The sequence below is a fragment of the Struthio camelus genome, chromosome 4 (assembly GCF_040807025.1).
Source record: "Struthio camelus isolate bStrCam1 chromosome 4, bStrCam1.hap1, whole genome shotgun sequence".
NCBI lineage: Eukaryota > Metazoa > Chordata > Aves > Struthioniformes > Struthionidae > Struthio > Struthio camelus.
In genome coordinates, this window is record NC_090945.1 from 28,914,041 (window position 1) to 29,058,219 (window position 144,179).

The 144,179-nt window shown below is 36.1% G+C and overlaps 3 long non-coding RNA genes across 3 annotated transcripts in view; all 3 read left to right on the forward strand.

Annotated features, from left to right (window-relative positions):
• Window positions 1-5,715: 5,715 nt before the first annotated feature.
• Window positions 5,716-65,887, forward strand: LOC138067173 (uncharacterized). The gene is made up of 5 exons (XR_011140938.1): window positions 5,716-5,833; window positions 34,863-34,980; window positions 44,473-44,582; window positions 65,217-65,275; window positions 65,613-65,887. It is a non-coding gene; the product is annotated as an uncharacterized lncRNA (long non-coding RNA).
• Window positions 65,888-71,297: 5,410 nt separating this feature from the next.
• Window positions 71,298-82,941, forward strand: LOC104153412 (uncharacterized). The gene is made up of 3 exons (XR_696242.2): window positions 71,298-71,377; window positions 77,320-77,433; window positions 82,860-82,941. It is a non-coding gene; the product is annotated as an uncharacterized lncRNA (long non-coding RNA).
• Window positions 82,942-131,048: 48,107 nt separating this feature from the next.
• Window positions 131,049-144,179, forward strand: part of LOC104153410 (uncharacterized) — a 22,687-nt gene continuing 9,556 nt past the window's right edge. Inside the window, exons 1-5 of the long non-coding RNA XR_696240.2 lie at window positions 131,049-131,107; window positions 134,822-134,862; window positions 140,823-140,932; window positions 141,519-141,627; window positions 144,036-144,165. This is a non-coding gene — a long non-coding RNA (uncharacterized lncRNA). The remainder of the gene's footprint in view (window positions 131,108-134,821; window positions 134,863-140,822; window positions 140,933-141,518; window positions 141,628-144,035; window positions 144,166-144,179) is intronic.

Consider the following 144,179-nt stretch of genomic DNA (forward strand, 5'->3'; position numbering starts at 1 on the left):
GTGGTGAGAAAGGAGAGGGACAGAGTCTGAAAGCTGAATAACTGCGTTGGCCCAGACCTAAACTTGGAGGAATTTGCCTTAGCGCTCCGTAGGCTTATTAGCTCAGGTCTCTAGTAATATGGCTGCATAGTTTTCAGCTGAAGACAAAGTTGCCAGCAAGTAGGATGAGTTTGTACCTAGCTATTTTATAACAAATTTTGTAAGATATTCTCACTGTCAGCATCCAGTTTAGAATCTAGACTTCCTGATTCTCATTCCAGCCATCTCACTGCATCACACACCCCATTTGGATGGATTTTGTGTCAGTCATTGTGACCAATTTATTCCAACTGGATACGTGCCTAAAAACAGGTCTCTGTTTTAAAATATTTTATTTAGATCAAGTGGTTATTTCCAAATAAATGGAAGTAAATAGATCATGCTAACATGATCTATTTAAAGTAATCATTGCTTACAGTGAGATTGGATTGCTGTGGGGAAAAGTACCGAACAACGTACTGCTCAGTGAAAGAATAGGGTTCTGCAAATAAGGTATTGTGATTTTTCTCTGTCTGTTTGCAAAACATGTTAGCTAAAGCTACCTAGTTTAGTTTTTATATTAATCAAAGATATATTTAGTATCTATTTTAATCTACATGCCCAGAGAAGGCCTTTATCCTTACATGAATTATTAATACATAAAAATGTTCTATAGTCTTTTCGGAGATTCAAGGGATAATCAGTCTTAGAGCTTGCAATGAATGTAACTATTGATTTACTAATATGAAGTAATTTGTGTGATCTAAATACGGTGCATACAATGTGTGCAAATTGATTCCAGTTAATCATTTTTGACTGTTCTCCTAAATCTTGGTAAGTTAAAGCCTTGGCTTTCCCTGCTCACATTTCTTGGTGGCTTTCAAAGGATTGATTTTCCTTTAAATCTTTGGGCCCTGATCCAGTACACCACTTAGTGGCCTACTTAGATTTAATCATGCAAGTATCCATAATGACTTCAATGAAAAAAACTTGTATGCTCAAATTCAAATGTATCTTGACATACTTTGTTGGATGAAGGTCTAAGCTTGCATCTTATTTGATTTTTATTTGACACTAATTATCGGACAATAATATTGTCAGCTTCATGTTAGGCAATCCTGGATTAGTTTAAAAAAACAGAATAAAATGGAATAAAATAAATTCATCCATTATACTGCACTTTTAATGAAAGGTTTAGCAGGATTAATTGTTCTGACCAACTCATAAAATTGTGGTTAAATAATTTTGATGGGAAAAAATGTCTTGTTAATTTATCAACTTGAAAATATGAGAAAAGTATATAAGTTTTTAAGGCATGCTAACAGTTAATACATTCTTTGATTATAATTTCTATAAAATAGAAAATTTCTTAAACTATTTAAAATAAAATGGTCATATCTGAAACATGCGTAGATAGTATGACATAAAAAGACAAGCTTATAGGTGGAATAAATTCATACATTATTGAAAGAAATGTTAAAAGTGATTATTAGCTGCAATATCCTAGTATCTTGGCTACATTCCAGGTTGACTTTGCAAATTATAGTTTGCCCATCTGAAGTCTCCACTAAAACTGACCTTTAAAAGTTACCCGTTACCTATTATCTATTTCAAGCTACTCTTTTGTGTTCCATTCCCTTTAAAGCAGATCAATTATCTTGAAGCTGTCTAAATTTCAGTAATATATTAAATAGCAAGTTGCATATACCATACATGGATAATTCAGAACACCTAAACACACGCACCTGAATAAGTAAACACAAGGGGCAACTGTAAAGCATCATGAATTTACGTCTGTCATCTGCTGCCTGAAAGCAGCTCCAGAGGCTGATGAGTTAGCAAGAATGGGGTTCTAATTTTCAAACTGCAAAGCAGAAACACAAACAAATTCTGAAAGATATTATTTCGTAATTATGTGGAAAGGGACAGAAATTAATGTGCATTTTTAACAATTGATTGTTGCTAAGTAATAACTTTCATATAAAATGTGCATTAATTATGTCAGAGCATTATGGTTTTCTTTTCTCATATTGCTATGTGCATACAGTACTCTCAGAAAAGATTTTATCTCTTCTAAAAGAAGACTTTGGACCAGAATAGAAAAACAGTTTACTATGGATATAATAGAGTGGGACAAGGTATCAAATTCTATTTGTCGTCTCTTTCCCACTAAAAGCCTGTGAGTTCTTACCATATCCTAAGCAAAGATTGGTTCTGGTCCCCTCTAATTCCCTATGAAGTTCTCTATGTTCTGGAAGACTCGTGTAAGTTAAACCAGCACAGGCCCTGTTGTTGATGCAGATATGCAATATAACTGTTAATGCATTACTGGCTTTTCTGGCACACTATATCACAAAAGGATCACATTGCATCTTATGCCAGCTGTGACCATTAAAAATAGTTACTTTTTCTGAGTGATTGTTTTAAGCTATACCAGCAAAATAACTAGTTTGGTGGAAAATACTGTATCACTACTAGGAGAGTTTATTGACTTATTGCTGTTGGCAAATCCTCTTGGTGTGAAGATGGCCTCAACTGGATCTCAGAGCTACAATGCCCATCCCCCAGAATGATGCAGGAATATCACATTAATTAAAAATACACATATAATACTAATAATTAATAAAGATAGCATCACATTTATCCCAGGACTCAGAAGTCCAGATTCTTACTGAACTTTATGAACCTGCATATTTGGGACAGATTTTTTCCCAAGTACTTGTTAGTACTTCTTAAATCTCCCTAAGAGGCTTCTGTTTCCAGGATGTTGGAAAGTAAATAAACAAATAAGTGATGCATGAGGAGGAAGAAGGAAAAGAACCAAAAATTTAAAAGTGGAGTTTGGTAAAATGCCACTGAACATTTTTTTTATGATAGCAACTTCTGGATTAGAATTGCAGTGAGTTTTCGTTAAAAGTGCATGGGTAGTAATGAACATATCATTTATATGTCCATGCATCTCAACGTCCTTCATTGTCTGTAAGTTTGAAAAATGCTGCATTGCAGAGTTTCATAAAATGAATGAACGGACGTAATTGATGCCTTTTCACTAAACTGTGCTTAATCTAATGTTTTAAAAAATCTACAACTAATCCTGAAAAGAATTATTTGAGGGTCTGGTGGGAATTCAAATTATCTTTGGTAATTCTGAAGAGTTTTCCTGTACAAGTACTTAGAAACTGTGCTCGTATAATAGTATGATGGACACCTGAATTATTTAGAACAGAGCTTGATTGTGTTTCTTGCTGGAAGACAAACACTCCATTGCTTTTCCAACACAGAGTATGTTTTCTTGTTAGTAATAGCTGCTCACCTGGGCATAAGCACCTATAAAATTAATTATAATCTATGAACAACAAGCAGACACTAGAAGTTTTGTGTGTGTGTGAAGATTCTGCAGATGATGGGTTAAATTAAGAAAGGGCTGTGCAAGGGTGTGAGAGTAGAGGGTGCCTTTCTAAGATCTGTAGGTTGTGGAATGGAGATTTATCTGAATGGAGGGCTATTGTGGTGCCATTACTGCCTGTTGGAGTTCTTGCCAGCAGACCAAACAGCTTCATTTCCACCTACGTTCTTTAGATGCATGTTTGTCTATGTGTTTGCCAATGTATCTTGTTCCCTTTTCAGCCAGTACCATTGAATTGCTCTGGCCTCTGTTGTGCCCTCTGGCATAGGAAGCCTTTAGGTTCACTCAGCCCACTGCAGCAGCAGCTCAGAAGAGCGATGCCCTTGAAATAACGTAACATTTTCTCAATTGTGTTTCTCAGTAAAACTCTACGAACATTTTACTGCAAAGGCTGAAAGAAAGGTATCTTTGTCAATATGTGGCTTTTCACATCACCTTGAACTCTGAGTTTTCCATTGTCAAGTGTAAAATGACAAGTGCATGTTTCAAGATTTTTGTCTTGCAAGTGACAGTACATATGTTATCACTTTCTTATTTTTGATGGTTATTTCTTTTTTAGTTTCCTGTTGTGGATTAACTCCGAAACACAACCTTTGAAACTCTTGTGAAGCACATACTTAGAGAAATCTGAAAGTGTGACTTGATACCTTTTATCTTCACTAATAGATATGGCACAGCAGAAAGCATCTGTGGTCTTTCCGGCTGAATGATCAAAGAAAGGGGCTAATCTTTCTAGAAGAAATCCTGGCAAGCCTTCTTAACGTTTACTTCATTCCTTCAATAAAAACTGAACAGTTTTAAGGTTGAAGAATGAGGCAAAAAGAGCTTGTCCTACTAATTTACAATCTTTGGTACTCTGTGAATCCTGGTCATGGTTCATCTAAAAATTCTCACGCCTTGTAACCCAATCGAGTTGCCATAATTCCTTGGGTACAGGGGCTTCCATTAATGCACTTTGGATGGAAGATGGCTCATCCAAGACTAGTTCATGAAACAGAAATAACCTTAACATGCGTGTTTCTCAAGCACATGAAAGTGGGCTCCTACCTTACTTAACCTCATTGTGTTGTGGATTATGAAATATTTAGCTTTATTTTAGGAGAGAAAGATATCTTCAGAGCCTCTGACTCCCTTCTTTTTCTTGTTTGAATACTGTAGCAAATTTTTTAGCCCAAGAGATCTTTCAGTTTGCAACATTCTTAAAATCCTCTTCACTGGGCTGAGACATCAGCCAGAAGCTTAATAATTCAAATGTCAAGTAAACAGTCATAGCTTGCCTTAATGGAGGAGATGCTTAATAAAGCAGCTATGGCATCCTAAGCCATGAGTTGCAAAACCTTAAGAGACAGCGTACCTGATTGGTCCCATACAACTCCATAGAGCTGTGGGAGAAAGTGTCTCACAAAATGAAGTGGGTTAACTTGATACCAAATCTGAAATAATTTAATTCAGTCAGCAAGAAATGAGTGTTCTGTGTTTAGCCAGACACCACTGCTTACCCTAAAAAGAGGAAAATAAACTTTGTTACATAAAAATATAGCTGTAAATCCTACAAAAAGTCTGGTTGTTGACTATATATAATCATCAGAATAAATTCAAATCCAATTGTGTTCTTTCACTTAGGTTAAGGATTTCATGGAGAACGCTCTGTGGATCACTTGCATTCAGCAGCAGTACTCCATAGATGACTGTGCAAGAACTGCTGCTGTAAAACAGGCACAATTACTCTGAAAGTGTAATCAGTGTGTAATTCCCTTGTATGAGGATAACTAATTCCAATTTTATTTTGTCTCAGCTTTACTCAGCTCAACAGTAGTCTATTTTTCTCAGCTTCTTTCTGTTTTTTTGACTGGAAGAACTTTTGAGCAGAAACTGCCTTCATTTAGAGTAGGTTCCACACGTGTTGTCAGATATTCACAAGTATGTTCAATGTATTGCTTTGCACCACTATTCCACCGTTTGGAAAACATGAAGTGCACTTACTGCAGATCTTTGTTCTTTTGAATGTCAAGAACAATTCGTTTGTACCCTTGCAACTCTCTGTGACTTTACCTGAAAAAAGGCACGTTGCCATAAACTGTGATGGTTTAAGCTTAGCCATCTCTACTTAAAGACATTATTTTAGCAAAGCTAAAGCATTACTTTAACAAAACTATTTATTTCTATATCTAGAATTAACCTGAATTCTTCTTTTCCTTCCTTTCATTTCTTCCTTAAAAATACATTATATATTAGGAATATTTTCAGCTCCTCAGTGGATTTATATTTTTTTCTAACCATCACAGAGATCAGAAGCTGAACTAAAACCACAGAATGGCCAAGGTTGGAAGGGACCTCTGGAGATCGTCTAGTCCCACCCCCCTGATCAAGCAGGGTCATCTCGAGCGCATTGCACAGGATCGCGTCCAGGTGAGTTTTGAATATCTCCAGAGAAGGAGACTCCACAACCTCTCTGGGCAACCTGTTCCAGTGCTCTGTCACCCTCACAGGAAAGAAGTTTTTACTCATTTCAGGCGGAACTTCCTGTGTTTCAGTTTATGCCCGTTGGCTCTCGTCCTGTTGCTGGACACACTGGGAAGAGTCCGGCCCCCATCCTTTTGACACCCTCCCATGAGATATTTGTAAACATTGATCAGATCCCCCCTCAATCTTCTCTTCTTCAGGGTAAACAGTCCCAGCTCTCTCAGCCTTTCTTCATAGGAGAGATGCTCCAGTCCCCTAACCATCTTCCTAGCTCTCCACTGGACTCTCTCCAGTAGTGCCATGTCTCTCTTGTACTGGTGAGTCCGGAACTGAATACAGTACTCCAGATGTGGCCTCACCAGGGCTGAGCAGAGGGGCAGGATCACCTCACCTCCCTCGACCTGCTGACAACACTCTGCCTAAGGCACCCCAGGAGACCATTGGCCTTCTTGGCCACAAGGGCACATTGCTGCCTCATGGTTAACTTGCTGTCCACCAGGACTCCCAGGTCCTTGTCTGCAGAGCTGCTTTCTAGCAGGTCAACCCTCAACCTATACTGGTGCATGGGGTTCCTCCCTAGGTGCAGGACCTCACTTGCCTTTGTTGAACTTCATGGGGTTCCTCTCTGCACATCTCTCCAGCCTGTCCAGGTCCCTCTGAATGGCTCTACAGCTTTCTGGTGTATCAAAACACAGAAGCCTGTTTGTAAAGCATTCAGGATACAGAACTGCATTTTTATACTAATACTTGAAATTGAAAGCATACCCTTTTTTATTTGTTTTCTTTCCTTGAAGATCCCACACAAGAACATAAAATTGGAAAATATAAAGAACATCTGGTAGAAAATGAGTGACAGTATTCTTTGCTAAATATAATATTTAATCATTCCTACCAGATTAGATCATCCATTCAATTTATTTAATAAGCTAAAGCCAAAATAACCAGGAAACATTAAAAATAAATTCCTCAACAGGTATCAACTTCTGAATAGGAAATCCTGCTGCAATCCTATTTTGATCCAAGGGAGCATGCATGAGGTGCGATAGTTTCCCTAGAGAAAGGTAGAACTGTAAAAGCTTACCTACCTTCCATCGACCTGAATCTCCAAGTAACTGAGAGTTCCTATATAATATGGTGATTCTTTTCTTTCCGTACTTTTGCTATATATGCTACTTCTTCCATGCTTAAAGAGAATATATGCCTTAAAATTCTTTTGTTAATGCTAAAAAAGTATGCCATATAAAAATTAACACATAGGTCATTGCTGCAAGGAAGATGTTTTAAGAATTTCCAGTGGGGAAAAAAAGTAGAATTTCTATAAAGATGGCAAAAATATATTTGTTTTTTCTAAGCTCTGTCAGCACTGTTGTATAATGGAAACAAAACTTCTCAATTTATCTGAAGTAAAAGCCTTACAGCAGATAAATAATGAACAGATAAATACAATGTTTTGTTTTTAAGACAAAAGATGGAACTGAATTTCTTAAAATAATTAATTCTTCAGAAGTACTTTGTTGATAAATGAAAAGTGAAAGGAGACATTTCATGTGCAAACGTCTGGAGACTTACGCTTTCTCAAGAATGATTGTATTATATTTATGCCTTTCAAAAGAAACAACTCTTTTCTAGGATCCAAACGCATAAGCCCTTTGGTGCCATGACAATATTATCTTTCTCTGAAAAGACAAAGAATGGAGACACACAAATTTAGTAGCTGTCTTGTATTGTACTTGAAATGTGGAGTACTGCTAGGCCTGAAGGCAGGGGAGAAGAGATAGTGTCAGGATATCCAGACTTCTTTTTTTCCAGTTATTAAACAAGTGAACTTCACCACTTCTGTAGTTGAAACAAATCATTTCTATTACAAAAATTTGAAAAAAAATCCATTCTTTACAGAATGCAATTAAGCTATTTTAGGGATTTTTTTGGATTTATTTTGATGGCAATGTCAGAAGGGTGCGTTTCTTTGAGCGTGTGCTCCCCACTTGAGTCATCTGAGGCACCTTTGACACACTCTGAATTAGAGACTTTTTTCCCCCAGGGTACTTTCAGATGATATGTCACGCTGTGATTTTGCTGGCAGCAGCTCAGACTGGTCTGTGCTTTAATGTTACCAAACAGCTCCAAATACAAGGATAGGGTTTTCCTTGTCCGTCTTTAATGCTATTTACATATGAAGTTAAGGAAAAGAGCTACAGTAACCACAGAAAACACCCAGTTCTCTGCTACAGTATCTTAAATCCTAGAAAATGGTTGTTGAAGTTAGATAGCATAGCTGACTTTTTTTTTTAATCCTGGTGTTCTATCCTCCCTATTTCAGCATCAGTTAAGTTTCTTTCTTTGCCTTCTGAAATATTAATTCCTTTTGTTTTTTGCTAGTTATGAAAATTTCATGAGCAATTGGTAGTGAATATCTCTACTAGGAAAGGGAGTAGCTGTTCTCAATATGTTAATTGATTTGCAAATTCAGCTGTCAAAAAAGACCCTGGGAGGAAACTGCAGTAAAATTTTGTTTTCAATTAAGCTAGTATCTCCACAGCACTGCCGTGGGCTGCTATGTTAGAGACTCCTTCGCATCTAGACTCTCGGAGATCAGGCACATCACAGAGGTAATGCTTTTGGCCCCTAAGGAAGAGGAAGAAGTCAGCCGTAACATACCTCTTTTTGATGAGTCAGTCACAGAGTATCATTAGTTGAGATGACTCCAGGTCTTGCTCTTCCTCAGCCAGGATTCAAAGGTATGACAGTGGAGAGCTGGGAATAAGAGAAGTAGAAAAATCAGAGGCTTTAGCATAGGCTATCCCACTTTGTTCAGCGTGGTATTCTTTCTCTCTTTTTATTATATTATGAAGAAAAGACAGGGATGAAGAAACAGTCAGCTTGCAGAACTACCAGAATTAAAAATCATCCAATGTTTGTGTGTGTGAAAAATTAAGTAATACCATTTTCTTTCGTATGTGTTTCGGTTAACAGCTTTCAACATTTTGTGTGAGAGCATGTGGAATTTCTTTAAGTGGCAGCTCCTGATAAGAAAAGACAACATAGTGACAGTAGGTGGCAGTGCAGCTCTTTCTTTTCAGGATTTGACAAAGTAGCATGAATCCAGCATCTACAAACTACAGCCTTTTCCAGATGCAGGCCTCAGGGCCATATTCAGTCCTGCAATTCACTTCTCATTGCTGGGGATGTCTCATTAGGAGATTAACTGTTTAAAATGCAGCGCTAATGTGAAAATTTTAATTGGGAAATCCTGTGCATGTTAAATTAATCTTAAGTACTTTTATCTAGAATGCCTGCTTCCTTTCCACAGCGCTTTGTATTTCTGACTGCCTCACAGTCTTTGACATCATATTAAAAAACTCGAAATAGACCAACAATGCTTTTTACATTGCAGTTCGTTGAAGATGCTTTAAAAAGCTGGTTTCTGAAGCCTCCTATGTCCTGAAGTATTGGGATTCCTGCATGCAATATGAATTGAACGGTAACAGTGCTATCATATATTGACAGGCAGTTCTTATCTGTGGAGAGAACGCAGGGCAAAGGTTTCATCCTAACCGCAGCTTATGTTTCATGGATAAGCGTGTTATGCATTAGGAAATTCTGAGAGCAACTGGGATTTGCAATTTGAAAGAAAAGCAGCTAGTAATTCAGCTAAACATTTAGGTTGAGAATTTCAAAGTGGCCCTGGGGATTTTTGGGACTGGAATCTCCAGCTGCTTCTAAAATCCTCAGCCCTTAGGCCTATTTTCTTTTCTTTAAAGTGCTTGTACAGTTTTTAATTTGACCACACCATACACACAAAAGCCTTGATATTTGGTAGAAGGGGCAGGAAAAGGAGAAACTGAAGCTGCAGCCTTGCCAAGGTATAAATTGTTTTCCAGTTCTTACCTTATGTGCACAGTTCAGGTTTTGTCTGCATGGTTTTGCTGTTACTGTTACTTTTAAAGTCTTGATCTTTCTCAGGGGCACTGTACATGCCGTTTGGCTGTCTCTTTGTCCTCTTCCCAGGCATTTTTCAGGGGGAGGAGTTTGGGTGCAGCACTAAGTGAATACCTTTTTGAGATTTACCACGCTGGCTAGACTCAAGCACAGGAAACCTTGCACTTACTTGTATTACATTGCCCAGCTTAGAGATTTCTGAAAACTTGTGAGAAGTCTGCAAAGTGGATAAAACTGTGCAGCCTGGCCAGGCATTTAATATAGATATTTTAGGCTTTGTGATTAAATGCAATTTTTTTTTTTTTTGAATGTGGCCTGGCTTTCTCCAAGTGCCTGGATAAAGATGTGCCCAAACAAGCTAAGAGATAAAGATCAGTCATGGTGCAATGGGCTGTTAAAGGATGGAGCTGACCCATCATTATGCAGAGTGTGTGTGTGTTTGCTTGTAATTAATATCACCTCTGTGGATGCTGAACTACCATTAATAGGTTTCAAAGATATGTTTTTGGAAGTGAGGATATAGTTACTTGCAATTTAGGCTACTGAATATTCTCTTTAATTCATATCTAAATTGGTAGCATAGAAATTACTGTGATCCTTATCAGGATCAAATGAAACTATATTAAGGCATTTCTGGATATGTATCTTGTCTGTGAAAGCTGAATTTCACATTCATCTCTTGTGCAGAATGCTTTCAAGGGAAAGAATATGAAGGCCACCCTTTGGCACAGGTGTTAGAGCAAATCTGCCAGTGCTGAGGTTTTCATGGTGCTTTAGCAGTTAATACTTAAAATGCAGATGCTCATGTTTGTTGTTTGCATGATTTCAGGGATTCTGATGAAATGTTCCATCTGATCTAGCCTCAGAAAACCGAAGAAAATATGCTAAAGGGCATGATTCATGTCTAGCATTTGTATTTCCAGAGAATATGAAAAAAACATAAACATTATTCCAAAATAGAAATCCTTTGCCAATAAGTGAATCTTATCTTTCTGTGTTATCTATCTTTTCACATGTTATCTAATGCAAATTTTGTGCTTTATTATTGAACGTGGTCTAAATTTAATTGCCCAGAACACAAGATTTGTGTGTGTGTACTTGAATAGTAAAATGAATATTAGTGAGGTAGATTTGCCTCCAGTCAGGGAGAAAATGGTTAAAAGGGAGTACAGGAAAATTGCATCAGATGAGGTCTGGTGAACCTAGGCACATATACATATTGTGTGTGTGTGTGTATAGGAAGTGAAATATAAGGCTGACGTCCTTTTAAAAGGAGATATAGTATGACAGGGTATTTGAAGACATGAGGCAAGGAGAAACTAACCCCTGGCAAAAAAGAAAATTTCCAAATTTCTGAGAGTGCCGCAAGACACTGAGAGCCAGATCAGCCAGCTTTTTCAGAATTAAGTGCCTTGGGGACATTTGTAGCTGAATGCTGTCTTTAGATAAGGGGAGACACTGGGAAGTTTGAAAGGAAGCTCTTCAATGACAAATTGCCTTGCACAGGAAAGGAAAACAGTGAAGGTCTGGGAAAGGGTGGTGTGCTAGCAGCTGATGTTGGTACCTATAATGATGCCTGCAACTTTTGTGGATAGCCTGCAACACTGACGAATGAAGTTTTGTTTTAAGCCTCCTGGTTAGTGATGGACAGTTTGTGGGCATCCACAATTTAGCGTATGTTAACCAGTTAGATATTAAAAACAATAGGTGTTCAGATGAGATACAAGTGATGACTGTAGAAGAACCTGCATAAAATAGATTGGAAATAAATATATATTTATGCTAGAATTAGTAACATCTGTTAATATGCGTCATATTTTAAGTAAGGAAACTGGATTTTAATAAATGTTCCGGGCCAGGTTTTTTCTGTCACTGCGAATTTCTATTAACGTGAAAGAAGATACCCAAATTTACTTGAACAAGGATAGCCTCTTTCTCTGAGTATGTTTTAGTATAATATTCTTGAGAAGTGCCAAAGTTTGGAAATGAATGTCTTCCTTTTTTTCTAGTATGGCACATTCTGCAGCGATTAGTCTATTTATGTTGCCTGGCCTTAGCCCTGTAATGGGGAGAACACTTACAGAGCTCATGGTGCAGATCAGTCCCCAAGATTACTTGGCACAAAGACTGTACTGAACTGCCAATGGATATATCCACATTGTATACTGTTGTTGCCCACACTATAGGCCTGCAGATTCCAACCCGAAAAGCATATGAACAAGTGTTTTTGCTCACAAGAGCCAGCTCATTATTTGTTGCCTCTCTATGGGATAAGTTCTCTTCGGGTTAGCCCTATACTAACACAGCTATGTGGCTTTCAGTCAGTTCAGAGGTTAGGCACAGTTTGCTCATCTCTGCTCAGGACATGAGCAGAAACAGGTGATGTCTTTGTGCAGCATCCTTGGTAAGCATACTTTGCACAGGATGTCACTTGCTGATGGTTCTTGTGGTGTGGACAGCAGAAACTAAGCTGTTATTGGTTATCTGATTTCATGTAACGTGTGCGACATAAGTAACTGAGCACCCTTAGACTGCAATCATTTTAGGCACTGTTAATCTAGGCTGAGCTGGGACAGTTAGTCTAAAAATGAAAGGCTCTGTGTTCTGTTATTGTTACTAATTCCCTGACCCTTGCAGTCCCCCTGCTTATTTCATTGACAGACCATTAATAACTAGTCAAGCTCAAGTATTATTTAGTTTCAACTGTGAGTCAGTTGAACAGCTGCAGTTTATTGACACTTTTAGTCCACTTAATTAAACTCAAAAGTATGAAACAAAAGCAATTAATTACAGCAATCAATAAATATTAAATGTAAAGTATTGAACACAAATTCCTGATTTTATAGTGCATAGCAATAAAATAGATTTCTGAAAAGCGATAAAACCTGGGCTATACACTGTATTTTAGAGGGCATAATTTGTGGAGAATTTGATAGCACAAATGGGATAGAATTTCCTCTCTGGGACTACTATTAGAACTTCCTCATATGAACTGCTTCATAAAACATACATGAGTTTTTCACTGATAAGTTGTCATGTAAAGAAATACGTTGTACATAAAGCAGCCGAGAAATGGTGTGTGATAGAAGTCCATTGATACCTATACAACTAAATATGCTTTGCAAATAGAACATTCTACTTGCATAATAACCTGAAACATTCCTTAAAGAATCGGAATGGGTACATTTGCATGAAATAATTTTAATATTTTTATATTCAAATGCTAAATTTACCACTCACCTATATACTGCTTTCAGAATATCAGATACAAAAATAATTTAGCTTTTCAGGTTACTGTGCTACCAAATTTGTAAGAGTTACTCTCCTAAATCTTATTTCTGTAGACACCAAGTTGGATTTTCAGTTGTCTATATAGCCTTCATTTAACTGTAAATAGTTCTTTTAACAATAGATCCTACTAAATTTTAAAATGAGGTGGTCCTTCATTCACTATTAGTTTGTATTGAGTTGAATTAATCACACTTGAACAACTTTTTAAAACTATGCAACAAGAGTTTTCAAACTATTAAATATTTTTCTATGGTAAGGACTCAGAATTGTTCTCTGCAGAGAATAAAGTACCACTTTTGCATACATTACACAAACATTTCATGCTTCATGAATCGACAGTAAATTTTTTTGCTGATTACTCCTGTAATCTAAGGATCTCCTGCTGTTTTATGGAGAGTCTTATTAATTTCATTCAAGTAGTAAAATTAGCACCTGTAGAGAACCCTTTATGATTTTTAAACTTCATATTTGTAATAACCTACTTCATTTATTATGTAACGGCTGCTTTATTTATCTCTAAATCTGTTTATTGATTCTCAGGGATTTTTAATGAGAAAAAAACAATATTTAAAGAAATGAAATTATCATATCAGCAATGTTGTTTATTGGTAATACGTTGAGGTACGACCACCAGACTTGAAAGCTAGATTTTGTATGTTGAACTTTAGGAATTTAAATGTTACCTTTGAAGTCAAAAGGAGTGCTGAGACTTTAGTCTGGAACCCCCAAGTCCTGTTATGTCAGTAGCAATCGAATGAAGTACTCACTGGCTAGTGTATATGTAGGCCTGTAATGTGTGCTTGGAGCATCAGGCCTCTAGGTGGTGGATTCAGTTATAGAATAATGTAAATGGATTGTAAAATGCAAACGATTAATGATGAGTCTTAGAAGAAGGAGCGTGAGGACATGGACAAAATTGGCCTTTCAGTTGAGCATCTGAGCAGAGCAGAAACCGCATTTTGAACTCTTCTCTGATAAGCAAAGTTTATCACAAGTTTTTGCAGGCTTTTGTCATCTCTCTGTGTTATACTGTCTGCTTCTTCTTTGTATGGCTGATTTCCAGTAATTTCCAGGTATATAGGAAACCTTTACCTTGTTGTAATGAGCACAGTAAGTTTAGTATACCTATGTGAACATAGATGGACATTGTGTTACTATTTACACACAAAAAAAGTCTCAGGAAAACAATATAATCTCTTCCATGGACTAAATTTGGTGCTTGTGGCTCAGAGGTATTTTATTCTTTCTTCCGGAAACCTGTGATTTCTAGTTATGAAGGTGACTTGGCAACAAAAACAGGATATTGAGTATGCTGTGTAGAGGCAGAGAAGATGTTAGGTCTGAGAATTTGTACTTTTGTGTGATGGACAGCAGTGTTTTATCAACAAGCTGTATTCATTAGTCATTCACCTTTTCATTAGTGTTTATTCAAATAGGCTTGCAAAGAGCACAGGCCTTTCACAACAGGGATAATTGCCTGCAGGTACTTCTCAGAGAAGAACAAATGAATGAAATAGTTTTTTAATGTACGTGTGCAAAGGGTTGAAATACTTCCTTTTTGCAAGGCAGTTCTGTTATTTTCTGATACATGTTTTTTAGAAATGGAATTCTGGATGATTTCATTTTCACTGCATGAAATGAAAAAGGTATCTTTGATTATCCAACTGGGAGGTTAACCAGCAATATCAGTAGCAGCAAGGTCAGGCGTCAGGTAACTTGGACTACTCTGAGGTGAGGGAAAGAGAAGATGAGATCTGCGTGTTAGTTGCAGGGAGACTTTAGTGGATGGTTTGGGAGGCTGGAATGGAAACTCAGCTTTGTAAAAGTAACAAGGAACCTTATCGTCAGGGTAGCAGTGACTGATGCAATTGTACTGTTTTTGCCTATTTCATCAAACTTATTTCAGGGCACTGTTCCTCCTGTTACTATAAGAAGTGTTTCTAAGATACTCGTGTTTTGAGATTTTTCTATTTACATATTTGATAAAGTAGTTTGATATGTTCTTTACCAAACTGTGTGATGTGCTTGATTCTAAAAGAGGTTTCGAGATCATTGATTTATATATGAGCTAAGTAAGCTGCATGTGTTTAAAAATATCTTCTGTGCTGAAAATAGTTGAAACAGAACTGTTTTTCTCAAATAAGAGAACAATATTTTTTTCTGAAGTAATTTTTTGAAACGTGAAACCTACTTTCATTTTCCCATGCATTCTTGAATTGCACAATTAATCTTACAATCTAGGCCCAGAGAGTTTCCGTTTTAGGTTATGAGCTAGCCTCTGTTCTCAAGTACTGCTTTAAGCTCAGCCGTGACAGCCTCCACCTCTGTAGCTCTAGTGGGCCTTTGGGTGAGTCACAGCTTTGTAGACGTGATCTGAAAGATTTATCATGATCCCTTGATTCTGCAGTGTTTTGGGATGTTCTTAATTACTTTTGGTGATATCAATGGCCTGCATACCCTGGTAATTATGGTGGGAACAATCATTTAGTAGAGTTGAGACTCTTGCAGATAATTAATACTCCTTTATGTTATTATTGAATTAACTGCTGCCTCAGTTTCAAATTAGTCTGTGCAGCCTAATGAGCCACAGGATTTTGTAAGTGTGCAAAAAAGTAAAGTTAAGAAAATATGCAAAGTTGAACTTTTTATCTCTTAAAATCATTATTGTCTGTGTTAAAAATGAAAGGCATTGATTAGTGTAATTAGTTTATTGCAGAAGAAAACATTGTTCAGAGAAACAAGTCTTTGAAACTTATAAAGGAGAAATATATTTCACATACTTCCCATATTTCCTTTTCCATTAATAAAACTAACATGACTTTTTACTTATACTTTATACATTAGGTACACCATTGTCTTGTGTGAAGGCAAAGAGCTGAAGTTTATAACAGCATCCCACTATCTTAATAATTCCAAGCTGAGAAACCATTTTACATTATTTGAAAAGATTTTATTATAAAGGATTGTACTTATGCCTATTTTTTCAGTCATTTTCCTTCGTGTAAGACTTGTTCACAGTCTTGACCACAATGGATAGTGAAGGTCTAAAGGACTCTGACAGTGCTTATTTGTCTTTTGTTATTTGGCCGTGTACAGGACGGTAATAAAAATATTAACATATATGTATTATGGATAGACTATTTGACTTGCTTTAAATCTGAATAAGCCTGGATGTTACGAAGATCTCTCTTGTAGCCTTTCTACAAGGTACAAAATCACAGAGGAGTTCACTGGACGTGTCTGCAGAGATTATTACGAGAAGGAAACAGAACAGAATTTCAGTGTAAGTTTGGTAAGTTGACAGTGGTAGTCTAATTTAAAAAAAGGCTTATGTAATCATGGCATGTTTTCTTTTATCATCATAAGTTTATTAAGACAGGTCTTTTTTTTCCATATGCAGTCATTTTTATACCCAATTAATTATTATAGACCTGCATCCACTTACGTTATGTTTGAATCCAACTACTACTGTTTAAATTTTCAGCACCTTTGCAAGAGGAGATAAGGAGAATAGCCCTAACTGCTAATTTTCGAATTCTTAAATGGAGTCTAGAGAGATGGCTGGTATGCAGTTCCAGATGTGGAATGATTTGTATACGTATCATTTAATTTATGCCACATATACTCAAGAAATACTGATTTATTATAGCTGAAGAATCCTGTTTCATTAAAATGATCCATCCAATTCAAAGTTTGCTGCAGAGTATTTGGGAAGAAATTTACTTAGGTATTAAAAACACAACAGAAAATGTACTTCTCATACTGAAACAGTGAGATTCCCCTTCCTGAAGGACTAATAAAGTAGAAGAAATGTTTCTGTATTCAGTTTTTGAGGAAGGCATTTTCAGAGCCGGTGAATCCAGAAACCATGAAATGTCTAGGTTGCTAACAAGCTGAGTGGTTTTTATTTGTTATAAATCTCTTATATATCGTGATGTGACATAGTAAAAACTGTTTGTGCATATCACCTTCACAAAAATGGTGACCTCTATGACTTCCTACACAATAAGGACAGCAAGAGCTCTGTTATATCATTTAGACATCCTCTAGAACTACTGGTAGTGAAATGTGGGTGGTCTGGGAGTTGATTTATACTCATAGCACTCTAATGAACTGTTTATTAAAAGCATGACTGAAATCACTCTGGCATTTTCTGGCCTGCTGAAGATCAGCCAGAAATAGCATTGTAGATCATCAGAGAAAAATAAATCTTAAGGCAATTAAAGAAATCCACTACTTAAATGATGTAATCAAATTACACATTCTAGCATATCTTTAAGGGCAGCCTGGAGGATTAAATCTCTCTCTAAAAAGTGAAACAAAAACTGTCATGTTTCATGGCAAAACTTTTCTGATTAATAGTGAAGAAAAACTTCAGAATGACACCCGATGGAAAAAAAAAAAAAAAGTTGAGTCCCAAAAGCTGTATGTACAAATTTTAGCCTCTGCTCACTTCCCTTCAGTTTTAGACAGTCCAGTCCCATGATGCAGAAATGAAATGGTGGTCTTCCTGAGCTGAATTTATTCTCTGACCTTACTGAAGTAAAGGTTTAGGAATATTAACAATGCTTGATTTTAAATATACTCAAGTATTGCAGTAAAAATTTAAATGCCAGCAGTTACGTAATTCCTATGATATGAATCATTTTTGCCTCAGGATTAACTTATTAATTACAGCAGTTAAGTGTAATTATTCTGCCTCTTAAGGTACCTTATTATTGCTTTTTAACAATAAGACAAATTCTGTGAAAGGTAATTATCATAACAATAATTTTGTGCACACTTTTGATCTTGTTAGGAATACAATATAATCTTCATGAAATGATCTTTTCCGTGTTAATCAGTCATTCACATAGCTGTCGTTCATGTTTCTTGCTCCTCTGAGAAGTGGCTTGAAGCTTGGTAATTGAAGAGGCAGTGAATGACAGTAGAGAATTTATTGCTCTGTTTCAGGATTCAGTTTTTGCCAGAGTTCTTACTAAACGGCATACTTACTTACAGAAGCAGGACTAAATTTCTTCACAGAAATATAAATGTTACAAGTTTTAATACTTCTTTAAAAAAAACCTCCGCTCTCCCCAACCAAAACTCTCAGATATATGAAGTCCATATTGAATTAGGCATTACTAGAGAGACAGAGATTTGTTTTTTTCCATTATGTTTTCTATTTTTCAGATCAGGATGTGCTTGGATTTATGAAATTTCTTGTAACTGGCCATAATTTCATAAAATATTTGACAATCTATATCTCAAGAAATTCCAACTTTAGGGAAAGTACATACAGCAACCACATGGTTTTTATTATTAGCGTAGGCTTTGATCTGATTTTATTGTCTTCATAACAAGGATAAGTTAATTAGTGAAATTGGCATTCCCTCCCTCTTGAGCACTTATCTTTCCCTTACATCTATATCCAGATGTAATAAAAATAAAGCAAGCCTCTCTGTGAAAAAGACCCTCCAAACCAGATGGGGATGGATATCACTGAACCCTTAAGAATAAGTTTATTAAAGTAAGTTGTTAGTTATGGCCTCAGAGAAGTTTTTCTGCAGATATAAGATGGACAATAAAGATGCACACTCTCTTCTCATCTATAACGTTAGTGCAGCAACACTTTTTTTGCGTTGCAGAGCTCCTGAACAACTGTTCAGCTGTCTAAAATAAATAAGTATCTATAGTAAGATACTTTGGGGGTCCTTTGCTGACCCCTCCAAAATATCTTTTTTGTACTGAGATCTTTGTCTGCTGTAAGTAGATATTAAGGACAAGGCGTATTTTACATTTGTAATCCAAAACTGTATAACTAGCAGCCCAACTCTGCTTAGTGCTTTTTGAGCTAAATTTGACTGATGATAGTGCTGGACTGCCAGAATAAATGCTTGAATTTATAAATAGTCCATTTTTTTCCCCAACAGTTCTCATGGAATTTTTGAAATAATTTTTGAAATAATACTTTCTAAAAGTTATTAAAAAAAAGGCAGGGCTGGGGGGAGAGGATGAAAAGCAGTGTGACCCGTTAGAGGAAGGAGGTCTCTTCAAGGCCACCTTCTTCCTAGATCATAGTAAATGTTATGAGTATTTACAGATGCGATGACTATCTGCTGACCATCACTTTAGACCAAAGCTATGTTACGGAAAACCATGTAATACAGAATGGTGACATTCAGTATACTTTTTTCTGCTTGGTATTGTAGTATTTCTATTCATGCTTTAACAAAACTATTTTAAAGGGCCACTTTCTGGCTGCAGTTTAGTTAATTCAGATACTTCCTATGTGATTCAAATGCTTACATCATTTGGTTGTATTACTTTGACTCTAGTAGGCTAGTAGAGTGTTAATATTTAAATCAATTCATAAAGGTATTGCTCAAAATAGCATTTATATAAGGTGTCCTTCAGTCATTGCAACACTGCAGTTCTGTTTCTAATTCAAGCTTTGATATATTCTGTTCAACTTTCCAAACTATTTGGTTGGATTTCTAATGGGATTTTCACTCTAGAGATTTTTGCTTGTGTATGGTATAGGCTGATACCTTATTCGTGGAATACATATACAAAGTGCATTTTTATTTAGGGATTTATGCTATGCAACTTTTTCAGTTTGTTGTACTGTAAGTGTCCAGAATTTTTTATTTTGGTACTTAACAGCAAAATACAAAGTTGAAACTGGAGGTTGACTTTTTTTATAGCTGTTTCTATAATGCAAAAAATATTCTTCAGGTTTTGGGATTTTGTTTTTCATAATTTTCTGTGCAAAAGTAAGTAATGGCAAGGATGCCGAGTGATATACTGAAAATATGAAGCAGTTATAAAAGGTCTGACAATACTAAAATTTTCATTCCAGTGAGGCTTTTACTGCAACATAGTTCAAGCAGTCTATTAGGCATATCTACGGAAACAATGGGAAACAGTATTTGTATTATTTTATATTTTTAAGTTGTGAACTTTAAAGAAGCACCTTCTATAAATGAAATCCAAATGTTAAGTTTTTGAAATGTTGCTAGTGTGCTCCTGAAAACATAGTTATTGTAAGGGTGATATTCTTCTCATTACAGCAAATTTATAGTTAGCTTTTTGGAATACTTGAGTGAAATCATTATGTAGAACTTCGTCATTTTTCAAAATGTCTGGAAATTTTTCAAAATTTATTCCTCCTCCTCAAATGCCTCAGAAATATAAGTGTCACTGCAATACTTTATCTTGTCTGATTTATGTCCATTTCACCATACTATCTTGATTATTGTGGCTAGCACTATAAGCTTGCTTTCTGTATTTTTTTTATAAACCTATATATTTGGCCAGGTTGAATGACACTCTAGCTTATTTTGCACAATTTGTTAATCAGGCTATCAGTAGATCACTGAGCTTTGGAATGGACAAAGTCCTGTTGAAAATAAAGCCTGAAAAGCCATTTAGACTTTGGTAAATTATTTATTCACCATTGTAATTTTACAGATGAAATATGTTCTCATATATGTGGTTTTAAACCATTATTCAGAGCTCCCAGAAATTAATCTACTCATGTGAGTGATACTCAAAAAATATACAGTTGGCATTAACAGTAAAATGAAACTTGCATGCAGAAAAAAAGAAGACATAATACAGCATGTAAGGAGGATTTTTTTCAGTTTCCAGTCACATAACTTTCACTTGGAGCTTTTTTTCTGCTTTTATTTGATATTGTTTACTCTTTATGGTATTTAAAATGTTTCTGAGATGTAGGTAGCTTGCAGCTCACGTCATCTGCCCACCCGCTCCTGAACCTGAAGTATTCCCAAAATTAGATCATCCCTACGCCTTTTTTTTTTTTTTTTCAGGAAAGCAAATAAATACATTTGAGAACACCGCATAATACCTCTCCCTGCACTCCTCCGTTTTTAAATCCTTCACTCAATGATATCTAGACTAGGGGATGTCACTCTGCTCAGGACCTGACTGCCCAGCTTAGGAGTCCATCTGAGACATCTGAGAGCACACTGATGCCATTTTCAGTAAGAGTGGAATGGATGCAGTGATGCACGACCTTATCTCATCCCCCAGATAATCTGGATACTGCAGGATGCATACATTGATTCCTCAATTCAGACTATGAGATGAAGGACTGTTTTCAATACTATTTAGCACTGGCTGTGTTTTGAACACAGCTGTAATACTAAAAGCCAAACTGATTTTCATATTTGCTTTTTAAAACCAATAAACCCCCTAACAGCCTATCTACTACTGGAAGCTATAGTAAAGGATATGCTGCCAAAGCAGCAAAGTTATAATGATGTGAAAGTGCAAATCTAACTAGCTTTATTCAAGTCATCTGTAGGAGTGGCTATACCATGCCAGTCATTCTGTCACTCAAACTGATGGCACGACAATACCAAATACCAGAAAACTAATCTGAAAAAACGAAAAAGCAGATCTCACTAAAACCAACAGCAACTTCAGTTGGAATTTATTTTAGTAAATCTAGGATTTCATCCCTTTGGGTGAACGGTATTTGATTAGCATATGGCACAGCCACCACTGCTTGGGTGGAAAGGAAGATCAGAACTGCGTTTGGGTTAAAGGCTTTTTTAAATTTCTGCGTTCTTTCCTGTATTTTTAAAAGAAAATATTAATATACTAAATAGCTGTCTTGACTGAGGAAAAGGTGACTGGCTGCCAATCAGTTTAAGATATTCCCTGTACATTTAAATATTATTAGGAGGACCCCCTTAGCAAGATAAAATATATCCTGAACGTTTCTAGGAACTATAATTATATTCAGCAGCACAGGATTGTCAGCAGAGTCAGAGGAAGGAATGAAGGAAAGTTCAAAAGAGAGGAATGAAGAATTAGAACATGATTAGCATGCTACACTTGAAGAGTTTAGTGTCTCTTAATAGTAAAATCTGAGCAAATTCTGCATTGTTACCACAGTAGGCATTAACAGCTCTGTTGCTCTACATAGGAAGTAATGTGGCAGGAATTGAGTTGAAACACTATTACATTTTTAGATTAAAAAAGAATCAATAGTTTCAGCATAAATATATCAGCAATGACAGAGCTATGTTGAAGAGGTGAAAGAAGAATCCTTGTTCTAACTTAAGATGGGTGGTCACTTCTAGAAATAATGAAGAGTGATAATGTTGGGCTGATTATCTTTTCTTTTTGAGAGATGATTCCAAATGAAAAAAGTCATTGCTGTTTTAAAGAAGAAATTGTGAAAACTGTTCGTGTGCATGGGCAGGATGATAAACAGAATGGAAAATGTACGTGTATCATCTTTACATCTTCTGTGCTTAAGTATTAGGCTTTTGCTTTAATACACGCTGGTATCAGAGAGGCTGGCATCATCTCTGAAATATGTATAGTTTCTTTACATACTAAGGCTAGATAAGAAACAGATTTTTTTTTTCCTCTAGTGAGATTTTTACAAAGATCTGTCTTGGTGTAATCTGGAATGAGGAAAGCCATTTGAAATTTAGAAAGTTAATGGAACAATAATATTATTTCCTGCCCATCTTTATTTCTGAATATCTAACACTGTTTTGCTTTCATCTACCTGTGTAGTTTGGTTGTTCCTATAAACAGAATTCGGAAGTTTCATTTTTAATGATCAATACAATAATAATAAAGATAGTAATAAGAAATGCTAGTAGTTAGAAAAGCAAAAAACTACAAATGAAAAGAGATAAGACTTCTGAGAGCCTCCCATGTTTGATTCAGCAGTAGCAATAAATAAAAGGGTTATTAATTACCTTAAGTATATGCTAATAAAGGAAGAAATGTTCTATAAACTTTTCATTCTTGGCTACAGGCTGAATAAGTCAATTGTACTTTAATTTCAGTAATGTAAATAATGTAAATGGTCTGGGATTTTTTTATAATATTCCTCTTAGACCAACAGAAAAGTCATGTTCATCTTGCTCCTGAGGTTGTCTCACTGTCTGTCTGTCACCATAGTTGAGTTCCTGTTTTTAAGGGAAATCTCATAACCCTTTTATAACTCTAGCTTGACACTTAATTAGACTTTGCTGGTCTGATGAGGTAGCAGCAGTATTATGTCTGCATATCCATTTTGTATGAAATATTTAGTTATTATCCATTGTCAGCTACTTTGGCTTTTTGAGAAGAAGGAGCCAGCTAACAATTCTAACAGCTGCTTCAAACATCTAATTGCCTGATGCATACCTAACTCAAACCTAGATGAGGACATTGGTAAACATCCTTAAACATTTTGAGAGAAGTCATCTGAAATAATTGAGAGGTCTTGACAACTTATAGATAACTACCATTGTGGAAGTGTAAGTTTGACTTGTCATTCTAATTATAGCTAGCATTTGTCTGTAATTGGATCTTGCCCAATGGTAAATGATAGAGATAGCACAGAACACGACAGAATGATTTTACTATAAGTACTGAATACTGAACATTACATCAAGTACTATTGTTCCTACAGCATGGAATTATTTCCATAGAGCATAGTATGGAACTAGTTACCAAAGTATGTGTCTTTAAACTATATAGTAAATGCTGTTTAAATCATAATATGCAATACTAGATGCTTCCTGTAAACCAGCCAAATTTTTATATCATAAATTGCCTATGTATTTCTTACTTGTTATTTTCACTTGCTTTATAATGACTTTTTAATTCTAGAAAGCGTCTTTCTAGATTTGTCGACTTTTGCTCTTATTACTGTAGCCTTTGTTAGTTGAACCTATGAGATGGTACTACAATTTGTTGTGTTCAGAAGATTGAGGCTGTATATTTATAAAGGTAGTCTGTCCCTTGTCTATGCTTCATATGTTAAAAAGGAAATACTTGGCATAGTGTTTCAAGGGGATAATTGAGTTCTTAGCATGTAAATTGTTTTAACGGTTCTCTATTTTTGCTAGTCCTTGGTACACTGGGTCCTCCTGCATGTCTGGGACTCATTTATAAACTATTTAGAAGGGCATCTTTCTTTATAATATTTAGAAGGTCACGTCTTTCCTGGTTGACATTGCCAAATATTCACAAGTCAGTATATTTATTACCTTTTTGAAAAGAAAATTTCATGGAACTCATCACAGCATTGGTCACTCTTTGCCTGAGTGTAGAGATAGATGACTTGATTGTGTGTAGCGACAGCTTAAGCCAAACACTAGATCTGAATGACTCAAACTTAGTGAAATGTTAATAAAAGTGGCAGAAATGTATCTAGAATTCATATTTTGAAAGAATATAACAGCTTTATTGATCTTCCAGTTTGTTCTTTATGTTCGAATGGAGTAGCAAATAGAGTGTAAACTCTGAGGTATGTTGCTGTAAGTTGTAATTTGTACTATAATCATATTTAATAGCTGCATTTTTAGCTGTGCTTGATAGTAAGCTCAATGAAGAGGCAGGATGGGTGTTTCTAGGTCTCCATACTTAATGCTAGTAATTTTCTACACTGAGGGGAAACAAACCTGTATCTGGAATGGGATTTGTGGTATGCCCTAGATACAACGTTTTAAGAGAGCTGGGACCCAGATGTCTTGGTTTATGTAGCATCAGCTGTGAGACAAATTTATGTGATCCTGAGCCAAACATTAATCATAGTATAATTGATTTGATTTACTGATATAAGGCGAAGAAAGAATGTCCCTCTTCTACCTTGCAGCACAGGTATCTTATAATTCCAGATGTATTATAAAGAAGAACTGACTTTCTCTTTGCAGAAAAATAGTGAAAGATACCTAAAACACAAAGGTATCATCTGCAGTACACATTCAATTTTAAAGTTCCAGTAACTCAGTAGATAAAGCCTTAATATAATCACTGTTTGCCTTAAACCTCTGAGCAGCAGTACTCTCCAAAGAAGAGCAAAAGAAAGTAATATTAATTTCTCATGCACCTCTCTCTATTAGGAAGTTTATTCATTGAGCAGGTTTGGCCTATGAGACAGAGGATCGCTCAAAATTTTTAGAAATTTGGTGGTTTGAACAGTTCTCTTACCAAAATAAAGAAGTAAAAAAATTTTCAGAGGAGTTAAAAATTACAGAAAATTAGTAGGTGATAAATCATCGTTATCCAAGTTCTTTAGAGGCCTATGATGTGTTTTTAATTGTTTCTCATTTACTTTTATCCTTATACACTCTTTTCATAAATTAATTCTGATGGATAAATTTGGGTATAGTTTACTAGGAATATAAGATTTTTAAAATCTGACATATAAGTGATATGTCTTGTTTCAATTATGATATCTCTTAAATCAAATTTCTAATATAAATATTGTATTTATTGATAGGGAAAACAAATTTGAAGTGGATTAAATGAGCCACATTCACAGTTTTTTGTTAATAGAAATGGACACAGGAGATATATATGTGTATATGTGTGTGTGTATACATTCTGTGACTGTTTTAAATTTGCAATCCTGAAACACACTTTGAATCAAATATGGTCTATAGGTTAGTTGTTACAATATAAGATGGAATAATATGTCACTTTTTAATTATCCAGGATGCCTCCAGAAAATGGAAAAAGACACTGGATTCGATTGATCTTTGTTTATTTTCATTCACTATAAGATAACTTAAAGTCTACTTCACTTTGAAACTTTATTTTCCAACAAATATTTTGCTAACAAAGAAATCCAGCTTTTGTTAGTGCCTGTGTCAGTGGTGACACTGATGGCATGCAAAATTATTTTGACTAAATACACAATGATCATTAGAGGGAGAGGCTACACAAGCTCATATCTTTCAAACACTTTTGAAATCCCAGAGGGATTTCTAAACATTTCAGAAAATACATGGTTTAAAGTCAGTGAAACAGCCAGAGTAGAACAAAGTGTACACCAAAAATTCCATTAAGGCTTATAATCTGGACGCTTGGAAGACACCTGAACATGTTTAACAGCACATAATTAAGGTTGTGTAAATAGAAGGCTTTGGGGGCAAGTTGCGTTGCCAGCAAAAAAAGAAGAAAAATATACTAAAAATGAATGGTGTCTGGATCAAACCAAATGAACTTACCTATGCTGCTTTGATGCAAAAACACCAAGATCCTGTTTTAACTGTACTGCTATAATCATGTGCCAGTGTGATATGAAACTAAGTAGCATATAAGTATAGGTAACCTAGTTCTGTTCAGTTCTTCAGTTTCCAAATCCTCTATTAAAATTTGTATCCTATATCCATGAGACTTCTCTGAACAGTACATACTATCTGAGGATTATTTAAGGATTGAAAACTTTAAGAAATTTTTGGGAGTCATGTTACGCTGGCAAAAAATGATCAGTGACATTAATGAAGTTGTCAAAACTTGACAATAACGAGTCAATAGGAAATATTGAGTTCCTAGAGCAAAAATACAAAAAATGTTTTTTTCTCAGCTGTTAGTTTTTTTTCTCATGTGTGTTACAAAAATTACAGTTGAGTATACAGTCACTTACTTCAAATCTATTTTTTCTTGGTATTCGAATATCTGATAGTGGGCAAGAACTTAATCAGTTTGAAGCAGATCTTGGGTTTAGAGATGTACTTTTGAATGATATTAGTATTACCTGACTTAAAAAATCTGCTAGGGGTTGGTGCAGAAGGCCTGACCCGGGCAGCAGAGAGCTGGCTATGCAGTGAAGTGGTACTGACAGCTGCCAACACATGGAGGAAGGTGTAGGGCGCTTTGGTGTGAGCTTTGGGAAGCAGGAAGGAGCTGAAGAGGGGTAGGCTTGCTGAGGCCAGAGCAATCTTTATTCTAACATGGCGAGTAAAGAAGTTTAGGATAGGCAGCGTAGGTTGCGATATCAGAGGGATCTGGGAAACTGAAGGTTGTAGTCTGGGGATTAAGATAGGCCTGGCAGTTGGACCCTCATCTAAAGTGGTCAAGGTTGATCAAAGGCCTGCTGAAAATTTACATTACCTTTTGAAAAATGTCTCCTACTTCCATTTATTACAGAGTTACCAGGCTGATTATTTGTTTTATTTTGTATTTATGCCTTAGTTGCTTTCCTACCATAGGTAGCATGTTATTGAGAGAAAAAAATGTGTGTTAGCTGAATAAGGGAGATAAATGGGGAACAAAGGCACCTCTTGTATCCTGTTGCTGACATGTTCCATCTTCCCTCCTGAGGAAGGATATCCACTAAAAAGGATAGGTGACAGTTGTATTTGCTGTTACAAATAGCTAGGTAGATGCTAGGTGTGATCACCCAGACTGACAGATACTGAAGAGGCACAGATAACATCCTCTTTAGCTTTAGAAGTCATACAGGTCTTAGGCATAAAGCTACAGTACTTTAAGATAACTTCTCCAGTGTGAAATATTTCTAGAACTAACGTGTTCACTCCTAGCAACAATAGCACTCCACATTTCTAAATAATGATGTAAGATATGTTAGTCATACTGTTTGCAATTTTAATTAGGAAACTGGTTATCATATTTAAGTTGTATATTTCATTAAAGTAGGAAATGGTCAGTTAATAAAAGTGTCTTAAGTACTTTAAGCCTAGTGCTATTTCTGAACAGAATAATAGCTTTTAATTGTAGCAACCAAGAGAGACACAATTTTCCATGAGATATTAAGCATTAGATTTTAGGAAACTTCTAACACTGATTTGAACAATTACTTGGACTCGTGTGAAGATGCACAGATTCATGTGTATTTACCATCCCGCCATATCACTATACTGTGGCAGAGGAAGTTCACTCAGCTAGGCAGAACAGTTTCCTATTTTGTTTTCGCAGTAATTTAACTCCACAGGCCAAAATTTAAATAAATGGATGTGAGCCAGCTGGGTAGCCAGGTGTAGTATCTACCAAATGGGAATGAAGGTGCTTGATTTAAACTAAGAGGAGCAAAAGACAAAAGAAAAATAAAGAACAAAACTTTGAAGGTACAGTAGAATAGTTTCTAGTTACTCCTGTGTTTTCTTGACTCTCGTTCCTTTAGGATAGATGAAGCAATTCAGTTTCATTGTTCCCTGAGTATCTCATGAATATTTCAGTTCCAAATGGTTGAATGTTGTTTTTATTAGTCCATTTAGATTGCAGCACAAATATATTTTCCTGCATGTGGCTGAGATTTGGAATTAGGGAATATTTGTAGCATGAGGCAATAAACAAAAAGAAATGCAGAGTGTTCAGTTCAATACAGTTGTAACAACTGAGTGCTTTTTAAAGTTCACACTTGCAGTGCTTCACAGATCAGAGATTTGACCTACCATACCTTTTATTTTATATTCATTTATTGCCAATAGCACTCTCTACTTCCCTCACCCTGAAAAGCCATCAGACTGTGGGAGAAAGACAATTCTGATACTCTATTTCTTTTTACCCTTCCGGTGCAGTGTTCTTATTTCTTTTCTTCAGCTGTCCTCAATGTACAAGTAGACATCCTTGAAAAGAGCAGTTCTACTGGACTGTCAGCAAGAATCATTTGTAAAGCATATTCCTCATGCGTGAGATGTGTCAGTTATAAAAATGTAATCCTATACAAAAAAGTGGGCTAGTTCCCTATGGACATATCAACACATAGATCCCTGTCCCAAAGAGCTTATAACCAGAATTGTTAACATACCAATGTTTTAAAAAAAAAAAAAAAAAATCTGTTATATATCTGATACAAGACTGGTCAATTTGTCTATCCATAGCTTTCTTTTATTTTCTCTCTTGTTTTTTTTACTATTTTTTGAACTATTATCCATTTGTTAAGTTGGTGAGTTTTGGTCCTTTCATAACTAAGGCAGATAGGAGTCCTCAGATTTTCTTTCAGACTAGATTTCCCCAAATGTGTTGCAATGAATAGGAACTATCACAATGTGATTTCCAAAGAAGGCCTGTTTTAAGGTATTTATATTGTTACTGAGAGGTAGGGTAGTACAAGGAACAAACTTCCTTGTGTGGTGCAGCCTGCTAGAATTTAGCCCAGAGCAGTATATGTTAGGTACTGGCACTCAGTCTAAATAATCAGGTTACAGAAAGGAGGAGAAGATTCCTAAAGGGTGGTTTTAGCAGTGGAGATGTCAGGTAACGACAAGACCCAGAGGCCAGAAATTGATAGATACTGTTCCAGCATCCAGAGATATCTATGTTGCTTCTAGAATTTCTTCTGGGTCAATTGAACCTAATTAGGTTGTTGATGGATTGCTTGGTTTGCTGTGTCGACCTTGCTCCCCTTTGGGGTTTGTCTCTGATTCCAAGGAATTAGAACACCTTTGTCTTGTACTAGTATAAAATATTCTGTGAATTTCCCTTGAGATTTATGCACAGAATTCTTTGGTAAACAGTCTTCACCCATCCTCCTGATCTTTTATGCACACAGTACACTGGCCCTAGGGACTCATCATATTACACACCAAGCAGCATCTGTTGGAAAATCAGAACTAAAATTCACAGTGTTGCTGTCACCGAGAAAAAAAAGTCATGCAGGTTTTAGTATGTGCATGCATAAGCTAATTCTTTAGGAAAAGGGCCTTAAGCCATAGATGTAAGAAAGAACATCAATGGAATATTGTTACTGGCAATCAAATCAGATGTCTCTGAAGGGTGTCCAGCCATGTGCATTGGAAAGAACATTATTCTTTCCTTATTTCTTTTGCTGGCACAAGCAGCAGTCCGCTGATTTTCAGATAATTAAGGATTGCATGATGAAGGCAACAGGCATATTATTTGATAGAAAGGCTGAGATGAAGGTGCCAGCTAAGTCCAGAAGATTCTGTAATTTGATGTGACTGCTGTCAGGAACGCAAACTTGCTGAAATTAGATCTACTGGCTCCACCAGAGTAGTTGGTGAAGTGAAAAATGTACATGCAGGGCTTAGATGGGTTTCCTGAAGTCACTGGTTGTATGTTTTTGTACATCACTGCAGGGCTAAGGAGTACAGTATTAACCTTCTGTGTACCAGAGCTGATGATTTACATCTGATGAAATTCTAAAGCCTTGATGGCTTTAGCCATTTTGGAACCTGATTGCCAAACAAAAACAAAACTTACACCTTTCAAAAACCTTGGCTGTTTGCATCTTTTATTGGTCTTTCAGCACTGTAAGCAGAGGATACCTAACTGACAAGTAACAAGAGATCAAAAGAATATGATTGTGCAGGAAATTTGTGATCACTGTTTTATGCATCTAATTATTCTGAGAGAAAATACCTGATGCTGAAGGGTATATAATAATTCTTTTTGTGCAAAAAACCTGCCCAGTTGCCTCCGTATTCTCCTCCCCTTCTCTTGTACATACACACCTGGAAGTAGTGGAATGTCAGCCATGTAGTATGTAGACCTATCTGACCCAATCCCCTGCCGCTTAATTGTACAAATCCAATCCAAAAATTTAGGACATTCTTTCTGCACTGCTCCGTGTTCTATGGTTTCAAGTTAGCAGGATAAGCTATAGGACTGTCAAAGTAAGTCAATAAGCTTATAGGCCAAGGGTGCAACTGAAGAGAGGAATATGTCTGTTTTATTGGTGCTGGTTTTGTTCTGTAGGTATCTTTCTTCTGATGCTAGACTAGGACCTGGCAGAGCGATTGAGACCACTCCAGAACAGTCACTGTGTTCTGGTAGCTGTTAATTGCTTCAGCCTTGGCCTATATTCAGCTTAACGCTTTTAGAAGCAAAACGCCCCTTCTTACTTTCCTAGTGTTCAGTTCTATGGCAGCTAGTTTCTCGATTCGAGTTCATTGGCATCATTTAAAGAGTAGATCCTCAGTCTGGCTGAAAGCAACAAACTGAAACTCACTCCGGACAAGTAATGGGCAATGGCATTGGCCATGCAGTGTAGCTAGTGTACACAGCACTGAGCAATGAAAAGCAAAAGCTCAGGCCGATTATGACTCCCTGATTTGAGGGAAAAATTATAGTGGAATTTACAGTTTGCTTTCTTGCCTGGTCCTGGCTTACTACAGATATGTGACATTCTTTTCTCAAAACTACTGGTAAAACTCAACACCTTGTGGACTGTCTGCTAGGAGTCTAGAGCCTGACTATTTACTTAATCCACATATGCTTTGATGTTGATACTGCAGGAAATTAAAATGTTCAAATATTTCATTAATTATTAATATGCACATTATGATTTACAAGAAGCTCACAGTTTTCATTGCTGCGTGCAGCAACATTTAATTATTAAAAAAAAGTTTCAAACAAAATGATAAACTAATTTCTGTGAAATTCAGTGATATGTTCTGAGACTGACTGAAACCAAAAGGAAAAAAGGAAGAGAACATATGTATTTTTTAAAACTTCATGCAGGTGATTCCTTCAGCTGGGGAGGAAGGGAAATGTCAGCGTGCAAGGGATACCATTGCTCCATGAAGCTATGAGGGGAGGACTTAAAAAAAATTTGGAAGGCAGACTGGAAAAGTACGGTAAACTGCCCATTAACTGCCTAATTACTAATCCTCTGAGTTGCATACAGCTACAGACTTAATGAAGGCAATGAAATGTGTTCAATTTGTATCTAAGGTAATTACAGCAATACTACAATTTTCCAAATATATTAATTTTATTAATCTTAGGTATGCTAATGTGCATAGAAAATTTGTAGAATAAAAGCAGTGACAAATGGGATGAATAAAATATACTAATATACCATTTCAACTAGTGCAAATATTTGCTTTAAGAACCTCTATTTTTACCCTAAAATTCATTTGCAAGTGGTTTACTGAAGCTAACACTGTTACACAGGCATGTACATATGTCAAATCAACACTATGGAACTTAAATGTTTGTAAGATTAGACCTGATTTCCTTCTGATTAGTTGGAATGTAATTCAAGAATCCAGTCTTACAGTTACATAGACCAGCTACCTATCAATGAAGCTTAGATGTTATAGAAAAATTGACTATTCTATATCACTGCATGTCTTACAAATGGCATGTTTTATTAAAACAGGCCATTCCAACAGAGTTTTTTGCTTTCTCTTTTGTCTTCTGTTGTTTTGTTGTTTTTTTTCTCTTTTTACAGCACGTTTGCTTTCCTTTAAATCAGTGTGTATTCAGACTAGGCTTTTGCGTGTACTCTTCTGACAATCTATGGATCTCCCAAAATCATAAGGCATGCACATTTATGCAGTAAGGATAATTTACTAGAATACAGGCTTCTAGCAGGAAGTCTGACTTTCATTGTAACAAGTGCCAAACTTCTTGTCCAGGGTGGTAAAAATGTTCAGTCACATGTTTTCCCCCCCCACTCCCCTTCTGAGGCTTCTAGATGTAGAAGACTATAAAACCAGATGAATGTGGCTGGAATTCTGTATTATTTTCAAACAGTTTCTGGGGATTAGGGAAGATGCAGGTTCCCAGGAAAGGAGGGCAGTATTAATTAGCTCATGGGGTATACCTTTGCAATACTTCCATCTCTATTCTGTGGCTATCTCCATCTACGATTCTTGAAAGGACGGTTGTCAGGTCCAGACCCTAATTTATTCCTACAGTTGTTGTAAAACAAGAATTATTCTTGATTATAGAACAACAGCTAATGAAAAAAGAAAAAAAAATAGGGAAAAAAAGGCTAATAAACATAGAAAGCCTAAAAAGAATGTTGTTCAAGCGTTCTGATTAGGTAAATAGTCTATTAACGCTGAAGACCTAGCTAGATAGTTCATTAAACCGTGTATTTTTTAACGTTGCTCTGGTTAGGTATTCCACTGAGGCAGATGAATTCAAACGTGGCTGCAGGCTTAAGAATATTTAGAACTGGTGTCCATTAAACTGACAAGCAACTTGCCAGATGGAGCCAATAGAAACAACCCTTCTCCTGACAACTGTAAATGTTGCACAAAGATTAGAATAATGAGACTGAGCTGCTGCACTGGCTGTAGCAGAGTTCTGAGTTTCCATTTGAAGAAGGTTCCTGTGTATGTTACGACAAATGTCTCTTTATCACTCTGTGAAGATCTGTAGACTGCAAAGAAATGAAAAGTGGATAACCTGGGTTATGAAGTTAGAATGCCCAAGTCAGTAGTAAATATCACAAATTAAGATATTTTAGTTATTATCCATATTCTTGATTTCATGGTTGTGATGTTTTATTATATGAAAAATTTGTGACACACTGAGAAGCAGATCTTGGTGAAGTATTATTTTATGAAGTATTCAGGCAGAACTGATGAAATCACATTCAAACAGAAAACTTAAATAAAAATTTAAGTTTTTCATTATTTCAGTCTTCAGAAGTAAGCTACATTTTTTTCATAGGGAAACACATAATCTTTTCTATTTCATTGTTAATGGTGACCTCAGAGAAGAGGCAGCCTATTGGAAATCTATTTGGATTGAATTTAGGCAAGAAAAGTAAATTCTGACTAGAAAGTGGGCTTTTCAGTGAGAAATGTCTAAACAAACATACGTATGTTCAAAGGAACCCATCATAACATAACGCTGTTATGAGCAATATGGGAATGTAGGCAAGCTATTTAATATAACATAATTATTTTTAACATTGCTTAAGTCTTTGTTAATGTTTGTTCCCTAACATAGTTGTATTTTAATTGCTCTTACTTCAAGCATTACCATAATGGGCTTTTTCTCCTCATTCTTTTAAATTCACTGTTTATTTTTCTTCTCTTTGCATATGATACGTATATTAAAATACTAACAGATAAAGTTGTAATCCTAGCAGTGCTGTTTTAAAGACAGGCTACATAATGCCTGGTCAGCAGGAAAACACCTTTCTTGTTATAGGTACAGATGACTTGTATTTTTATATTACAAAAATATAAAAAAGTAAAGAATTTATCTATTGCCCTGAGAGAATAGGTAGTACTGAGGTATGGATTTATGATCTGTGTTTGAAATATAGTCCACTGACCGTGGTGTAAATCATAATACCTCCATTAAATCTGTGTAGTTAAATTAGTACACAGTCAATGAAATTGAAATCAGAATTAGGTTCAGCCTACACATTACTTATTTAAATCCCTTCATCATTATTTTTAGTTTCTTATCTAGACCCATCTAAAATCAGTTATGTGGCTGCATATTGAAAGTAATGACTGGGGTTTTCTGGGCACTGAGATAATAAAATTAATAATTGAGTACACCAAAAATATGAACAGTTACAAATGTTGTGTGTTAGAGCCTAAAGTGAAACAGTGAATGAGGTCTTCTGCTATTAGAACGATTTTATAGCGTAATGCTTGCAGGAGAACTAACGCTTACAAATGGACTTAAATGCTCCCTGCGGAGGTCTTGCATATATAGGGTATGGTATTGCATATGTCCTAACAGAAATGTAATTTAACTGCCTGTGATACTCAAAACTGGGTTTAGTTGAGCTTCAATACAGATGAAGCATTTCATATGAAATTACCAGGTATGGTACCTACCCTGGTAGGTACAGGGTACACTACTCCGAGTGGTCCCACATAGAAAAAATGTATTACCTCTTGTCTAGATCCCTGAATTCAAATTTATGATGAGCAGTTTAATAAAGGTATCTCTAAGTGTGTTTACTTTACATTTATGAATCTTATTTGGTGATCCTGAAGGAGAGTGCCTATTACACCTAATCTAAAAGTAAAGGCTGGAACTAGTAGCTGTTATACTCTTTACAATAACAACTCGTCTCTCATTTATGCAGGCTTCATCTGCTGTCCCTCAGGTAATGTACTTGGCTCCAAATTCAGAGCGCTGGATAACTGAGACAGAACTCTAATAACTGAACCTTTAACGATGAGAAAGTAGTAATTTTGAAGTCATATATGCAGTTAAATATGGTGGGCCAGTTTCTTTGTTATGCCCTCTGTCTTTATATAACGGAATTAATATGAAATCTAACAGCATTCATTTTTATTTATAGGCCTCCATGCCTGCAACCTCCCCCCAGTGACTTTCACATTAGACTTGCTCCCTGGAGCAGCTTTCTGTCGGCTTCCAAAACTGCAGCATAAAGAGAGTTCTTGAAGATACTTCTGATGGTAATTAGGATTTCTTACAACTATCATTTTTAAGGTGAAAGTACAGATCTTACTGATTGTTCAGCACATTTACTAGTCCTGCCTGTTTGTTATTTGTTTATCAATTATTTATTGCCTTGTTACTTTAAAAAAAGAAAGAGAAATAGGTTCCTGACCATCATAACCATGCCTCATTTGCATATAGAAGAGCCTTATTCAGTTCACCGGTGAAATTCTCTTCCTTTGCAGAGAAAACAGTGAAAACTTTCCTACTTGTGTTTCTGGAACTGATGACCGTGATAATATGTCCAGGACTCCCTTCTCAGTTAAAAGAACATTAAGAAAGGGTCCCGTCTGTTACTTTTTACATCATATGGGAGTTGAGCATTCCCAGATCAAATGTCATTAATGTGATGAATAAAAGGCCAACTTTGTGCTATATGCACAATAGAGGCTTTTTGATGCTCTACATAGTCTCTATAAGAAATAAACTAGTAAAATGAAGAATGGGATCAGTTATACTTTTGACTGTACTTTTGGCTTTCAGAACTGTGCAAGTCAATATCCATAAATCGCTTAAGAACCACCCAACAAGCAAAAGTGAAATTAGTTGAAGTATGTTTTAAATAAATTAAGGAGAAGAGACAGAAATACCATTTTAAGCAGTAGTGATCTAATATATACAAAATTTTCTCAATCTGAATGCCTCCTTTAGTAAAAATGGTGGCTCCCAATAATCTTTGATCTTTCCCACTAGACAATATCAATACATCTGGTAATATCTCAGTGTCGTATTTGTTAATATTTTTTATATGCTCTATTATAATAATTTCCAAAGGTATCCTTATTAATCAGAAGTTCCTTTGTTCAGCTGTTAGACATAGTACTGATAGATGTGTATTAAGATATGTTTTATTAGGCATCATGGGTTTGGCTGGTCTGAATGTTTATTGGAAAGTGATCTCTAATTGTATGATAGAATAATATGTATTTTCAGTGAATTTATCTGGTATTATTTTAATTAACCTTTGTCTCCTTTTGCTTGAATATTTATTGTAAACAAGTGCTAGCCTATTTCCTCCGCAAAGCAGCCTCTCTGAATATAAGTTACTTATCATTTCTGCCGAAACCTTTGCTTTATAAATAGGAAAAATTTTCTTTCCTATGGGTATTCACAATATTTTTAATTGTATTCATGAGTATTTGGAACTGTTCGACTCTCTTGTTTGGATAATAACATTTGGGGCTTTTCATTCGTGTCTATAGAATAGTTTGTGTCAGTACTTTCCACATACATTTGTGAGACTTTTCCCTACCACAAAGATTTTTGCAAATAGCGCTGACTTACCTGAGTAAGCAAATGAAGGAGCCCTTAATGAAGAGGAAGAAATGAACAGCTTTTATTTTTAAAAATATTTCTGGTCTTCCTTTGGCCTAAAATCTACCTCGTCCAAAGTGTTACTGCATCCTGCTGTAACATATTTTGCTTCCCAGTGCTTTGTTCAATAGTTAGTGTCAACAATCTGTTTGATCAAGGTTAAATCAAAAGAAAATGATTATGATATTTGATGACAAACCAATAAATTTTGTAAATTAGACCAGTGTTGTATATTGGGAATTCCTATACCTAAGCTTCTTTTTGAGGTACAGATTTCTAAATAAAAATAGGCTGCCTTTTTAGAATTGCTGAAGTCAATCTGAGTTGCAATTAAAGAGCAGCACCAAAAATCAACCAGGATACTGATGATGAATGAGTATGCCTCTAGGTAGTCAAGTATTGGGCTTAAGTTATTTGGAAATTCAGGGAAGTATTACATTAATGCTGCTTGTTCAAGTGGTATGTAGTGACCCAATTTTGCAAGAAGCCCACTGGAAGTTAATGTGATATATATGCCAAGGTACCTGACTTTCCTCTAAATAGACAAGAAGCTCCTAAAGCTCTTTGAAAAGAAATATATAACATCTCGGTTTTAGTCCAACTTAGTTGTATATATTAGTTTTATTAACACAAAAACAAAATCGAATTCACAGGCTAAAGTACAATGTGTTTATTTATACTTTCTGAACCATAAACTGAATAAGTATCTACTTTTCAAGAAGTTTTCAATAACGGGACGATAAAATTAAATTGTGCCACACGTTTTCTGTATGTCATTCTTCAATCCAATGAAACTATAATGTGTTGTGGCAAGACTTGGTTTCATTGTGATTGCGTGGCATTCTTGGCAACTTTTCACTCAGTGTGCTTTTATTAGAACTGATAAATCAATGAAAATCCGTAAACAGTTTCTACTGATCCTATTTTGATCTGTGCAAATCTGAAATGTGAACTTAATGGGTCACAAGTCCTGTATTTGCTCCACAGCGAAAACTCAGTAAAAAGGAAGCTAATGAACAATGCAAAAAAATGGAAAATGTGTAGATAACCTCCTAAACTCAGATGATAAATATTCCTGACAAATTCAGTATGACTTTGAAGGTTAGCATAAAGCATTATGCCTGACTTGAACAGACAAGCAAGAAACCTTGCACACTGTCTTGTAAAATGAATAACATAATAAATTACAGAGTAGCAAATGAATGGTTAATGACTCAGAAAATTTGACTGACAAACACATGGAGCATGAATAAGAGAGAGATGAATCTTAAGAGCACTGTATTAAGTTAGGTAAAAGAGCACAGAGCCACTGTTCCACTTTTATGCATGTGTTCAACTTACCTGGCCTCAAGAACCTGTTTTGAAATGCAGAAGTTTCTGTTACTATTTTGTTTTCAACTTAGCTCCCAAGGAGGGTGTTGATCAGGCTTTATGAATTCATCCACAATATTCATGGTTGTTAAAACAGAAGAAAAAAATAGAGATAAAATCCCAGCTCCACTGAACAAAATTCCCTCCACTTTCAATAGTATCCAGAATTTCTCCCTCTGATATGCAGCTGTGCAAGCAAACTAGCATTTTGATTTCAGAATTGTAAGCGTAAACATCCAAAAATATGGATGCAAGAAAGCTCTTATATATACTGATCTGTTAGGCTCAGACAGACAGAGCTCTATTTTTAGAATTTTTTAAAAGATCACTTGAGAACTCAGCACATCCAATACATTAACCAATTGTATTTCCCTTAAGTATGAAGGACACTTTCAGCATTTTGTACTTTTAAGTTTTATTCATAAATGTGTACACATGCTGCAGTTCACAAAGAAATGAGGCAACCTAAGCAGTTTCTTAGGCCTGTTGTCAAAAAAAAAAAAAAAAGAAAAAAAGAAAAAGAAAAAAATAAAGGGAAAAAGAAACGAAATAAAAGAATTCAAAGCAAGAAACTGTCAGAGCCCTGATGAGCCTTAATGTCCCTGACCATTCCTGGGACCCTCCACCTGCCCTCCCTGCCCGGGAGCCCCTTTTCAGCTAAGTCTCTGCCTGAGCTAGGTCATAGCTGTGCCTGTCCATCCAGCCTCGTCTCCTGGATGGACCTTGAACCTGCGTTGTAGGTAGCCTGCCTCCTGAATGGGCCCCTCGTAGGCACATTGTAGCTTGTCTCCAGCCCTGTCTCCTGGATGGACTTTAGACCCGTGTTGTAGCTTTGTGTCCAGCTCTGTCTCTGGCCCCATCTCCTGCTTCTTGACTGGACGCTCCTGTTGAACCCTGGGCCCTGGTTCATCACATGACATGTCTGGGGCTGTTGATGGACCCTGCTACCAGTACCTCACTCAGACTACCCTGTTCAGACCCTATGGGATGCTGCCCATCAGTAAGGGCATGGTCTGTGCTGGGGTCTCCATCATCTCCCAGCTTGCCTAAAGAAAGAAAGAAAATTTGAAAGAAAGAGAGAGAGCTCTTTCATGAAACCAAAGATGAAAACTAGAACATTCTATCGTAGTAGGCCTATTGTTAATGTAATAGATTTGTAGAACTCATTGCAGAGTAACACAAAATATATGCCATTTTGTTACATTAATTTAATACACTGAAATTCTTTAAGTTAGTATATTACCAAAATAATATACTTATAAAAAGTATGAACTTCAACGGAGCCATAATTTTACCCCAAATGATTGCATTTCAGATGCTTAGTTTAAAAGGGCCATGTACCGCTTTAACTGACATCAGTAGGAAAGTTTCTGCATGACCTATTATTGTGCTCCCAAGTAGGCCTCATTTCTACTATAGTATTTATTGGTTACTTTGGTGAAACACCTGGAGAACTTCAAGTGAATCAAGACTATACTACATGATTATAGTAAATGATAGTTTCTGCTCCGACAAATTTACAAACAAAATATTGAGACAGAGGGCTGAGGAGGCAGAAGGAGAGAAAGTAAAACACCTGCAATAATGGCGTGTCTTAGTTTTGATAAATTAGCTCTTTAGGTGGATTATTGTGAAGATGGAGCATCAGATGGAAAAACTAAAAGTTGAATATGAAGGGGGATAACGAGGTGGCTTTGAGGATTTTAATAAAGGTTCTCCCATATAGAAGGACCAGACGAGAATACATGAGGATGCTCTTAAGAAAAGCCTTCTAAAGAGGCTGGTAAGGTTTACAGAAAATTTGTAAAATTAAAAAAGAAATCTGCTAATGCATTAACGTAATGGCTGTATGAGTAGAGAAGAAGGTGAAGGACACTGGATGTAGCAAGAAACTGGCATTGCTTTGGTGGAAGAATGAAAACCTGCAGAAGAAAGATGAACCATAAAATAAACCAAATGGCAGCATTTAAAAGGATTTGGAAAGACCATAAGAGCAGTAGTAAAGATTGTGTTTGTCCAGATGCAGAATGGCAGCTCTAATAAGGTTGAACGTTGATAACACTGAGCAGACAAGTGATGATTTACTGATGGGCAAGCTGTCTGGATGACAGCAGAGGGTTAAGTCAAAGATGAATCTCAGATCATGACTCAGAAAGGTGAGAGACATGACAGTGTGTTTGTAGAGAAAAAGGTGCGAAGGAAGAGTTTGAGAGGGAAAAATTTAGGACCTTGGCTTTGGCCATGTTGCATTTCAGATGACTGCTGAAAGTCCAAAGGAACTACAAGAAAGACAGTTTGGTATTTGAAAGGTAAGAAGAGTGTCTGTGAGGGGACAGGTCAGAAGGATCTGATTTTAGAAGTCTGGGGCCTGAAGATGAAAAAGAATTTGAAGGAATTACCTGAACAAAATAGCGCGCTCTGGCTTAAAAATGCCTCACCAGCCACAGAGCTAGCATTTTTTTGCTTGACAAGAAAGGCAGGTAGCATCTGACACCTCTAGCATCTTTGATGAGTAAACGATAAACCTTTTCAAAGACAATAGCTTACAATATACAATGACTAGAAATTTTGTCTGTGTTGCTCGCACTTTGTGCATAACAAATTATTTACATGTTGTGTTAGGACTGTTAGGGCTATCTCTTAGTGCCCATTTCCCTCAACATGCTGAATATCTCTACTTATAATTAGTGTGCTGTTTTGTTTGTGGTTCTGTTATGTTTGACCGTTCTCACATGTAGCATTTCATCACTAGCATCTCAGTTTAATACACACACACACACACACACGCGCGCACGCGCGTGCACATAGAGAGAGAGAGAGAGAGAGAAAGAGAGTGTTATGTGAAAAAAGCAGTTTCAGAACTGTGAAAAAGCAGAATATGAGACTTTGTTATGATGCTTACATTCTCATAATTGTGACATTGTTAAACAGAATCATAGGTCACAAAAGTAAAAAATGTACTTGATCCTTTCATAAAACTTGTGGAAAGTCACTTGTGTTAATTAGTGTGGCTCTATTAAAATGAATATAACTATCCTCACTTTTATATGCCAGTCAACTCATTCTAAACAGGCTTCTCACAGAATTATGGGGAACAGTATATACAAAATTTGGTCAGTTGATGATTTTTACATGACAGTTAAAGCATGCATGTATGTACTTTGAATTACTTTTTGCCCAATAACATCTTTTTATAGGACACAAAGAGAACTATAAAATCCTGACAAATCCATGGCTACTGCCCAAAGAATGCACAAAGCTCTTGTTTTTTTGTATCACTTTGATATTTTCTGAATTACTGCCTTCAAGCCTACTCTAACTTGGTGCTGCAATATCAATTGTCTTGCTGTGTGGGAAGGGAGCAGAAAACACACATGCTGCTCTTTAGAATTCTAATTCACTTTACAAGGATATAGTAAAAGATAATAATTTCAGTAAGATTGCTGAGTCTGCAATAGCAAAGTCAGCGAACGGCAAATCAAAAAGCAGAGCTCTTCCTCTACAAAGGGGAGGGTAGACCTGCTGCAGATGGGCAGTTATATTGATCAGGTATGGGATTCTTAACTGGGAATGACAATGCTAGAGCAATTCTTCTCTCTTTTTTCTTCCTTTGTTCCCATTCTTGTAAGGGTTGTGAGTGTCTTTTATCCCTTCTTGTTATATCCTTGCTTTTTAAAAATGTATGGGTTATTTTACATACGCTGGCTACATTTTCTTTATTCTCTTTATTATGACCTAAAACCATTTCTCAAGGTTCCATTCCCTTATTAATGAGTCCTTGACCATTTGTGATTTATACCCTTGGGGTCTCTGCTGTGATCCCATGCTTGAGCTTCCAACGGCCCCTGCTACAGGAATAATTATCAATGGTGATTTTCTTAGAGGATTTACTGTTCTTGTGCTAATGGTAGGTTCCTGATGTATTACCACAAGAAATAATGTCCAGTAGAGTAGGCACATCAGGTAAACTCATGCCAATATTAGTTTTTGGATACCCATAAGCACTCAGTGGTCCTGTACTAAAATTCATTCTTCATTCCATTCATAAGATCTGCACAGAATTTTGGAACATGGTACTGTTCTCTTATAAACCCATATTGTAAATAGCAACACACAGACAATGTAAAAAACCTTGCAAGCATTTTTTTGTTTCCTTGACCCTGATGGTTTTTCTTGGACTGCTAGGGAGGACATGCTAATTTTGGAGCTATATGGGTTCTTTATAGCTCGTGGATCACCAAAGTGTCATGGGGTCACTAGAAACATGTTTTCCTCTGAACTTCTTCAGTATCAAAGCAAATGGTTGCATTGTTTGTGTCCTTGCTTGTCCATTACATGGAGGTGATTTTTAACTTAGAATAGTGCCCTGATATGGCTTTTGAGGCAGCTAAGCTAGTAGTTGAACTAGCAGGGTTAATTGTATGGAAATAAATGTGTGTGCACAGGTCAAGAGGAAGGAAAGAGGGTGCCAGAGTTGATTAAGCCAGCTGTACCATCAGAAAAATGCTTGAAGTTGCTGCTCAGTAGGTCAATGCCTTCCTTTAGCTGTTGGCTTCTTCATTCAGCCTTGGACAATCTTTCACTTCCACTGACTGTAGTCCCATGCAGGTTTAGTAGCTGAGTTTTTCCAGTCCTCAGGTAATCCACTGTTTGAAACCATTTCCTCTAAGAGCTGGCATTTGGGGATTGATGGTTGTTCCTGGTCTAGATCTAATGGAAGTCTTGTCAAAAGCAATGAACTGGTGCCAGCTGCACCCATTGCACAGCAATCTTCACAGTGGGAGTTACATAGGGGCTTCATAATATCAACCCAAATTAACAACTCATGCGTAGATACACCAGATAATTTTGTAGTATGTCTTTGAGTTCATAGGTATGAGAGAGTTACTACCTGTTAATTGAGCATTGCAGTAACATGAAGTCAGCACCTCCAAATATTAGTTTTCTGGAATGTTTTATAAAGGTTTTGTGTTGTTGCTGAAAATAGATCAGACTGATATTATGTCAGCCCTTGACAGGTTACTAGCTAAGATGATTCCTTGTTCTACTGTAAGTATTGATCTGTATAATTTATTTAGTAGTGGTTGATCAATGAAAGGGGAATATTATTTTGTGTGAACATTCTCAAACCAGTATATCCCACTACCAAATGTTCAAGGTAACATTCATAATTGATTTTTGAGCAACTATAAACAGTGGTTCTACTGGTGATTTGTTGACTCTGTGCACAGCCCCTAAAACACTTGGTGCTTTTCTACTTGCTTGTTTACTTTTTTTCTTTTTCTAATAAGGGTACAACTATAAAGCAGAAATATTCTCAAATTAAATTTCTTAGTTATACTATTATAGGGAAAAACCTTTCAAATTTAATTACAAGTGCTTTCAGGTCACGTTTAGTAATTCTGCAGTCTAATGACTGCACTGCTGAAAAGTCCGTGTTGATAATCTCTCAGATTGACAGAATAATCATAACCTTAGTTGCTAGGTGTGTGCTTTATGGCTTAACTATAGTATATACAAAGAACATAAATATTAAAACCAAATTGAGACTGAAATCCTGCATTTGGGATATTTCCCTTCAAAATGTAACTAGGTGTTTAAAAAGATAATAAATGTAATCATCCAGATATCACAACAACCACACTCTGCCTCTGTGGGTCAGCAGTTTAATTAGCAAGTGCTTTCTACTGAAGAGAAGTTTAGAGAGATCCATTAATTATTGTTACATATTTCATAACACTTAGTCACTGGTGTAGGAAGATTACAAAAGGGGAATAATGAATCCAAAGATGAAGCACATGACTATTTCATAATTTTTAGGCATATTGAGCAGAGAACAAAAGAAAAAAAAAAACTCCTAAACCCCGAAACAGACAGTTTTAATTCCATGACTGAATATTATTTAAATTTAAAGAGGCATATGCGGTAAATAGAAGGCTCATGAGACAGAAAATATTGATTAAAAATTACTTTAGTGTATCATCAAAACAAACAAAATACGATTAAAACAATGAAGATTTCAAAAGACGAAAGGAAAAACAATTGATGTTCCATATTAAGCATGTAACTTTGATAGTGCTAATGTCTAATTAGAGTGTATTTCCAGTTATAAATTTCTAAAGTGATTAATGTTTGTTATGGAAAACATGGTCTTTAATAAATCAATTGGATAGTAAACTGTGATTCTGTCCTTCCCTAACTGTCAAGAGCTAGCCTTTGCAATGTAAATAAAGATTTGTTAATGTAGATTTTTATTTCGATATTATTTATTTAATTCACAGATTAATTATTGTAGTGGTGCTTGACATGCACAGAAATGTCCCTATGCTTTAAAAGCTACAGGTATAATTCTGCCAACCCTAGAGTATGTAGTACTTGCTTCAAAGAGATCCCTCGGTTGACTTGGCAAGTATCAGCAGAACTATATTCTGTAATGTGTATTCTGTATAGTGAATATAGTGGGAAGGAAAAGGAAGAAAGAGAGAGATTTTTCTGGGTAGTACAAAATTTATGTACAATGTACGAGGTTTCTGTTTGTATTGTGGCGTGTGGAACAAATGATACAGTGCTGTTACATTTGAGTATAACTGAGGAAAGAGAGAAGGTCCACAAAATGTTATATAAATACCTGAGATATATCATATCTACCTATAAACAGAATATATTAAAGGATGTGATAACGTGGGTTTCCCCCATGGAACATGCACGTGATGTTTATTACTATTCCTACAATGTCCTATACAATAATTGCATTTTTATTTCAGACTTTATTTCAGATTCTGATGGCTCTACTCTGACTCCAATTTTATGAAATCAGCGTAGAAACCAGATAGCCCTTCAGCTGTGCAGATGCCTTCAAAGGTTTTTTTCTCAGGTAAAGCAATATTTGCCTAAAATGGACATGCCATTACTGCATGATGTTTAAGGCACAGCTCCATTTAAATTCTTTCTTGTTCTTGTCGCTATGTTACTAGAGGATTGTTGACCCTTCACACATAGATAACAATGTTTTACTTCTAGGTCTGGGTCTTTAATAGATGACAAACTAGGGTATGACCTAAAGTTTTTGGAGTTTGTTTACGAATGATAGAAATCATGTCGTTTCCGGGGAAATAGTCATAATGAGACAAAGTATCTATAAGTTTAAACTATCCACGTATAGTTTAAAAAACCCCTTAGTGATATGGTCTATATACATATCAGGTATGACATTCTAGAAATATACATTTTTCTTGATTTGGATAGCATATAAACACTGCTTGACATTCTTGCACTGTTGCTGAAGTACAGGATAATTAACAAGGGAAAACTAAATGGTATGTTGAAGTATGTTGCAGGGACTTTGGCTAATGTATGGGGCTTTAATTTTCAAAAAATATCCTGTGCATACCAATATAGAAATGAATTGTCTGTGAATATAATATATACCTCTCCTTTATCTCTTGTGCTTACTTTAGCACTGACAAATTAGAAGTATATTTCTAAGGGTGATGCAGAAACAGAAAGCAGTTTAATAAGACCACAGGGAAAGTAAATCTGTGACTCATTGCCAACTTGTTATTGAGCTTCTAGACTTTTCATCTGTGAGTTAGGCTGGATATCCAATTTAATGTGAAACTTAGACTTTTTAGAAAACAACAGTCTCTAGCTGAATTTGCTTCTGTAAAAATAGTCTGTGCTCTTAGTTCCTTCAGTTTTAACCCCTGCCCCCACGTATATAATTGAAAGGTGTCTTGCTATGGTGGTTGGTAAGAATAAGAAGAGATAGAGAATTATAAGGGAAAAAAAACATCCTATAGAAATGATTTTCTTGTTCTGCACTTAAGCTGTGCAATATTCTCTTTCAATTAAAAAGAAGGACCTTACTGCTTTATGACTGTATTGTTTACATTCCAACTGAAAAGTAAATCAGTCATTGATTGAATTATACATGTAATCCTTTTAGAGTTCATATTTATAATGTTCTTTTATTTGCTGTTTTCCCATACTACAGTTTGACAACTTCATAAGCCTATGATTAATCTTCTACATATGGTTTACACAATTTTTGTTTTAGTCTTTATTAAAATTGATATAAATTCTACAGTATAATAAAGTAATATGGAGATTTATTTTAAATCAGTGATGCCTTAGGCCAATTTAATCGACCCAGTAATAACATTTAAATTGACCCAGATAATCTGATTTACATACAGCAATGCTGTGCTCCTTGCAGCGGAATTATCATTACATTTTACACAGTAGCAGCAGAGCTGATGATATTAAGAAACTGACCATTAAATAGAGCCCATCTGCAATGGACTGGAAATAGATTTTATTGGTCATAATAAAAATTACATGTATAATGTTTGATAGCTGCATAAGGTGAAATGGCCATTAAATTTTCCAATGCTGTGTACTGGGTTCATCAGCACAAAGAGCTTCCTTTCATCAGTGTCATGGTCATGCATGGCATAGTCTATAAACTTCTTAATTCCTGGAGATAAACTGTTTCTGTCAGACACATTTTGTGTAGTTCTATATGTCCCCTATCACTGAAGTAAAAAGAATTAGCCACTGAGCTGCTAAGTTAGTAACGTTTTTAAAATCTAGAATCTCAGAGTGGTGAGAATCGTTTTGGAGTTGGCAGATGTCCTTTATGGGTCAAAAAAATCCTTAATGCATTTTGGGAAAAATATATAAATATGTATACATATACTCAATATAAAACCTGAATTGTGTTCATATAGCTATACATTATATATTATATGAAATTGTATTAAATATGGAAATGCAAATAGTCATGGTTACAAAATACTCTGATGTTCTTCCTTCCCATACCCTGAAAATACCACTGATAGTAAAAACAAAATAGCCTGTCTCTTCCTCTCCCTGGCCCCTCCCTCAATCACAGTATTTCAGGGAAACAAACTTTTCTGAAGCAAAAGAATGGTACCGTTTTATGATTTTAAACTTAAACAGACAATAGCTTCATGAAAGATGAAAAAAATGGTTTTTATTATACATTTCAATTTGAATAGTTTTGTTCATTCAAAAATGGTATTTATGCTGTTAATTTTCTGAATGAAGGAAGGAATTCAAAGAGCAGATGATTCAGAAGAAATGAGGGGAACCCCTCTATCTAAACATTGTGAATTACTCCATTTTAATTTTATAACTGGGTTGGTTGCTGAGAGAGACAATTACTTTTGGGACTAATCTAATTCCAAACATATATAGGAGCATACCACTTGTTTCTGATGCCTGTCTGTAAGAAGCAGAATAGAAACCAGGTCTGTTGACCATCTGCGGCAACACGTTGGAAAAATGGAAAGCCGAAGAAGGCATTGAAGCCCATGATTCTAATCTGTAGCTCTTTTCCATAGCTTTTTAGAGTTAGAGTCACAGCATCAATCCATTTTTGGTTCTACTTGGCTCTAAAAATATTCCATAAACTTAGTTTTCATGAACTAGTAATACATGAATTCTGGTAGCCCTGAACAGTATGAGAGCTACATCTGAAAGCTGCAGAGTTTGGTTAAGTCACTACAGCTCTTCAGCTGTGCAAGGAGTGAACTAATAGAAGTGGGGAAAAATGAAAGAACAGGGTCATCACTTCTGTTCCAATGCTCTTACATAGATCTAAGGCACCATGGAATGCACTTTCAAGGCTGTTTTAAATGCATATTAGTTCTTGCCCAAGAAGTGGTATTAATAACACTTCCCCCAGGCTTAGCCTCCTTGTAATTCCCACATGGGCCATGCAGTTCTGTATTGCCTCTTATTTAAGACTTTGCCTCCATGTGCTATACTCTGTCCCATGCCACAGAAAGCACAGCGGCTAGAGGATAAGATTTGGCTTTATGATATGTGGGGTCTAGGATAGCTGAGAATGCCAGTGGTCTGTGCACAAGTTCAGTCTGTACGCAGAAAAAGTATTCTTTTGAATTAGATGATGACTGCTACAAGTAACTCCCTTTTGATGAAGATTGCTATTCATATAAATATTGAACTTCAGACTTCCAGATCTCTTTGAGATGTGTTTTCTTCATGTGATCAGAAGTGTCCATTCTCTGTCGAAGGTTTTAGATGCACAATTGTTAATTGCTATCTCATACCAGTTCCTATATTCTGACCCCAAATAAGGCAGTTTTGGTTAACTGACTAGTAGCTGTCTGGTGTGTGAGCCTGAGCAAGCCTGAATTCTGAGAGCTGGCAAATCTTTCTAAACCTGTCTCTGCAAATCTTAATCCATGACTGCAAGCAAGTTGTGTGACTCCTCAATGGCACAATTTCTCCATCTCTAAAATCAGGGAAATTGGATAGCTGATGGCCTGATAAGAATGTTCTGAGAATTCAATAATGTTTTTATAGTGCTCTGAAATTGACTCAGTTCAGATTATATTTCCAGATGAGACTGCATAAATTACTCAAAATGAGTTTTAAGCAACAGTGTTATTTATATATTGGGGTACCTCAGAGGGCTTGGAAGGTAAAACAGCAGTAATCTCTCTTAAAAAAATTCACTTGGACCTCTTCAAGTTTTGTACAGACCTAATTCAACTTGTTTTAGAGCAAGTGTATCGAGTTGCTTCTAAGACCACTGATACTGTACTTGAATTGCTGAAAATTCGCAATAAGCTTCTAATAGTAAGTGCAGCTGGGGAATTGGGAACAGTTACAATAGAGTCCGGATTTTCTGGCTTTCCAGATAGGGGTTAACCAAAAAAAAAAAAAATTTGAATAGCGATGTTCATCTAACCCTGCGTCTGGTAAAGCTGTTGGCAAATGTATCTTTGGCTCTTCCTGGGTGCCTTCAGAGCATGAAGCAGATTATTCAAGAGAAGTCGTTATATCTTCATAGCGTTCATTAGTATTGTCTATTTCCAGGCTTCAACTGGAGGATAGCAAATACTTCAGAAAGCTGTATTTGAATTGTTTAAAAAAAAAGGCACATATTAGCAAATCATATCAGTAAGTCTGTACAGCACCCCTTTTTCGTCATGTTTTGTAGTAGAAAGCATATAAGAAACTGTTATGCAAGAAGGCCTAATTCTTGCTTGCTTACTTATGAATTTATCCATAGAGACCTTCATTTTAAAAGATACTCAGAAGCCAAGTACAGTGGATGTGAAGTATATAATCTATCTAAAATCAGAATAAACTCCCATTGACCTTAAAGTTGCCCAGGTTTCCCCAAAATGTTTCTCAAGGATACCAAAAATATTAAACATTATGTGGCAAGTTTCCACTGACTTCATATGGCTTTGATACAGGTTTATGAGTAGCCCCCTCAAATCAGTGTGATTACAGGGAAGAAATGTTTGCAGGCATTCTTCCTACTTCTGTAAAGCTGGCCTCATCTTTTTCTCTACTATTTAAAAACCAAAAATGCCGTATTTATACTTTGTAATTAATTGTCTTATCTTAATTGGATATTTTCCTCTTGTGTTAAAAGTGAAAATAAATCAAGCAAGGAAGAGATGCAAGCAAGAAAGATTAAGATTAAGAAAACAGATTTTCCTTTCAACTGTAGACTTTGACTATTTTAAAATCTGAATAAATCATTTTTTCATAAATACTTGTTGAGCAGAAGCTTTCAAAGCATGCACTAGGTCTTACTCAGTGTGTTTAGTGTTTAATAAATTACACTTTGCAATGGAAAATACATCTTTACATTGTATTTAGTTTCTTTTTCATATGCTTTCTTGTCGCAACACCAGAAAATGAAGTGGGTGAAGTCCCCCAAGCTTTGCTTTAGCTGTAAAAATAAAAAGCAGCAACAGGAAAAGGGTTCTATATGTTGAATTATACATATTTTACATGGCTGGAAATTCAAGGGCAGCACAGATATTAGTAGATAAGACAAGAAATTTAAATTTAGTGAAAGAGTATGTAGTAACTTTTTCTATAGATTAGGAATGGTAGTGTTCACTGATTGTTATTTTGCTATTTAATATAATAACATTATGAATATGTTGATATTTTTTCAATTGCAATTTGCAGACAATTCGCAGACATATTTATTGGAAAGAAGCCTGAACTGCTACAAATACTCATGCAAATATTTTCCATGAGTCATTCAGAACTTTAGGGTTTGTGAAACCATCTTAATCTCCACACTGATTTAGGAATCGTCCAATGAGGACCAGAGATATTATCAAGTGACTTCAAGGAATAATTGGACTGTGTAAATAACAAATTGTGAATAATTAATGTTTTGAAATCCAATTAAATCCCTTTGCATAGAAAGAAAATCTTCTCAAACTAACGTTACTTGGGAAACTTCTATATAGATGAAATCATAATCCATTGTACATCAATAAGTATAGTTATATTGTTCTGCTGCACTTGAACAGTTTTTACACTGAGGCAGGAGAAAACAATATCTAGCTGTCAAACAGATGTTTTACTGATCTGGAAGGGGAGGGACTCCACTTGGAGTTGCCAAAAGCATTGGAGATTAGAGCAGGATCAATATTCACTGCTCCTGAAAGTAGGATCTGATGGGCAAAGATCTCAGCTAAAACTGTAAACCATAAATCCTATCAGAGGCTGAGTCTTGCTGGTTCTTGGCTTCCAGAGCCTGCTGAATTCAAATTTCCTTGGGATTCCCTGTCTCACACAGGAGGGAGATCTTAGCACTGTAGGAGATAACTCCTTCTAGCTACACGTCCTGCTGATTTCAGGGACAGTCTTTCTCCTGAACAATTTGAACTCTGGATTTGCCCCGTAACATAAGTTTGAAATCAGATCTGAATGATCAGCATAATGCTCTGTTTAGTGGAGCTTTTGTTTGCTCTGACATTATAGATGTCAACATTACAGAACTTTCTGCAGAATAGGTTAAAGGTTTGGTTCCGATGCTTTCTCCTCCCTGCTGCCATAACTGGAACTTTCTTTATTAAATTAAAATGATAACTTTGCTAAGTGTTGCCCAATTCATACAAGGCAGTATCTTATCATTAGCTTTAAGTGTGCATATTTTTCGTTATGGCAACTCAAATGTATTTTTTGTAATATCAATCTACTTCTATTAAAGGCTTTTTAGTAAAGTCAGATGGGTCACTTAAAAGCAATAGATATACTGTCTCCGTTACTTGGTGCCCTGAGATGCTTGGTATATTCACCCCAGGTTTTCTAAAAGGAATAGTGCTTTCAAAGTCTCTTCAAGAGACTTAATGTACTCAAACTCAGAATCCTTTAGGTTTTGTTTTTAATTTTCTTTTCCTTTATTTTCCCCCACCATATTTGAGAAATAAGGGTCTCAGCAGTTGCTAAAGCATCTGGAGACTGAAGCATATGTGTCATTTTTCCACAGATAGTCTTCATTTAGATTAGATGTAATCTCAGATTAGTTTTGATGAGCTCTTCTGATAAAACCATGCATTTTTCATTAAAGTTATGCCATGGTTGTAGATAGAAAGTGGAACTAAAGGAAGTGCAGAACGTGACTGATACCATTTCAGTGATTTCTGCTTTCAACGTTTTTTACCAATTAAATTTTGAAAGTCATTGTGCTTTTAGTCAACTTCGAGGATTTTAATTTGTAGAGCATATTCATTTTTCAAAGGGATTTTATAATTTGAATAGAAAATAGAATTGTGTAAAGTGCTCATGAAAAACATCTGCTGAATGGATTTACCTTTCGTTTAAATTCCTTTTTTCCCCCTACTCTGCAAATATAATGTATAATATGTGTATTTTAGTAATGTCTTTCCTGCGCCTCACTTTTCTTAGGACGCGCTATAGTCTGCTAAGCTAATTAGAAGCCTCCCTACAGTTCTTTTACTGTTCTTCAAGAAGTTAGTTATCTTTTCACTTCTTATGTTTTTCATTCTGATCTTTAGTTCCTGTTTGCTTATTACCATTGATGGGCTTGTTGCCTGACTAACAGATAAGTGCAGTTGCAAATCACATCTCTTCTGTAGTTTGTTCTTTTGGAATACCAACCTTTTAACATGGAAAAGAATTAAAGAGAGTTTCCTAATTGAAACAAATCATTCCAGCAGCACTATTCATTTGTGCAAGATGCTGTAGAAAAGCCACCTGAGACTCCAAAGATCAAGCCATATATATAATACTAATCTTAATTAGGGCTAGGATTTTGGAAACTTAATGATTTAAAACTGAAGTTTACTTGGGTTATGAATTTTGATGTTGACACTAATTAGAGCCTTGGCTGCTTTGGGACACAGAAGATTAACTCTAGCGTTATGAGCTACTGGCACCTATAGGCCATTCTCTAGCCGAACTAGGTAATCAGTAGGATAGGTACCCTTCCCTTAAACTGGGGAAGCTCAGCTCATTGCAATCCTATTCTCTGCTCTATCTTCAGTGCTCAAATCCTGCTCTGGAGAATCTTATTAGAAGAGAGTCAGGGTTTTTTGCTGTTTTACCCTCCCTGCCCAGTTTGACTGTTCTGTATTGCAATTTGTACTTTTAACAGTAGCACTGTACATGCACTGGTTTAAGTACAGATAAGGAAGGGCTGCAGTTGAAAAAATAATCTTGCATCTCTTCTCATGGAATGAGACTGTCCAGTAGCTAAACAGTTCAGTCTCCTGCCCACTGAAAATTTGAATGGCTGATTTTGTGCAACTTGCCCATCAACTTTTCCCAGGGAATCCACCCAACAGGAGCTACTTACCAGAAAAGCTGGAGGGAAGTGTATCCTAATCTAGACAGATAAAAAACCTGAGCTCAGAGGATGATTGTATATATCCTTTTTAGGGGGTGGGGGGAGTACAGTAGGGAAGGTGGAAGGAGTGAGAAAGGAGGGGACAAGGAGTGTTAGAGGGTCCTAGGTCTTTTCTAGAAAAGAGGAAGTTTCACGGGAACTTGAATTCACGAAACCTGGCAAATTTGATCTCCTGTTCTGAGTTATTAATATGAAGAGTTGAACAGGAGATTTGCAGAACCTTTGTATTAGTCTCCTGTCAATTAGTCAAAAATTTATTGAGTGACTAGTAATTATTTTCTCTTTGACCTTTGCTAAAACCCTTCCCCTGATACATTTCAAATTCTTCTCCCAAAGAATTCCAGGAGTTATATTCAAAATTTTGTTCTAAAAATATACCCAAAGTAATTGGTGAATCACCTGCTTCGTTACAGCACCAGAAATAGGTAGCAATCATTCCCATTCTCTCACTGGCCTGAATATATTACACAGCTAGTTAAGTGAGAAAGAAGTGTATGAGTTACACTGAACCTGACTTTCTAAGGCTTTTAGCTGCAATTTGCTGCAATACATAGCTGTAATTCTTAGATTTTGGATTCTGGTGGATTTAGTATTACAGTATCAAACCTGCTTTTTGAAGTGCATAGGGCTATTTGTAAACCCTGGGTGATGAAGAACTTTAGCACAGCATGTGGAGTGACAAAACTGAGACATTTAAAGTTTACTTTTCTGATAGAGAGAAAACAAACTGTCAAGAGGAAAGGAAAACAAGATTGGCTACATGCAGTATATGCTGTATAAGAATAATATAGAAGGTCTGATATTTTGATATGCCTTTCTTGTGATCTATGCCTTGATCTCAAATACTAGATCAATCCATCCTGAATTTACATATCTGACTGAATATTCATATGGCATGCATTTTGGAGATGTTCAGCTCCCAAAGCTCCACTGTGTATCTCTGTAAATGCCAACTAATAGTGAGTATTTATGTGAATGTGTTTCTGAATTAAGTAGATAACACCTACTTCCAGCTTTCTAATTTGTCATAGTAGGAGCTGTAAGAAAAGCTAAAAAAAATCCCAACTACCCACGTGGCCTGAAGCTATTATATAAAACCTCCAAAACCTAACACCCTGCTAAGATAAATCCTCTAAAAGAATAAAGAATTAGGCAATCCTTTTTTTAATTATTTCCTTGACTCTCAGCTGTTTAAGTTTCCCTCTGCCTATACTCTTTTACAAATTTTTTCTGAAGTCATTTAAAACAAGGCTACAGTATCAAATGCAAGCTGCTACTGTTCAGATTCAGTAAAGCTGGCACTGCAAAACTAAGAAATGAAATCAGGGAGCCATGTCTCAGAACGTAGGTTATAGTTACACACAAGTGTTAATTAGAGTTTGTAAAACTTTTATAATTTCGTGGAGTTTAAGGTCAGCATATTTCATCCAATCTGACCTCTTTTATAATCCCGACCATTATATTTCACACTACATGAAGCCCAAAGATCTTAATTAGACTAAAGCATTTCATTCCTCAGGTCACTAAACTGAGGCAGCAGAGACCACAGAGATTTTGGTGTCATCAAGGCATCTGCCTTGGCAGGAAATTGGTTGGGTGAGATATACTTAGATGATTTCAGCAGGGAAGCAAATCCCATGCTACAGAGTAAGTTCTAAACCTCCAAGATTTGTTCCACTCTGAAAATTCTTTTCCTGAGGAATTTCTTCCTGACACCAAGGGCCGGTAGTCAGTGCTTATATGTAGAATAAGCAAAATCCCCTGGTTATCCAAATGAGGGAATCTGTTTGTGATCCTGGCTCATATCTCCACATATTTTTTTCTGTGGAAATCAGAGTATAGGGTGCCTAGACCGCTACCCTATATGCATTTAGATAAGAAATATTCCCCGAACTCAGGAGACTGGATTTCTTTCTGCACAATAAATATAGCCAAATAGACCATAAGCATGTAAGAAAGCCAGATCAGACAGAGGAACCGAAGAAAACCTCAGAGCACTGCTTCCTCCCTTCTAATAGCCTATTTCACACTTTGGCCAATTTATCTGGTTTCAGGCAGAGCAAGGCCGTTCCACCAAGGTAAAATCTAGCATTCAGACATAACAGTTTCACCGAAGAAGATGATAATGTTAAACTATGATGCAGAATAATTGTTATCTTACATATGAAGTCACAGGTGTCACAGGCATATGAGATAGAGGCTGGCAACCTTCATCTTCCTAAAGTCCAGGGAGGGAAAGGATTAACAGTAGGACTCATCAGCTCACAAATTCCAGGGCTGCAGCCAATCCACCCTTTCCATGAATAGGCAGTAGAATTTTTCAATTTCAATTCTAAATTCTTTTGTTTCAGTTTCAATTCTGAAAAACCTCCTAGCCAGGCTGGCTGTGAGAGAGGCATGCTGAAGAAGCCATCAACAGATGCATATACATTACAGTCTCAGCAGCTGTGTGTTGCAGGTCCATAGTAGTAGCGGGAGCAAGAGGCATCAAGGAGTGGAAGGAGAATGGTGGGGGTGCTGGGGCTGACCGCCAGGCCTCCAAAACATATGAGCAGGTTGTGAATTTACTTGCAAGATTTATTTATGTTGGTTTGCCCCTTAGCTAAGAAATAGTTACCTTGTTAATTGTCTAATTTTAAATGCCTGTTATGTCTTCATCAGCAAGCATGTGAAATTCCTCATTAACAGGTTTCATTCTATGTGCAGGTATGTCTTCTCGACTCATCTCTCAGCTTTCTTTACAATAGGTTGAATAACCAGAGCTCCTGAAGCATCATGTCACAAACGCAGCTCTGGGGACAGCTAGGTGAACTTCCTTCAAATCTTTCCTAAAATTTTTACAGCCTTATGGAAGTGTGCAGGTAAAAACTGTACTATTTAACATAGCGGTCTATCTAAGATTGGGTAAGAAGGTATTGTTCTTCCTCTGTTTCTTTTTTTTCTCCTTTATACACATAAACAGAGGCATTTTTCCTTTTTCCACAGCACTGTGCTGAACATTCATTTATGAAACCTTCTCTAACACTGCTTTCTGTGCACTCTCATCTTTGAAGTATTATCTGTAATTTGTATTTTCCTGGCTTTTGTTGGCTTACAACTATTTCACTAGGTGTTCCTGATTGATAGGAAACCATGACAGAGGCAATATTAAGGATTCCTCCAGCCTAGTGTACTGCGTCTAGGCCAGGGATCAGTATAAAAAGGCAAATAGCGATATTTTTCTGGAATAGTCTCCAAGTTTCAAGCACTTTGCAGCTTAGAGAGCTAAAGAGATACCACTTCTGTGTCAGAATTTCCTGGGTTTTTTTTCTCTGGTGAATTTGTCAAAGGCTTTTTTGGACCCATATAAAGTTTTACCACACATAAAATCCTATGTTGAGAAATTACATTGTTTAAAGATAGATTTTGCTAAAAACAGTTTCATTTGTTTTGTGAATTTTCCTCTTGCTAGTTTCATTTGATGCCTCTACTTCTAAACCTGAAAGATAAAGTCAATAGCTGATCTCTCTTCACCTTCTCTTCTCCTCAGTTTTATATATCTCAGCAACTTTCCATCCAGTCACCTGATTAATTAAGTCATACTTAATTAATTTATATAGGATAGTCATCAGGCTGATCTGTCTGCAATTCCTTAGGGCGATTCCTTTTGTAAGTTCAATATATTAGGAAGAAGTTAACAGGACTAGGCTGTCTTTGGAATATTTTTGATTTTCCAAGACTTGTTAACAAGTGATAAATCACCATTTGTGCTTTATTAGTTTCCTAAGCTACTTCATTTAAGACTCTTGGCAATAGGTTTTTCAAGGTGTTTGTTGGAAAATATTTAGTTTTAGCAGCAACCAAATTCTCCTTTCCTTTTCTGAAACATTACAGGGGTGGATATTTCCACCTGGTATTCCAGTAGAAGAACAGAAGTATCTGCTGAATATGTTTCTCCTTCAGAATTTCTACTAGTTGCATAAAACAATTGATCTATACGAGCCTGAGAATTTTCTTTGTTTCAATTACTACAAAACTGCTTTTCAGTGAGCAGCTTCAGAGCTGTTTTTAAGTCAGGCTCAGTTCAAATAGAGCACCTGTCTTAAAAAAAATGAAATTCATACAATTTATAAAATTCAAGCATCTGAATTCCCATAGCACCGTTAAAAATGTGGGTTAGGAGACAGATACAAATTTTGTGTGACGGTGACAAGAGGCACATAATTTTAATTGGAGTAGAATTAAAATAGTAGAATTTTAGTAGAATTTAACTGGAGTGGAACTTTATATGTTCTTTTAATCACAGGTAAAATCAGAAAAGTTTTTTTTTTTCTTATTTGATGCAAAAATTTTCCGTAGAGTAGGTGACCTGCTGTTAGGAAACTATTAGCAGAAAATTTATTCTCGAGTACAGATTAAATTACAGTTAAAGAAACTCAGAGAAACAACTATTCTGTGCTGGAGAAGTACTACTTCCCTTTAGTCTACTAAAGCATACACAAACACACCAGCTTTTAAACACCTGATATGATTGCACTACATTCTACAGTAAGAAAAAAAAAAAAAAGCCTTCATCCATCCACAAGATTCTTTAATTGGGCTAGGAGTCTGGGGTGAAGTGATTGATCTTGCACAGCTGTTTGTAGCAATGCATGGCAAATATGTTTGCAATTGACAGAGACGGATGACACCGTAATTGACAGTTTACTTTTCTTCTATATATTTTTTTAAGCTAGAAGATCAATCGGACATCTCCAAAGTTTGGAAAGGAAAAATAGATCTTTTTCTACTTCCAATTATTTTTATTCTGCATGGCATGTTGAAACCTGTCACAGCTAAGACCAGATTGTCCAGTTTTAATTTGGTTCACTCTCTTTCATCGAAATAACTTCTATTACACTTTGTCAGAATAAATGACACTGCTAAGGTGTTTGGAGGCATGTATCTCAGCTTATTGCAAGCCTCAAAAACTCAATATAGAGAAATACCCAACTTACCTCAAAATAATCATACAAACACATTATATAAGGTAGGAAGCTTTTGTGGGCCAACAAGTGTCTTCTTTTCATGGAAGTCTCTCTAAAAACGGTAGCAGCACTGGGAATTCCAGAATATAAACTGGCAGCCAACTCCGGTATTGTAATCACTGGTCTTCCAGGCAACAGCCTTAAATCACTGAATGGCAATCTGTGTATACTGGATATAGAAGTGCTGATCTTAATTATATATGGGGCATGTGATGGTAGAATAGTGGCGTGCAAACATATATGAACTCAGGAAGTAAAATACAAATCCTTTTCCTGAAGTAGCAGCTGCTTCTGATTCCTTCATGTGGTCCAAATGTCCTCTAAAATGTCTTCACTTTACTCATGCTGCATGAATAGGCGATTATATGTAATCTGGCAATGCGCCTCTTCTCCCTAATTAATTAATTGTAACTAACATGTATGCCTCTGGTCCAACACTGACTAGCAAATGAAGCTGAAGAGCAGAGTTAATGATTTTGCCTCCCCAAAGAATGAAGAACCTCTGATTTTCCTCTTCATGTTCATTTGATGAGTGTAGATTGCTTCATAGAAATAGATGGTCCTTACCCCTCTCTGCTTTTAGGGGATCCCTGTGTCTGTATGTGTTTGTGTGTATGCATGTGCATGCTGATGTGCATGTGTGGGGAAGAAGAGATGAGCTCTAGCAGGTGTGTATGTAATGGTAGGTGTGTGGGTACATGGACAGCTGTGTTTTTAAGTCTACAGAGTCCTGACCAGAACTGACAAAAGTATAGAAAGGAGAGGATGATTGGTGTGGAAGGCTAAAAAGGAGAAAGAAGAGACTGAAGGTAAGCTGTACAGGAGATGACACGAAAAGGGAGAAGTGGATTAGATGGAAAAAGATGACAGGATAAAAAAGTTAGAATAATATAAATCTGAAGAGAAAACAGAAGGATGTGAAGATAAAACCGGAAAGTTAACAAAGCAAAAAACTGAAAAAGAGAAAAAGCAATACATTCAAAGACATATTGTGAGAGTTGAAAAAAATGATTGAGTGAAGGCTTGAGGCAAATAAATTTTATCTATTTCTAAATGTTAACAAGAAACAGATTAGTAAGGTGGGGAGAAGAAGACTCACGGCTAGCCTGGGGCAGCAAAGAGCCCAAGGCTTAAATTAGAAAGAAACATTTAGTAGAAACTGGTGTTTAGAAAGTACTTTGATTTGTGGTATTGTTAAGAAGTGCCATTCTCCGGAAACAAAGGAAAGATTATGTTCTTGGCTAGAAGATGTTGCAAATCCAGTAGACATTTTCAGTACTACTGCTCTTTGACTTCATCTGCAGGATATCATGTTATATCAAGACATGCTTTTCTGGGAGGTGTGGCTGTAAAGCAGAAAGCTGGGAGAAGTTGCAGTGGTTATGAATGACTAATGAAGGCCAGAGTAGAAAGAAGATGATTTTATTTTTTATGCTTCTGCTATAATTCATTATTCTTGGCCAGGTCTGTACTTGCAGTTTTTCAGGTTTAGATTGTAAAGGTAAGGATATTGTTGCAGATGCAGAACTAACTTAAGCGTCACAAGGTCTTACACTTTTGAACCAGCCATGGAGACCCACTATCTTGTGAGTTGGGGATCCTCCTCACCAGCTATGGCTCATTGCATGAATAAAACACACAACATTTCATATTGTTACAGAATGCAAAATTCTTATAAATCAGTGTTTCTCTGAGAGGTAGATGGGAAAGCCACAAATGGACTTCTGTGAAAATGTGGAAAAACATAAGATTCACGGAATCACACAGTTGAGGTCGGAAGGGATCTTTAGAGATCATCTAGTCCAATCCCCCAGTTCAGGCAAGGTCACCTGGAGCACATTGCCCAGGATCATGCCCAGACAGCTTTTGAATATCTCCAGTGGAGCCTTCACAACCTCTCTGGACAGCCTGGTCCAGTGCTCAGTCACCCTCATGGTAAAAGAGTTTTCATAGATTCAGATGGAACTTCCTGTGTTTTAGTGTGTGCCCATTGCCTCCTCTCCTGTCAGTGGGCACCACTGAAAAGAGTCTGGCTGTGTCTTCATAACACCTTCCCTTCAGATATTTACACATTTCCCCCTCAGTCTTCTCTTCTTCAGGGTAAACAGTCCCAGCTCTCTCAGCCTTTCCTCATATGAGAGATGTTCCAATCCCTTAATAATCATCTTAGTAGCCCTTCGCTGGACTTGCTCTAGTAGCTCCATCTCTCTCTCTTACTGGGAAGCCCAGAACTGGACACAGTACTCCAGGTGTGGCCTCACCAAGGCTGAGTAGAGGGAAGGATCACCTCCCTCCAGCAGCTGGCAATGCTCTTCCAGGATATTCAGGCTGGCAATGCAGCCCAGGATACCATTGGCCTTCTTGGCCACATGGCCACATTGCTGGCTCATGATCAACTTGTTGTCCACCAGGACTCCCAGCACCTTCTCTGCAGAGCTGCTTTCTAGTAGGCTGGCCCCCAGCATATACTGAGGCATGGGGTTGTTCCTCCCTAGGTGCAAGACTTTGCCTTTCCCTTTGTTGACTTTCACAGGGTTCATCTCTGCACATCTCTACAACCTGTCCAGGTCCCTCTGAATGGCAGCACAACCATCTGATGTATTAGCCACTCCTACTATTGCCATTAATTATTGTAGTAATGCATGTTGTTACCTTGCACTAATTTTGCAAGTATTTTTCATCCAATAGCAAAGTAAGCTAGATAGCTGTAAACTGCAGGCCTGAATCAATACTTTATCTAGGAGAACAAGGCCAAAAAAAAAAAAAAATATATATATGTCACATACTGACAAATGGCAAAGAATATGTTGAAGAAAAAAAAGAATAAATTAGCACTTCTCTATTTCTCTGCCTCAGTGTCCCAGAAAACGGTATGTAAATGATAGCATTACATACTACCGATTTGTTGCAGCTGCTGCTCTCTGTTTTGAGTCAGCATAGCTGGTCCCATTTTATGCTCTATTTTCATTTCGCTTTTGTACAACTCCAAAACCCAACATTATACTCTTTATTAACAATTTCCTTCAAATGTCTGCACTTTTCAAAAAAATTACAGTAATTCCAAATCTATAATTCATCTTAAAACAACAACAACAAAAAACTTCAGTGTATTATGGCAATATAAATTGCTTTTTCTTATTAAGCTATTCAGATGTCAGTGCAATTGTCCTCACCTGGGCTGTAATCACCACAGACCATTGCTGATATGTGAAAGGATGTTCCAAATGTTACATCATGTAGTTACATGATTTTTTTCATTTTCAGAGTAAAAGCACCTTAAAATAGGCATTAAAATAGTTTTTCTCTGTTTTAAATTTCTTTGAAAAGCAATAATCATTAGCAGAGTCTTAGAGGCTTAGGGATTTATGTTTGTGAGTGGGCACCCATCAGTTGTGAGGCTTACTTCTGCATTTGTAAAATTCAGCTGATTATTTTTACAAAATAAGGACATTTTCAATTTTCCTCTTTTAGGCTCATAAGCAAAAAGAGGAAAAGATGATTGTCCCACTGAAAAGCTGTTCTTCAGATACCAATCCAAACAGTGAGCGTGGTGGGGAAAGCACTTGGGAAAAAATGTTAAATCATACTTTGTTTAACAGCTTGAATTAGCTTTTATTTTAAGACTGAGATTTGTTTCTGACATATGCAAATCTGTTCTAGTAGAACTGGGTCCCATAAAAATGACCCAGAGTTATTTCATTATTTGTGCTAAGATACCTCTCGGCAGACTTGGAGTTGAGGTGTTCTTCCCTCTACCATGTTGCTACCAGGCAAGTTTCCTAGAAAAGAGTGCTTAGTGAAAAACACTTTCACATAGATCTGAATGTTACTAGATCTTCTATGGGCCCAGGCAGCTAGTGGTAGCTTTAACTCTCTTTTGAGATGTTGGTCATCATTAGAGTATTTCCATTACTGTGTTTTAGGGATCATGACACTAGTATACTTTGATACTTGCTAGCCAATATCAAATTATCAATAACAAAGGGACAGGTTAAGGCAAAGCACATACAAATGTTTGCTTATAATGGCAGCAAATAGATAATTCAGTTACTAAAATTTATATAGGTTTAGGTGCAAGGAATATGAGTAGACCTATGTAATCTCTATATTTAAAAATAAATTTAATATGACACAGACTATTCTATTTCCTACCAGTGGTCACAGTTTGTACTCACAGAAAAGAACCTGAGGAACATAGTGGTTTTTGAACAGTACCATATTTCAAGGGTTACCTTCAGGATTTCATTTAGATCTAAATTTTCTTCATCAGTCTTTCCTTCCTTCTTCCCCTACTAGTGGTGTTTCTTAAATGTGCAGGACAGAAGCCTAAAGTCTACAGGTAAATTAAGAGGAAAATAAAAGTCAAAGCTAAAGGAATGATAGGAATATTGTCAGCCTTTGCCATAGAAGGGAAAAAAAAACAGAGAGAAAAAATTGATTTCTTTAGTCAGCGTTGGAAGCTATGTTTGTATTTATACTTTGGTGAGATGATAGGAGAAACATGGTCCTTGTCATCGTTTACTTACTATAAATTCTGCTCCTTAGAGGTTGTTCTTGCTATAGCAGGAAGTCCATGCAGTGGCTTGAGAAAGCATAATACTGGCTTGGATTCAGTATTGGCAGGTGATGTCAATGATGAATTCTAGTGGTAGGGAATCAGACAAAATGTAAAACCCAGACTTTAAATCTTGGTTTGATTGCACCTCAGCTTATTAAGAGGTCAGATAATAATAATGATAGTCTAGAAGTGCCACCATAAAATCTAAGAGCAATAGCAGTGTATTTAGACTGGAGCTTGTTCTTCTGATATGGAAATAAACCCTCCTGTCCCAAAACATCTGTATGCCCATACTTCATCCTTTTGAACAATTTTTTAATTCTGAGGATATTGTGTGACTCATTCTGCGTTTATTACTTCCCGTCTCCATTCTGTTTCTTGTTCATACCAATACATCTCTTTTTATTTCTTGAACATTTAGATTGCTGTACCTTATTCTTTTTTTAAAAAGTTGTATTTATAATGAGGCTTAGCAGCCCAAACTCTTCTAAAATTCATAAGAACTTGTGAGAATCACTTATTGACTTCACACTGCAGAAAGTTTTATACCAGAGCAGACTGTAATATATGTTAGTATGCTTTTTAAATTCATAATGCAAGCTAGCTATTGGGAAGCCAGTGGTAATATGCATCCTCTGCATCATAAAGTGTTTTGTATTTTTTCCAAACCTTCTAAAAATAAGACGGCACAAAAAGCCATAGTCATTGCATTCCATGAATGTCCTTCCTAAAATGCAAAACAATGCCATTAAACTTTAGAACCTCATTGCAAGACTGACCCCCATGAACTCGTGTACATTATGCGGTGGGACTACTCAGCTTTCTATCTTCCTGACGCCAACATCTAGAGCAAATTAATAATTAAGAACTCATCTGTACATTTAATTTCATTGATGGAAATGGAAGCTTGCACATGGACAGGAAAAATTCAGTCTCTCTCCACAATGGATGTACTGGCTCACCTTTAGTTTCTTCAGATGTGAAGTTTTGGAATGCGTGCTCAGACAATTAGATATAATTGCTTTCTTGTGTAGTGGTGAAGAAAAGATAAGTTATTTCTTAATGTGAAATTTTGGATTATGTTGTTTTTTAAATGTAATACTTCTTTTCCTCAATATGGGTAGATAATATTTCAGAGGAATAAAGATACTGACCTGTAGTACTCTATAAAAATATATTTAAAAGAATGGCTTAAATCAATTATCAAATGTATCCATGCTTCCTCATCTTGCCTCTCTCTGCCTTTAAGAAAATCACTTTCTTTGTGTAGGTCAAAATGTCAAAGCAAAATATAAAACACTGCAGTGTGGCAAGGGAAAACAATAATAAAAAGTATAGGCATTTTAAAGCATTAGTAATGAATTCCAGTAACTGTATAGCTAGAAGTACTCTGTAGCCTGAACAGGGACATGATATAATTGTCTTTGGTCTTTCCTTTTTACTGGAAAACAGAAGCAGCTTATCAAACCTCAAGTTTATGTATTTAATCAACCAAGCAGTTTTTTAATGATATCTTTGTTCACTGTTGTTGATGTTTTTTTCAAGTGTAGTATAATACAGTGGTGGAGAAAGAAATTCAGTGCGGAGACTATCAAGGAGGAGCTGTGCTTTTTTCAGAGCATGCTTTTTGGAATTTAGGCCCCTATGCTAGGTCGAGTGGAAAAGCATGTACGTGCATGATGGATGGTTATGGGAGAGTCATTTTCCATACTACTTATCTATGTTAGAGCCCTGAAGTTTGATGACTTGCATAAATGCTAACCAATTCCTCTACAGTATTGTGAAGTGCTCTTATTCCCTAAAGTGTTTGGGGAATAGAATCTGGGAGATACCACCAAAAATGTAAGGAGCTTTAAAAATAATTCCATACCTTAAATAAAAGTATAATATCCATTTTATATCCATTCTCAAAATAGAGATTCAGCTTTTAAATGGTTCCCAAAATACTTGATCTTCAGCAGATTGGTTACACGTGTATTAGATCAATACTGTTATTAGGTACGTTCTAAGTGTTGGGGTCAGGGTTGTGGGAATATATATGAGTGGAGTAGTAATGATGAAACAGTCACTTACAGTAACTGCTACTAGAATCTCCTCAGTTTCTGGCATGGACTTCTGCATAGGATTGTTATCACATGAGCAGCACAGAGTAAGATCATTATTCTGGTTATAGCAATGGGAAATGGGACAGAAAGAGACTGGCAATAAAGAAGTCAGTGAATCAGCCTAAAGGGTACTATTTTGTCTGTTTAGAGTTGTCCCTGTGTTCTGAGGTCTGTGCTTATGATGTTATTTTCCAGGAGTTCATTATCCCAGGAGTTCATTATCTTATGATTGCATCCCATCATACATTGTTCTTGGTGACCTGAGTGCTATTGGAAAGTATTATTTTTGTAACACCTGCCACATCTCTGTCTTGTTGGGCATTTACTACTTCCTTTGGCTTGATGCCTTGCTACCTTTTCCACAGTCTCTGTGTTCTTTTCTGTTACAAAGCTAATTTGGGTTCCTATGTTACAGCTGTACAGGGCTACTGCTCCTATCAGCACTGCCTTTCTCATTTTTCCTATATCAGTGTTATCTGATATGGTGTCTTCTCTGCTACTAGTATATAAATTACATTGTGGAGGCTTTATGGTTTCTTGCACTCTGAATTGAGTTATAGCTTTTACAAACATGTGATCTGACTCTAAGAGAACACCTGACAACTTACCATTCCTGATACATGTGACTGTCTTGTCTTGCATTAATTCATCTTATAAGGCCCACTATGTCGGGGTTCAGAAGGAGTATGAACTACTGCATTAACATCCTCTACTGGTACTTTCCTGGTTACATCTGTTAAAATTTTGCCAAAGGGACTTAGGAGAGTTTCTGTGATACTTTTTCTTCCCACCTACATTTTTTTCATTTCTGATTTTTACTCTGCTTCAGTATCATTACTATGGGAACTGCCTATTCACATTTTTATCTGATGGGCAAGTTGTTACATTTGTTTCAAAATATAGCCAAGATAAGAAATGTAGTTTTAAAAACAATATAAGAAATAGTATTTTTATATGTTTATATATGCCACATATTTATAACAAAGTCACAGGGGCAGCACTTGCATATGGCTTGTATTTAACTTTCTAAACCTTCTGGAGGCTTTTTCAGTACTTTATTAAAATTGCAGACTTTATTTTATCATAATTAGAAAGCTATTTGAATTGTATTGAAATTTTAAATTGTACTAAATAACATGGGATATACTTTATTTTACAGCCTCGTTCTTGCTATTCTCAGTCTTCTTTTTGAAGGAGTAGTCATTCTTATCCAGTGAGGTGAGTTACTTTTCTATTATTTCATATTGAAAGTGTGGAAAATGATACAGTTAAATGCTATTCTTTTTCTCCAAAAAGCTAAGTGAAGAAGGGCCTATTTTAAAAGACTTCTAGGCTTCTGAAATGAAAAAAGAAACAGAATTTTAAAAAGAGAAAGCATCTGAAGGCTAATTTTTGTCTGTCCGGATCTTAAAGCAAAAAGCAGTCTTAAGAAAAACATCTTAGGTGAACAGTGCACCTTAAATTGCAAATTGAGAACTCAGGTTACAAAGCCCTTTCCTTTTCAGACTGTATGTAGAAATTACTGTGAACTTTTACGCAACTTTCCCTTTTTCAGGGCTTTTTGAAGTTCCCCTTTAACTGGCTGCTCTGCATCCTGATTGAGGTTCAGCACGTCTATATCCAAAGGAAAGCATATCACGGCTAAAAGTAAATGACATTGCTTCAGAAGACTACCGCTTCTTACAGAAATCGTTTTTCCAATCTCCTTTTGATCTTCAAAAAAAATAATTGAAGAATTAATATTATTCTTTAAACCAGAAACACCTTAAGCTTTCAGGCATTACTATAGTCTGTAAAAATAGTCCTTTATAATAAATTAATTACCTTTTCAGTTCATGTATTCATTCAAAACTATATGTGCATTACCTAGAAGTGGTAACATGAACAAGGATAGGTTAATTTTTGCTTCTGAACATTTTAAACCAAATTACTGTTTTTCAGTGACCCTGGAGTGGAGATGTATGAACCACTTGACTCAGCTATCAAGAGCAGTGACATACAACTCTATCTGAATATGACTGTGAAACAGGAGATTTGATTCTCTCAAAAATTAATTTGCTGACAAGCTACGTTAAACAGTAGGGAAAGACAGATTTAGGTGGGATTGTTTGTCTTGTTTCATCTTGAGTTTTTTCTTTTCTTTTCTTTTCACAGCAAATATCAGCCTGCATTTGCAGCAAATTGGAGTTCTGGCCCACAAAGATGGGTCTGGGAGTATATGCAGTGGAGATTGTGTTTTGCCTCTTGATCTAATTGGCAGAGTCTATCACACTTGATAAGCCACAAAAGATGCCCATTTTTGTCTATAAAATTTCCACAACAGCTATTTACTACTGTAGCAGTCAAATTAAGGGCCAGCGGCTGGAAACTTAATTGTGTCTATAGAATTCTCATCAAGGTAAGTTAATATGACATGACTTTTGCTTTTCTCATTTCCTTGAGCGCAAGCTTTCCCATAAATGTTTTTAAACAGTCACATCACTGTACTTTTAAATAAAACAATATATATGAAACCATCTTCTTGCTAGCCAGCAAAGAAAAAGAGAAATATCTTTCCTATATGCTTCCTTTGAGAAGTCAGTTAGATATTTTGGTCATGGTTACCAATCTAAAAACCCAGATAAATTGTTAGGGTCAGCTGAGGTGGGCAGAAGGTATTTTAAGCTAGTTTCGCATTTCAGAGACTGCATTTCACTTGAGCTGTCTGAATCAGTTGAGCAAACCTGGAGGGAAAAAAACCCAAACAAATATTTTATTTTAAGAATAGGTCCCTCTGCCCATCTACCTCTGGCAGGCAGTGCCCTAAGTTCATTTGTTACCTTTAGTAATATCTTTGAAAACTGTCTTCTATACTTCTATACAGAGATACAGGTGTTTACCCTGGGATCAGTATATCCCACTTGTGCAGGGGGAAGCTTTGATTTTCTCAAGATCAGTTCTCTTCTGTGGGCTTCTGTCTGCCCAATACTTAGTACTATCCCTTCTGTAGGTGGGAAATGTCTCCAATTCCTAATTTTTTAAGGAATTGTTAATGTATTTTTTGTAGTTGTTTTCTGTTCTTTTTTAATGCAAATAGTTTTTCGTAACAAGCTTACAGGGACTTCTGTGAATAACCTTTTTTTGCCAGCAGCAATCCCTAGCTATTGTGATGCATCAGATCGGTTTGATTCTGTCTTTCATGTTTTTATATAGATGAAAGAAAGTTATAAAAACAAAGCTGCATTTTCTTACCTAAGACTTAGCTTTACAAGCCAATATGTCTTCCTATATTCTATGAATGAAATTCTTTCAGATTTGATACAATTTGCAAAATTCCTTGCCACTGAAACCCACACTATTGCCTCCTCATTTGAATGGTTTCTTTGGTCTCTCCTGAGTGTTCAGTGTATTTAGTGGATACTGTGTTGGTTAAACAGAAAAAAAGTCCTGCAATATTTTATACGTTGTAGTGAGAACACCTGCAGAAATTGTAGTGAGGAGTCAGGTGACTGGCAGACTATGTGATAGCAGCCCCACAACATGCACTCTGCACACTGACCGAATTTCCGTCAAGGCCAGACATGGATATTCCATTTTGTCAACAATGTCTAGCTACTTCCCAGCTGGTAGCTATTCCAGGTTAGCACAGCTGAGATAAGGAAATAGTTCTAGTAGATTTAAGGGGCCCTTCAAATACAGCAAGTGGAGTCCTGCCTGGGTGTCTGACTCGTGCGTCCAGCAGCCTCCTGTTAGTGACCCTTCCACGTGGTTCCCAGGGCTCCCCGTGCAGTTTGGAGTGTAAACCCTTTATTAAAATCTATCCTTTTTAACCTCTCATGAACCTTGAGTGTCTCTTTATGCTGATATCTGACCCTGCCTTTCCCACCTTGCAGTCACATATGCCCTGTAAAATTTTATTTGAAGTAGGTGAGCAAACAAAGGGTAATTTCCTTGCCATTTCACCAGCAGCCGCATCATTGCTAGAAGTCTTAGAATGGGTGTATCAGATATAATTCATAATAACATAAATTAACATATTTATGAACATCATTGTGACTCTTCAAGATTACTGATCACTGAGAATTTCTTAGCTTTCTATATTGCTGCAATTTTATTGTATTTTCTGATAACCAGTAGATTTGGAAAAATAGTGGTATGTTTGAAATAACAATTAAAGTAAAATGTAATAATAAGACAATAATAATGCTGCATAGGTGAACCATGCATGCGAATAAAATCAACTATAGTGTAGGTTGGAACACCAGTGGCACTGCACTATAAAAGACAATTCCTTGTATTGCATTATGAAGTAAAGCAGATTCCCTTCCACCATAGCCTTTGCTGAGTGCTGTTAACGTTTAAGGAGGCTGAAAAACTTCAGCTCATTAGCTAGAGCCAGGTGTTTTCTACTCCAGGTCACTGCTATTAAGTTGTGCGTACTGCCTAGCACAAGGAATACATGCACAGATCTGTGACCTGCAAAATACATATACTTATAATAATATCTTTTCTATAATGCCTCTCTCCCTAGTAGTATTTCCCACTAACAGTTCACTTGGCCAGTCTGTAATTCTTCAGTTTCCAAGTGAGAATGCTGTGGGAGATGGAGTGTATACCTTCATAGTACAGAGTACATCTTTTACTATTTTAAAGAAGTATGATTAGGAAAAAATTGCAATTAAGTAGACAAAAAATACTATTCTGTAGAAGGAGGAAGGAGTTACAGGCAGAGCTGAGACATCTCTTGGTAACTCCTCCTGCAGATAATAAGCTGGATGTTTTCATGTGTCTTGCCTGAGGTAGGAAGGCTTTGAATGTTCTCTTGCTCTGGTATATTATTTCAGTGGGATTTGCCAATATCTTCTGACCGAGCTGGGTGGGGAGTTTGCAGAGCAGAGCTGAGGCTGTGTGCAACACTGAATTGCTTGTTGTTCCCCATGTGTCTGCTGTTATCCCCCTTTTTGTGTCATCGAGATATTTAGTTGTTGTTTCTCTGCCATATAGCCTATGGGCCACTACAGTAAGCGACTTGCCAGAGAAGCTGTTGCAGAACATATATTAACTACTGAAAAGGCCTTACAGAAAACTCCTTGAAGTCCTTGTATCTAGTGAAAGATATGAATAGCTGATGCAACAATATGTGTGCAGCAATGAACAGTTTTGTGCACTCTGGCCAAATGACTTTACTCTACTAACCTCACTACAATAGGTCCACCTAAGACAATTTAGCATGTGAAAGAATGTGTCTGCAGTAGAGAACAATAGCAAACTTTTCTAATTGATAATGCAGTAAAAACAAGGTACTGTAGTGCCAGTCAGCTGATCATATATTTGAGACAGACAGCAGCCAACTGGTAAGCAAAGGTGATGTTTAAATTCACTATGGATTAAGAAACATCACCCCATCCAATTTACAAAGGCTGTCACGTAAGACAGAAGACACCCTGACATTTAGCCTGCTATAGGAGAAAGATTATGCTGGTTAATTCTAAATTCTTTTTAAAATTAGTCCTATTTTTTCCAAAGATTCAGACTGAAAAAGAGCCTTAAATTGTGGACCCTTTAACTGTCTACTCTGTGATCTTCTTGGCAGGATCCTTGCTTGAGATGCATACTTTCAGTTACTTGCTATGACTCTGTCACAGCTGCTTCTGCCACGCTCTGGAAGGTTTTCTTCCTTAGATGTGAACTGACTAAGTAGGAATAACCCCCTCCTCCTTCTAGGAGGTTCTTGGTCACTTTTCTTAGCAGAATATGGTATAAAAATGAAAACAAACACAATCTGTCATGCATCAGCCTTTGGTTTGCACCACTGATGTTGTGCATGTTATGTTTATTCCTGGTTAAAATGCATTGTGTATAGTCTGTGATCTGAGACTGGACACTAGATGAACTGGGGAAGGATATATCTGCCATAGAGGCATTATGTGGAAGACAGGGTGAATGCAGTGGAAGAGGATGACCCTCGTTTCTAAAAAGTGAGGCTTAGTTTCTAAAAAACGATATCTTCTGCTAATTAGAATGAGCAGTGGGACATTTTTGCAAAGACTCATATGACGTCTTTGCCTGGTTTATGATGTGGAAAATGGATATATATGCATAGATACGTGCATATATATACACACACACGCACACACATACACACAGACACATGTATGTGTATAGTTTCAACTCAAGTCTGCACTGAGACTGATACACACTTAGAGAAAGACAGAGATTCTTGCTTTTTAGGGCAATTATATTTTTTGATTTCTCCTATTTTGTAGAAATAGGAGAAATAGGAGAAATTTTGTAGGAAGAGGAGAATTCCTATTCTGTGATTCAGAATATATCCACACTCTTCATTAATTAATATTAATGAGACTATATAGTCTCTTATTTTGATTTGCTACAAAAAAGAGATGAAATGTCAACCAAGAAATGTTAAACTATATTTTTTTATGATTTGAAATGGAAAAGAAAATAGCCTATAAACCAAAGGCATACAATTTTTTAAAAAAGCCTAGCATTAGTGTTGCAGAATTAAAGATAGTAAATACCCATTTAATTATTTAAAATTTCAGTTGTCTATCTCATCCAAATTAGTTCTTAAATCATTTCTATTATAGATGTGTATTTATTAATGGGAATATTAGGACAACAGTAATTTCATACAGCATGTTTATTTTTTAATAAATCATTAGTCCATTGGAATTTAAAAACTTAATCTTTTACAGAGAATTGAAGATACAGTCAGTGCCTATATTTGTATGCTAATGGCTCTAAGAGAAGAAAGCAGAATTAACATATAATGCTTAATTAAGAGAAAAAAGTGGCAATAATCCTATAACTGGGAAGTAAAGCACAAACCATTTCTGGTACATAATAGAGGATTAATTATGTACTTTCAGTGTAGCAATTCTTAAATAATGGTGCTGGCACTGGCAATAACGTAGAAGAAAAAAATCCCACTGAAAACTATTTCAATGAATTAATTCTATTATATTATAATTCTGAAAGTTCATCCCCTGCAGTTTGTTTTTTTATGCATTTACATCACTGAGCAGAAGTTTCTGTCATTAAGTATTTCATGGTAGAGTATTTAATGCTGCAAGGTGCCTTCTATTCCACCGTTTTTAAAAGTGACAGCTTCCATCCTCTGGAATCAATGTGGGCCTTATTACTGGCTTCAGGGGAGGAAAGGTTAGATTTAGGGGGCTATCCTATATACTTATGCACATCCTCCATACGTACGTTCCTATTTTTGCTGTTTTAGGGGTCCAGAAAGAACAAATATTATTTGATGAACTCCTGTCTAACACTGCCATAGAGAAGTTTAAGAGCACTCGTGGAGATTTTCAGGTATGGAAGAGGGTATGAGAAGAAAACTTTCTTCAGGCTATTACTATGTTTTCTGTTTGGGAAAATGGTCTTTGCAGGGCAGGAATCAAGCAACTACACTTTGAGATTAAAATCCAGGTTCCTTCAGTCTTACACTCAGCAGTTATTCACTGTGGTCTAGCTGGCTGGTCCAAAATAGAATTAGGTCTATTTCAATTTAGATAGAAATTAATCTCAGAGAAACTGAAGAAGTACCACTTCTTTTCAGAAATTTGAAGTATCTAACCGTTTTGCTTCTTATTTTCAGATTTAAAAAGCCTAATGAGAACAATCCTAATTCTCTGAAGTACTGAATATTCTTTGTGATTTTTTATGGTGGCTTTCTGATTTTACTCTGGGCAAAGAAATTCTAGAGCAATACCTGAGGTTTTTCCAGTGGCATTATTTCACAAAAGGATGTTTTCCCATCTCTGTTGCAAAAATCAATATATGATAGAAAGAAATGTAAAGTTATCTCTACACACATCTGTCTCTCGCTGTCTTTCATCGTTCAAACTGTGCTGCTCACAAATAAAGCTTGACTGTTGTGTTTTCTGGAGGAGCACTCTAAATTGCGGTCCACATAAACACATTGAGGTTAGGATTAAATATGGAAAACTTTTAAAAATTATACTGTCAGGCTCTACAGTTTCAGGAGTGATATCTGTTAGTAGAAAACAGTTCAAAGAAGAGCAAAGAGATACCTGACTCAATGTATGTGCCCAGCTTTTTTCCATAAATTATATAATTAAGCTTGAAGGTAATTTCACATGTAGAAATATGTTTTGCTGAATCGCAGATCTCTGCTGGTTGTCAGCACTCAATGCTGTGCAATATTTTTTTCCATATTTTTCTGCACATAGTATTTTGCTAAGATATTTGTATACAGATGTTAGAGTGCTCTTCAGCAGAATCTTGTGCTTTCATAGCAGCTAAAGATCTTAATCTTTGGTTTTACTAGAAGCTATGCATGAATTTGCTCTACTTGTCGAGAGTAAAACCTACCGTCAAAGGATACCACCTTTTAAACCCCATTTGGAAAAAGCCAAGTGGGATACAGATTAGGGGATACGAAGCATACTAATCTTGTGTTCTATCCTGAAAGTGAAAAGTTAAAGCTGTTGCTTACCTGTAAAGTCTCCAATAAAATAACAGGAGAAGGAATCTAACTTTGTGAAATTTGTGAATGGTTCTTTTTGTATAAACATAAATTCCATTAGTAGTTGAGGAGTTAGAGAATACAGTTAGCTTTGTTTTGAAAAGATTAATTTTGTCACTTCTTTCTCCAGACCATTGTTCCATTCATCACTTCCCACAGAGTTGCTTCCCACAGTATTCCACCCACTGCTGGTGGAATATTTTCCTCTGATACACACCTACCACTTGTACTCCTGATTTTCTACCTATGTTCGCTTCTTTTTCTTATTGTTCTTATGAACTAATATGATCTGAAACTTTGAGGCCAGGTTATCTTAAACTATGTAAGCCTTTAATCCAAACATTAGAAATAATTTTAACATTCATTGTTCTAATTTGAATATTTTACAACTTCTTTTGTATTGAAAAGCTTCTGAAAGCCTTCAGTTCTGAGTTATTTAGCATCAGGTCAAGTTAAGTACCCAGATATTCCCTGAGATGCATTATGTTAATATGGCATATTTCAAAATTTCTTTACATTTTTTTATATCTATATGGAACAGAGTGTTCTCAGGAAACCCCTTTCCTATACTTTATTCTGACATATAATTTAACTATAGTAACTATACTTTGAAGAAATTTAAGGTTAAACATATTTTTAAATTCCTAGGGTTATGAGAAGAAGCTGATCAGAAAGATTAAAGTCGCATAATATGAGCTGGAGGGAGAGCCTTGAAAACAGCTAGTCAACAATTCTGATTATTTTCAGGGAAGGTACCTCAGAAATACCAAAGTCTAAAACAATCCAAATACTAAAGTGATTACTTTTTTGGTCCCTTGATTTATTTATGGGATATACTAAAAATGGTTAGTGTAGGAAGTGTAGGAAATGGTTAGTATTTGGCATAAATGTACATTAGCATTTAATTTTGATAGAAATTCCATGCAGCTACCTTTGATTCAGGTTCCCCATAAAGACAGAAAATTCCCTGCCATTCAGAGCACTCATACCAGCTTTGCAGTGAACTGCTGATTAAACTTCAAAAAGTAGTAATACAGCTGTGACCCTTTAAAGGCTGATTTTTCTATATGAATAACAGCATCTACTGTTCTACCCACTGTAATGAAAATTATGAAGCATATAAATGCTTGGGTCTAGGACACACACTGAGCACTAATTGGGATCAAAAATGAATTTCACTGCAAGCTATAACATGAGCAGTGAGCAACTTTCTGGATACAGGGTTTATGCTTTTTCCTATAGGAATCAGAAATAGTTGTTATTTGAGATTAGATAGGAGATTATTTGTTTACTTGCTTAGGTGATATGTTTGCACTAAAAAATAAGAAAAAAAGAGAGAGGGAAGATATTTCTATATTCAGCTAAACTTAGCACTAAGAAGGTTATACAAGAGAAGGTAACGGCTGTCTTTTGTCAGTATCGAATAATTAAAAACTAGAACAATATGATTCCTAAAATCACCTAAAGGCTCAGCACTGTGTCCTCCACTCCTGATTTTATTGAAAGTTACTAATGTTAAGTGGTTCAAAAGGGTAGTGCAGTTTGACAAAATGTTTATGTCTGTATTTAAAGTAGTCTCTTTGTAGGTAACCCAGTAAAAATGATTTTTACCATTACTAGTAGGAGCCACAAGCTTTGAACTGAAGGTTCCAGGTCTCAAGGCTGGTCTGGGTTTGCCGTGGCCTCAGCTGAGTTTAGCTGGTTTTAGCTATGATAATGACTGCTAGGTGGCAAGTGGCCATTGCCTCCCCTGCCAGTGCTGGCTCTGGGAACAGCCTGACACCCTGTAGTAGTTTCTCCTAGCAAGCAACAGGCCTGCGTGTCCACTGGGCTGGGGGAAGCTCTTATGCAACTTCAGGCTTTAGTTGGGCACTGTTAAGAAGGAAGCAGACTGTGATTAAGCTAGCCCAACACGTAGGAGGAAGAAAACCCCACCAAGAACATCATACTCCTCCCAGAAAAGACCACAGGATGGTGTTTGTAACATTTACCTGTTCTTCTTGAGGAAGTCTGAAACTATCAACCTTAGGACCTAAAGGAGGAGATACTAGGAACTTTTTTGCATGGCAATTCAAACTGCGCTATTAATGAAGATTTTTTATTAGTTAGATAATTGGACTATTAGCCTGTTAAAGCATTAATTGGGATAACAATAAATCCTTCACGCCATGTATATATAGTGTTTTCCCTTTTGACTGTAAAAATAATCAATAGTGAGAAATAGGTGATTTCTGGAGGCACATTCTGGAGATTCCTCTCATCCAGTAGATCAGATAAATTCATCTCAAAAGTGCCTTTCCTATTGTTGTTGTTGACTAGAAAAGGAGTCATTCAGTGGTTGACCTTACAGGGACATTTAAAGAGTATTACTATAGCGAGTTTTTGCAGATGGACTAGAGCTTGCTCTGCCTGTGCTGAACTGGCTAGAGACAAGCTACCTAATAGGTAAAATCTGTGTAGCCTTGGAGTATGCTGTAGTATTATGCCTGAGCTAATAAGTCCTTTTGAGATGCTAGTTTTATTAAACAAGGTTTATTTTGACTGGAGTTGTCTAGCCACAGGCTCATCTAGAGAGGGAACAAGGCAAACTTGGAGATATCTTCAGAAGACTACAAGGACAGGCTCATAATCTTCTAGCCCAACATCAAGCTAGGCTAGATCATATCTTTTGAAAAACAAAAGAAAAAAAATCTAAGTTTGTTTTAAGCATTTCAAATGTGAGAGAATCCAGAACATGCCTTATCGAGTTTCCTTACTGGTTAATAACTCTTACAGTTCAAAACATACTTTATTTCTAATTTGCATTTGTTGAGCTTTGACTTTGTTGAGCTTTGAGCCATGGCAAATAGTTGTATCTTTACCTGCTATGTGAAAAAGCCCTCTAGTGTAAGATATCCTTTCCTCGTGACTGTACTTGTAGATCCCTTAAGCTTGACTTTGATGAGCTAAATAGATTGAATCTCTTAAAACTCTTTCTGTAAGGCAGATTTTCCAGCCTTTAAATCATTCTTGCAGTTTGCACTTGCCCACATTTTGCATCATTTTAGGTTTGTGGAGAATAGGTTTGTATATATTATTCCAGTGAACATCTCAAAGAATACCATTGTGTCATTTCCAGATATTTTCCTGTTTATACCTCCAAAGACCATATTAACTCTTACAGCGATACAACCTTCCAAGAAGTCACTCTCATATTAGTATTGTTTTTTCAAAATGGCTTCTAGGATAATCCTGTAAGAATGACTTTGTTTTAGCACAGACAAATTTAAAATATGCAATGCTTAATGAGTTCTGCGCTAAGATGGCAGTTTACTTCCTTACTGAGCCACATAATATAGATAACTTCTAATAACTGATTTCACTGTATTATTTACCATAGTAGTTTAATGTGAAAACTTTAGCAACAGTTCACACTTCCCAAGAATGAATGGCTCAGATAGGGAATATGACTGGCACAAAGAACATTCTTGCTCAGATCGTTGTTTGGATGGGACCATTATGCAGGACCTGATTTACCTACTGGTTATTCTCTGCTGTATAAATCCCCACTACCTATTTCAGTTAGGATATGTTATACATAGAGATAAGTTGAATGTACAGAATTTTCAAACAAACCTTTCAGTATGGTTTTCCTTTTGGAACATTCAAGCTCATTTGGGGAGGCTGCAAGTTCAGCCTATATAAGCTGCTCGAGTGCCATATGACTCAGTGGTGTGCTTTGTGCTTGCTTGTACTAATGCAGGTGGAGAAGTAAATTTCGTTGAACCCCCAGCACACCACTCCCAGTCTGCTTACGGGAAACTGAAGCAGCTGGCAATACCTATCTTGTTGTTTGTGAGTCCTATGAGCATGACAAAAGTATACTTTCTCATATATATTCTGATCAGATTTTTTGAGATGAAATAACTACTTGGAAATGTCAAATTCGAGTTTTATTGAGCCTTAATAATCAAGCCAAGTATGAAAAAATTGCCTCATGTTTTTTAAAATGAGAGTATAAATTTGTCTTACAACGTGTAAGGATTTTAATTTCTATTGATGTATTTTTTTTCAAACATGTTTTAAAAAGATATTTGTTAAGAATAGCTTAGTCAAATGCTTCCTTTATTAAAAAGATGCCACAATTAGACTACCTGATTCCAGTAAACTAGATTAGGTAAAGGATGATTTAACTTCAGTCAAACTACTGCTTAAGTTGACAGCTGAATTAAGGAGGTCTAAGTCAACAGCAATTTTTTTAAGGTCAGATGGGTCCAGAGAGCCGCTATTCAGGATGGCTTGGTCCAGGAGGCATGAAACCGAATAGCTGCAGATCAACTAAATTATAAGCTCGACTAGGTAAGACCCAGCCGTGATCGCTCAGGTTCAAGGAACTGGTATACTAATATGGATTATGAAGGAACAGCTCAAATATTTTCTTTGAACTTTTTTGCTATAGAAAAAGAGAAATGAAAAATGAACATTTAAATGTACAAAATTTTTTCTGTGCAAAGTATGATCAAATGTTCAGAAGTCTAGCTCTCTGAAAATTATCATCGTTTCTCTAACACTAAAAAGTCTTAATCAATTTAAAAATCACAGTATTGACTTTAATATAACATACCTACTGTTCTTAGTAATTATGTCCATAAGTATTTAAAAGTAGGCAAAACCAAAATTCAGGTAGCCTGTTCAACCTCACGTTTTCCATATGCGCTATGAAATATGCACATTTGTACAACAGCATGCTCACATTATATCTGTTTTGCACAATTCCCTCATGCAGCACAAAGGGAATGGAGCAGCTCAGTACCTCAGTACTGCCCACGTATCAGCAGGAGGAACAGATAGAGCACTGGAGAAGCATTCTTCCTGTTCAGAAAGTCCTGATATTGTCCATGTAAGTTACAATGCTGGCCTAGTACAGAATTTGCAATTCAGGAAAAATCCAGTAGTGCCCTGGCGTATGAAAATTCATCTGTGAAGTTCTGCCAAGTCTTGCAGAGCATATGCAAACTAAGGACTTTCCTGTAGTTTATAGAGTGCCTGAGTTTGCATGGATTTCCACGGGTGCGTGAAAAGATGTACTCATTTGTTTCTGTAAAGGCTAATCTCTTTCTAAATTTCAAATTGCTATGTCATAGCAATGGAATGCTAATAAAGTGAAAAAATGGGGGTTAAATCATTTGAGCTAGAGTAAAGAATAGCAGGCAGCTCCATATAGACTAATATTAGTAAATATAATTTGCAATAGGAACTTTGACTGGGGTTGTACAAAGGCGTACAGCAGAGCAGTGTGCTGTGCAGCCAGCCCCAATTGTAGACTGCAAATAGGCAAAATTTCTTGCTCAAGTTATTAAACATCACTTAGACCTTCTAAAACCCTTTGACACCTTGGCATTTCTTGCAAGCAATGCTTTCTTGTATAAGGAACAAAATGTATTTTGCTTAAAGGATCTCAGTATTAATTTGGGGAAATATAGCAGCATAGATCAGTTTTTGAGAAATGTTTTCACTCAGTTTGCAGGCGGGTTAGAGTAAACAACCAGACAAATCTCCTTTTCAGAGCTAACTTTTCTTATTCTTTCCCTTCAACAAAAAATCTTCAGGATTTCTTGTCCATGTGAAAGATGCCCTAATTTTTCCTTTGAATTTGACTTTTGGGTAACATTTGTATTGAGGTCTATGAATGTCCATAAAGAGCCTCTGCTTTACCTATAGTTGACATCACTGGCCAATGGATCAGCAGTTGCTAAAGCACAGAAAGGGAAATAAAAACCTTCAAGAGGATAAAGAAAAAATAAACTTTTCTTTTTCCAAATAATTCATCTGTAGATAATAATTTTGGGCTGAAAGAATCGCTCAGAGAAAGGGAATGTAACGATTACAGGATGTTATTGCTCCTTTAGAATGCAATATATATATGTAAGTCAGTCATAATATTTTTGAAAAAGCATCTGAAGATAACTGTTTTCAGACTTTTCAGCCTGAAAGCTGCCTGTAACGTGCAGTCCTTTACTCAGTTCTTTCCTCAGCCTCTTTTCCATCTTGTATATTCTTAGTGTTGTCAGATGACTGAACCTGAAATTACTAATACGACCCATGACAAAGAGGCAACAATGTCTTTAAGTCGTTAAGGAAAACTCACGTGAAGTACATCAATCTTATTCCCTTGTGTTTGTGTGCCTTCAAAACCAAAATATAATCTGTGTCCAGGAAGGTGTGTCTGTTGTCTGTTTTCATTTCAGTCTCTTTTTGTCCTTGTTTCTTCTATTTTTGCCACAACTGTTTTTTACTTTGCCAGGCATGTGATTTACTGTTTGTTTTCCACAATCTTTTTTTTGGGACTGCAAGACCCATCAAACTACAAAATAAAAATGCCATCTTTTTTCACCTTTGAGTAACTGTCTGCTTCTCAATAAGAAGGAGATAGTCCATTTTTTTAGAATATATACCAATAGTCCTTGCAACATGAATTCAAAGATTTCAGCTAGCATAACAGGTCACTGTTTCAGTTGTTCACAATTTTGACACTTTACTCATTTAGGATTAAATTTTCTAAATGACAGCTGGTTCAGGCAGAACGATTTTAAATTTTTTCAGATTCCTTTTTTTTCCAGAAACAAGAGCAAACAAAAATATGGGGATTATTTTTCCCCTTTAAAAGTCTTGGTGGCTTTTTCTTCAGAAAGCTTTTAACTCTAAAGCAAAGATCAGAAATTATGTCAAGATTAACCAAAAACTTGTCAAACTTTTGGAAAAATTGCAGTGTGCATCCGAACAAAAGCTGTTTACAAAGCCAAGATTCCATTTTCATTAAGGATATTCAAGCCTCCATTCTTAATACTACTGAGAAACCTATGAATACTTGCCCTCCTTGTTCTTTCCCAGTCCTCATATTCACTGGGGCAAATGTTTTGGTATTGGCTTCTCACATTCTAGTGAATCCATTATTTGAACTATTGCCTAAGTAATGTTTATTTGTATTTAGGATGAAACATCTCAAAGAAGAGAGCTGGAATGCAATTTATTTTAGAATAGTTCATATTCCTGTGGTTAGGGAATTTGTAAGGGTTATGAGAGGATTAGGTTAAAGTTGTTTATACGTATGAGGCATAAGCAGAACCCTGGAAGTGGATTTTCCATACCACAACTGAGTGCCTTATTTACAGGGCTTTTTGCTGTTGTGGTAAAGTTGGACTTGAGAATGAGGTTAGTTTTTTGGATGTTCTAGTGTTGAATCAAAGCAAAATGAGAACCCAGCTCAGTTCAGATTACCTTACACAAGATGTCTAGTGAAGTTCTGATCCAGTGGCTGGGAAAGAAAAATGGTCAATTCCATTTTTGTATTTGTGCTAATTGCTAAAATTTAGAGGGTCTCAACTCTATCATCTCTTCCAGTTTAACCTAGCCATGACTTTAAGGCCTGAAGTCATAGAGCCATGAGATAGACATAAAATACAATTTGATTTCCTATTTAAATTCTTCTCTTTTCTGTATATCCCCATTCCTTCTCACCTAAAACCATTTATGTTTCCAGAATTGCTCACAACATTTAAATTTAGTGTTTGTCTTCTGACTGCATGGCTGAATCTAGCAGGTTTTGAAGGAGAATCAGATTCCAGATTTTTTTTTTTTTTGGAAGCAAATAGTCTAGGTATTAAGCATAACTTATTATGTGCTATGTCTTTCTATCCTGTTAGTGCTGTGCACTTGTGTGGTTGCCAGTCATTGCCAATCTAAATCTGTGCCATGGTTAATGGTCATACATCTCCTAGTTTGGCGATTGTGTTAAGAACAGTAGGCATTTTCAAGAGAGGTTATAGGAGTTCTTTCATCTTTCCTAGACAAAAACTTTGTCTCAGCTCAGTAATCACAGAGACAGTGCTCTGCCTGCCCTCTTGATCTGTTTTCCATTTATAAATAGATTTATTCTTCTAAGAAGGTTCATTTGGAAGGGAGATCAACTCTAACCAATAGCAGGGACTGAGCATATTTGAGAAACAGAGCTTTGGGGAGAGGCTGAAAGAAATCAAATGAGCTGTGTACCTTTCTTTAGTTCTTCATTATTCCAAAGTGAGATAGCATTCTGTATATTTTTGAAAAGGAAAAGACAGTGGAATTCCAGTTATCCAAGCCTCCACTACTGGAAACATTATTTCTGATGAATTCTCAATACTGTTACTCCCAGACTATTGACTTGCTATTATTCATACTTCTAGTTATCCCAAAATCTTCCTGTGAACCTAAGCAGTTCTTGTAATTGTCATTGTAAGAATAAAATCATGTTCAGCAAGAACAGTCATCCTTTGGGGCTTATTTCAAGTACTCCCCTTTGAAGAGCAGATCTTTTAGGACTTGAGTTTGGGAGGATATCCTCCCACAGGCAAGATTTCACCTGATACTGTTTCTAGCAGAAATTCCTGCATCTAATTTCTGATTCTCATCTGCTTTCTTTTTCTTTGGAGAAAGATACAATGCACATATGTGTCTAGAGACACTGCTGCATATCTGACCTTTATGTTCTCTGGTAAATGTTTAGAATTTAAATTGTTTGGCTTGTGTAATATGTTTCAACCTTCCGTCATGAGAGCTGATTTTTCTGTGTTCATGAGGCCTATTACAAGCAACAGACGGTCATATTATAGCATAAAGCTTTTTTTGTTTCATTTGAACCATCTGTTTTAAATCATGCCCAGTGCCAATTAATTTCTGAAATTCTGTTGGTTACATAACAATAATAGGATCCAGTTCAATACAATATGAAATAAATCTGCTTTAAAAAAAAAAAACACTATTTCCTTTACTACTTTCTATAAAAAGATAATTCAGCCTTCTGTATCCAAATTTCATAGTGAACCAATGGCGATTAGTTTTATGACTAAGGTTATGCAAGAACCATAGCAGATATGTATATCTATCAGGTAGAGCTAACAGCACAAATTAAATTTCTTTGCAGCAAAATGCTTATAATCTCCAGTAAATTAATGTTCTCATATTTTTGACATTTGTGACACATCACCTCACTCCTCAGCCTCTTCTTAGCCTCATGTTCTTTTCTCCCAGAATTCTTCTTGGCCTAATATAAACTAAATATTCAAAAACGGTTGGCCTCACATTTTTAGTGAAAATTAGTGAAAATGCTACCATCTACTTATATATATATATGTATATATATAAATGTGTGTATATATATTAAATACACACACACACACACACACACACACACACACACACACACACACACAAATATATATGGAAATATCCAGGGTTTTTCTGAGGTATATTCATAGATTTTTGTGTTGTCATTCTATTTATACTGAGAAATTCTCCAGGGGAGTGCTGTGCCTCCTTTTATGTATTGTATAAGTTTGAGTAGAGTGTCAGCTTTCAATTAAAAAAAAAGAACAACGTAAGTGAACAAAAAGGTATATGCAATAATTTTTCTGAAGAGGATGAGAAAATTGAATTTTCTGTACTGTATCTTTCACTGTTACAGTCTTGTGGCTGATTCTAACAGAAGCAACAGTTGATGCCTGAGAAGATGTGAAAATCTTAGCAATATGTACCAACATATTATTATATGGCCATAAATATATATATCCAAGCAAAAGAAGAAAATTATTTCTTGATCTCTGTAGTAATCTGTGAAATGCTAAAGCATGATTCTCTTCTTTTTTATAGGCCACAGCATGTTGTCAGTCATAATACCTTTTTTTTAATATACTGAAGACTTAGATGCTGCAAACTTGTTCAAGCTGTCACTGTAACCACTATTGTTATGACTTAGATATATGCATGACATTAATTTTAATGGAAAATCTGAATTAAGTTGTCCTCACTAGACAGTGCAAAGGCTGTCTTTTCTTACCTCCAGGCAAAAGCTTAGTAAGAAAAGCTTCCCAGGTATATCCCATAATTGGTCATGTGATTTATGAAAAAGATATGCTTTAGCTGTTTGTCTGAGGTTGGTCATTTGAACCATGATGAATTATCAACAAACATGACCTTCAGAGTGACTTCATTATATATGCCATATTTCAAAAATATACATTCGTAATCTTCAGGTGGGACCCCGAAGTGTATGAGAAAGATGATGGTGTGTAGATTTCTTAAATTATTTACACTCTAGATAAGGAATTATGCTGGAAAGTAAATGGGAAGTGACTGCTAGTAAGAGCTGTGAAACTTCCTTAATTCAGACCCATTCTAGTAATCAGACATAGGATGGCTTTTGTGGGAATCAAGGCAGAATCAATCATCAACAGTGTCACTAAATTTACCAAAAAAAAAAAATCACAAGGTTAGTCTGTTTTTGTGTCCTAGACTCACAAAAAAACAAACTGGTGCCTACTAAAGGATATCACTGAATGGAGTCTCATGAGCTTCAGCTGGACTTTGAAAGGATGAAAAGGTATGTCAGTACAACTGTATTCTTTTCTAGGATGCAACTTTAGATTAGAACACTAAGTATTTTAGTGCAGATCTCTGGCTGCACATGGATTGTAAATAGATGTAAACGCTCTATTTTTTCTGATTAGTAAAAATTGTGAATGTACAATAAATACAATTAAATTAAAGCTTTCTTTTTCCATTTCACTCATGCTTTACCATATGATCTCAACTTTTGTCCTGAAATGACTGTTCAAAATACATTCAGTAAAGCAAAGGAAACATGATGGTTTTATTCTTCAAAAAGGAAGTAACCCTACATCTAAGACTGGGATATGTAGTTTTTCACATCTTAATTATCACATGGAAAATATCTAGAGGCAAGTGTAAAAACTGTATATTTCCAGGGAAATTAGGTGGTTTGCATATAAAAGCATAGTATTCTCATGTGTGCTCTTCAGTGTGACAGTAAAAGGACAAAATGCTGTCTAAATTTCAGTGATTGCATTAAAAATGTGAATTTATTCCTTAAGATGTTTTTAGTTCTAATTTTTGAGATTTTTTTGCCAATGTTCAAATCCTAATTAAAAAAATAGAACAAAAACATGAAAAACTAACACAGCATACATCCTTAGAGATGTTTCAGAACCTCCAGAGGTGGCAAATTCTTTTCACAAATAAATAAATAAATATTTGGTCTTCCCCAGATATTAGAAGCTAAAGCTGAAACAGTTAAGGAAATGTAAACTGGAGTTTAACAAAAATCTGGTAGATTAAAACACTTAAATGTGTTGCTTTTGTTAATGACTGCTACAATCCATCTTTCTCTGTGGGTGATGTTCCTCAGAAGTAACACAACACGTATTTAAACATTGGCAACTTTCATCCTTAAGTTTTATCTTTAGCTTATGGAGAAAACTAGTGAATCTTTAGCTTTCCCAAGGAACCTAGAAGGACTAGGTAGAGAATGAAGCAATGATGAGAAGCTGACTCCAGTTTTTTTAAAAACATCGTAAATTATTAATGTGAATCAGCAGAGCATTGCAAATATTGTTGCAGCAGATAACAGCTTGTCTCATAATTTTGGTATGTTTGTCCATTCATCTAACAAGTTCACAGTCTAAAATTCTGGCAGACTTCAGCTAGATCCCAGGGCTTTTTTATTGGGTTTCTGGAAATCATTCAGGATTAATTACTGTTGAATATCCACAACAAAATAAAAATTAAATAATTTGGTAGTATACTTGAGGGAAAACAAATCCCATATTGTTTTCAAATTAAAGATTTCAGTTATGCAATTCAATTGCTCTCTAATTCCATGGGATTCCTCATTTTTTTGCCCTAAGGGTTGCTGGATCCTCTTTTTTCTGGGACAGAAGAGCACACAAGCATGTATTTGTCAGTAACGCCATTTAAAGCACTAAGGCTAGCTGTGTGTTAAAAGTTAAGCATGTGACTTCTATCTAGCCTTGAGTCTTTAGTAATTTGTAAAATCAAGCTTTATATGAATGTAGGTGTCAGGGCCAGACCCTGAAACCAGGACACTAATTTTAGACAACATGAATTACAGAATAGCTTTAAAATAACAAGCACCTCACCTTTGTCTCTAAACAGCAAGTGAAATGTTAAGATGATTAACCTTACTCATGAGTCTCATGTGGGATTATTCAATAGCTATCACTCAAACAAGTTGGATGCTTCAGGTTTGGACTGGAGCAGCTAAACTTGGAAGCAGAATAGATTTAATATTTTCACCCCAGAAAGTAAGGAGGGCAACAAAAGGTTTATTCACCCTTAAGGATCTATTTCATTTTTATTGCAGGCATTTTCAGCTAAACAGAGGAAATCTGGAAAAAAAGGGCTTGCCTAAGGGAGAGCTTGAGGATGAGGTGCTGCTATTGCTTATCCTGAGGTTCAGTGGCTAAGGTGCTCACTCAGTGTAGAACAGCCTGTAGCCCTTCACTGCCTCATTCAGAATAAGAAACTTTGATATACCAGCTCAGGAGGGTGATTATACCCAACTCCTAATGACTACATGTATGTGTACCTGTGTGTAACTATATGTGTGTGTAAATTTATATATGTATATATACACATACACACACAAACATGTATGCACACATACACACACACACATATGTGTCCCAGTATATAACCTAGTATACATACCTGTTCAAACAAGCTGTAATGTATAGCTATGGGATATAAGGAGGGGTCATTTCTTCACAGTCATTTTCTGAAAGGATAATTTATTAAACCCCCTTGTAAAATCAAATATTTTAGAAAAAATAAAATAAGCCTTTTTCTCTTTTTTCTTTTTTGTTTTCTTGACAAAATTTGTCAGATTGGAATTAAGCAGTTAGTCTGGCTGCTACAAACATTAAATTTCAGTGAATAACCTCTAACTGTTTTCTTCCTCTGGAAATACATCCACCCATGTGTGAAATACCTTAAAATTATGCTTTTTGAACTGCCAATGGAGGTACCCAAAAATCACCAGTGACTTATGAAAATCTTAGAATTTAAAAGAATATATAGAAAGCAGGAGGACATGATTATGTTTCTGAATGATCATGTTCCTTGTACAGCAGGCTTTCTATTCAGGCTTCCTGTAGAAGAGACCTGAAGTGGCACTCCTCAACTTAGAAGAAAGGAGGAAAGTGGATTGGTGATATAAAAACTACCATGAACAACATATTGCTATTGAAAAATTAACCTTCTTTGTAAATTTTTAATTTTTACTGTCTTATTTTAACAAGAATAATTTGTTTTAGCTTGCTGAACACCAAATTCTCTGGTGCGGCACATGAGCTGGAGTTATAAAAAATGCTTTTAAAATTTTAATTTTAAGTTGCACTTATTGGTAGTCAAAATATGATGATGATGCATTATTTTAATTATCATCTATGCTACTTTCTTTTTCTCTATCTCTTTTTACCTATATATACAATTGCCTTTGCAGTTGAACAATATGAACCATATGGTTCTTAGCAAAGTGAAAATCAGTATCTGTTGAGCTTACTGTGCTTAGTTTGCCTTATGAGTACTTTATTAGTCAGTGTGCCTTTCTTCCAAAGGATTAACAGCAAACAGTTACTTAAACTCTGAACTGTTCAGCAGTATTGAAATTAAAGTCAGATGAAGCAGGATTAGGCAATGTTGTGTGTCGCTATGTAGCTATAAAACACTTGCTCTGTAGACAGTGGTAGAATTAGATAAAATAGATCCTTTATAGATATAAACCAGAATTTTTTTCACAGATGAAGATATGTTCATTTACCCTACCTGGGACTGTGGCCAATACATTAATGTTATTGAAAACTCGTGCAAAGCTGCAGTGGCATTTTTGTCATGATACACATAAATATAACAACCATTTACTTTACTTGAATTGGAGAGGACAAGGACTATCTAACCCACTCCAGAGATAAGAGCTGTACTGTTTCATAGAAACGAAATTGATTTCAAAGCTGAGGAAGCCATTCACTGAAATGTTTAAAGGTTGAATTGCATTTGCAGCAAGTTTTATGTGATTTAAATACTAGATTCCCATCCACATGAGAAATGAAATCTCTATAGTCAAGTCTGTCTGTTTTTAAATTATTCTTTCTTCATAAACGGTTTTGAAAGAAAAGACTTCATAAAATTAAAGTTAATTAAGCTCCTGACAAGGTAAGATTAGTAAATCCCCAATAGACTGAAGTATTCTGGTTATCCCCATCATGAGTATACGATGAGCAAAATGAGTGTTTGCTCCTACTTGTTTATCACACTTCCACACATATCTGCCTCTGCCTTTACCTCTCTGCAAAGAAGTAACACAGGATGGAGTATGGGACAGCTTATTATTTTTTCTGTTGGTCCAGTGATTTTTTTTTAAAAAATTGAGTTTTCATAGGAAAAAAAAAAAAACAACCTCTTTTTAGGAGAAGAGCACCATACAATTGGTTAATGAAAGTGTCAATATTTTGCTGTCAGTTCAACACAGATACAAATTAAAACCGCTAAAAAGAGATATATTTATTTATTTTTTTCCACAAAGAAGCATTAGCTGTGAAGTTCATTACCATAAAATGCCTCAAAGCTCAGCAGAAAAGTATTAGACATGTCAGTGAGAATATCTGCTTTATACCAAATATTTTTGACCTGACATATATTTCAAAATACTTATCTGCCCAAGAACCACAGAACTCCTTCCACATGCATTGGAAAGCCAAGAAAAGAGGTGAGGGTCATAAACTACTTAGCTAACAACCTTCCTATCCATTGACAGATGGGATCAGCTGGCATGCAGCTATGTTTCCAATTCGCCCGAGTCCTGAAACAATGCAGGTGATCATCCTTGTTCTCTGGTCCTGGCTCACTCTCTGCCCTGCTCAGAGTTATGGCTATGCTGACAACCCCGGGTGAGTTACGTCACATAGTTCTGGCATTGGAGCCAAACTTAATCTTTTTGCTAACTGGATTTGCTATAAAAGACATAGAATCCTTCTTGTCTACCTCTTCCTCCTGATCCATGAATTTTCTTGGGCATTTTGGTAGGGCATGTGTGATCAGGCAGACTGAGAGACAGGATGTCAAGTAAGAGGACCACACTTCTAATTTAGTGTAACAAATCCTATGTTCCTATAGGTAGCTGTTTTGGGAAATAATAGTTATAATGTAATCCAGTACAATTACTGTCAGGAGGCAATCCAAGAATTGGAATTTTAGAGTTTTGTTTAAAATGAAAAGCGTGTGTTAAAAGCCATGTTGATTATTTTAATACAGTCTCCCATAGCAATATTGTGAAGCAGTATGACTCCTCTTTGTCTATAGTTTTCCTGGTAGGAGAGGAACAAAGCAATTGATCTTCTATCAGCTAAATATATTGGAGAATACTTTGCACTAACCATTTGAATAGGAAATGGAAGAATGCTTTAAAATAACATTTTCTACCATGCTTCATGATATCACCATAGTAACTAAGAGTTCAGTCTCAATGCTGTGCTTTTGTCCTTATGTATCCACGCAGAAAAGAAACGTAGCTACTGGTCTTTAAATAAGAAAGCTGATCATTAATTTTGCACTTTTTAAATCCCCATTTGTCAGAGCATATTTTTGCAAAATGATATGTATCAAACAAAGAAAGTGGTAATTTTAAATTACAGAAAAGGCATGATATAATACAGCATAAAAATGGTTTTTTTAAATCCATATTTCAAAAATAAAAATATTACACAGCCTTTAAAAGCTTAACTAAAAAAGTTGACTAGATAGCTCAGAGGTGTTGACTAGGATCTTGAAGCGCGCATATATTGATGTTCTTTCAAATACAGCTTGTGTTGGTGGTAAAAGGAAGCTATTTCAAGATCATGATTTGATTGCCTTGGTAAAATGCGCTTGTGATCTTTAGGAAGCTGTAGATATTTCAGTACCAGGACATTCGGTTCTGGATGGCAATGGCTTGGCTGCTTTAGTAATGGTGACAAGAAGTTGCTGGCCGTACAGATAATGAATTATACGAGTGAGAAGCCCAGAACAAGTCTCTCTTTGGCAGGCCAATTTGAAGAAATGTATGCTGTGGTTTCTATGCTGTATCTCTGACAGAAAAATAAAGCACATCAGCCTCCTGTTAACTAATCTCAATACGTTAACACGTTCTAATCACTGTTAAACATGTAAAACATAGCCTACTTACAGTTATGATTCACGCAGTCACCATGGCTTACGTAATTGATATTGGCAATAAAAGTGCCAGCAGACTTAAATGGTAAAAATTCCTGTAAATTGAATAAGGATAGTATTTTTCCCCTTGCTGTGCAAGTCCAGAGAACTATACTTGTAAGAGGACTAATGCCCTTAAGTTATATTTCACTGCTTGTGCAAGCAGTATAATACAAAAAGCTTGTACAGGCTTGTTTGTGTCTTATATACGGAACTCAACTCCACTGGATATATAATGCAGCAGTGTTTTTTTTTTTTTTTGAAAAGAAAGGAAAGGTGAATTCAATGGATCCATAGGTTACTCCTCAATAGAGAAGAAAGTAAACAGTAAGGAGGGGCTGTTCTGATTGAGTCTTAATTCACGGATAAGTAAAGTAGTCTCCCTGTTTCAGAAAGAATTCTGTTTTTTCCCGAGCGCAGAGAAATTTCATAGCAATAATCTAGTTTCTTGGTGCATAAGGTGAGAGGGATTAGATATGCTATATCAGTTACAAACCTACAATGGCATCTGTGATGATGACTGAGCTGCTGCAGCTGATATAGAGCAGCAGCAACTTAAATATTGAGTGAGAAAGGGTCTTTTGTAGAACTTGTCACAGCTAAAGTATTTAATTTCATTTGTAAATATGAAAGTAATTTTTAAAACTTACTCAGCATTCCTGTATATTTCTTTTCTTTTAGCGTGTTTCATTAAATTTGTGAGTGACGATTAGTGCTTAGACAAAACTAAGATTTTCATAATTAAATGCATGAAATTGTATTCCTAACATCCATTCAGTGTCTGATATGAAGCGCTTTTAAAATATTTATATAGAGTGCAGTTAGTATATACAGCACAAATGTTGCCATTAATGTTAGACTGTAATAATCCTAACAACTGGTATTTAATGATTAACAGAAAAAAATGGATAATAACACTTAGCACTTTTGAAAAACTATCTACTTTATGTAGTAACCTGTGGAAATATTACGGTTTGTGGTAGTGTTAAGTGCTAGAAGTAGCCATGTACACGTCCCTTTTGGAATCTCTCTTTAATAGAACAATAATGCACCATATAATAGTAATGAAAAATGTATGTCATTTCAAAAAAAGATGTAGATAATATTCATTCATTATTGGTCAAACTTTTCTGGATATTAGAGAAGTGAGTTAACTCTAAGTGCTTGTTTCAAACCAGATTTCATACTGGAAATAAGAAAAGACATTTGCCTTCCAGGTACTTACCGATTCCATTAGATATGATGGATTTTTTGTATTATAGAGATTCTTAGAAGATGAAAAATACTGATTGCCTCTCTTCTCTAATACAGCAATAGTTCATGTCTTGGAACTAGTTTTATTGTCAAAGTGAATAATATTTTAATATGTTTAGAGAGAGCCTCATTCTTCTTGATGGAAAAATGAAATGACTTTTGACATTAGGAGATTTTGTTATCCGTTACTTGAGTAGCATCAGTGTCACATAATTTTGATGATGGGTTTCAGGTTGATTTTTGGAAATAGAAATGTCCATAGTGCATTACGATTTGGGCACCTCTTTATAAGTAGTGATTCTGTGTTAGGGCAAAAACATTCGGGCTTCCTACAGAGTGAACCGTAAAGTAAATCAAAGGTCTATATCAGAATGCTATTTAGAATAGTTCTTGAACACATTCTTTAGCACTAAAATGTTTTAGTACTTTAACATTCAACAATATTTTCAATTACTAAGCCCTATTGGACTATAATGGCATCAAAGGGAGATTCTGGAGTAGGAGGAAGTCTCTTTCCACTTCAAAAATAGTCCCATATGATTTGATTTATCTTTCCTCAGAAATTCAACAAAATAATGAAGAATAAGTGGCAGGTAAGTTTGCTGAAAATTGTAACTAAAATAAATCAGCTTAGGGTTTACTATTTATTTACTCCATGTTCATTACTGTCACTTTTTTCAGTAGTTTACCCCCATCTTATCTTAATATCCATTACCATGACTGGTGCTAACATATTTCTGAGTGGTCTTCATTAATTACTGCAGTCTTTACATTCTCTTTTTTTCTTCGTATCAGTTGAGATTTAGAAAATTTGTCAGAAATCGTTCTCAGTGTGGGAGCATTTCAAACCAGATTGCGTTTAATTAATTGCAGGTTTAGATGCCAATGAATACGTTACATTTCCTGAGTTCATTTACAACACTGCATAACTTTTTGTTTTCTATTTTTCCTTTGCTTTACATGTTGTTGAGACCTGTCCATGGTTTTATTGCCATTCACAGTGTTAATATATATGCAGCATGTAACTCCTTTCACAGATAAATATGCAGTAATATTACAAATAAATTTATGGTTAATTCAATTTTATAGTTATCATATTCTAGGCCTGAAAGAAAAATAACCCTAGACTCCATCTGCTTCTGCTCCTTTTGAGCTAAATAATAAAAATTCATTTGAGGTTTCTAAGTATAAGAACACTTGGGGCCAAAGCTTTTCCTTTTCCTTGTAAAGGAAACTGTCAGTTAGTATTAAAAGGACTAATCAAGAAGTTTTATTTCACTAGTACAGAGATTTTAGTGGAGATACTGGGCTGTCAGCTGTGGAGTTTTTTTCTTTCTGAGAAAGTGTTTGTGTATTGCCAGACTCTCAGACTGAATATGATTCTTTATGTGAAAGAGTGACTCTGAATGAAAAAAAGACATACTCTGTGAAAAATATACTTGGGAATTTGCTATAGTGATCTAAAAGCATTCCTTATCCATGCTAACTCAGTTATTCAGCTCTCAGAGTTTGTTGGCTGGGCAAGTACTGCATTGTGAGGCACATAGATGTAGCTCCTTTTTAGGACTTCACATTTCATTCCTCTCTTTCATAAGTGCAAACAACTTACCCAGAAAAAGCCTGAAGAATCCATTGTCTTTCTCATTTTCCTTTCTTGTAACAGGTCTTGTTAACATTTACATCACTTAAAGGGTTGACAGCTGAAATGATACAAAGGCAGAGCACTGACTTCAAAGTCAGAGAGACATTTAGTAATTTATCCTGCTGTCAAAAAGTAAAACGAGAACTGAATGATAGAGATCTAGAACCCCAAAGGGGCTTTAATGCAGTAATACTCAGAGTCATGATGTCCCCAGATTAGGGGCTTGGTCTCTGTACGTGCCCTCTGTTGTGCCAACTTTTTGTGCACTGCAAGAAAGATAGATGTCTAATGAATCCATGCAAGAGAGAAAACCAGCTGTGAAGCAGTCTAACCAGCCTGTAGGAAATGGTGAGTACAGGGATGTGTCTTCCTCTCCCTGGGATTTAGGCATCTTATAACATACTTCCTGGTGATTCCTTCCTTTAATTGGAATTTGCAGCACTGAGACTACTATTTTCTTTAAAAAGTGAGCATGCTTCTTTTGAAGCCTGTCAAGAAGATGAGACAGGCAGGCAGGGTTCTCTCTTCCTTCTCTCCTTTCTTTTTCCCTTTAAAAAGTTCTGGTATCATACTGATGTGAAACATAAAAAATCCTGAAAGATCATATGGAATACTTAGTTTCTAAATGATTGTAATAAAAGTTGCATCATTCTTAAGGGAGATTTGCGGTTTTTTGTTTTTTCGTTTTTAAGTCAATTACTATATCGGTTGATCAAAGTTTGAGCAGCTCATTGAAAACTGTTTGAAAGATACTTCATATGCATCATTTTAAAAGCATATTGTGACTCAGGGGCTTGTCCAGCGCAATGCAGGAAGGTAATAAATAATATGAGTTTGTGTAAACAGCAGAGCCAGCAGACACTTCAGTGAAAACCATTTTGAAGTATACACAGTTCTGTAGCAAAGAAAAAGAGTTAAGCTGGCAAAAAAAAAAAAAAAAAAAGAAAATCCTATGAGGAAATCTTTTTTTTTAATAAAAATCAGGAATAATAGGTAGAGAAAAGGGACTGCAAAACAAAATCGGTATGGAGAAGCTTCTTATGTACAACTGGAACATGGTCGTCGAATCTATGTGCTGGCGAACAAAAAATTTTTTATTCAGTTACCCTGATGTAAATATGAGGTAACTCATACTGAAATTAGGAAAATTTCTCTACATGGTAGTGTTTGAAAAGGGAATCTAATCTGGAAAGAAAACACAAAGGAACTCCTCCAAAGCGTTTTTTCTGTGAATGTGCTTTGTCTGTATCACTAGGAACAGATGCAATCAAAATGAAATCACAGCAAATGTAAAACTAGATAAGGCAAAAAGAAGCCAAGCAATCATACTGAAAAAAGTTTGCAAGTCTGAAAGTGCATGAAATGAAGAACAGATCATGGGCCATATCCTTGCTCATGTTAAGATAATACTGTGCCATATCCCTGCTCTCTAAATGCTTGGGCTGAAACACTGGCTTCTCCGAAAGGATGGTGGAGAATGGGGGTAAGAAAGATTCATGTTTCCTTTCCTATATAGCCAGTCTGCCTTCTTACTGGAGAATTGCTGTATGACATGCAACTGCTGTCATGCCAACCTAAAGATATGGCCTGAAGCCCGACCACTCCCCTGGTAGCTTTGGGCTGATGGGACCAGTGGGTTCCATTTACCATGGCTTTGGTGCGCATCCACAGCAGCTTGGGAAAAAAAGACCTTTTCCAGCTACACTGAATACTAAGCATCCCCAAACAGAATGTCTTTTCTAGTATGGAGTAAAATACCATTACAGTGTGCCTAGAATTTAGGAAAAGAAGAATTGAGGTTGTTATGCTTCCGCACTCTCCGCATCGTCCACCAATATGCTATTTTCAGCATCGCATTTAAATTTTGCCTGTCTTGTGGAAAGGGTAAAGGCTATAAGACGTTAAGATCATAGTTTACACACAAGGCAGTGCATATACAAAGCCTCCTTGAAATCTGAATTTTTGGCAAGAATTATACAGGTCTGAAGCAGAGTACTTGTTTAGATTAGGAGAATATTTACAATAGTTTGGGGAAAAGGAAGACTTAAAGGCTAAAGACAAGTGAGTAGAGTTGGACAAAAAATAAGAACCCTGCTAGAGGGAAGTAAGGTATTTGTATGTGGGAATAGCTGGGGAGAAAATATGGCTGATCATGAAAGAGGGAGAATGGTCTCTCAGGTAATCGTTGCAAACAGAGGAAGAGCAGAATACAAAACAAGGAGCTGGATCTAAATAGTTGATAATTAAGTAACTGATTAGCAGAAAATTAGATCTTTGATTCATTTTAAGCCTATATATGGGCATCTGTATCTAATTACAGTAATTTTTAGTTAATATTTTAAAGAATGCTTTAACAGGTTTACTTTTGTAACAAGCACTCTGTAAAAGGGAAAACATGGATTACAACCTGGGAAGTAGTAAAGTTATGGGTAATTTGGTATTTACTGTCACCTTATTTGTATTTTTCTAGCGCCCGCGAGCCACAGTGAAAGAAAAGGGTCCCACTCTACCAACACTTTTACAAATAAATAATAAAAAAGCAGAGACTGTCCAAGAGAACTCACAGTCTCAGTTTATGACAGCACCATGAATAGTGGATGATCAGAGAAGGAGGTAACAGCAAAATAATCTCATTTTAATACACTATTTCTATTTAATATTCTTGTTTCTACCCTTCCTTTCTTACCAATTTACAAAGGCTTCTGCTCAGTGAATTTTCGGATCCTTCTTAAATCAGTTAAAATTCTTATGCAGCTGAAATCAAAGACAGCTTTGCTATTGACTTCAGTGGGGCCAGGATTGCTGTACTACACACGAGAACCCCATTCATTTCTATAGGCTTGGTGAGTCATCATTCAGTTATGAATAATAGACTAGTAAATTCCAGTGATTACCTGAAAGGCCAAATATGACTCTTGAATGAGTAAGAATGCAGATTTGTTCTGAAAGGATTTCCTTCTCAATCTCTCTCTGTTTCTATCTCTATTCTGTTTTCTTTTTTTCCCCTCTTACTCTTGGTTTCTTTCCCTGTTCCTTTTGCTTATTGGGTTTCTAGATGTGGTTATAAAGGTTCTTGACCTGAATAACATTAATTGAAGGTTCTTAACATGCGGCCTGTGTATTAGTCATTTAATATACCTCCAGATGACTTAAGGTCATCTTCCTAGATGTCGGCCGTGGATAGAGAAGTAGGCACTTCCTACTCACCCCATGCTGCTGTTACTAGGCTCCTATTAGTTTGCAGATACACGACAGTGAAATCATTGAATTTTTAGCTAGATTTGTCTATGATTCATACTTTGGATTGTGAAAGAGTTGAGATTTATAGATATGTATATATTACTGGCTTATGATGATATATCATGACTTGATTCTGGAAGTCATTTTCTAACATTCACCACAATTTTCTGAAAATGGATTTGATTCCCTAAAAACACTGATTCTGAGCAGCTAATAAGTATTTATAATCTGATACTGGTAAAGTTTTTTTCCCTTAGGAGAGTGTATTTATCTGTAAATTACAGCCAGGGATTTAAAGTTGAGACCAGCATGGTGAACTCTCTCCAATAAAACCTGAATCTAAACAAAACAATCAGGTAATCCATCTATAAATCTAGAATTAAGTGAACTGACTTGCATGCAAGGGCTTCTCATGACCCACAAAGCTCTTGCATTATAATGCAAAGCATAATAGTTTGAGTTTTTTTCTGTGTGGACCTTAATTGTACGATACATAGCTTTATATTTGGATTTTGGATTTAGAAGGAAACTTATATGAGCTGTTTAAGAAACGTTGCTCAAGATGCAGTATTTTCTGTGTTGATCACCCTGAGAAGGAAGATACACTAAGAAAAATTATATTATTTAGTTACATATTTTTTGCAGAATGGTGCAGTTTTAGAAATTATTCCAGTAAAACTGAAAGTCAAATGATTTCATATTCTATAAAAAGTACTACGCAATTTCCAGGTTTATATAGGTTTGCTATGCTAGGGCTTTACAAACAGGGAATGGGCCATGCCACTTCTTACAGATCTAATGGTCTTTGTAATATATGCAGTCTTGAAAGTATGCCTACATTTTAATTAAGAGCTCGAAAAAATCAGAAGTGCAATACCTTCTCTCTCCCACATAGGCAGAGTCATGTCTTAGCCAACGATGTCATACATTTTAAAAATAAAGAATAAAGAATTATTATGAAGAATTTCTCATGGGGAAGGAGGAGAGCAGCTGATGAGAACTACTTCTAAAATGTCTTAGAAGGTAATCTTTGGCATTGTTTTTTTTGGCAAAAATTCCAGGCTAAGGAAAAGGCCTCAACAAATCATGTTAGTTAGCTGCAGGAATTTTATTGTTTCACGTTCTGTGTTTGTGAAGGATTTGTGTATGAATGTCCAATTTTAAAAAATATATGTCTTGGAAAAATCTCTGGTCAAGATGATTACCTGCACTTCAGAGTTGTAGTTCATCTCGATTTAGTATCACCTGCATATTCAAGTAACATTTAGTTAATTAGAAATTAATTTTACAGTCCTCATTGCAGTGCTGAATTCTTTTGAAATTAAATCAAAGTATTTGATTTCTTTTAATATTTGTTTCATAATAGAAATAGACACAGAGAACAAGAATTGTAAAGATTACCCTCTTCTTTTTACTTTAAGATATCACTGTTACCAATGGGTGTTATTTTTCTCCAATCATTTATTACCTCTTTCCATTTCCATGACTTTTCAAAAATTGAGTAGTACAGTGAGCTCATTAACTTATTACCTTAATGCAGTAGAATAAGTAGCTGGGATAGTTAATTTGTATAGATTCATAAAGTATTATCTACTATATTCTTTGATAATACTTTTCAAATGTTAAAGGTATATTTTAAAAGAATCAGCTATCTCATACCGCTCCAGTTTTCAATGTTAGTTCACTGCAGCAAGGCACACTGTGGAACATGGATCAAGAGAACAAGCAAAACAGGAATTAAGAAATTTATTCCATAGAGTTTATAATAACTGTCTCTGAGACTTGAACCTGAAACCGAGAGCTTTCTCTCACTTTAATCCATGTATGTTGAGGGCTCATCAGCCTTCAGAGATTGGAGTCAGTAGTACACTTAGTTGTCACCATAATATGCAAAAAGCAAAGAAAATGAGAAATCATGAAGTTACTTTAGAAAAGGTTAAATTGAACAAAAGTCAATGCTCCAAAAGAAAGTAAGCAAGTTGCACATTTAAAAAATCATTTTAAATCTGACAAAAAGCCAATCAAGTCTAGTAGGATGTTGATTCAGTTCAATTCCACTGAGAATCTGAGCTATTATAATCTGTGCATGTTGAAGCTTGTGAACAGCAAACCACTGTATCAAAGAGGCCTACAAACAGGGTATTACAATAATCCAGACTTGATGTTATGAAAACATGAATCAAGAGCTCAGCACCCTGTGGAGACAGTAAGCTTTAATCTTTACTCACTACTAAATTCCTGAGATGGAATTATGTGCTTATGACTCTCAAAGTCTTATCATGTGTAGTGAGCTGAAAACAGTAACTTTTCTGTTGACATTATTTAAACCATGTAAGAGTCTACTTACTCTACTTCAATTAAATATCTTTAAAGCTCTCTTTTGGTATTGATTAGGATTTCTCAGGCTGTCATTCATAGCTCACTCATATTTCCAGCACCAAAATCAATTCACTTACTTTTTCTCTTTACCTTTCCAGCAATAAGATATTTTTAAATAGAGTTTTCTGTAGTGTTCTGAGAATGATTTTGTCAAAGCAGGTCAAAAGACCTTTAATGGAATATTCATACTCCTTTTTGTGCTAAGATTATGGCAGAAGAGAAGATTCCAACACTTTTTTTTAACTCCTTCCATGATGCCTCCTCAAATTAGAGACATGAAATAACATGTTTGGTCAATAAGTAAGGAGGAAAGGGCTAAAGAACTTAAAAATATCTGTAATCTTCCTCAGATTGTATCCTCTGTTGCAATGGAAATTTTAAATGATGTGATTGTTCATGTTGGATTACCAATGCAGTTTGAGAGAAAAACAAATACTAGATCGTTCTCTATTCCCCTGCACATGCTATACCTGTGAAAAAAATGCACATATTCATACAGCTTGGTAACAAGCATGGAAATTTAAGATTTTCTTAGCTGGAACTGAAAGTTAGTTCCTATTTAATTTAAGGGAGAATTTCCTGCAAAATATAACAGAGAAGAGATGGAAGAAAACCTGGAAAAATTAAAAAAAGGACAGAGGAAAATGAGCGCAGACAGATTAAAAAAAGGAAAAAGAAGAAGAAAGAACAGGGAAAGGCTAATGAAAATTCTGATGCTCCTGACATTTGTGTAAGAATATGCACATGTTCTGGCCTAGCATGAAGAACTTTCCTGTCTTTTCCACATATCAGTAGTGTGGATTTATCCTCAGCTGGATAAAATTTTATTTAAATTTCCTTTGATATAAAAGTGGCTTATAGGAATGAGAGAAAAGTGCACATAGGTGTTCTTTTATGCAGTATTATATGTAAAACCTTTTCAAGTTGGAAAGTGGTGGTGGGAGCAGGAGAGCATTTTCACAGAATTTCAAGATATCTTTCAATTTCAGTTTTATTTGAAATAATGAAAACAACTGGGAGATCTCCACATTGTTTATTTTGCAATTACTTTGAAAAATGCAGTGCTTTGACCAGAATGACATATTGTAATTTTTTCAATGAAATCGTATTACTCTGTCCTCCAACAATACTGAAAACTTTGACCAGCTTTAAAGTTAACTGTAAAGAATACACTTATTAATCTTTTGCTGTGTATTTCAAATGATATAGGCTGCACCTTTGGAAACTTATAATATAAGCTGACCAGACAATGGGATGATACAAGGCAATCAGATCACTCAGAAGTTGAGCTGAATGATGTTTTTCTTTTAAATTCTTTGTTCCTCAGAAATACACTTCCAGAATAGCTGAAATGAGAATCGAATGCTGAAAAAATGTTTTGAAATATTTGGAAATGTTTCTATAGTTGCAATTATAGCCAAGGACATAAAGGGCCAGGCTCACAAAACTAAATGTTAAGTTATCCTAACTTCCCTCAATTTCCCACAGGTTAGGGTACTCTCCTATGATTTAAACCTTGTTTCAGATCCCTTTTCAACAGCTTTTAGCCATTATATTCCACCTACCAGGCAAATGTCCAGACTAAGTTCCAGACTGTAGTCTTTTTCATTCTGGGGATCTGGTACAATTAATATTTAAGTAGTCCACACAAAGTAATATCTACTAGTGTAATTGTGAATGATTCAGTCTAGCATAAAGCATTGTTTAATTGCACATCTTTCTGCACTATGATGGGTCGTCTCACACAGAGGAGGGATATGAAACTAAGTCTTTTGTATTTTCAGACCTCAGGTTAAAAGAAGAGAGAGAGGAAACAAAGGGCCTTAGTCCTGTTCCTTTCAGTAGCTTCATTTTTGTGATTTCTCTGTGGATCTTGTTTTTTAATATACTCAGAAATTAAATGTTCCATTTCCAGGCAAGTGAAATTCCAAATTAGATCCACAAATATTTTTGTAGCCTTAATTAACAAATTGCATAATCTACTGGTAGAAGGAAAGCCTGACAGTACTCACAGTAGCTGTTTTGGCATTTCTCTATGACCTGAAATCCAAGCTTACAGCATTTAAAGCACATAGAGGTGTCACCGCATGCAAAAGTTTGAGGAAGGGAACACTGAAAAGTTGTTGTGATATAGAGAGAAATGTCATCTAAATCACTTCAATTCACATGGTGAAGGAATGTATAGATTCCAGTCAATGGTAGCTAAGGAAGAAGTTACCATCCTTTATTCAGTGTGTATTTACAGTTCAAAAGGCAGCTTTTTAAAGTCCTGGAAGTGGAAAGAAACCTCTGTGCAGTTGCAGTTGTTATTTTTTAAAGAGGAGAATAAATTCAGCTAAACTAAAACCAATGGCTAGGTAAACTTCATTGGTAAACACTATTTTGTGACTTCTTCATAGGGACACTCCAGGGATATGAGAACAGTTTCCTGATGCTAGTCCCTATTTACCTGAATGTAAATTTTACTTTATGTACTGTCTGAACCAATAATCAGAAAAATACTTTAAAAAACACCTATACTTTGCTTTCCCACTTTACACAGCATTATGCATAACAGATCTGTTTCATAATAATAATGGAGATAATAAGGGAAACCAAATAGACCATATCTTTCAGGACTACTTTTGTGCACGAGTGAGGATCATACTGACTTATGGTATTTGACGTTAAGACATGTGGGAACTGCCAGAACATCCTTCTTAGATTTAAAAAAATAGTGCACATCTGTTTTCTAAGCCCTGATATTTGCAGGCATGAGGAACTGCTTACAAAAATCTGACATTCTCATAGTATCTGCAAAGAAGATGCTATAATATAAAAAACAGAAAAACAACAAAAATGAGCAGAGTTATTATATTTTTCAGCTAATTTTCAGAAAGTTTATTTAAATTAAAAGACACTTTTACTGCATTTGTCTGTTAAAAGCAAAGTCTGTGGGAAGTCCTAGTTATAATACTAGTAAGTGCTAACAATGTTTTTTCCCTTGTTTTGAATATCACTGGGCATGATGTGAGCCCAAAGTAGCAATATTATCAGCAAGGGTCTTTCCATTGACAGTACTGGAACTATATTAGGTCCTGTAAGCGGTAATACGTTCTCAAAGTTATTGTGCTTAGTATTAATCTATGTAGCTTCCACTCACTTCAGTAAAAGCTATGGGTCTAGAAGACCACATCTTGGTTCAAAATGTCTGAGTGCACTTCCCATGTTATGCGCTAACAATTAATTTTTAACCAAATACATAGCTCTGCTACAGTAAATACTGTGCTCTCGTGGTTTAATTGTGTTGTAGGAATTAAGCCGTACAAAGATACTTTCTTAGTTTATAGCAGAGACAAAGGGCATTATTAGCCATTGCCAGTGAAGTGAGTTACGGTCTGTGCTGAGACAACTGAATCAGTAATATCTGTTTACAGCAAGAAATGATTAGATTAATGATGTAACATCTTGTATTTGTTTTCCTTTTGTGTCAACTGCAAGTTTCAGATGTATGCTGAATAAGAAAAAGAGAGTACGAAAGCCCCTTGAACATTAAATGCTGGATATTTAAAATGACTGCCACTACATGGAAGGAGTCAATTAGATCTGCAGCAGCTGCTCCCAAATTCCCTTTGTGGAGGGGCTGCCCCAGCACCTTCTCTCCCACAATGCGCAGGTCCTCTGAAAGCCACATCCAGGGAGCTCTGCCTTTCGGACTGTGGGGTAGAGTCTGGATCCTGTGTGCAGTCTGGATCCTGAGCCCAAGAGTATATTGAGACATCTTAGGGGAGCTATCTGCTCAGGTCCCACATCTTATGGGAGCTCTTTCCTCAAGTCCTGCTGGAAGGGTTACTGATTGTCAAGTACCCCTGAAGCAATAGATACACATTTTACATATTTGGGGAAGAGGAATTTAGTTTCATTTCCTCTCCTTGACTCAGATTTTGGGAGGGAAACTCATTTCTGATGGAGATCAGTTTCCACAATCTATCGTGAACATCTATTATTTCTGAGTCAGAGCGTATCCAAACAATAGATTTTGTATTCAGCAATTATGTACTTTTATTTTTTTGTCATCTTCCTATTGTGAACACTGAGGTCAGAATTCAAACAGTATGTATGTAAAAACTGTTCAATCCTGCAAGAGCTACTCTTGCTGTAATTCTTGAATAGCGTGGGATTTAATTATTCTCCTGGAAAATTTGTCTCTAAAAAGAAATACTGCCAGGTGAAATATGCTAAATATGTACACACATTTATCCCATGTAGTTACTGGCTTTGCTGCATGTCTGTCAAATAAATAAATACATAAGCAATTCACTGAATTAGGAAGAACCATCCTTAAAAAAGGAAAATGATTGTTAGATTGTTATTTTCAACTAGATTATTACTGTGCATTTATTCTTAACTGCCCTCTGTTATAGGTTTCATTATGCTGCCTGTTAGAAATGACAGCCTAACAGCTCTGTTGTTTCTCTGGGTCAGTTTTATCTCAGTTATTGAATGCTCAAACCTCATTAACTTGCTGCCAGGCCTCCAGAACTGCATGGACTGCTGTCTGCAAATATAAACATTTAGTAACAAATACTTTTGCATTAATTTTATCATTCAGATGGGTTTTAGGAAAAAAAATCTGTTTTACCATCAGAAAAGGGGGCTGTTAGTCTGGATGCTATAGTGCATACTTAATGTATGTGTAATATTTGTAAAGTAATTTTTAACATATATCACAGATTTTATTTCACTACAGGAATTGCATTTTTTTTTTTCAAGTCATCTCCAAAATTTTGGATTGCAGCTACTTTACTCTGTTGCTTTGTTGTTTTACTTTATGGAAGCTGGATTATTAGAGCGCTCATCACCTCTCCCATTACTAAATAATACCTCACCTATGTATCAGTAGAAATAATTGAACCTTGCAAAAACTGTTCTCCAGTGGAATATACTTTGTTCCCAAATGTGCCATATTCCTAAATCAGTTTGTATTTATACTCCAGGGGATCTTTATGATTATTTTGTACTCTTTTGCAATTGCTTTTAGTAGTCAACACAGAGTTGGGTCTTTTTACAGCAATCAAAAAACTCTAGCCGTAAAAAAAACTTGCTTATTATTAAACACTCATTTCAGGTTAAGAAGAGATATTTATGTATGCAAAGGCTAGCAGCAGTTCACAGGATTTTCAATATATATTACTGTTTCTTTTCACAACTGGAAATGCTGCTGATTCCACTTTTAAAACACTGAAGGCTTCATATTCCCTTCCAGTAGCTTAAATATTTATAATGGAGGATATACTGTGGTGTGATCTAAGTACTTAAAAGACAACTCAGTAATCTGTATGCAAAGATGTTTTTAAAGTTGATCTTTGTACTTCTATTGCCCTCTTGCTTTTTCTATATCTCCTAGTGCTCCATTTCAGAGCTTAACGCTGTTTTAAGTTTCAGGCTGTATGTGACTGAAAATGTATTCAGGGCTGGCAAAGGATGAATCTGGCTGTGCCTTACTTTCCTTGCTCCATCAATAGAAGAAAGAAGTGAAAAATCTCCAGTAAAAGCTCTGAGATGAGACTTCCCAAGTTATTTAACAGTCCTTTGGTCCAGAGTGTCCGGATTATACAGCACAAAATAGTCATGTGCGATGACCCCTTCCCTGACTGAATATGTTTATCTCTCCAGCTATCTATTGCACGTGATGTCTATCTATGACATCACGACGTGCTAGTGTTAAAAAAAAATTATTCTGGCTTAGTTAAAATATAGTAGGTATAATAGGGAGTCTTTATGCTGGGACATTTAAATTTACATTTTGGCTACTTACTTTAAAGAAGCATGATCTTATCACAAATTTTACAAAAAATCACAGATGATGTTATTCTACTTGAGAAGAAATTGTGTGAAAAGAGATCTACATGTCTTCAGCTGCAATTTCTTTCTAGCCCAAGACTGAGGCATCTTGGCAGGACAGTAAAAGAAAGCTCCAACATTTTATTGCTGGGTTGTACACGTCAATGACTGTAAAGAGTGCTCCAGTCTTCAAAGATATAAATCCAGCACTTCTCATGTTTTAAAGGGAATAACTAGCTATTTGGATTTTGTTTCCAAGGTGATAGATGTAAAAATAGTATCAAAGCTTTCAGCTAAACAAATCAAGGTATCATTTTGTGATGTTGTGTAAGTGGCTCGTGTAAGTAAAACTAAATTTTTTAGAGATATTCAAAAGGCTTCTATCAAAGGTGAGTCTGCAGTCTCAAGCATTCAGGTTTCTGCTCTGCTTGACCTCTACAGGTTAAAATGTTTCAATGCACTGTTTAAAGTAGTCTAGGCCCAGCACTGAAGAGGTTAACATGCCTAGCTCTCCTGACTGCAAGTCGTGCTTGCAGCATGTATGGTACCAGCAAACTTGGTTTCTGTTTTCAGTATCTTTTAACCCTGTGAATGAAATGAAATTTTTGTGATGTGACAAAGTCTTTACCTTAAGACTTGAGTTTGTTTTATGCCGGTAGGGTAGTTTTAGCAGCAAATAGTGAAAACATGGTGTGGTCAGACCTTTTCAGCTTAGTCTATGTCGATTTAGAGTATAATCATTCTAGACTTGTAATAGCTACTTCTTTATTTTCGTTAGTCGTTAGCATAATAAATAGTGCTGCAATCCTGGGAACATATCTTCAACATTTTAGGACAATTATAAGTTTAACTTTACAGGTGATGCAGAAAAGTATTCTTAATTTCATTATGCACACAGAAAATGAAGCACAGACTTGTGGAAACCACGATTTTCAAATGTGATTGCCTAATAGAAAACAATTTTAAGCATGTTAGCAATTTTTTAGATGGGGTGGGCCTCTACAGCTTTTATTGAATAATGAAGTCAAAGGCCACTTACCTTCAGTTGACCGAGACTATCAGTACAATTCTTGAAATAGGTTATTTTTTAAGAAACGTGTATTTGTACAATACTTTTTGTGACATTTAGGTTTTCTGATAAGAGAAGATCTCTCCACAGGTAGGATATTGGTTAGGTACCCAAATATGTCTTTTTCCCAATATCCATTTTAGAGATATGACTCAAGAAACAGAGTGAAGGTTGAAGTGGCATGATAAATATATACAGTAAAAGGCATAGACACAGCAGGACAAAAAGACATATGGCAATATGTATGAAGAACCGTAGTTGACAAAAGAAATAAATGGCATATGTAGTTTAGTCACCTGAGTAGGGACAGTTTAGATGAAGATAAAAGATAGGCAAATTAAAACCTAAAAATCACTGGAAATTGGTATAGACCTCCTAGGCACGATTTAGAAAGAAATGGAAGATAAGGGAAGCCTGTAAAAAGGATAGATCATTAATCATTGGAAATTCAATTAGTTAATATTGACTGGGCTGGCAATTATGGAATTGATAAGAAAGGGTACCTCTTCCTGGAAGTAATGCAGGACTCTTTTCTGACACTTTTTGTAGACTATCCAGTACAAGTACAGGCTATTTTGTGCTTACTCCTAATGTTGCTGGGAAATAAGACAAGGATGATAAATAAGATAAAAGTTGAGAGTCATCTAAAGTCTAGTGATCACAATGTCATCAGAACTTCAAATGCCCTTGAGGTTATATATGTGAAAGGCAATATCTCAAAATCATTGAACTTTGAAATATAAATAAATAAAAATGGAGAGGGAGCGAATGTGGAATGAGTTGAAGAAAAGTTGATTAAAATCAATTTCAGTTTCAGAAATTTAGTATGAAAAACTAGTTTGATGGCACAGAGCTGAGAGCTGGCCCTCAAGAGACCTTGTATCATGAGAAACTACTAGATTTTCATTCTCCTGCGTGGTGGATACAGGGTGGATTTTAGAAATAATCTGTGTGGTCTCATGGGAAATATCCCAGTCATACAATTCTTTCTCAGAAAAAATCTTCTCTGTTGCTTCAGACGACCATGTTTACTTACTCTAATACCTGAAAATGAGATGTTTCAATAATAGTTCAGAGGGGGCAGATTACAGTAAAGAATTATACTTCTAGAAAAGGAAGAAAAAAGATGCATTTACTTTAAACTAACGACTATACGAGTATTCCCTTTAGTACAGGATTCGTTTTATGCTTACAGAAACAAAACTGTAACCATCTTGAATGAGATGAGATGAACAGGTTGAAAAGTGTAAAGTAATGGGCTAAGCATATCACTGAAGTCAAGAGAGGTTCTATTAAAACTACATCATCTCATAATTTCATAGGACAGGGAAGGCTAATGTTTGTCAGGGCTTAGCAAAATTAAAAACAGTGTTGGTTATCTTTTTTTTTTTGGCTTAGTGCCTTTAGTCTCCACCGGTCTTGGTAAAACCTGCGGCTCATGAATGTGCAGTCTGCCAGAATGCAGGCATGAGAGTTATAACTTTCTTTATTCTTTCAGTAGGACATTCCCAAAACAACTGTAAAGTGCAAAGATTCCTCAAATGTCTGCTCACCTTTTAAGACAATGTTCCCAGTGCTAACAGCGTTACAATCTGTGTTTAACCAATAGTTTGGTAGTTAAAGCACTTTTCTGAAACATGGGAAAATTGGGCTCTAATTGATTTAAGTGGACAAAGGAAGTGAACTGAGGCCTCACATTCTGAGTGAATGAATACTTGAATCACCGGGCTATTGAATAGAAATAGCAAGACTTGCTTTCAGAGATTCAAGGAATTCTGCAAAAGTCTCTTTTGCCTTCTAAAATGTGTTTGAAATAAATATTAACTTTAATGCAGTATGATTATTTTATGTGGCATACCTTTTTCACAGTCATGTTTATGATTAGGAAACAATAAATACATAGCATTTCATTAATACTAGTTGTCCCCACTTCCCTCACCCAGGTTTTTTGTTTTGGCTCCTCAGTTGAAGGGAATAATGAATTAATCATATAAACTTAACAGTGACAAAGAAAAGTAGGGTGCCAAGCCACTGCTGTGGAGAGCACAGAATAGAGTGAAAGTATGCTAATGTTTTTAGCTGTGGCTACCCATTCAAGATTTTTGGTGAGCATCCTTTAAAGGTCAAACAGCTGTAAATTTTATCTAGCTAGATAGTTTCCCAGGTTGATTGCTCAAGCTGTTAAAGCTACAGAGAGATTGTTTGTTTCATACAGCAAAAGCTTCCTGCTGTGAGCCCTTTTCTTGTTTTATAATGGCTGAAATTGGAGCTTTGGCCTCTCAAACTACAGTGACAGTTGATGTATTTCATTGGAAATTACTTTAGATCCTGCATTCGATGGGACTTTAGTGTACACCTTTCTCAGGAAGTTTACTATGCAATGTCCTTTACAGAAATTTGCATATGGTAATTCTAAAGAAAAATTTATTAAGGAGGAGCAATTCAGGCGCAGGGCTCAGAACAAATAGCTAATGATATTTCTTTGGGCTAGACTGAAGTTGAAAGCGATATCAAGTATAATTAGACATTGGCAAAATAGTCAAGATTATTCTTAACAGAATCAAGAATATTTTTAGTTTTCATGTCTAGTGAACAATACCCTTAAATATCTTTCTCTCAAGCTTGTAACATGAAACCTGAATTTTGTTTTGCATTTTTTCAATGATTTGGGTAATGAGTCAGCCAGCCTTATTTATTACAAAGCTCACTTTCTTTTCCCTCCAGAAAGATGTCTTGCAATGTTATTTCTTAAAATGTGCTCCTACAGTTTTAACTGAATTGCAAAATGCTGCCTGAACCATGAAGTAGGCAGCTCCACCCGGCAAATATTAACTTTCATCAATAGCTATTAAAGCAGTAGCATATATAATACTACAACACTGTTATGTGCAAATACTATTTATGAGATACTATATAATAAAATAAAGATGAGTAAAGTAGTGAGTGCAATTGTCACAGCAAGAAAAGATAAGCAACCAGAAAGTATTTAAGTGTAAGTGGGACCAAAAGAGTGAAGCCTTGAAGAGAATGAGGTACGCAAACAATTCCTATGAGAATATGAACATGAGTATAGTGGGAGTTATTTCTAGAAAAGTCACTGCCCTAAAACCATTTGCCATGCTGTTGCAATTACCCTTGAGGGGCTTTCTGTAAGATAAGAATTTGCAGTCAGTCAAGCTGATGTTGTTACTCTGGGCTGAAGGAGCTAAACTTGCTCTCTACAAATTATTTTTTGAGAAAAAGATGAATATGTTGAGCCTGTCATTTGAGGGAACCAGATGCATGGTAATAGCTAGATGTATGCTCAGTTAGTGATGTCTTGGCTGTAGACAGATGTCTCCAGCCCTTCTCTTCATTGATCTGTGGTGAAACCACAGATATGGCAGGAGTTGCCATGACATTAGGTTATTGAACCTATTGCTCTGAGTTAAAGGCGTAGTTTTGAGTCAGATTAAACTATCTGAGAAACAGTTGTTGTTGAGTAAAATGCCTGGTTATGTGCTCTGTCACTATCCTAGTCACATTTTACTATTTGATCAGATTAAGTTCAAAAGTAGATGTGAGCATATGTTTATAAAATATTAGTCAGAGAACTATGGTAAAGTTTCTACTAATGTTTACAGGTTTTGCTGAATACTGCAAATTCTTGATGCATGTCAGTGCTACTTTTTGGGACTGGTTTGATTCGGAGACCCTTCTCCTGGAGGTGGTCTGGAGGTCTCCATTCTCTTGGGAATAAGGACATTTCTGTGCTTCAATTCAGCCTGGACAAGCAGAAGTACATGGAAATACGATTAGAATATGAAAGCAGTACAATTAGAATGGAAAAATGGAGACAACTTAACAAATATCAAAAACTCCATTAAACTCTTAGATTTGGCATAAGATTTTCACACGTAATGCCATCAATCTTTAATCTGTTGAATTTTGAACAGATTCTTGAGTCAGAGTTCATGAGTTAAGGTTCCCATGAAAGATGGTGTGCCCAACAGAATACAAGTGGCCCTTCTGGAAGTAGTATAGCCACATCAGCTCAGTAGCCAGATAATGATGTCTTCTTTCCAATCCTACTGGTGAAGAATTCAGTAACAAAACGTATATAGTTTTCAGTCTTCAAGCCTGCAAGAAAAGATAGACAGAAAGAAGGAAGACAAAAATGTATTGAGTGGTTTTAACAGAGAAACCTCTCAGTGCTTTCGGCTTTGGGTAGTTGCTTGACAACTTGATAACCATTTGTCACATCAAATTAATTTTGCAAATTAACCTGTGGTACTACAAAATATGGATTATCTCAATTATGGAGATGTGATTTCCATTTCTATTCCATTATTATACCATTCCACTTATGACTTTAATAAGTGCAGGGCATAACTTTCACCGATATTATCACACCCAAAACTGCTCATCCTACTGTACATTATTTTATGGAAGCTGTTAGGTGCAGCTATGCAGCTGCTCGGAACTTATACTACAAAGTTAAATAATAGTTCAAGAGAGAGATATTTAATGTATGTAAAGATTATAAATGTCTAGAAGTTATGAAATGATGGTGCCTAGATACTATGGCGATAGGCCTCTCATAAAGACTTACATAATTATGATGATAATGATGAACTTTGATGTAAGATATGATAGTACTGTTGTTTCATTCTGTATGGCATAGAAAATTAACTACTTACTTTCAGTGAACTCTCTTTCGGTTTTCAAATATTAACTCCTCAGCAAGACCTTCCTCAATGGCATGGATTTTCTCTTTCATAGCTTAACCAGAGGTCTATGCTATTTTCTCTTTCAGAGCATGCCAGTACAGGCGAATGCAATACCGTGCAGCTATACTGAAGCATGATTATTGGAAGCAGTAGAATGTATAAGGCCTATTAGCCTTGCTGAGTGAAATGGGGTAATATAACTATTCTGTTTCCAGCACCTGAGCTAGCTGGCATAGTATAGCATTGTGCTTTGTACACAAATTATGGTTTCTGGGGGGGGGGAAGGGTAAAAAAGAGTAGGGGACAATATTTTTTGTTTTACACCACCTGTCTGTGAAATCAGGAGTCATACAGCTTTGGCTGCTCTAGTACCAGCAAGCATTGTGCTGATTTGTCAAAGGTCTGGTTTTCCTATCTGCTAATTCTACTGAGTTCCATGTCTTACTCAATTCACCCCTACTACTCATTCTTTCACACAACTCTGTTGCTGAGGCTTCCTCATTCTAACTTTTTTGCTGTGAAATCATATGTCTGAGGTATAGAAATTGTTGACTATTAAAAAAAAAAAGGCAAATAAGCACCCATTATGATCCCTTATATAAAGAAATCATACGGATTTTCAAATACGTACATAGAAGCAGAAAGGACTACATTTTCAACGGCAGAGAAGGCATGATAGTAATTTTAAGAACCTAAATTTGAGAAAGTAGTCCCTTGCACCAGAGAAATGCCAGTCATCTTTATAGCATGCAATTAACATGTGTGACTTTGGAATCCTCTTTGGGTTCATGTGATAAAACACTATGAGGTTGATTGGACTGCTTTTCTCGTGCAAAATGTTGCTTTCGTTTGATTCTGCGGAAATTCCTAACTCTATTTGATTATAAGGTCCTGCACAAATCCTCAAGAGAAGTAAGCAGAGGTCCCTGTACATTGAGTCTATCATAATTTCTTTAGAACAGTTCTATTATGGTTAATTCCCTGGAAGTCAGTTGTAAAGCTCAGCAGGTCTCCTCCTGATATCCTTCACATTTGGATAATTAACTGAGCTGTTTGAACAACAGAAACTTTGTAATGTTCAGCAGTGGGAGTCTTGCAGCTGATCAGCTTTACCTTCATCAGCACTTGTCATTTTAGCACTTGAAGGGTAATGTTTCAGGATGAATATAATCTTCAAGCAGGAAAAGAAAAGATTTAAAATGTACAGGAAAATAAAGGCTTCAGTAAATTTATTATGCAGACTGTAATACTCCTTGTGGTGTGTTACTCATGTACTCTGTGTTGCTGTCTAAGAGGGATTTAATCAGCCTTGTATCTGTACAAAATAGGCTTTACTTGATTGCAAGAAAAAAACAAGTAATGAGTCCTGATGGAAACCCATCCTCAATATCCTGAGAAACAGCACATATGAAACCTTCTCGCTGATCACAGCAGTCTTTTCCAGACAGAACTTAATTTGTTTAGAAACAATAAAATGAAATATGCCCTAGCTTTTTGTTGGTTCTACTCATCTGATAGTTAAAAATGATCCAAGCATCAGCCCTTTCTGTGGAGCTGAAAGGAGCAATGTAGTCATATTCTACTGAAATTCAGGGAAATGAGACACGCAGCTTCCTGGTTAAAGAGATACTTCAAAACAAACTAAAAGGAATGTCTATGTTTCTGGATAACCTGAAGTATATATTTAATATTTTATGGGAAAAGATCTCCTTGTTCCTTTCCCTACGTTTTTTCACTCCTTTCTCATTCCCATTCACAAAGTATCCTTTGTTGACAATCTGATCAGATGATTAGAAGTCAAATCAATCTCCAACGGTATGTTTTAGAAACATTTTTCATTTCAAAATTGTTTCTCCTTGAAAATTGAGCAGAACTTGGAGGCTTCTTGGGAGTAATCGTTTAAAAAATACCCTTTTTCCTAGATGGTGAATGCACTTCTGCAAGTGGAAGAGGGTATGCTGCAGGAAATGAAATTTCACGTACTGTTTTAACAGTCTTCTACTGTAAAGACAACAGTAGCTGCACACAGTCTGTCACCAGTAATATACCATGCAGGCAATAATGCTAAGCCATTATAATCAAAGCTCAAAGAGTTTTACTTGAGAGGCTGGTGAAACAACAGATCTGGAGCAACAAATGCTTGATCAAAGAGAGTCCAGTGATCATAGTGAAGTTTGCCCTCTTATTTTCGGATGAAAATTGGCCCATTATAATTGGTTGTTTAAGCCTCCCCCACTCCTCCATTTACTGTCTAACCTTTATTAATAAAACGAGTATGCATTTTAGAAAGATTTAAGATTGTTTGACATTTATTTATTATCCAGCTGCCATGAGGACTGTTTGAAATTCAGAGTGGTCTGCGAATCATGACATGGTATTTACTGCCCCAAAAGATAGTTGCAGTAGATAACTATTAATTATACTGAGATGTTATTGTCGTAATGGCTAAATGTAAATGGAATAGGAGTTTTATTTTTTTTTAATATGGCAAAAGCCGCACGTGCACTATGCTTAGAAATATCCATGTTTATTGATGCAGTTTATCCCTGAACTATGAAGAAAATCTTAATATGTATATTTGTTACTGTTAAGTTTCTGGATGCATGGAGGACTATAGAAGATAAAAAAAAAAAAAAAACCCTGACAGAATACAGTAAGTAAAAAAGAAGAAGTGCTCTGTACCAAGCATCTCTTATTATATTTTAGCTACGAACTTCTCTATTTGTAAAAGTAGGCATAGGTTCCCATGAGATTGGTATTGATGAGGTTAAGATGCACACAACTCAGGTCGGGCTAATGTTTGGCTTCTAAAAAGAATTGTTCAGCATTTCTTTCTTTTTTCTTTCTTTCTTTTTCCACCTCTAGCTTGGGCAAACACAAAAAATATTGTGTTACATGAGAATGACTGATAGCAGAGAGGCTGTTTATTGTTACAAGCCATTCTTTTTAGCACAAAATAGACTATTTTCTGTAAGATAAGTAGAATGCTTTTTCAGCTAAAGAGGTACCAGTTTCTGTAGATCTCTACACTCCTCTGAGACATGAACCTATTCTTTAACAATACAGTGTCTAGGATTGCTGGCATAGCCTCCCATGGTACTATTTCTTTATCCTAATAAAGTGAAAGAATATGTAGTATAATAAGTCACTGTGCAACCAGGTTAACTTAAATATTTTATTAAGACAGGGGCCATTAAACTGTAGCTGCAGTTAGATAAAACAAAATTCAGTGTTAACCATATCAGGATTTTCTCCGACACCTTATATTTTTTCCTAATACTTAAGAAATATTTCTCCCAAGCGTCACTGTGATCTTTCTTACCAACGCCTTGTGCTAGAAGTGCCCCTGCCATGTACAACTCTAGAAACGAAAAATTAATATACTGAAAGCTTTAATCACCTACTACAGCTCAGATAATCCAATATTAAAACACATTTATGCACGAACAACTAATAACTAATAATTGAAAAAAATTACATACAACTCTTGAAACCATTTCTTAATTGTAACTCATTAAAATAAATTATGGTATATTATCCCAATTACAATGCTGAAAATAGAATTTAGCAGCAGTTGTTCTTTCACTTTACCTTTCATTTTAGCTTTTTATGGCAGATAGGTTTTGAAAATAATTTGTCCTAATCAGCTGGTGCTACATATTACCAGCTAGTAGCTACACCTCCTTGGAGCATATTCTTAGAAAGGCATTGGGTTAAGCATTAAAACTTACACTCGTTAGAGCTAATTGAATGTTATTAGAGTGAACGTGAAAAGCAGTTGCTGTGGTTCAAACAACATATAAATCTATGCATTCTTGTAATTGCATAGCTATCTAGTGCCATATTTATTGTAGGCCATACAGTATTATTCTGGAGAGCTGATGTTAAAAAATTGATTGAACCGAGATGTAAGTTAAATAGCAAATTATCTAACTTATTATTATATCGCAAGTCTCTGTCATTCAGTGAACGTGGCTTTTGTCCTAACGCCTAGAACAGTAGGTATAGAACTGCAGTGAACTTTTTGAATGCTATGTATTCACTCATATGCTCTGGGTAAATGTTGCCTTTACTATAAGATCAACTTTTGGGAACCTCAGCACTGTTCCTAAGCATCATAACTGATTGCCTCTCCTGGAATTAGCGGAGCACAGCCCTATATAGAGTGTAGGACTGAAATAAGGAGAGGAAGCCAGATCAGAAAAGCTTTGAGCATCTGCAGCTCCCCAAAGTTATGGATGCTCAGCACTTTTCAGGATTTGGCCTATTTAATGGGAAGGATTAGGCATTTGCTTGACTTCACTAATCCACAATAATTGCAGTGTAAAATAAGTCCTGGTTCTCTTGCAATCACAGTTACAATTTACCACCTACTTCCTCTTTGTTGTTAAAACCTTGTCTTTGGAGCCAATACTGTAACTACATAGGAAAAATCGTATTTTATTCTAAAGTGAAATTAAATTACATCAATTATGAAATTTATATTTCAAGAATATGATTCTAATATTATTTTTTATTTCTCATAGTTTCATTCTACCTTATGTTAGTTACTACTGTCATAACCTAGTTCAATAAGGGATAAACATAGATTAAGCTTTGGAGAGATCTACAGCATACAATGGAATAAGTGAATTTTCTGAAGAAACTCCACACTGAGCTGACAGAAAATATGACTGAAAATCTTCCAAGGTGTATGGGTAAGGTTCTCCATTAATAAACTTATTTACGGTATTATTCATTTATATTTATTAAGTAGTATTTGGCACCTCCTGAAATGTCTGTAAAATTGGTATAATCGGTTTCCAGAACAGCTGCTGGGTGGGTGGAGCTGCGGATGTTGGAAGATTGCTGTCTTCTGCTCCATTTTGCCATGAGTTCTGTTTATTATCAGCGTGATTGCATTACTAACTCTGGCCTGCAAAGTGTTGACTTCTGGGGCTAGTAGCTTAAATGTTTTCCTCTTCTAACCCCAGTTTGAAATGTTTGTCTCCGTTCATCTGTAACAAGAATGTGTGCCCTTCAGCAATGTATGGAACACAACTAATTAATGCTTGTGAAGGGAGGGGAAAGGAGAAAAGGGACTGATCCAGTCATGCACATTTAAAATTAAATTCGAAGTCAGTCTATATTTGGATTAGGCCCAGGAAACATAAGAATTACTAAATAATTTCTATTTTCAGTGACATTATTGTAAACTAGGATCTGTCTTTTGTCTTCTTTCTGCTTTCTCTGGAGGAGTAGTGTACTACATAACTGAACAATATTTTTGTAAGTTGAACTTTAGAGACTTTGTGGAACAGAATCTCTGTCTTTTTGCTTCACTTATTGTTTCTCTGAGGGGTTGCTACAAAAGGAAGAAAAAGCCTTTATACCAGGAACTCTCTGTCATTTAAGTTATCTCCTTCCATCCATAGTACTATTTTACCGACTAAAATAAAAAGTAGATAAAAAGAGCTGGTGCCATTGGTTGAACTCTCTCAGTCTCTGTTTCACTTGTTTTCCTGGAAAAAAGTGCCGAGGTGATTTAGTTTAAAAGTTATTCAATTGCTGTTTTAGTTGTGTTCAGTACAGGTTATTCAGACTGAAGAGTGAGACCCTGAGAAGAAAAGGAGAAGCCTGAAAAATTATAAGAAAGAAAGAGAGAAAAGAAAGGAAGGAGCATGAAAACAGGAGTACATTAAGATATTGAGGTAAACCAAGGTCTCATGTATGCCTCTATGTATGTGTTAACTATGAAAACAGTCTCCATCCCTCTTGTCTCAAAATATCACTAAACTTTCTGCTGAATGAATATATTCAAATACTGAAATATTAGGAACTATCATAATGAAGAACTATCGATCAGTCTCCATCCCCACCCTCCCTGATGTGTAAGTCGTATGGTATGCTCTTTAGTTACACTGCATCCTGGTGTTTTTTCCTACAAGGTGACTGTCTCATCTAATGCACTGAATGGGATAAAGATCACATGATAATTGCTGTTCAATATCCTCCTCAATCAGAATGATGAAGATACTAAATTAAGTTCTGCTGTGAGTTTTCATGACTTCTATTGCCATGCGTTATCCATATTCCTATTCTTGAATGAAGGTTTAAGGCTCAGAGTGATAAAGGCTTGAACTATGAGGCTTCTACTGATTTAAATATCTGGCCTGAGACATGCAGGATCTAAATGTTTAGACACACCAGATCCTGCTGATGACCTTTCAGCCAAATCTGGCTTTCTGGACATTCATGTCTCCTGTCTTTTCTGTTGGAGAGACAGAGAACAGTTGTTTAAGCACCAAATGCAATATAAACAGCCAATTTATCCTTCTACATCTGGTCATAGTCCAGTGGGTAGGGGAAGAACAGCTGCTGAGTGCATTAATCTCTCCCAGCTATAAATGCTGCCCTCTGCTTCACCCTATGGTGCATGTAAAAGGGTGACTGCTTATTCCTTCAGTGGTTGCTTCTGTCACTTGTACAAGCAGTCAGATATAAGCTGTTACTGCAAATAAGGCTTTTCTGTGAAGGAAGTTGGCTGCTTCTCCATAGAGAAGTGGCCAGTATTAGGTTTTCAAACTAAGATCTGAAATAACTGGTTGCTGAGCTTGGCTCGTACTGTTTTAGCATCATCAGCATTTTAAGTTGTCTTTCATGTACAGAATACAAATGCTTTTGACTTAGTTATAGCTGTAGGTATTCAGCCCTTTAGAAAACCAGACCACAAACCTCTGAAGTGAAGTGCCATGAAAGGAGGAATACGAAGCGGCCACTAGAGGAAAAGTTTAATTTAAATTAATTCCCTGAACCACAGAGCAACTATACGGCAAAGGGAAGTCTTGAATCCATCCATTTTTTCAAAATGGTTCTTTTTGCCATTTAGCCAGAAGACAATCCTTTCTTTTTCTTGAATGGGCTGTTCCAGTACTGAATTCCTCTAGCCCATCACACTCACATGTGCTATTTCTTCGTGTTCCACTCAGCTCAGAGACTGAATAAAAAGAGCATTCAGGTTCTGGGTTTTGTTACATTTAGAAGCTGTTGTTCAGGGCTAGGGAGAATGGGATGTGTGATGCCAGTTTGGTGGGTAAGGAGTTATTCCTATCTCTAGTATTGCAAATTGAAATATTCCAATACAAATAAAAATAGGATTCTAGCCCAGGAGACTTAGAATAAGATGTGTTTCAGAATTAACTGATACTCATCTCCAGATTGACCTGCTGCAGAAATCATATTGAACAGATATATGTAACCTTGTCTTCAACCATGTATCTTTACATAGACTTTATAGTACTGAATCAAACATTCAAAATACCAGATTTTTAGCTAGGATTTGCTTTGTTACAGAACATTAGGTTTCCAGTAGTATGTTCTAGAGGAGCTAAATGGCAACATCAGCATGCAGTGGTCCTTGTGTTTTGCAGACCTTGGATTTAAAGAGAAGAAAATGGTAGATTCTTTTTCTTTGTAATTTCTATTGCTGTAGAGAAACATCCAATTTCTGTTAGACAGTTGGCATTGTCTTGGATAGAGAGGTTCTCAGACTGGTGAAGGTGAAAAGCTGTTTTTCTTTCTTTTTTACCTATCCTGTTGACAAACTTACTTTATAACCAATAGATACTTGGTCCAATTAGCATTAGGATGGGGAAAAGAAGATTCTGTGAGAACTTTAAAGCGCAGAGGGTATCAAAGCAAGAACACCGTCCATACCCATTGAGGGAACTGCAACTGTCTTACTCATACCTAGATTCTGTGGAAAGGGCCAAGAATCCTTATGGAAAACAACTATCTACATGAATAAAAATGATAGCCAGTTAAAGCAGAGGAAACTCCAGGGGCATGATGCAGTATAACTCAAACTACACTGTGTGTTCAAGATATGTTAGTATTAAAGCAAATCTAGATTGTATTCTATGTCAATTTTCCTGTGCTTCCCAAAATACAAAACACAGTGTTGATATTATATTACTGCCACTCTTTCATATCCCATATGGCACTGGAGCCAGCAGTGAGTGTGATTTTACACTAATGACATCAACAGATTTATCCCCTTTAATAGTAGTGACATTCTAGTTACAATACACTGAGTTCCCATCATCAGCCTTTTGGTATGAAAGCTCTGTAATCTTCCACAGAATGAGAGTGACGCTTGTATTCCCTTTTTACTGCACCTTCTTTTTGTACATGTACTTTGGCATACAGAAGTCCTCCTACTGCTGTTTAGCAGGGACTTTCAAAAAAAAAATCTCATTTTTTCTTTAAACCATGTTTAGGGGAGAGGTAAGCATAAAAAACAATATCAAACTCCTTTCTAATTATCTGGCATAGACTTTTTATGGCTTTTATCATTTTAATAGTGGAAAAGGAATGTTAATATTTGAGTAACTCAGTTTAACCTCACAAAACTTACCAGTGCTGACCTAAAACATTGATAAATTTTTGTGTCTGTCCCAAGATCATGCAGAAATCCTGTTGTGGAAGCAAAATTAGATGCAACACCTTCTGAGTTCTAGTCTAATACTTATGAGCTGTCCTTTCTGTCTTCCTTAATAATTTAAGGTAATGGGAGGGATTACACTGAGCTAGAGCACTAGCCCAAAGAAGTGATTTACTTCCAAGCACGGCAGAATAGAATCTTGTACCTTTTGTGATGGTTCCTCTTGGCCTTAGCACGTAGTTATCTAAACTTGTCTGTTTTTCACCTTGATAATAAAAAAATCAAAGAGGCTGTAAAGTGAAATTCTGTTCTCCACAGTGTCTGTTCAATTAGCACTGAGAGGTTACAACTTTATGTTGTTTCAGTGCTCTGAGTCAAATATACTCTGTTTAAAAGGAGAGAGGCATTTTCTTTCTACTATTTTCAACTGCTGGCCTTCTGGATCCATTTTAGAAATAAAAAGTTAAACTGATTCCTGGTGCTCTATGCATCAACAATAACAACGGTTATGTACATGATGCTTACTGTAGTCAGCTAATCTTTTCCTCGTCCATGCAAGGTAAAAAGAATTCTTGCTCTTCTAAAAGCCAAGGAAGAGGAAAAACAAGGAAGCCCTGATTTTAGTCAAACGTTGTAAAGATGTGGTAGCAGATGAACTCAAGGAGCAGCTCTGTTCTCTCGAGATCTGCCATTGTTATGCCTTTGTTTTCTGTTTCTGTTATTATTTGTTTGTCCGTTTTCTGGAGTGGAACAATGCTTTGAAAGTCTTATTCTACACTGCCAGAACTGCCAGAACACAGGAGGACACTTTTTCAACTTACTTCAGACTTACTTATTTTACAGTATGAAGTTACTTCTGTGAGGTCCCTCTAAGTAATGGACTAAGCTACTACTAACAAAACTCTCAAAATTTTTCAGTGCTTTTACTTTTGACACCCGCATTCTCCAGAAAAAAAGCATGTTTCATATGCTAGTTGTTGCAGGGATGCAAAAAAGAAATCAAAACTGCAGTCTTTTATAAGAAAGTAAAGTCAGTCTTAGATGGGCAAAGTATTTCTTTGAAGCTTCACTAGGTTAGTTAAGAAAAAATCTGTGAAGTCTCTGTATTTCACAAGAATCTTTTTGTATTGCGAAAGATTGCTACTTACATGGAAATGAATATTTTTTATTCAAGCAAACGATGCAGTTCCACTCACTGACACTGTGCGTGAAAGAAAACATCTCTGTAAGATGTCTCAGAGATGTGAGGCGGTATTAAGGGTTTTTTTGTTTTGTTTTGTTGATGTCCCAGTGGCACACCACTAAAGTTAAGCTTACCACTGTGCTAAAATGTCTCTCTCTGTGTAATTTGGCAGTGGTGGCAAATGGGGAATGAAACTCCTTGTGTAAGTCATATCTTATACACTAAATAAAGGTGATTATAATGTAGCTGGTAACAAAACTCCAGAAGAAATCAGGTGAACCACACAATTTATGTTGCCTTGCTGAATCCAGAGAGATGAGATCATTCTTTTGTATAGTAATATCACCCCATAGATGGCAGTATAATCTTTAAAATAAAACACTTTTTAGTACAGAGACATTTGGGATGAATTTCAGCTTCTCGCTGTCAATTGACAAAAGAAATATGGGACTTTTTGTTTTTAAAAGTGGCATTATAGGAAAACTCATAGAAGAGTGAGTCATTTTCTAATGGGACTTTTGTCAGTTCAACTTAATACAATCACAGTTTGTTCCCTGGGAGTGTTGTTATTCTCACTGATCAGGATTAAAAAGTACAGCTTGAATGGTTCCAAATGATCATTGATTTCTGACTATAAAATACATTGTTTCTGTTTATTGAACAAAAGCTTGGAAAGAAGAAATCTCAACTGTGAATATTTGAGTTAGAAATACATATGCGTGTAGTGTGCATGTATTTGTACACACGTGAACACATACCTGCACACAAGTGCGCCATCTTCAACCTGTCAATCAGACCATCATTTTCTGTAGGGAAATTTATTTCTAAATGTAGTCTTGTTGCAGAGCTATTATTTTGGAAAGAAAGATCAACAGATCTGCATATGAAAACAAAATATCTTACTAGAAAAGGTGAATTTACATGTCTCTGAATTCTTGACGTTAGGCAAGGCTGAACCCTAGAAACATGAATGCTTTAAGATCCTAGGTAACTCCATTTAGGAATAATCTACAGCTTTGATAACAAAGGTAATGCATAGGATATTTATTTCCTCATTTTTGGTGAAAATTCAAGGTTACCTGACTGACTTTCAAAATGTATTTGAAGATAAGACTGGACTTTAAAATCATTGCGCATTCTGATCTCCAGTCCTGCTACATTTAGAGCAAGAAAGATACCACATTTGGGGGCAAAAAGAAAAGCAGCACTAATCACTTTTGGAATAATCTCCATTTTCTCAAATTTAAAAGGTCATTAGTTCACAAGCTATTTTGTCTGATCTTATGCAAATATTATGGATGCTTCTGATTTCTACTTCAGAAAATAACAGAATGTGATTGATCAGAACACTCCCCCCACAGACCAGGATGTATTTTGTCAATAATAAGCAGCCTGCATCGTATAGACTGTCAGTAAATCAGCCCTGCCACTTTCATTTTACTGAGGATATGTATTACACTTCAATATGTGTATGTATGTATATACATAAATATCATTCTTTATGGTTGCTAAAATTGATCATTAGTTTTTAAAGACAATAAAAAATTAACTTTAACTTGAAAATTATATGACTCTCCATTAGAAGATCAAAATTTTCTAGTCAGCATATCCTGTAACATTTTATGTCCTTCCCACGCAGAAGAATATTGAATTTCAACCGTGCATTTTGCATTAAGCAGAGAAACCCCTATGCACCCATAATTACAGGCAGTTGTTAATTATTTTAAGAAGTGCATGATTTTGGAATAATTAAAACCATGAAATTCATTCTGCGATACTATTCTGATTTGAGGAAGGAATTTTCAAAGGGTGATAATTAAGATGAAAATATCATAATTTTTATTATTGACAAGTTAAATCACATATAAATCAAGGAACAGTTGGCTGAAGTCTCTACTTTCTTTTAAAATGTTCTCTAAAGAATTGATGAGCTATAGTTCAAAGTGATGCTTGATGATTAATTAGTCATGTATGGAATTATTATGCAATGATTGTAATATGTAAACTAATGGCTAATACACTGTACATTCTTCAGCTTATAATGCAAATACAGGACACAGTGGGCAACCAGAAGCAAAGTAGAACTAACATACATGTAAAATCACATAACTATATCAGGGAACCTGATAAGTGTTCAGCTCCAACCATCTCTTTTTAGGAAGGCTATAGCAAAAATAATGATGAGCAATGGAAATTATAGAGCAACAGAAAGACTTCATTGCGGAGGAAACTACAGCTCTTTTACTGAAGGAGAGAGGAGGAGGTGAGCAGAAGCATTAGGGACTATTTGCAAATGTGCTTGGCTGGTTGTACTAATTTCAGTGTTGAGGTTGTGATTCTGTCTCCGTTTATTCTGTATTGCTGTGGTTTTATATAGGAGCAGTGAAAGCCTCAGAATAAGGGGAAAATCCTTCAGCAGAAGTGCAAGGGAAGTGGGGAAAGGAAAGGCAAAGAAGAGTAAGGTTGCAGAGACCATTTTAGCTCCCCAAGATGTCCCTGAATCAGGACAACACAGAAAGTGGTAAAAAAAAATTTGTTTTCAGTTCAAGGACTGCACATTCAGTGAGTTTCCCAAGAAATAAAGGATGTGATATAGCACTTCATTTGTACAAAAACACAAGGGTAACTGCTTTGGTAGGCGTCAGTCCTAGCAAACTTTAAGTACCTAACTGAGCGTCCTAATTAAGAGCATAGTTGTCCTAGTTCTCATATAATCAATAGAGAGAAGTTTTCTGGAGGGCAGCTCAAATCTTATGTGGACTGAATTGCTGCAAGAGGACCAGCTGGGTTTCTAACTCATGAATCTAAGTTAGGTTGCTTCACATCAGAGAGGATGGAGGTAGACCTTCAGTTTTGAAAAACAGGCTCTTGAAGTGGTTCATTTTTTCCTTTTCTGCCATACTGGAACTTATTCTTTCCTTAGTCTATCTTTTTTACTATTCTTTAAGTTGAGCTGTTCTTCATGTTTAGGTGAATACTGAGAAATGAAAACAGTTGGCTCAGAACATGCTTGCTTATCTTGTTTCAAGGAGAAAACGAAAGAAAATTGCAACATCAGTCTCTTAATGCATGTGAAGAAGTCTGATCTTCTAAAGATGATGGAGCACTGACTCTCTCTTAAACTGAACTCTCTCAGGATATTTCTTCCTTAAAGTAATTTGCAGTTCTCCCTGTTTTTTAGGTATGTTGTCAGTCTGAGTTACACATGCACACAGAGCTCTCTTTCCCATTCATAAACATAACTTCACTGCTGATAGTAACTTGTGATGGGGTTATTTGCTATTTTAGGGCAAATGCTTTAAACATTTATTGTGTTCTCCATTTCAAATTCAGAGCTGTTACCAAAGCCTAAAGAGTCTCAGACCTCAAGGCAGAAACTACGGACAAACTGGATGGGATACTGACATGAGTCTCAGCCCGGACATCCAAGTGGTGAGACCAGGAATTATCTGTTCCCTGCCTTCAGCATAGAAAAAAAACTTTTGGCGTGATGTGATGTTTCTGTTGGTTGGACCAGGCTTGGCTTTCACTCTGAGGTCTATCCCTGGCTGCTTAAAGTGGCACAGGCATTTTTTTTTTCCTTAAGAAGAAACAGTACGTTATTTTTAGATGCCCGAAGGGCTGTCTGTCTGCCTCACAAACCAACCCATGTAATCAGCTTCGGAAATTAATAACATTGTTCAACTGAGCAGGGATACAGGCTGCAGGATTAAAGAGTCAAATGCACATAACAGCTCACTTCAACTTTGCAATCAGACAAGTAATTATTATTTCTCAGGATGCCAGAGTCCAGCAATTATAAAATTTGAATATTAATTTTAGAAGTCTTAATTAGAGCAACCAGAATAGTTCTGTTCAAAATAGTCCCAAAAATAACTTTGCAAGATGCTAATAGCAATTTACCTGATTGAGGAACAGGTAGAGATTTAATTAGAAATGGAAAATGCAGTTTGCTTCTATTTGCATCGTAAATAGAAAGAGTATCTGATCTTTTGGGGGAAGTTTTTACGTGTTTTTCATTATTGAAATAATAAGTTATCAGCAGACTCAGAAAAAATAAGGTTCAACTGATGAACATAAACATGTGATTTACATTGATTTATACCTGATCTGTGTCTATTTTATTTATCTGTAAATATCAGCTAAATAGATATAGCTATGTAAACAAAGATTTTTACAGTCATCCATTCTCTGATATATCGAAATAATATAATGTGCTAATTTGCTTCTCAGTGTGAATCATGATTAAGCATGTCTTTCACTGGGAAGTAAATACTATGTAGTTTTTTCTTTTTAACTAAATCTCAAACAGTGGTTGTGCAGCAATGAAAGGTCAAGCACTGGTTCTGTGACTAGCATATCCAGCGAGACTCCTTGCCTTCACATTGCTGCTAAGGAGCTGTCTGTACTGACTCTCAGTAGCAACCTGACTGAAAAGTACTGGTAGTAAATTCGACGGTGTTACAAATAGCACTAATCCGGAAGGCCACACCATCGCAAATACACAATAGATACGATTTAGTGATTAATATTGTAAAATTTAGAGACTACAGCTGAGTTCAGGTCCTACTTTGTCAGGCTCCATAGAATCCTGCTGTGGCAACTTCACATCGTAAAAAGACAAAACAAATCAAGACTAGGATAAAAAAGGGTATACTCTCCATATTACAAAATCGGAGAACAAAGTCAAATAAGACTTAAATAAGCTGTCTTACATCACACAGAAGAACATATCCTGATCTTTGTCTTAACTAAAATAGTTCAGTTGACTTGGATCTTTTCCACCTTTCATGCCCTATATTGAGCTAACAGTCATATTCCTTCCCTTCTGCGCTCCTTCTGGAGCACAGAATATGAGCTCTTTTTTTTTTCATTCTGGTTCTCAGGATTTACCTTGGAGGATGTCATTCACAATCCAGTGACCTCTTCTCTGATTTTCCAAAGCTATTGTATCTCTGAGTTGGTGTAAGAATTGTTGCAATACTTTACATTAGTCTTAATTTACCTTTGGCGAATAGAAGAAATTATATTATGATAAATGGCTTATATCCGGTTATCCAGTGTAGCTGTGTGCTATACAGCAGAAAGTATACTCAGAATCTTATACTGATAGAGTTGGTGCTAGACACTCAGTAGTTCAAGAAGATGCATATTTGCCTTTTTTGCACAGAGAGAAACTGTCTTACTTAAATGGAAACAGTTTTGTTATTCTGAGAGAATTTTCTGAATTTAAAAATTAAATGCTGTGAGGTTGGCAGGTGTGAAAAAAGCTCAAGCAAATGTAATACTTTCTAGTTTGGTAATTAAATCATTTTACTGAGATTTGGATTCAAGCACTTGCTCTAGGAAGTAATTATTACTGTATTAATACACGGTAGAATAAGACTTGAAGAGTTTGAGAGAGACCAGTGAGTAGGGTACTCTGGAACATGGAAAAGTACTCCACAAATTTAAATCAAACAGCTTTTACGTTTGCTAACAAGAGACAGCCCACTGCAGAATGCTTAAGTGTCTTTCTTGGTCATCATGATCAGAAATTTTATTTTGGTCATGAGATATCTGGAGGATTTTTAGTGATTGAATCTTTTAATGAGTGAACAATTTCTGGAGAATATTTTTTTAGCTAGAGAATTCCTGACTGGCTGCAGACACTAGAGGGGGTTGCTTGGGAACTATGTAGCATGTTTATACATCCCAGCAGCCTTGGCCATGGTCTTCCCTTAAAAAGAGCTTGTCACATTTTTGCTGCAAAAATTAATTTTTGCAGCTAACCCTACCTGAATTAATCTTTTCTCTGAGATATGCACACTGAATTTAGATCCTGGTGCTGGCCTTTTTTGTAAAAACTTTAAGAAACAGAATAAAAATAGTTCATGGAATACAGTGTCAAAACAAATGGACTGTTGACTTATCTTTAACACAAAATGCTTTCTAAAAATAAAAAGAACTTGTCATGGTTTTAGAAATGACTTCTCATGATTCCTGATAAATATCTCTCTCTTCCTCCAAGGAAAAGCCAAGTAAATGGTGTTGATAACCATCAAAAGGAGGTGTTGTTTAAAATTTACACCACTAGTCAGAAAATCACTTCAGGACTGAGAAAGCTGCGTATGTTACCAAGATTAGTTTACATAGTTCTCACTTACAGTGGCATCCTATTTTCTACAGCTGTTGAAAAAAATTAGCAGTGGAAATAGATAATTAAATATGCCATCAAAAATAAAAAAGAAATAGTTACCAAAACCCGAATGGCTTTCTCTAACAGTGCCTGAATATACCATCTGTTTCCATTGCATTATAAATTGATGTACAAAATTGATATGCAGTGTTATTTCCGGGTAGCTTCTAATTTGCATTCGCTTTTGTTAAAAATGGACCTAAAGGAAAACTATTGCACTGAATCCTGCCAGGTTTTGGAAGGGAGTGTTCAAACCAGCCTAGGGTCTTCCAACCCAAACCTGGATCCACATCTAAATGTTGTAGCTGCCCATGTATGTATAATATGCTAAACTAGAACTTTGGATCTAGATACCACACAGCTTGTCAGATGTTCAGGCTCCTGATCCAAATGGTCCACTTTTATTTAGGACTATAACAATTGAATCATTATAACAAAAGGCTTACCACCTAGCTACATTAAATAACCATATAATCAGTTAACTCTGGCAGCCAACATGTATTTGTAACAGTATGGTTACTTTAACCCAACACCAAGAATACAGTCTTGTTTGACTCAGTACGTGCAGTACAATGAAATCACTGTAATGCAATAGAGTAATGGCTTGCCATGGCCATGACAGTTGTGACTAGTCTCAATGTAAATCACCATCCCAAGGTAACATTTCATCCTATGGCTGGAGGGAAGTCCATTACAGCTTCCTAGCGCGGCTTAATAGCCCAAATACTTCCAAGCAGAAATGGAACAGCCAAAGAGCTCCTTAAACCTAAGCTGGTGACATATTGTCTTAGTTGGACTCTATGCTGGGCAAGAACAGATGTAAGTGAAACTCTTCCCTGACATTTACCTTTTTCCCTACATTGCTTATACTGGAGAGGTTTAAGAGACAACAGATGCAGGAACCAGTTCCAACAGCTACATGTCTATGGTGGGTTCCCCCATGCCAGAGTTATTTGCGAAGCATGTTTTTACTTGTTTCTGCTTCACAGCACAATGAGCTTTGAATACCTACTAATGTGTCCTATCCTTTCTCTTCTCTACTAATTCTGAGATAAGAATTTTGTTTTAGTGCTTTCCATTTGTTATTATATTTATTTTAAGTGTTTCTGGAAGGACGAGGAGAAGGGTGAACTCAGCAAAGATGGAACTTGCTCAAACCTGCTTCTTGTCTTACTATAGTAATATACTATGGGGTAGGGTTGCTAGAACCAGCGTAAGTATAAAAATTGCCATGCTGTGTATTCATATTTTGGCATTTAGACCAATTCCTTCAGAAATAGGAACACATGTGGGGCAGAACTCCTGTCAGAGTTCTAGATGTAAGGTGAAGGACTGCCTGCACAGTTGCCAAGAGTCATGGCAGTAGTATCCACACCGCTGGGGACCAATAGGAAAGGTTACTTTGACAGCAGGCAGAAGATGTCTAAGAGGTGTGGATTTGTGCTGACATGCAGCAGTAAAATTTGGATCTATTGTGCCACCACATTCTAGGCTTCAGCAGCAGCCTGAGAGGCATTGGGAGTTAGACCCAGAGTGTGGCTCCAGATTGACATGAGGAACAAGGAGAAAGGAATAGGAATTTGTTTTCCTGTTCTCCATCTTTTGTCCATATAGAGCTTAAATATTTGGGTTCTAGACTGTTATGTTAAAATTTTGCCCAGTAACAACCTGTACAAATGCATAAATAACTCAGATATTTGAAACTCACTGCTTTCTGTTCAGTGAAAGAGGCTAGTTACTTTATATTCATTGTTTACTTTTTTATTATAAAAATCTCAACCAGTATTGATGGTTGATCAAGCCACAAATTGCCTTTTCAAATTTTGCAGTCATAGTCCCTTCATCATAAGGATCTGTATTAATTGCACTGTATTTTTTCTTTATGGTGTTGTTCTTCAGTGAGTGAATACTAGATAAGGAAGCGATCAAAATATAGTAAATCTCTTGAGCAATGACAGAAGTAAGCCTGCTATGCATTTGCTGTAATAAACCTGGAAGTATAGCAGATATAATGAATCCGGAAGCGGAGATACAGTGAACGCAACGTAAATTTAGCATTTGTTGTAGATATCTAACATTGATCTACTTTTCTAACAAACAAAGTCTAAAGGGTGCTATATAGAAAGAAAGTATGGCCACTTTGTCTTGATTGTGTATTAGGGACTGGAGATTATTTAAAGATTACTTGACATGAATATTGCCATTAGGAAAAAACAACGGATAGCATGGTATAATGAACACGAATTATTGTAGATGAGTTGGTGGTAAAATTTAGCCTCAAGAATGTGAAAATATGAGGGATCTCAGCTGTTTGACTTAAGGCTGCAATCCCAAACGGCGTTGAGTCTGCTGTTGATTTTAATGGTACTTAATGTGTGGCTGAGTTACTATCAGCCTTTATACCAAACTGAACTTGCAAGTGCATTTTCTGAAACTTGTGGTTTGTAGTCTACTTTCTGAAAAGCATATTGTATGGCAGCACTGGTGTCGGACTGTTTCCAGCCTGTGAGATACATCTGTGTATGGGTATTTTCCAGTCCTATTTCAATCATATCTATAGGGACACAGATGATGTCTGCTGCAGGAAGGAATTCGATAATATTTCTGCCCACTTGGAAAACAGTGTTTGTAATCACAAACTGGGGTCTATGTCTTTATCATGGCTTTCTTTTGCTTGTATATATCCCTCGAAGCATTTTCACAGGCATATCTGAAAGATATGAATATCAGAGATCTGAAAAGAGCTTTATTCTTGCAGTGACTTTCCTCCCTATACTCAGTAGTGCTTTATCTTGTAGGTACACTGGGCAGGGGAAAAAGAAGCATAAACCAATTGTAACAGTCCATTTTCTCTTTAGATTGTGTACTTTTCCCTTGTTTGAATATTCTACTGTAGTGGTATCACCTAGGCTAGCCACCACCTGAAAAGGAAATGATTGTTCTTGATTTCCTACGATCTGACTCACGTTTTTAGCATCTCTTCAGGAGGAAAGTGAGACATAGATCTTCGGAACATTTAATTTTATCACATTTATCACATTAGCAAGTTTTCAAATGTGGTTGGATCAAAAGGACAGGCGAAATGGTAAAATGTCAAACTAAACAGTTCTAGGTACCACTAGGCATACCTGTCTGTGAGTTTTGAAGACTACCGAACTCCAGCAAATAGATGCATGCTCAGTCTGTGGCCATGTTTTTTACTGTTTTATGTCTTTACATTCTTTTAGAAGAAAAACCTGAAACAGAGCTGTAATGAATTTGGATCATCATGGAGCAGGACTGCAGGTCTGCCCCACACTGTAGACATAGGTTCAATTAAGTAAAGCCACAGATAACAAATTATCTGCTTTCTGAAGAGAATGCTGTTTCATTTCTCAAAATTTTAACAGGGCCTGGAAAATTTTGTTTTGTAGGCCGTAACATTGAAACAAATAAACCTGGTACCTGAGCATACCTCATATGGTCAGCTAAAATTTTTCTGAATAACTAAAACCAAAGACATAGAGGACCATATCTACAGAGGCATTTTAATTATAGAGAAATGTATAAATTCAGAGATTCACCTAAGAAGTGGCAAAACAGCCACTGAAAGGTTTCTACCTCTAGTTTGTGCTCCTTATAAATACTCACAAATAATCATTTATTCAATTAAATATTTTATAGATACTGCTAATCATCCTTTTGAAAGGACTGAACATCAGAAGTTCTTTTTTCCCCTTCACCTACTCTTTGTAAAGAACCTGCAGAACTGTTAGATGTTTCAACCTGTAAAAGCGAAAGCCTATTTAGTTTGTTTGATGAACAAAAACCAATTTCCAGCCTTCTGTCCACAAAGTCCTACTATAACCAACAACTGAATGTTGCTAAGAACTCATTTCTTGATAGAGAAATGAAGTAAAAAGGACAGTAAATTAATTGTCCAAGGAGACGAAAAGAATCAGTGGCAGGGATGTCAATGAAATCAGTGCGCAGCAGCTCTTTTTTAAAATAAATGCTATTGTGTCTTTTTACATCTTAAACTGATGCTATACTGAGATCATGCAATATTTGTTCAACAAATTTGTTCAGCCAAATTTCCCATTCTAGGTCTGCTGTTATAAAAACGAAAGCCAAGCTATGGTAAGGACTCAGAATCTGTAGCTAGTTAGAGAATTGTTTCCTCACTAGAAAAGCTAAAATTGAAACAGCTCTGAATCAGTGTGTGCTAAAGCAACATTAATTATATTAAAGAGGTATTGATCCTATTGAACTGTGTATATGTTTGTGGTTATCTTATCCATCAATAAAATACATAGACAAAAAAAACTTGCAGTCCTGGTGGCAGTTGATAGAGGAAGTAAGAAAGCATAGGCAAAACAGAGACTTTCACTGATCATTTGTAAGCTAATGTCTTGCAGTTAGAGGACTGTATTTGTCAGTCTTTCACCTCCAAGATACAAATGTGAAGCTGCATCAACCTACGGAGCGCTCAGCAGCTGGGAATAGCTACAATGTTGTAAATTCAAAATTATTTTCCTGTCTAGCTTATGTTCTTGCATAAGGACAGCAAAAGAGATGGAGAAAAAAGATCTAAAGAAGATATACCTCATGTCCGGATAACCTCTACAATGGTTTTAGCTCTCTTTCCAGCTCCTGAAGATCTTGAGACATATAATCTGGCCCTGAAGACCACTGTGATTTTGTCTCCAGCTAGCCAAGAGTGCACTCTGCCACAAGAACTGTCAAGTTCTGTTTCACCCCTGCAGAAGTGATCTTGTGAAAAAAGGGAGGGTGTTTTAGCGTAATATTGGAAATCCTGTGCTACTACCAGGCTTGTTCTGCAGTAGCAGTAGTGAAAAAGATTTCAATTTCCCAGGCTGTCAAACTGACAACTTTTACGGGCATGAAAAGAACACCATCAACTTGAAATCTAGTCATTCTCAGAAATGAGCTGGAAGCATTTTACCTACTACAGAGTCTTCTCAGCCAATTTTTGTGGAATTACAGTCACACTTCCCTGCTTTTTCTTTCTTCTGTTGTAATGAACGACATATACAAACGAGGAAACTAACCTACTATACATGGGAAGAGCAAGGAAAATAACTACACATAAAGTCTGTCAACATGAAAAAATAAATAGTCTTTTTAACAAAAAATGGAGAGATGATTTGCTTGCTAATCCTTGAAGGCTATGATAATGTTAAATGCTGCCTCTAACGACAGATGAAAAATAAGAGTTTGGCTGAATGTCTTTAAATTATTCTAGGGCAATCTAATGAAAAAAGTATTTCTTTCTTGGGAAAAAAAAAGTATGTAGATAAGAGTAGATTTTGGAAAGCGTTAGATAAATATGAATTAGTCAATGACTGTAGAAGTGAAAGTATTACCAGTTATTGCTTTTGTGATCTCTTTTCTAATGTGTAAGCTTTGGGGAATAACTGATTAAATACTAAATGATATCACCTTGTAAGGACACTTTAACAAAATCTATTTACCTTCCAAGAATGTTAATGCATATAATGCAAGCTAATTTGAACTATGGAAAGTGCAGGCAGGCAGACACACAGGCCTTAAAAATTACAGCTGGATACATTAATGAAAGGGAAAAGAGTCAATAAAATCCTTTTGGGTGCTAATGGTAGACACAGAAATCTAGTGGGAAAAATGCTACAGATGTTTCCCATTGCTAATAACTATACATCCTTTATCACATTATTGTCCTTTGTCTTTAATTTAAGTTCATTTGGTTTTGAAACCTAAATTTCTGTATTGGGTTATTATTTTTACACTCAGTCACTTGTACCATTATGAATGGGTCAAGTTAATATATTTTTTTGTAGGCAGCATAATTTATATTGAGTAGTTTCATCTAGTCATCCTTTTTTTTTGCTTGAATGATTTATTATGATAATTTATCAGTGTTTGATTAGGTAAAGTTTAACCTTGAGTTCCAATCCTGTTATATTGTTTCTTTTAGGGATGTATCTTGCAAATACTTACTGCCAAGTATCTCTTATTCTGAGTAGCCCAATTAACTCTGCTGAGAATATTTCCAGTAACAAGCTCTGGGTAAGTGTCTGTAAGACTAGGACTTTAAATTGTAAGCGTTTCAGACCAAAAGAATTGCAAAGTGCCATGTAAATGCAGAAATCTACTATTTATACGTTATTTTTCATTACATAACTATACTTCCCTCTCTAAAGTACATTATAGATTTCTGAGAGAAAATACATCATTGAAAAACGATTTTAGAAAGGAGCTTAGTAGTCTATCTACATAGTTTTCATGCAGATCATGTTTTCATAATCCTTGCATCCTTCTTTAGAGAGGCACGTTTGCCAATGTTTTAACTCTCAAATCTCTTCTATGCTTGTTGCATTAATGCATTCTTCTATTAGTAAATAATTCCATTCTTTATGCTTCATTTCGAAAGTATTTATGCACACTGAACTCTGATCCATTCATCAAATTAAGTGAACTATTGTATTAATTCCTTCCTTGTCTATTCATAGATTTCATTCTGCTTTTTTCCTGCTTAGTGGTAATTTGAAGAAGTTGGAACGCTGCTCTTAGGCTCATTTACGTCATTTACTAAAAGGTAAAAGATGCAGACCCTACCTAATTAATTTCTTTATAAACTCAAAAAAATCTCTTCACTATCTATTTAGTATCTTTGGACAAGTTGTTTTATCTTAGCCAACATCATGCCCACAGCATCTGCATTGTCTGTTTTGTGTACTTTGATGTAATAGCAAAAATAGTTTTGAAGCTAGTGTTCATGGCTGATTCAAAAATAAAGACATATTTTAAATTAGATTCATAAATATAAGTATATTTCTGAGGACAGTGTCAACTTTAGAGTAGCTATGATCCATAGTGGGCTACTAATCATCAGTCATAAGCCTTCTAACATCTTCTGGTTAATTGTACAAATGTTCATAAGTCTCAGATATTTTAATTATTTTAATCATTTTAATTATTTGAGAGGGCTCAATTATGCATCTAAGAAATCTTCTTGGACATAGGGTTTATTTTTTTTGTTATTATTTGCAAGAAGTTTAGCCGATATGAAAATGGGAACAGTGCAGCTTGAATTAGCAACCACCCACTATCCAAATCTGAGAACAGTTCATAAAAAATACTCTGAAAATTAGTTGTCTAAACTGTTAAGAAAAGCCTACAAGAAGCAAACGTATTAAAGACAATGCAGCTTTGTTCATGAACAATTTATAAATCTAACAAGGCTAAGTTGGAAAAAAATATTATTCATACAAAATAGAGTGATAGCTCTATTAAATTCCTATTATGAAAGCACATAGAAAGTTCTATATGAAGCTCTGCTCTTCAGGTCTGTCCTCATTTGACTTTTTCTGCATAGTTAAATTCCAAAGCAATTGAAATTAAATAACCTGGTTTATAGTTTTTCTGGGTAGCCCTAGGCTTTTCTTCATGTAATGAGTATTTATTGGCTTCCTGAATTATAGCCCTGCACATGGAACAGTTCCATGTTACTAGCCTGTACAACAGAGGAGGTTGTATATACAAGTGTTTGTATAGACAGCTTTTGTAATTTTGCACACAAAATTGTAAAATCACACTGAAGATGGCTCTGTTAGTTTGGAAGAAAAACGTCATGCTTTGAAATCATTGTGTATTGTCTGTCTTATCAGTTAAGTGCTCCTAAACTTTAAATATAAATCAGAACATATCCTTTTTCCTATATATTTGATGGTGCTGATTCTGAGTCTTTTCTTCCTTCGTGATTTTGATTGTAAAATTGCTTACCACTTTTTCCTCCTGTTGGTTTCCTTACAGTTTGTTTTTTTTTTTCAGCAAAAGAAAAATTGTCCTCAGCTATTCAAATGTTGTGGACATTTTACTGAGCACCATTTTTGATGTTTATTTTGAGTTTCTTCCAATTATTTTTCACTTGTTTTAGCAATCACAGTGATTTATGCTTTCCTTCTGCTTTCCAAATGCTTATTTTAGAGCCAATTTTTATTTTGAATATGGGTAAATGCTAGCACTTATGGGATCATAACATATTGGTGTTATTTTGTATGTTGTATTTTTTTTGGAAAATGTGGAATATTCAACTTATTGCCACTCTTCAGTTATTCCAGAGTTAATGCAGTTATTGCATTTTGATGGTGTCTAGAGACCCTACCGTGGTCTAGAGCCAAAGCTGTTTTAACTTTCACTTTTATGCAGCAAGCTTTCTAGGCATCCAATCCTTAAGTCAATTCTTTTACCTTTTGTGGGCCACTTTGTAAATTATACAGCTTTTAATAAAGTCTAGTGCAGAGCTGACCAACTCCAATGGAAACTCAAGGTGGGATAATTCTGTAAGAGAGAGCCCCAAGAATGGTTGAGGGCTTTGAGAACATGGTCTATGAGAAAAAGCTCAGAAAGCTATGTTTGACTTTTCCAAAGGAGTGGAAAACAGACATGGTAACAGTTTTCAAGTATGTAAAAGACTGTTTCAAGATCTAGGGGAATAACGTATTTTTGACATCCACTGGGATATGAAGAAATAATGACCTTAAATTGCACCAAAGGAGATTTCTTTTAGGTGGTCAGAACAACTTTCTAATGTGAAGGTAGTTTAGCACTGGAATGGATTACTTGTGGGTGCTGTGAAACTTTCCTCACTGGAGGCTTTCTCAGGACAGGTTACATAAAACCTTGTAACCTGGTTTGGTTACCAGGGCTGTGACGTGGTCCTATACGTGCAAGAGGATAAACAGAGCCATCAAACAGGGGCAAATATTGCTCAGATGCTGAAGCTGGCACCAGGCATGCTAATGAAGTGAAGATGAAGAAGTGATACATATATTGGCTAATATGACAGTTGCTTATAATGATCAAAAAGTTTATTTTGGTGTTTCAATACTTTGACAGATTTGCTGAAATGCAAAGCTTAACAGGTCTCTCTTCTCCTCAACTCAGTTGTTACACAATGCAAATCAAATTTAAAATTCACAAAATTATTAATGGCTAATCAAGGGCCACTGAGAGATGATGATGTCCTAGGTGGTTGCAAATTGTTCCAGCGTCCCTGTCTACTTCACTGCTCCAATGCTTTGAAATGAATCAGTAGTCAGTTTTAATTTGTTCAGTTTAATTAAATTCCACCTGAATAAATACATGTTGCACAGACTTGAAGGAGATACTGAAATTGCTTGGAAGATGTATCCAGTTGAGATCTAATTTGATAACGTGCAGCATTAGATTTTAACCTACTCTCTTCCACAAAGATGAGCATCACATAAATAGTTAAACAATATTTTAGATGGATCTGTAAGCAAGATCATGTAAAGAAAGCGAAGCAAAATTCCGTGCAGAAGAATATTTTTGCATGTGCCATTATTATTCTTGGAATGATGAAGGTCTTCGTTAGATCAGAACTTCACTTCACTTTCAAAAAACAGCTCCTTGAAGATTAGCAGCTTGTTTACTTAGCCTGATACTGTCGTGCCTACCTACTACATTAATTACGCAAGTAGTAGTGTAATCTGATAGCAGGATATTTCCTGCTCATTTCTGCTCAGCTGCCTTTTTTTGTGGAAAGATATTTATGAACGATAATTGTGTATTTGATATGTAATGTAAAGAATCCAAATAAGTGCCAATTCATTGTCCTTCTCTTTCTCACACAGTGCAAAATGGACAGAAAAATGCTCCTCTTTCCCAGATACTGTGGGCTAGAAAAAATTCAGAAGAACTTTCATGATCTAAAGCTCTTGCAATATCTGTTCACTCTCTGAACTGTGTTCTGGCCAGTAACACCCTTCTCAGAAGGCAACCAAAATGGGAATAATTTCTTTACAAACTCTTTTCTCAGACCATTTGATTTATTTACCTGAGATCATGCCAGCTGACTAGAGTAAAAGAATAGTGTGCCTATATTTTGACTCATAAGTAGTACCATTATTTGTCTGGTTTATGGGAATAAAAACATAATCATTACTGAATCTGCCCAACAATCTGTCCAGCAGAGAGTCACAGAAGGACTCTGCAAAACTAAGCCCAATTGACCGATGAAAGTATGTTATTCAATATATCATTTCCATGTATGCAGTGGAGGAGCAGGGATTCCATGGCACTCAAGGAACCAGTGCCCAGAAAGACTGGGAACAAGACTTATCCCTAAGTGCTCACAAAAGGAAATGCATTGTTCAAAATTTCTTCTTTTCTTGTAGTTGATATAGCAATAGTAACTGTCCTTCAGTGGGTGCATTATCATGTATGATTTTACAGTACCTTTGCGTAACAAAGAAATCAGTGTAATTGTTTGCATACTTTCTTGCAGAGAAATTCATATGGACTGTTTCCTCTCTACCTGTACCCAAGGTAATGCCCCTTCTTATTTTATTTAATTTCACTGATTAGTATGATCAGATCTATACCTTTCTTTCTTCCAACTCCTTGCTTTTCAAGATCTATCTAATCTGGGACAGTCTTCCGAAGGATAGAAACTTTATTAGCTGAAGTTTTTCAAGCATAGTTGCCAAAAGCAATGGCAGATGATTGGCTGATGAAAAGTAATACCAGATTATTCCCACTACAAGTTTCTACATTTTTCTAAAGTCCTTTAGGTAAGGAATTCCTATATTGATGTAGAGGTAGTTATTAACAATGTTATTATATTTTCTCATTATGATTATATTTTCATTATAGTGTTAAGTCAAAAATTGCCTACACCTCTACTGAAATTTAGAGATAGTCACAACTGATTTTACACCTATGAAGTTTAGAAAATTTAACACCTGCTCAGATTGCTTTTGTTATTAAAAGAGACATCCCACATAATTAAAAATTTTCCACTATCTGACACTGAAGAGCAAGCCTAAGTTATGAAGAACAATTATGATGCCATTGGCTATAATATCCCGTGTGTGTTTATATAAAGCTCACTGTTGTAAATTCCATTTTCCTTTAATTTTCTAGACTATTTTCATCTGTGAGATGCTTTGGAAATCATCTTTGGTATAAATCCCATAAAATTTAATAGAAATTTTTATTTGCAAGTTGAAAGAAAAGCACAGATTACTAAATCTAAGATAAGGAAGAATTTGGTCCAAAGACAAACAACAAATGAAGGTCTCAAAAGGAGGTATCAGGATACCTGTTTGCAGTAGGCAAAGTGCTAGGCTGAATAAGGGTCTTGTTTACTCACAGATAAGCATGGCAATATTGTTTAGATCCTCCTGTGCGATCCAGGATCTTTAACTTGGCATCTAGGCCCTGTGAGAGATCTTAGAATATCAGTTCCTAATAAGTTGAGCAGAAACAGGTCTTCAGCTAGCTGACAGCAAAAGTGAGCAGTCTGATGTATCTCAAAATCCGTTCTTCTTTAAGTCTATCCTATGGGCTGCTGGAAGGTGACTGAATGCACCTGGGATCCAAAGCCTGGATCTCATAAGGCCAGAAACTCTCATCTATTCTTTGAAAGAATTTAGCTGGCATTCACTTTTCATTTCGGCTTAGGTCAAAAATAGTATTATTTCTGATAATGTGCCCAGAGATCAGAGAATACTCTTGTGAATCCACAGCTCTAAACTACAGATCATATCTCACAGGAAATTTTCCTAACTGGAGTTTTATATGGTGAGTTCTCTCTTGAGGTGTTTTTAGCTTTCTGAATCTTGCACTCAAGAATATCAATCTTGCTATGTTCAGGCAATTCCGCATATGACATTCCTAGGTGCAAAAGGAAGCCTAAAAGTGAAGAGCAGCTCCTCAGAGAGTGCTCCAGACTGAAGCTCACAGGGGAGGAGGATACTCTTCATGCAGAGAAAGGGAAATAAATAAAAAGCGGTAGTGGGCAAGCCCAAAATGTGTTCAGTTTTCATTTTAAGTTTGATCACATCTGTTTGATAACTCTGTAATGAACAAAACAACGACATTATAAAATGCAGGACATCATATTATCAGTTAGGTGAGAAGCTTAGGCAAATTAAATGTGCCTGAGACTGAGTGATGACCCCCCTATTGCAAAAGTTTGCAGCCTTTGGGTGTCAAAATCCTAGTCTAAAAAAAAGACAGGAGAATTTGTTCAAGTTATTTCCCCGGGCAATATGGACTATGTGTAGCCCTGCTATAGATGGGACAGAACTGGACTGGCTAATATTGTAGGGAGTGAAGCAGGAAGTGGCTCACTGAAGCAGATGGTGGGCATAGTTCAGGATAACTTCGCTATCTAGTAGGATAGGCAATAGATCTCTATGATTTGACAACCACAATTTGCAGCTTGTTACTAAAAGAGGAGGCTGGAAAACAGCAAATGCTCTAACAGTTGCTTCACCAAGAAATGAGAAGGGAAGACTTTGAAATAATATTATATATTGGGTAGAGAATAATGGATTGATTTAATTGCCAGTAACAGAGTCCAAATTCAATTCCTGGAATAAAGTAATAAATATTAGCTTTAGACTTCATTCAGAGATCTGGGAAAATTAAAATAAATTGTGTGAGTGCTCAGTGAGCTCAATTTTTTCACACTTTTTGCTCTCAGTGGGCTGCAAGCTTTTGCATTAGATTAAGGTGGCCACTCAGTCTGAGGCACATTTAGCGGGCTTGCTCTGGTGACCGTATTTCTCCTTACCGAGCAACATACCATCCCCCATTTTATGACATGATTGTTGGTTTTGTTGTTTACAGAACTATTATCAAAAATGAGAAAGGATATATTACTCTGGTTAACTCCCATTTCTCCTTTGTTCTCCCCATTCAGTAACGTTTTGTTAAGTCACTTGATTCACAGGGTGTGTTTGCATTATGCCTGGTGTGGGGTTAGATTCGGTATCATCTGTTATGTCTTCAAACCGATGTGTCCACACTGTGTGTTCGTCAGCATGAATTTCGCACTGGTTGCCTGTTTGAGATTCACTGGGCATGTCTGGAGAGCTAGCTGCTAGAGGACACTGAGTCCACATTGCAGGTGGGATATTTTGAGAGTGTGTGACTGTGCTTTCCATTCCCCCAGGAGAGAAAGGGCTTGGAGTGACGAAGACTTGAGAGGGTATCACAGGGCTCCATGTATAGATGTAAGACAGACTCACTCTTGTAAAGAACTCTTTCATCAAACTAAACTGCTGATGTAGCTCCACCTACTGAGCTCACAAGCAGTTTAATTTCATTTTCCTGGATTTTTGATTGGTAGCTCGTTCCAGTGTTCATTAGTGGCTTGTAGAAATTCAAGATGGCCCTTGTTACTGCCAGTGAAAGCCTGGCAAAAGAGTTTCATGGTTTTGTAATCAGGTGGCCAAGCTTAGCTGATCACATCTGGAACTAATAATGCTAAAGATGGTGCCCAGCTCAGGATAATAGATGTCGGAAGGATCAGGGCAAGCATTGAGGTACCCGTAAAAACCATATAGATTTCAAAACAAAAAACAAGCTAGAAGCTTGGTGATAGGCCGGGAGGACATCATGAAATTCAAACCAGTAATTAAGGTCTGGCACAAGGATGAGATAAGGATGAAGCAAAGTCTTTGTAAAATTGGTTACTGCTGTCCAATCCATATTTTCCCTCAGCTGTTCACACCTTGTTTGTTCTCTCATACTTGGCATAATATGCTTCAGTTGCAGTGCATATTTATTAGTATAATACTGCAGATATTTTTAGGATTCTAGTGTTCTGACATATATTTTGGAAGTGTTTGTAAGACATTTCCCCAGTGTGGTACTGTTTTTTTTCTCGTGCACAGTATCATTCAAGGACCAGTAAAATAAATGTTAAACATACAGATATAATGGTGGGGTCTAGGAATGTGTAGTTCATTATAATTTATGCCCACTGTCCAGTGCAGGTAAAAGGCTAAAGTAAAAGAATTTGAGAATTTCACAACTGGCTCTTGTGGCTTTGTGTGTAGGGGGACTTTGTGTGAAAACAAACACAAAGTTTTTTATGTGGCAAGTACCTTTTAATTTCCTCCTTGAACCCACCTGGAGATGCTCCAGCATGTTCAGTTAATACAGCTGTGTAGTGCCCTGCCTGCCTGTGACCTGTATACTTCTGTGTGAGCAGAAGCTCAGTTCTGTTCCAGTGCCTTGCTGGATATCGCTGGTTGGGGGAGCGTATTGCTTAAGGGAGGAGTCTGTGACATGCTCCCACATTTTGTAGATGTGATATGTAACAGGGGACAGGGCATGGGGGAAGTGGACTGAGGAGAGACACAGTGGGGCCAGCCAGCACAAACAGTGTTGAGCCAGCTTCACAGGGTAGCGCAGACTAGTTGCAGGAGTTCAAGGATGTTGCAACAAAATAATGCCCAATTAATTTTAGTAAAGGTCAGTGTCTTGTATGGTTACCCTAGTATAAATATATATGTTATTACCATGTGCTACTGAGGGGAGAAGTATAAAAATGCTCTAAGAGCCTTATTTTCTAGCAATGCTTAAACAACTTCCTTACTTTTCTTTCTTTGTAGTCAGTTAATAATTGTGCTGTTTCTCTTGTTTTTAACTGTATGTCCCTTAAGGCATGTTAAAGACCCCCTGTGATTAAAATAGTGGGAATTATGTTGCTGAAGTGACATTAACAGAGATACTTATTAAAATTTTGCCCCTGCTGTTTGTGGTTTCTCAAGACAACACTTTTTTAGCAAATTTTATAATAAAATTACATGATGCTTGATAACTAGAAACTGTGCCATAGCCCAAATGTTAAGTGAAAATTAGATAAGTAATTATGGACTACTTTAACACCTGTAACCGATGTGCTAGTAGACTATTTAATATTACATTTAATAGATCATTGGTTTTGTTGCTGACGTACAGCAGATCTCTTGGCATACTGTGATTGTATGTAAAATGGTCATATGTCCTGCTATGCTATTTTTATGTTTTCAAGGTGTTTACAGTGTTTGTCTGCTCTTCCCAAGACTCTGGTGGGAATATGATGCAGTGTCTTGTGAGCTTGTCCGTTTGAACAGCATTTTAAATAAATACTCAGTGTGACAGGTATCAGAAAAAAACAAAATTGCCACTTCACTGCTACCAGTTTGCACTTTCTTCTGAACCAGTAGCTTGTGTTTGTCTTGTAACTTATACAACAGTTCTGTTTTCACCTCTACTGTTTACTTCACTTTCCCTTTCAGGCAACTGCAAAAGCCAGAAAATGGCCCTTGTGATAATGCCACTGAGATTTAGAGCATTAAGGCAATCTCATTATCAGTTTACATCCCCAGTTGGAAATCAGAGATTGTTCAGCACATCAAACAGCAGAGCAGGGGCATGTAATGTGCAGCCCAAGGGCCAAGTGAGACCTGCTGAGTCATATAATGTGGACTCCAGCTGCCCTCTTCCTGTAACGGAAGGATGAGGACAAAACAGCAAAACTGTTTGTTGATATTGCTAATGAACTTGAACCGCAATAAATTATTTTCCATCTGCATAATGTGGAAAGATAAAGTACAACCAAATATGGTTCCATACACTTATAATAGATGTATATAGTTTATAGGCAAATTAGATGTGGCCCTTGGGCTCTTGGTAAGTAACCCATATAACCTTCAGGTCTATAGGAGGTAAACATCTTGCTAGTGCTGAAATTAGTGCATAGAGCTGGAGGCCAGCTTGCAGAGTGAGCCTGGCTTATTCTTTGTTTAAGATCAAGGGAGGAGGAGTAACAGAAACCCCTTCAATTCAACTTCTGATCTAAATTCTTGTCTGTGTGAGCAACAGGGGAAGGGAAAGAACATTCTCTTGTTCAGAAAGTCACTGTATAAATTCTAGCTCCCTGAAACCATCTTAGAAACCATGTACAACTAAAACCTCCATTATAGCTATTAGGTGAATCAAGGCCTCCTGATGGATCAGCAAATAACATTGCATTGTGGAATTTTTATGCTGTGGAAAACATAGTAATTATTTTAATTATTGTTTTTGAGTTATTGGGAAATAAACTCATGTCTAGGGTCTATCATTATTTCATCCAACTGTGCAAATGAAATACAAAATCGATAAAAAAAAATGTTTTTATCATGCACGGTTTGAATAAAGATCTGTGATAATTTCAAATTCAAAGGATTCTTCTGTGACAAAGGTCTAATAATGGAGTCATTAGCAAGAAATTACATTACAATGTCTGTAGGATTTACCTCAGTGAAAGCAGAATTTCTTTGTTGGAGGTTTCATCTTGATGTTACTCCCTCCTACCCAACTTCAGGATAGTTAACCTTTCTTAATATTACTTAAGAAGGTAATTCTGAGATACAGCCATAAAAATAATAAAACTTTGAAACTTTCTATTTTACCCACAGCGGCTACAGTTCAGCACAACTTTGACCATATTCATTATTTCACAGATCTTACCTTTCAAATGGTAATAAAGACTTTGAAATTTTAACTGAGGTTTGGCTGGCTGACCTATACATAACGTGAAGATTCTTTTTATATGGAAAGGAGGCACACAGAGGTATTTCCAAAGCATTTTTTCCTACTTCACTTATTTTCAGCAAAGCACAAGAATTCTAATGTCATTTTTATTCTCTTTTGTGATACTACTAATATTCAACAATACATAGGGGGGGATTATGTGACTCTGCCCTTCTGAGAAATGCACAAATAGCTCATTCAATGTAGCACTCAGTTTGTTATGTTTCCATACAGAAATGGCACAAAAGAAATCTGTCTTCTTTTTCTTGGGATAAAGCCTGAGTGTGTACCACCCTTCTACAGTCTCTAGTTTCACTTGAGAGAAAATAGGCATATGAGCAGAAAGGGCTCTGTATAGTGCCGTGGACCGTAAAGGCGTCATGGATAACAGGTGCTGGAAGATAAACTTATCCTGCAGTGTAAATGCAGGGAATTTGTGTTAACCTTAACCTTGCAGCAGTGCTTCAAAAGGTGGGGCCAGTGTGCATTTGCAGATTTTACTGTCATAAATCACTCCTCCAGTATCTCCTAAAGGACAAATGGCTTTAAAAATACATATTTAAAAAAATAATAATAATTCTTTGTTTTATTTTAATTTCCCTTTATGAAATGGTTTTATTTTCTAGCTGCTGTTACAGTCATGAGGACTGAAAAATTTTGAATTCCTGTAATATGAAAGCTCAAATTCCCATCTAATCACTTGTTTCCCAGAGCCAGACCAACTTTCGGGAGACGGTAAGACCCAAGAATTGATACGATTGCCTCTGTTACAGGACTCTCAGTGAGGATGAGAATAGTTCTGGTGTATGATGAACTGTGAATGAGTGTAGATCCTGCATTGTATTAAATTCCTATTGAGCTTCTCATACAAAGGGACCTTTGCACTATCAGAATAAATCAGCTGGGGATTTCCTTCCTCCAGTGAAACCTAGTGTCATAGAAGAATGTCAGCTGTGTGTCTAATAAGGGAAATGATGCTATATACAACTGCATTAGAACAAGGCCTATATTTAAGTGCACTAAATGAAATGCAGTCCACTCTGCGGTGAAATTATAGGCACAGACAACTCCTGGACTATGGATTTGAATTATCTGTGTTACAGGTTTTAGATTGATGATGATCTTGGTGTTATGTGAAAACAGTAAAATATAACCAAACCCTCTCCCTGCAGTTCCCAGGAACAGATTCCGCTAATTAATTGGAAATGCTACAGAAGAAAGACCAAGTGAACCAGGGAACAATACTGTTCCTGAGAGGCTGCGCAGCATCTTCCATAATTAAAAATTCTGATTGAAAAGTACCATACTACTGAGTCTGTAGTCTCAGTATACAGTTCACAGTAACACCAAAACAGTGGATGGCCGTCTTGCTGCCATTGGGACTCCACACTGTATCTTCCCTCAGGACCCCCAAACTGAAATACACTGCACAGGTCAGAATTAGATTTTAAGAGGCAGAAAAAATTGGGAACACATAAAAGATTGCAACTAGTTACATATCAATTAGTCAACGGCACAGTACAACAAAGCTGAGATGCGTTTTATTAACATTTGAAGTGGTTCTTGTTCCACTTCTCCAAGAAGAGGCTATTCTTGAGTAAGGTAGGAGTGATCTCAAGAAGTGATAGTGATATAGCCAAGTACAAGGGGACACATTTTCATTGTGTTCAGCAGTCAACTATGTCAAGAATGAAGGTAAGCATTAAAAACTAGCATATCGTAAAAGCCCCTCAAGTAAAAGGTAGAGGATACAAAACTCTTACAGATGATGAAGATATGCCTTAGGAAAGTAACAATAGCATTAGAGGAGTAATGCCTGTCTTTGAACAAAGAGGGCTCTTTGAAAGTAAAAATAGAGATAGCTAAATTGCGAAAACTGAATCTAACAGAAGTACTTCATCGTTTTGAAATCTTATCCAGTAAACATGCATAGTGACACAAAAACAATAAATACAATGGACACATCAGAAAACCCCACCAAAAATAATTACCTCAAATGAAAAAAGATTAAATATTTTAGAGTGCACAACAGATCAAAGCCTTCTTAAATATTTCAAACATGTGAAGCCTGTTAGGAAATTAGGACATTAAGAAGCAAAGAGAGAAATTAATGAAAATGTGCATACTGCCATTTAAGGTGGAAAATGAAATAGAGTATTCTAGGGTCAGCCAAAATATTTGGTACTAATAATCCTTTCATCTTTTGTTGGCTGAAATTAAAAACAGAATACATAATACCTGAGAATTCACGATATGATTGAATTTGCCATCACAGTTATGCAAAATAAAAAGCCTAGCCCACTAACTACTTAAAATTCTTTGAAAGTGAAAATGAAAGTAATAGAGAAAAGGAAAGGAGCAACAGGGTATTTAAACATCCAGAAAATCTGCGGAAAGTCTTGTTCAGCAGAGTTGAATGAAATGTTTTACTTGAATGGCTGAACTAATGGGAGTGCTGGAGCTAGCCCAGTCAGAAGTAGCTTAAATATCTGTATCTTGTGATTATGGAAAAACCACATTATCAATGCATCTGTTCTTTCAAAATATATTAGTTTACTGAGGTCATTTTACATCAATTTTTCTGTAAAAATTGTCATTTTCCCTTGCTTCTTCTCACCTCAGAATAGGCCCAAGTACTGTACACCCAGAAAAAAAGAATCATTTAAGTACCTGTTAGCAGAGCAAGTGTTTTTAAATATTGATCTTTATAATTACAAGTCGAAAGCTGCTGAAATAGGATTTATCAAGCTAAGGTGTAGACTTTCAAGCAAATGAAGATGAATATGATCTTTTTTCCATTATGTTATCTGAAATATGTGTTTGAATCTTTCTCCTATACAAAAACCTAGAATATGTCTTTGGAGGATCTTGTAGATACTGCTTAGCTCCTTTGAACTTGAGGTATGATAGAATCCTACTTAACGTTTCTCTTTGAGATAATATGTATGAATTCTGAGTTCCTCTTTCCTTTGTGTCATTCTATCTAATTTGCTTTATTGGTTATGTGATTGTTTGGCACCTGATGAAAATGGGCCTTTGTAAGGATCATTAAATAGTCAGTGTTATTCATCTAGTCATTTAGAGGGGAAAAAGTTCACTTGATGTTGTTTTGGAGGTACTAAAAATATGCATATGTTTTATAGATCAAAGAACTGCTGGAGAGGGACCTGAGTGCCAGACACAGAGGACAATGCCTGGGTCTATATTGCTCTATCTGATAATAACCAGATTATAGCTCCACAATCCCAACAAAGAGACACAAGCAGTATGAAGGTATAGTGAGTATC